The following is a 122,848-nucleotide window of genomic DNA, read 5'->3' as shown; positions in this document are numbered from 1 at the left end:
GAAATGGAACAGATAGAGACGCAGTTTGTGCTTGATTTGAATCAGTTGTTTTTAAGGTGAGGAACGCAGAAGAAGAAGAATCAGTTGTGTAATGTATTGTGGGCCAACGTCTCTCTCAAAAAACACGGACAGGGCCGGACAGGGCCGGACATTACAATGTGAAAACGACGCGTAAATCTGAACTAAAATGTTGACCCTTGCACATAGAGCCAAGGTGGTGCCCTTGTCCAAATTATAGCAGACGTTACAGTTAAAACACAATAGAAACGTTCGTACTCTTCAATGTCACCTCCAAACACAAACGGAAGTAGAAACAGTACCCGCGGTGGCCACGTGACACAGATGGGAGTTAATACCCTTTGATGAAATTCGGCTTGACACACACAAGGAATTTAATGCTCATGGGTTCGGTGAGACGGGTGGAGTGTGGAGAGAGAGTGAAAGAAGGGGTGTGGGGTTTGTGGAAAGGTGGGTGGTTTCAAAGTGACAAAGCGCTTGGCACCCGTCTGAGCAGTCGCAGTTTGTTCATCACAAAGATTCACCTTCATCTACCCTTTACTTTTCTTTCCTTGTTCACGGTATTGTGTCGTTGTCCTATCTTCATCACGGCCTCGCGGTCCTCTCAACTTAACCTACTCCCTCCCCCCTATCGTTCCGGCTTCTCTCTTTCTCGCTCTCTCGCTCTCGCTCTCTCTCTCTCTCTCTCCGTCTCTGTCTGTTTGTCTGTCTCTCTCTGTCTCTCTGTCTCTGTCTCTGTCTCTGTCTCTGTCTCTCTCTGTCTCTCTCTCTGTCTCTCTCTCTCTCTCTCCAGCGTTTTGAACATGTATGAGTTTTTAGGAGTATGGTTGTCTACACGCCTGTCCTTCTCTCACACTCTTAATGATTTTGCTACAAAAGGGAAAAGGGGAGTCATTGGTATTTTAAAATGTTTATGGCAACTGGGTGACAGATCTCCAGCTATTTTTTTCAAGCTTTTTGACGCACAGATTCAACCGATGCTGTCATATGGCGCCAAAGTTTGGGGGGTTGAAGCAGACCATACACCTATAGAGAGAGTTCCTCTATCCGCACTTAAACGTTTTTTGAATACGAGTATGAGAACACCAAATGGTATGGTCTATGGAGAAACGGGAAGGTACCCCTTGTTTATAAACAGCTTTGTTAAATGCATTCGTTTTTGGCTACGTATATTGATGCCACATCATCGCCTTCCGAGCAAGGCGTACAAAATGCTGAAATACAGTCAAACACGCTTAAGCCGAACTCGCCCGGGGAATGAAAAATCGTTTCGCTTATCCGAGTTTGTGCATATCCGAGTTCGGATAAGCCAAACCTTTCCCGGGAAATTTCCCTGCATTTCGGCTTAAGCGAGTTTTTTCAGGATAAGTTGTAAAATCACTTCGAATGTCTCTCTCTCTCTCTCTCTCTCTCTCTCTCTCTCTCTCTCTCTCTCTCTCTCTCCCTCTCTCTCTCTCTCTCTCTCTCTCTCTCTCTCTCTCTCTCTGCGTGGTGTGTATGTGTGTGTATGTGTGTGTGTGTGTGTGTGTGTGTGTGTGTGTGTGTGTGTGTGTGTTTAAATGAATAAGATCAAAACAGTGACAAGTTACAAGTGCTTTCTTCAGTGCGGCTTTATTAATACCTCAAAGCCAACTGTAAAAATAAATGGTGAAAACAGTGACACATCTCAGGAACAAAACTAAAATATACCACAAGCAACTACGCTTTTGTTGAAAGGATTTCAAGTAAATCATGATAAATTTAATGTTTAATGAAACCCTCTCCATTTAAAGAAAGAAAAGAAACACCATTAGACAATTTGTCTCTGTGGTCATAAATCAAGATCAAATCTACGTAAACATAGAGAATACTACATGGCTTGCTGTGTCGTACCAGATTTGCACGAGTTTTTGTTTTTTTAATATTGAACTGCGAGCGAAAGCGAGCTGTTCACTATTTGAAAGAGCAACGAGTGTAAATCTGGTACGACACAGCAAGCCATGTAGTATTCTGTTTATCCTACATACTGTACTTACGTGTATTTTATTCAAAACGTCCCGTAGTCGAGGCAGCCAAATTGAAGACGCTTGTTTTGGAACCTCGATCTTTTCTAAAGCATCGTGCAATTTATTACGTCAAAGCGAAGAAACGTCACTCTGGAAAGTGTGGCGTGGCGTGTTGGTTCTAAAGAATTCATCGAGGGAAATTAGCGAGCGCATTTTTCTTCTTCTATAATGACGTTTGTCTTGGTGACTTTGGCATCGTAAGCTGGGGAAAAAACAGGTCCCTGCCAGACTTACTTGACATAACCTCATTTACATGATATACACACGTGTGATTTGAACGATTAATATCTCATGAGTGTCTCTCTCACGTATGTAGGATAAATAGACTGTTGGCAAATGTTTTGTTTTGCTGCATGTTTATTGTGGTTTGATCTTCACCACTCGCTCAAAATGAGCACATACATTCCTTAGGTAGATTTGCTCTTCACACAGATCTGTTCCTTCTACACGTCATCAGTTTCCCCGCATATGCCTACTCAAAAACAGGTGACGTGTTCGTTTCCGTAGGATAATTATAGCCGTGACGAAATATGTTTATGTTCTTGATGTGTTTTTCAAGCAAAAAAACCCACAAAAAAGCCTCTCCGACAGTGTTTAGAGTTTGGCTTATCTGTCAAAATCACGTTTGAGATATCCGTGTTTGAGTTAGCTAATTTTTGACAGAGTTTGGCTTATCCGAATTAGAAATAGCCTTACAAAGAGGGGGGTCTGGCAGGGAATTGGTTTTGGTTTCTGATATTCGAGTTTTTTGCTTAAGCGTGTTTCGTTTAGGCGAGTGCGGCTGTATATCCATGAACAAAATAAGAAAACATAGGCCTCCTTCATCTGTTACACTCTGTACATGTACGGTTTTGATGAAGTATGGGAAAACCAAGGTGTTGGCGATGAGAGGGCGTTCCTACCAGCATGTAAAGAAACACTTATTTCATCCTATAAGCAAACCTGGCTTGAAAATGTACAAGGAAGTGAACGTTTCTCGATGTACAGAACCTTCAAATCAACCCTAACATTATCCAACTATTTAAGTGATTTGAAACTTATTAAAGCTAGAAATCTTCTGATTAGACTTAGATAGGGAGTATCTCCTCTGAAAGTGCATCGATTTCGCTTTAATTTAAATGCAACCTCCGCTGATTTATCTTGTCCATTTTGTTGTGGCAGTGTTGAAGATGAAGTCCATTTTGTTTTAGTATGCCCTAAATATGCTATTATATTCCACGAAAATACACTAGAATCCCATCATTGTTTAAATTAACCATGCTGTTTTCAAACACTAGTAAGCCGCTTTTGCTACGTTTTTCTACATTTGTCATGAAGGCGCTTTCCATTCGTAATCCGTAATCCGTAAACGAAACAGGGCGATACTCTCTTACAAAGCATACACGCGCTCGTAAACATACACTCATGACAGACACACACCATTCATATGACCACACGCAAACACAAACACCCACGTACGCGCAAGTGTGTGAAAAGCACACCGGGATTATTGGAATAGGATTATATATAATGAGTAGGATGTTCTTGTTTTTGTTTACTATGTGCATTTGTATGCTGGTGCTTGAGATGTGGTCATCTCCATGAAAAGGACCCAAAGCCTACTCATTAAAACATTCAGACTTCAGACTTCAGACTTCTCTCTCTCTCTCCGGTCGCACTTTATTTGGCACATTTTTACTTTTATGCCTTCTAATTTTCTTCATTTCAGGTCATAAACCTGTTTTGATCGAGCATGTTTTCTCAACACGAGCTTTCACTGGTACTAATATCCAAGTGCTAGTCGTGCGGTTCTTCTCTTGGCTAGGTCCTCAGTGGTATCAACTAAGCAACACAATTATTGTATTTTACTCGGAGTACCTCTTGTATGTTGGAAAAAATGTGCTGAAAGTTTCAAAGCAATCCACCCAGTCATTGCTGATAATTATACAGCGCTTTTTGTCATGATTGACGCCAAAACTCCTGTTTTTGATCGGTCACGCGATCGACACCTGCATCAGTAGGAATAGCATAGCACACGAAATACGCAAGCTAGCTAAACAAAACAACATGTTCTGGGTAGATAATTGACTTTCTTCTCGTAAAATTTTCAAAGTTTTGCCAATTGTTTTGCCGATACGCGTGAGAATGCAGACTGCTTTATTGAAAAGTATGTTTGGGATAGTGGGAAGGCGGAAACGTATGTGAATTTGATGTGTGCAGATGATATGTGTGCAAGGTTAGAGTCTGCCCAAAATTTGATTGAATCTGATATGAATGGAGCTTTGGAACTATTTAACACTTGTGTTAAGGAAAGTGCTGACTGCATGAAGAAAAGAATTTATTTGAAGTCAAATAATCAATCGGATGATTGGTTCGATCAAGAGTGCAGAGTAACCCGAAAAAATGTATGGAGATTGTTAAGCAGATGTAATCAGCCTGAAGACATTCACGCTCGCAATGTTTATTGTTTAGCCAGACGGGAATATAAAAACATGTTAGAAAGAAAGAAAAGATTGTATAATGATTTGACATTACAAAAACTTATTGAATCTGTAAATGATCAACAAGACTTTTGGAATATAATGCATAAATTATCCTCAAAACGAAAACAAATAAAGAACAACATACCAGTTGATACCTGGTTTCAGCATTTCAAAGTATTATTGGAAAAAGATGTAATTGAGGCTGAAGAAATTGAATATGAAGACGATGAAGGTATTTTGACTCGTCCTATTTCAAAAGAAGTTTTGATTGCAATGAGAAAGTTAAAACCTCAAAAGTCTGCTGGGCCTGATGGAATAATAGGAGAACTGTTGAAAAATGTTTATTCTCCAGGGATTGACTTTTTGGTACACTTGTTCAATTTTTTCTTTTCCAAAGGTGTATTTCCTGAAAGTTGGACAGAGTCCATTGTTATCCCTTTGTTTAAGAAAGGCGATGTGAGTGATCCAAATAATTATCGTGGAATTTCGCTGTGTAATGTTAGTAGCAAGGTCTATAGTACTGTGATTAATAACAGGTTGCAAGAATGGATTGAATGTAATAACAGTACGGGGGAATATCAAGCTGGTTTTAAGAAGAATTATTCCACTATTGATCATATGTTTACACTTTTGGCCTTTGTACAGAAACAATTTTCTTTGAATCGTAAGCTGTATGTTGCTTTTATTGATTTTGAGAAGGCGTTTGATTCCATCAACAGAGCTTTGCTCTGGCCAATTCTGTTAAAAAATGGTATAAAAGGGAAACTCTTTAGGTGTGTGAAGAGTATGTATGATAATGTAAAAATAAAAGTGAGATGTGGAGCAAAGTTTACAGATTATATTAATTGTACATTTGGTGTTAAACAGGGCGATGTTTGTAGCCCAGTTTTATTTTCTCTCTTTATTAATGAGTTAGCACTTGAGATAATTGAGAATGGAAGACATGGTGCCACATTCACTGATGATCATTTGGAATTGTTTATTCTTTTGCTTGCTGATGATTTATTGTTGTTATCAGAGACTGTTGTGGGTCTACAGACTCAGTTAAATAATTTACGCAGGGCAGTGTCCTCTCTTCATTTAAAGGTAAACATGAGTAAAAGTAACATTATTGTGTTTAGGAAGGGTGGATATTTGAGTGCAAGGGAAAGGTGGACATATGGGGAAGATATTTTACCTGTTGTAAACGTGTATAAGTATTTAGGAATATTATTTTCAACTCGACTCAATTTCACTGCTGCCTGTAGCGATCTCTCAAGCCGGGCCAAAAATGCTCTGATGTGTATTATACAAAGATTATCTGTGCTTAATAATAATAGTTTGAATGGTTTTTTTGAAGTTGTTTGACTCCCAAGTACAACCGATAGTACAGTATGGTGCTGAGATATGGGGACTAGATAAGGCTGCTCTGCAGTGTGAAAAAGTCCATTTATTTGCATTGAAAAAGTTCTTAGGAGTCCGAATGCGAACACCTAATGACGTAGTATATGGCGAGACAAACAGATATCCAATATATTTGAATTCTATTTTAAGATGCGTAAGCTATTGGTTGAAACTGTTATACATGGAGGCGCACAGACTTCCTCGTAAATCATATGAAATGTTGTATAAAATGGATGAGAGTGGTAAAAAGAACTGGGCCTCAAGTGTTCGTTGAAAATTGTATGAGTATGGTTTTGGTTTTGTGTGGTTGAATCAGGGCGTTGTTAATGAAACAGATTATTTGTGTGTTTTTAGGGAAAGGTTGGTCGATTGCAGATGGCAAGAGTGGGATTATCATATACAAAATAGTGATAGATTTGCTGTTTATCGGACATTTTGTCCTGTACATGACATCAAACCCTATCTTTTGTTGAATATGGATAGACATCTAAAGTTTATTATGACTAGGTTTCAATTAGGTATTTCAGAAATTGCTGTGCATTCTAACCGATATAAAAAAAAACATAATGCCGATCAGTTGATGTGTCCCCTTTGTAAAGAAAAGCAAGAAGATAAAGTCCATTTTGTTTTTTGTTGTCCATACTTAAACAGATTAAGAGAAAAATGTATCCCATTTAAATATTATAAAACCCCAAGCACTTTTAGACTTAGCCTGCTCCTGGCCTCACCTCAAGAAACTGTTATCAGAAATGTATCCCTGTATTTGTATAAAGCCTTGAAATTAAGAGATGTTGTAACCTCGTAGTTAAAGACCGTGTAATATATGTTTTATTCTGTAGTGTTGTGCGATTATTATGTTATTATGTTGTACCTTTTCTGCACCTGATGAGGTATATTATTTGCAACGTGAACCGTTTGTTCACACTCATTCATAAGGGGCTATGGCCTATTGAATAAATTATCTGCATCTGCGTCTGCGTCTGCGTCTCTCTCTCTCTCTCTCTCTCTCTCTCTCTCTCTCTCTCTCTCTCTCTCTCTCTCTCTCTCTCTCTCTCTCTTTCTCTCTCTCTCTCTCTTTTGGGAGTAAATATCGATAATAATTTGTCTTGGGCCCATCATGTTCGGTCGGTATGTAAAACAATGTCTAGAAAAATATATCAGTTAAATAGAATTAAACACTTTCTAGATCAGCACTCAAGGTTATTATACTTTAACGCATATATACAAACCATCACAGATTATTGTTCAACCATCTGGGACTCTGCCAGTGCTAATATTTTAAAACCATTGTATAGTTTACATAGGCGAGCGTTGAAACTAATTTTACTGAAACAATCCAGTCTTGTATTTGATGATTAAGAAACTTAAGATTCTCCCATTAAAAGAAAGATTTAAATTAAATGAAGGCGTGCTCCTTCACAAAATACTTTCCGGCCGTGCACCACGAACTTTCGTTGCAAACTTTAAAGTCAAACCAAACCGAAAGTTTAACGTCCCAATTCCAAGGATAGATCTCTTCAAATCAAGCTTAGCCTATTCTGGTAGCGTCCTGTGGAATTCTCTCCCGGAATTTGTGAGAGTCCCAATGAGTCTCAATACTTTCAAAAAACACCTTTCACTGTATTTAATGTTAAATTACGAAAAATCACAGTGATGGAAGACTTCGTTTGGTTATATTTTCATTTGTCCAAAGCATCAGTGTTCATTATATCCACACAAAAACACTCAAAGCTTTAATAACACATTTACTCATGCATGTGTATTCAGCATTGTTTTCACTACGTTACATATACGACGCTTTATATTTGTGTATAATATGTAATGTGTAAACATTCATATGTTGTTGTTTTTCTCTACCTTTTTTTTCTACGTTAATATCCGTGTAAATATGTAATTAGATTAGTCCCCTCTCTGGGCGAGGGCTGGTTGAAAAAAAGCTCGTTGTATTGCTTATGCCACAACCCTCGAAAAATTGATTGGATTTGATTGGATTTGATCTCTCTCTCTCTCTCTCTCTCTCTCTCTCTCTCTCTCTCTCTCTCTCTCTCTCTATCTCTCTATCTCTCTATCTCTCTCTCGCTCTCTCTCTCTCTCTCTCTCTCGTTAACTCGTTAAGTGACAGTCCTTTTACTACGTACAAGTCGATATATCTTTAAAGTAGGTGTTTAAAGAGAACTTGCTTTTAAGAACTGCAATCGTTTGCATTGAAGAACTCGTGTTTTTTTTCATATTAATTCTATTTTGTTTATAGCTACATTTTTTTTTCTTTCTTACTTTTTTTACTTACTTTTGCGTTATTTCATTCTATTTCATCTTATTTCATTTGAACTGAAAATTATACTCCCGTACTGTCAGTGTTCGGCAAACGCGATAAATTTGACAACGTATCACTTTGGTCGGAAATGTTTTCACAGCACTTCAAACACCTTCTTTGGACATTCAATATCACCGCCATCGTTATCACTGTTGACACACTTCACTATGTGCTTTTAAATAATTATTGCAACAGTCATGAACTTTGATGCCTGCATGTGTACATCAACCCTTTGAAGTTCACAAGAACAATGGAAAAATAGCCGATGTCTAACAAAGATATCACACAGTATTACACCAACCCGGCCTAATGTCTTTTCCATTCCATTTCTGCACGTACTTCTCTCCCACAAAGTTGGCATGATTGTTGAAAGTGTTCGCTGGGACTGTTTGTATTTATAGTGTGTATATATGAATATTGTGTGAACAGTACCTGTGGTGATTTTTGTCCGTATGATTAATTGTTTTATGTAGGTTGTACATTTAATTGTTCTATTCTGTATATGTTCTTTTGTAAAGGGCCTAGAGCCATCGGTTAGGCACTTATAAATGTCCAGTTATTATTTAAGTTATTGAGACATCCCAGTGCACTAAGGGATTTATAGAGAAAATCGAGAAAATGCATTAGGCCTATTGAACGAAGCGCATAGCGCTGAGTTCAATAATTATTTTCGAGATTTGCTCTATAAATCCCTTAGTGCACTGGGATTGTTTCAATAACGATATTGTCAGTACCGCCAGAGAAAAAAGAAGATTCAAAACGCACATTTTGCTACGCGCATTTGGATAGGCGTAACTGTGTGGTCAGGTTTGTGTCAGATCTACTTTTGTGTGGGCTGTCTCAAGTGTGTCGTGCTTTCGTCACACGCAAACTCTTGTTTTAATTTCTGTTGGTAAATTCCAGAGTAGCGTAAAGCTAAAAAGAGATGATCTTGCATACAGACCTCATTTGAAACTCGGAGAAAGGACTGTACGTGCTCTTAGTTATTTGCTATTCGAAACCTTCATCGAGCTTCGACAGATTGACTGTGCAGAGTGTTGCCCCTTGAATTGACTCCATGGCCACGGTTAGCACATTTTCAAAGTAAATGTGGTATGTTTCTCGTGTTGTATCTTCACTCATCGGGGAGTCTGGTACTATATATGAACGGTAAGAATGCTCTGAACTCTACACGTATTATATCCCCATCGTTTGTTTGTTCACATTCGCCCAACATGTTAATTTGCTGCGGGGTTTATGTCGTCTGCTAGGCGGCTAGGGCAATCGAACCACTGCACTGCAGTCTCATTTTAAAAACAAAAATTGCTCGTCTGCACGCATGAGGCAGGCTGGTAATAAGTTTTATACATGGTAAGAACGTTCTTAACCCTACACGTTTTCGATTCCGATTGTTGTTGCCTTGAAATAATAATTCGGAAACCATTCATTGCAGTCGTATTTCAGTGTAGTCTACTATAACAGAGTCTAGCTGGTACGTTATCGGAATAACACTTGTGTTTTGTGTTTGCCGCTGGGAATTTTATACTAACTCATCATTTAGTAATGTGGTTAATAAGCTACATGTCACTAACACGGCATATGAGAAGAATCTTTGCAAGTCAAAACGAGAAGAGACCATTGTGGAAGAGACACCGCCGCTTCTATTTTTAGATCAGTGGGATTCACTGTGGCACAGGCGCCTGCGATCTGTCAGAAAAAAAACACACTTCTGCTTTGAGCCGCAGGAAATTTATGGTTATTTTTTGGTAAAGTGGAGAATATAAGCTACATGTCATTAATTAATTCTGAGGATGAGAGTACAGTCTCGCTTTAGCAAAGGGCGTAAGAATACGATCTGTAGAAAATTTAGCGCACTCCAAGAGTGCGCTAACAGATTTAAGCGCATCGCCATTAGCCAATCAACTGGTTCACATCAGTCATGTGACACCAGTACTTACTGACAATTATTATTATTATTATTATTATTATTATTATTATTATTATTATTATTATTATTATTATTATTATCATAAGTACAATAACGGAACATAAGAACATGTTACTTTCAGCAAGAATGTATACACAAGCAGAAGGAGAAAAACTACTCACCTGCACCGATGGTTACAGGCAGAATGTGATGCTGGAAATGATAGAATCGTACAGTGGCTTCCGAGTTTTAAGGTCTAATAGACACACAGATTACTGGCAGGATCTCTTGACAGCCGACGGAAATACTCGATGGACAGTCACTTGATATTTGTGTGCTATTTTGGTCGTTTTGGATTCAAGCTTATCCGCAATAACCTTTTCTAATTCCTTTAAGATGAACATGAAACCTGTACGATTTCTGTTTTTGTTATTGCCACCCTTATGTAAATAAAGTGGCTATATAGGTTTCACTCTGTCTGTTTGTTTGGATGTTTGCCCTTTTTCTAGGTGTCATCAAAATACTTTGAGTACTAATGTTACGGGTGTAGATGTTCATGAAAGTTACACTTCTTCGCGTGAAAAAAAACTTCGGCTCAGCTCACCATCTCAGATTTTGCCAGGCTTTTAGTATGTGAAAAGACCATCCCTCCACTTGGTCACATACCAGAAAGCAACATTCTGCCTGATTGCCGTGGCTTTTACAAAATTAATTCATCAATTATTTCCCTCTGTGTACAAAAAGCACGCAGCCGGTTCATTATATTTAGTCAAGTTTTGACTAAATATTTTAACATCGAGGGGGAATCGAAACGAGGGTCGTGGTGTATGTGTGTCTGTCTGTGCGTGTGTGTGTGTGTGTAGAGCGATTCAGACTAAACTACTGGACCGATCTTTATGAAATTTGACATGAGAGTTCCTGGGTATGAAATCCCCGAACGTTTTTTTCATTTTTTTGATAAATGTCTTTGATGGGGTCATATCCGGCTTTTCGTGAAAGTTGAGGCAGCACTGTCACGCCCTCATTTTTCAACCAAATTGGTTGAAATTTTGGTCAAGTAATCTTCGACGAAGCCCGGACTTCGGTATTGCATTTCAGCTTGGTGGCTTAAAAATTAATTAATGACTTTGGTCATTAAAAATCTGAAAATTGTAAAAAAAAAAATTTTTTATAAAACGATCCAAATTTACGTTTATCTTATTCTCCATCATTTACTGATTCCAAAAACATATAAATATGTTATATTCGGATTAAAAACAAGCTCTGAAAATTAAATATATAAAAATTATTATCAAAATTAAAGTGTCCAAATCAATTTAAAAACACTTTCATCTTATTACGTGTCGGTTCCTGATTCCAAAAACATATAGATATGATATGTTTGGATTAAAAACACGCTCAGAAAGTTAAAACAAAGAGAGGTACAGAAAAGCGTGCTATCCTTCTTAGCGCAACTACTACCCCGCTCTTCTTGTCAATTTCACTGCCTATGCCGTGAGCGGTGGACTACGAGTATACGGTCTTGCTGCGTTGCATTGCGTTCAGTTTCATTCTGTGAGTTCGACAGCTACTTGACTAAATATTGTATTTTCGCCTTACGCGACTTGTTTTTAGTATGTGATCAAATGGAAGGATGTGTTATCCCTTGTAAAAGATCTGAGACGGTGAGCCGAACATTTTTCACGAGAAGGAGTGTTCCTTTGGCTTTGAGCCTGTTTGCCTTGAACTGCTTAACTTCTGTTAATAAAAGGGATTGTTTTCTGTCCGGAATGAATCAAGGAAAGACTATATAGCAAGAGTGAGAATGAATGAAGTAATTGCCTTTAAGTATCCTCAGTCGACATGCGCTTCCCGATCCCGAAAATAATCGTAGATTTATTCTTGATCTATTGTTAGGTTTTATCCGAACGACATCGAAAAAAGCTCACGTTACGCGTCTGGGGAATATCATTAGTCTTTTTAAAGCCCTGCAAAATGGTTACTTTGGCTTAAACATAAGTTTATTTTAACAAAGGTTACAATGGTTACTTTCAATTCGGTGCATTTCTGTAGGGCATGTCCAAAAAATTAGCTCTCTCAACGCTTGAAATTAAAACACAAATTTCTTTATTTCGGTACGCTGGCTTTGTTGTAGAATGTTCATATGTTCATAATCAATATTTTATTTTCCTCACTGAGTTATGTCCCTTGTTTAGCAGTCATATTGTTTAAGAGGATTTCACTGTGCATGAAGTGACGTTTTTGGTCACTTTTTTATATTCGGGTTCAGTACAATCCAATTTTTTTTGTAATTTCAGTAATCATCATATCACATGAGACTGACATTGATGTATACTGTGATATAAGTCGGCAGTTGTTGAAACTCTTTGTAGCCAAAATATTAAAGAATGCAACTCACCCCCCTAAATGGCCTCGTCCGTGACATTTTGGATACAAAAATTCATGTACTGATTGCATTTCGTTTTATACAGAAATTTTACTTGAGATTATCTTCAAGCTTTTCGAAAGGCACTATTTGTCGCTTTTATTTAATTTGCCAGACATACAGTTGCTGACTTAATTGTGTCACGGACGAGGCACTTTTTGATGTGTTATAGCGGTATTTGCCTTCCTTTTGTCTCCCTGTCTTTGCGCGTGCTTCATCAGAAATCAGTCAGCTGATTAATTTAGACCTATTCTTAGACTGAGACATGTCATGTTGCAGTGAAATACACAAGTAAAATGCTTTCGGGGCAGCCAATAACGGTGGTCCAGGCGACAGGTAAAACTGTAACATTCGGGAAAGCAACCAAACCAATGATGTACGTCGGGTACATTCACCAGCTAAAACATTATGTGTCCATTCAACCTGCAAGACGCCGAAACAGTCGTTGCCGTTGAAAGCCCTCGAACCGAGTACCATTGAAGCCTGCAAAACAATACTCACCTGCGATTACTTGACGCATCTACCGACTACAGTGTATAGCTGTCGCTCACAGTGGCAGTGCCAATTACGCTGTTTTTAGGGGGGAGGGGGAAGAAGTGAGCCGTGTCGCTGATTGGTTACCGATTCGGTAAAGGTGGTAAAGACAAGTCTGACACTAGTCAATAATTGGAAGCAATCTTAACGGAAACTGGCTTATTTATTGGGCATTTAGTGTGTTCCGTCGAAGCTTCGTGCTCATTTGTTACCTCATGTTATTATGACTTTGTTGCCGCTTTCTCTGTCCCTCAGTGTCAATATTTTGACATGCCAATGAATGTGCTGTTTTGGAGGGGGGAGAGGGGGGTGACGAAGTTAGCTACGCTGTCGCCCTGTCGCTGATTTGTAACAGATTCGGCAACGGTGGAAAAGACAAGTTAGTTTGACTTTACATTGTAATTGGAAACAATCTTTACTTTGCCTTTTCAGAAACTGACTTTTATTTGGCATTTTAACCATTTACTGTGGAAGCTGCATGCTCAGTTGTTATCTCATGTTGGAAGGAAATTAACAATCCTGAAGTTAAATAAAAGCAACTTGCCGAAATTCTGTTAAATAAACAGCATCGTTTGTCTTTTAACCTTTGACAAGTGTTTTGTTTTATTTATATGAGAGAAAAAACCCGTTGGTGCAACAAGTATTGTCCATATTTAGACAAACAGACACATGCTCAAACGCATGCAATCAAAACATATTTCATTCGAGCTCATAATTTTGATGCATTTCTTTAATATACACTCTGTCACAATACCAATTTTCAACTTGATTGGATTAAAACTGAAAAAAACTGAAAAAAATCAAGGTTCGAACATAGATCTGACCTTGACCTTTCATTTACAACCTTGAAACTTTGCACGACAGATTATATTACCCATATGTACCTATCCACCAAGTTTTGTTTTCAAATATTCATGGGCTCTTGAGGATCCTTCTTTATGCTTACTAAAGCTAACGGACAGACGTAACCCGGGCGGACGAACGAGCGAATGTAAACACTGACCCAAATTAATGATAGTCTCACATTGTGGGTGACTACTGAAAACGATATGTTGCTATAATAAAATTTGTTGATCTCCTGAAGACGTCACTACTATAGTGCATTTCGTACGTGCCTCGTCCGTGACGCGTACTGGCCTCGTCCGTGACAAATGTTCAAGCGTTTCTCCGAAATGTGATTTATTTTTTAACTTTTTGAATTATCTTTACTGAAAGAGCAATGCTTGCCATTAATGTTTCATCGCTATGAACGAAAACAGCGAACACAATTCGCAGAAATATCAACTTACTTCTTTGTGATTGAAAAATAGGACAGAATTTTGGCCTCGTCCGTGACGCACATCAAACATCGAAGAACTCGCCCACAAATTAAATATTTCTCTATTTCATACTTCACAGAGAACAACAGTCACAAGTTGCATAATCCTCGATCATTGTCAACTTAATATAGTTGTTTTGTTGATTTCCACGTGCCTTTATGTTCGTCCGAATGCCTCGTCCGTGACGCTGGATATGCCCTGTAGAACTGCTTGATTATGATTAATGATTTGGACTCACGAGAAACGGATCAATACGGTAAAACTAATCGTCAACAAAGTTTACACGACATGAAACACAAATTATTCAAACGTCAAGCAAGTATTTTGAGAACTGCATGTCATGTCATGTTAAATGGACGCCAACACAATTTCAGCCCATTCCACTTGAACCTACTTTGTGCAAAAGGTGATACAGTAGCTAGGATAAACCAGGTACGCAAACGCTCGTGAGTTTCTTGCACATACTCTGCTACTTATTGGCCTATAGCAATTTAACATGCCTACGGAGCATGGAGTATGAAAAAGAAATATAATCCAAAATGACATGAGCAATTATTTCAGAGAAGTGTTAGGATTCTAGCTTTACATTCCTAAAAAAAAAAAGAATTTCTCTTGTAAATTGTTTTTCCTTTCTCATTCTTTCTTGTTCTGTTTTGTTTTGGGGTTGTTGTTTTTTGCGTGTGTGTTGGTTTTTGTTAAGGATACTTTAGGTTTTGCTACAACTAAGCATTGAAACAATGAAGTGTGAGCTGTCATCTCGAATTTTTCTTAACGTTTTCTCTGTAACGGGTGTGTCAATGGCGTCATTTCCAAGTTACAGTTTTGACCTCAAATTGAGTCCAAATGTCCTTTCCTATAGCTCTGTTCTTTCTTGTAGGTTGCAGTGAATATATCACACGACGTAAAGCGGCTCTTCAAGGTACCCATGCACTTGGAAGCCGTGGAGGTACATACTGCCTGATATTCATTTGGCGAAGATGACTTCGGTAAGTTTACTTTACGAAGCTCGCTGCACGAATCTTTGGCACTGAATTTTCGGTAAAAAGACTTCGCGACGACTTCGCGAAGTCAACTTCGGGCTCAGTTAAGAACATGCATAGCCTATGAGCAATGTGATACTAGTGTCAGGCTTGAAATTATTTCAATATATATTTTTTTTTCAGATCTCATAACGAAAAACTTTAAATGAGGGTACTGGACTGAAAACGACGAGAGAAGAAAGAGGAACAGCGACTGAGGGTTTGGTTGGTGTCTTTTTCCATGAAGGAATTTATGTCTTCCCTTGCTGTTTGTGTGTGTGTTTTTTTCTTTGTTTCTTTGTTTCGTTTCGTTTCTTTCTTTCTCACTTTTTCTCTCTGTTTCTATCACACTCATTTTCGTTCTTTGATGTATTCCTTCCATGTTGTATTACTCTTTTCTACCTTGTGCTTTTTTTGTCCGTTTCCTTGCTACACCTAGGATTGTTTTTCTTCGGTTTTCTCCAAAGAATTGTTGTGCTGTCCTATGTATGTATATCTTCGTTTTATGTTTGCATCTGTGGGTATTACGGAAACAAACATTAACCGCTTTTCTCTAGTTACGGAAACTGAATACACGTACTAGGTGTACCATTTCACTACACTATCAGGTAACGTCTCACCCCCCCCCCCTCCGCACACACACTCTCTCTCTCTCTCTCTCTCTCTCTCTCTCTCTCTCTCTCTCTCTCTCTCTCTCTCTCTCTCTCTTACCCCACAAGTCAGATCTACTCTCTCACAGTTCATGATCACTTTTCATCGTTACACCTTCCTAATGTTAACAATGCATTGGAGACACACACACACACACACACACACACACACACACACACACACACACACACACACACACACTTACACACGTCAACAATTTTTGTTGACGCTGATAACTGTCTAGTACGTACATAGTCACAGCATCCAGAATCTGGCGAGACATGTAGGGAACAGCAAGTAAATTCCGCCGGTCAGCGGTCAAGCAATGATACATTGCCAAGCCTTGTTTAGGTCACTCGTGACGTATATCTCACAAACCGTTTTTCGGCACGAGAGCATTTGTCACCTGAATTCTTTGCCTTAGTCACGGTAAAGGCTGTTGTGATTGTAATGGTTGTTGACCTTTTCTCAATCCGTTTATATGTGCTGGTCAAAAAGTAAAGGGAGTTAGATCTATAAACACGTCGTTGAACGTATATAAAAGAACTAGTCCGGATAATTAGTTATCCTGCGTACTTTTCTGTTGTCGGTGTTTGCTGTTTTTAGTTTGTTTGTTTTTTTGCTGTGTAAATTCTCGCCCACACTCATCCCACAATAACGAAAGCACCTTTACATATCGTGTACAGGGCCGGACCAAATGAGTTGTAAGGGGGGGGGGGGGGGGGGGGTTCCTCCTTTTTTTGGGGGGCAAATCAGCGAAGTGGCGAAGCCGCAGGCCCGCGAACTAGGGGGGTCCGGGGGCATGCTCCCCCGGAAAATTTTGAAAAACGGTTAAAATCTGTGCAATCTGGGCCTTGTTTTGAGGGTTTCACATTGAATACAATTTGTTAGAGTCACACACAAAATTTATTTAAAAAAAAAAAAAAAAAAAAAAAAACACTCAAAGCAAGGTACATGCTTTTTCCAGGGGTGGGGTTCCGGAACCCCTGGAACCCCCCCCCCCCCCCCCCCCTGGGTCCGGCCCTGGTGTATTATCTTTTTTTCTCTCTTATTTTAAAATTAATTGTTTACACCTTTACAGTGGTTGAACACTTGTCTGTCATTATTTCCTGGTTGTTTGGGGGGTTGGGGGTGACTATGGCAAGTACAAATGTAAATTATCCTACATACGTGAGAGAGACACCCGTGAGATAATAATCGTTCAAATCACACGTGTGTATATCATGTAAATGAGGTCATGTCAAGCAAGTCTGGCAGGGACATGTTTTTCCACTGCTTATGATGCCAAAGTCACCGAGACAAACGTCATTATAGAAACAAAAATTGCGCTCGCTAATTACCCTCGCCACACTTTCAGAGTGACGTTTCTTTGCTTTGACGTAATAGATTGCACGAGGCTTTAGAAGAGATCGAGGTTCCAAAACAAGCGTCTTCATTTTAGCTGCCTCAACTGCAAGACATTTTCAGAAATATACACGTAAATACAGTATGTAGGATAAACAGAATACTACATGGCTTGCTGTGTCGTACCAGATTTACACTCGTTGCTTTTTCAAATAGTGAACAGATCGCTTTCGCTCGCAGTTCAATATTTAAAACAAAACCTCGTGTAAATCTGGTACGACACAGCAAGCCATGTAGAATTCTCTATTTACCGTACACGCGCTTGCACAATCATACCAAACAGGACATACGTCACATAGGTAACATACTTTGATTACTCAACACAAACATGTGACTACAGCAGTCTGCTCGATAAACTTCATCCACCTTCACATCAGATAATCAAGTCATCATGCAGAAGTTATATCTACGGCAAAGGATGTTTTGAGTGCATTGGATCCTTCAGTTATTTTTTTAAAATTTAATTTAATTTATTTCATATAAAATTCAATAATCGTGTCCAACTGTCAATCAAAAATTACAACTCCACAGCTACTATCCACTCCACTGTAGCGGCCCTGTACGTTCGGCAAACATATCAATAACCAAACCAAACAGCATTATGGGTTTAACATTTCAATTGATATCTTTTATATGGGAGTACATGAGTTTGCATGAGGTCTTGTTTATTTTGTCCTGTCTTTTTCTTTCCTTTTTTTTTCGAACATACATGAGAAAGCGTGACACTGCGTTTTAATGACTCTCATTTATGTCGGGGTTGGGGTTTGCACATGACTGAGTTACTAAACTAATATTTTGTAAAGATGGTCGAGTTAAGAGATAGGAACAAGAGAGAGAGAGAGAGAGAGAGAGAGAGAGAGAGAGAGAGAGAGAGAGAGAGAGAGAGAGAGAGAGAGAGAGAGAGAGAGGTGCAAACATCGTTGGATAGCCACACACCCCTTGTTTATTTTACGTTGTTGTTATTCCGTCATTGTGGCCTCATAATTATCCTACATACGTGAGAGAGACACCCGTGAGATAATAATTGTTCAAATCACACGTGTGTATATCATGTAAATGAGGTCATGTCAAGCAAGTCTGGCAGAGACCTGTTTTTCCACTGCTTATGATGCCAAAGTCACCGAGACAAACGTCATTATAGAAAAAAAAATTGCGCTCGCTAATTACCCTCGATGAATTTTTAGAACCAACACGTCACGCCACACTTTCAGAATGACGTTTCTTTGCTTTGACGTAATAGATTGCACGAAGCTTTAGAAGAGATCGAGGTTCTAAAACAAGCGTCTTCAATTTAGCTGCCTCGACTGCAGGACATTTTCAGTATAATACACGTAAGTACAGTATGTAGGATAAACAGAATACTACATGGCTTGCTGTGTCGTACCAGATTTACACTCGTTGCTTTTTCAAATAGTGAACAGCTCGCTTTCGCTCGCAGTTCAATATTTTAAAAAAAAATCGTGTAAATCTGGTACGACACAGCAAGCCATGTAGTATTCTCTATTTATTGGTTTCCTACAGAAATATATCCAAACAAACAGAAAATAGGCAATGTTTTTGTAAATGAAGAGAAAAAGCGCGGGTTTCAGCCACACTCTTTTTCTCGGTTCCCCCTCTATGTTAAAACATTTAGTCAAAACTTGACTAAATGTTTTAACATAGAGGGGGAATCGAGACGAGGGTCGTGGTGTGTGTGTGTGTCTGTCTGTCTGTACGTTTTCAATTATGATTTAGTGTTGTTAAAAGTTTGTTTCACAGAAAAGTATTGTGTATCCAAGGTCAAGGTGATAAGAAAGTTTCAGTAGTTTCAGCTGTTTTGTTCACATTGGCTCTATGTACACGTAATAACTCAGCAGTTCGACTGATACCCCTCCGTCAACAACAGTATTTAGAAGCATTTAAATCTGGCCTCAAGACTGTTCTTTTCCCTAAACAATCCTCAGACTACAGTGCCCCGCTACACACCCTCCTCACCCGCAAACCTAAATCAGAGCAGTTGTAAATAGCCATGTACATATTTATTATTTGTAACTTTCTTTTCTTGTTCGTGCTTACTTTTGAGTGCCGTGTCGCTGTTTGTGTTGTTGCCTTGTCATCTTCATGTAATTTATGCGTAAGTGTATATGAGTGTGCTTGAGTTGTTAATGCGAAAGAATGTGTATGAGTGCGCCTTAAGTCGCCTTGTGGTGAGATATGTGCGCGATATAAATTCTCGTATTATTTAAGTTATTGAGACATCCCAGTGCACTAAGGTATTTATAGAGCAAATCCGGCGAGAAAATTCATTATTGAACGAAGGGCATATCGCTGAGTTCAATAATTATTTTCGAGATTTGCTCTATAAATCCCTTAGTGCACTGGGATTGTTTCAATAACGATATTGTCGGTACCGCCAGAGAAAAAAGAAGATACAACACGCACATTTTGCTACGCGCATTTGAATAGGCATAACTGTGTGGTCAGGTCGTGGAAGATCTACTTTTGTGTGGGCTGTCTCAAGTGTGTCGTGCTTTCGTCACACGCAAACTCTTGTTTTAATTTCTGTTGGTAAATTCCAGTGTAGCGTTAAGCTAAACAGTGATGATCTTTCAGAGAGACCTCATTTGAACTCGGAGAAAGGACTGTGTTCTTAGTTATTTGCGATTCGAAACCTCCAGTCAAGCTTCGAAGGATTTACTGTGCAGAGTGACTTCCCTTGAATTGACTACCCCCCGAAGAACTCGACGGTTAGCACATTTTCAAAATAAATGTGGCATGTTTCTCGTGTGGTATCTTCACTCATCGGGGAGTCTGGTACTAAATATGAACGGTAAGAATGCTCTGAATCCTACACGTATTATATCCCCATCGTTTTATCGTTCACATTTGCCCAACATGTTAATTTGCTGAGCGGGGTTTATGTCGTCTGCTAGGCTAGGGCAGTATCGAACCACTGCAGTCTGCACTGAGTCTGCACGCTTGAGGCAGGCTGGTAATAAGTCTTATATATGGTAAGAACGTTCTGAACCCTACACGTTTTCGATTACGATTGTTCTTGCCTTGAAATAATAATTCGGAAACCATTCATTTACTGAACTGATGCAGTCGTATTTCAGTGTAGTCTGCTAGAGTACTACTTGACTCCGAAAACCCCGAAAACCATACGCATGACAGAGTCGATCGAGTCAGTCTTCCAAATGCTGGTCTAACTGGAACGTTATCGGAATAACACTTGTGTTTTCTGTTAGCCGCTGGGAATTGTATATTAACTCATCATTTGGTAATGTGGATGATAAGCTACATGCCACTAACACGGCATATGAGAAGAATCTATGGTAGTCGGCGAAAATGAGATGAAACACAGCGGCTTCTATTTTTAGATCAGTGGCACTGTGGCACAGGCACATGCAATCTGTCAGAAAAAAAACCACTTTTGCTTTAATTGAGAAGCAGGGAATTTATGGTCATTTGGTATTGTGGAGAATATAAGCTACATGTCATTAATTAATTCTGAGGATCGAGAGCACAGTCTCGCTTAGGCAAAGGGCGGAAGAATACCGTTTTAGCGCATCGCCATTAGCCAATCAACTGGTTCACATCAGTCATGTGACACCAGTACTTACTGACAATTATTATTATTATTATACTTGGTGCGATGACGTGGTATTATATAATTGGATGCCTCTGGTCGAACAGCAGGTGATTGTTGCTGTCGGTTGATGTCCGTCCTACGTCCATGTCTTTGGTGTTTGTGCTTGACACAACTTTCTGGCGTTTAAAGAAATATTATACGACTCACTGCGATAAACTGTCAGTTTAGGACGCTTCCAACAAGATGTGAAAATCACGTTCGGGAATAAAAGCAAACCCCTGTCTGCAAAAAGGGGTTGAGGGACAATTTCAACGGGGCTTGTGTTATTTCCTCGAATATTTATCTCACGAAACAGTACAGCTGCTTGCAGTGATGCTCACACCAAGTAATAAACCGTGGGTCACAGTCACAGTGACCAAGTCACTCTGACCTGGGGACCTAGAAATTAGGACTTAGGTCAAAAGAGGTCACCAGAAGTACATGCACTCCATGTCTTTTGTGTCAGTAGTCTGTTTAACGTCCTACCCGGCCCCCCCCCCACCCCCCACCCCCCCTTCACCACCAACCTCCCCAACACATACAAACACACTCACACAAAATCTCCATCTTTCCAACCCCCTTTTCTGATTGATGGGGCATGCCTAACCCGAAAGTCACCAAGGGCTGAAATAAGTACTAAAACAAAATACAAGATTATAAACAAATACTTTTTACAAAATTGAGAGAAAAAACAATAGCAAGAATATCTGCAAGCGCGGGCAATTGCAGTAAAAATGCAAGTTAGATGTTAAAGTTCAGAAATCGTACTGATTGGAACAAAACGAGGATCAAAAGAAAAAAAACCCAGTGTACTGGTCGATCGTGCATGGGATTTGTGACCTGTTTTGGGTTTTGAAAATAACCTCAGTTTTTCACTATGAGCTTAAGATATTCTCTCGTTACAGGGAGCGGGAAAGAGGGGTCAAGAGGATATTGACGACTCGGAAACTGTGCTCTCATATTTAAATATGACAAGGCTTGCTTCGAATATTCGAAGGGACTTCACCCTTCAATGAAATTATTTCGAATCACTCCAATTAGTGATTGTTTCGTCGGTAGGGTTGACATGTTCACAAGGCAGAACAATTTCAACTTTGTGGAACGGACAAAACGGACAAAACGAACACTGACGCGGAAACGGACAGGGATGTAAACTGTGAACCATCCCTATGATCAGTGCATGTTTTCGAACTATGTGTACACCGATTACCCTTTCCCTCCTTCCCCATTGCCAGGTGCCAATGGCCTAGCAATTAAACTTTTGTATTCGTATTCGGAACGCAGTACATGTGCTTGGAACCTAGTCCAGAGCGTAAAGACATAGCCATAAAACAAGCAAAAGGTCTCCCCTAAAAGCACAATTTTACTCTGAAACATGGCAAGCAAACTGTAAATGTGATTTCCAGGTTGATACGACAATTAAGCTTATCGTGTGTCAAAGACATTAAATTTTGTACAATTCGTGATATGACTGGCTGTTTGCATTATTTCTTGGTCTGGTTTGTATTGTATGTGTTATGTAGACAGAGCGGGATGTGCTGGGAGGGAGGACATTGAAAGGTTGCGTGCTCCGCTCGCTCTCTCTCTCTCTCTCTCTCTCTCTCTCTCTCTCTCTCTCTCTCTCTCTCTCTCTCTCCTTCTCTCTCTCTCTCGCGCGCTCTCTCTCTCTGTCTCTCTCTCTCTCTCTCTCTCTCTCTCTCTCTCTCGCTCTCTCTCTCGCTCTCTCTCTCGCTCTCTCTCTCTCTCTCTCTCTCTCTCTCTCTCTCTCTCTCTCTCTCTCTCTCTCTCTCTCTCTCTCTTAATTTTTACTGTAGGTAACTTAACTTCTATTTCTTCTAGTTATTGAGTTACCCCTCAATGGGCGAGGGCCGGATGAAAAAAAAACATGTTTGCATTGCTGATTCTGTCACCTTTTAAAAAATCAGCTAATGTTAACATTATTTGTAGGTCTTCCGCTTTAACTCGTCCAATTCATCTGAATCGTTTAGGTAGTGCTGATGATTAAATTAATACTGTATTGAATTAGTCTGTGACGCACGGTATTGGCCTTTTCATTTTTATCTGTTCTTGTGAAAGCTTCCCTTTTGTTTCTATTGTTGCCTCATCTCTTTCTTTTTTTTTTGTCGAAGAGCATTAGATAAGAAAAACAAAATTGGACGAGAGAAAGAGAGTGACCGAATTAAAGTCATTTGCGCACAACCATAAATTATCCAAAATGAAGAAGTTGAATGAAAAATAGATGGACACACGCACGCACGCACGCACGCACGCACGCACGCACGCACGCACGCACGCACGCAAACACACACACACACACTCACACACACACACACACACACACACACACACACACACACACACTGACATTACTAAATGCATCAAAATTGTGTTCACTAACCGATTTTAGCAGAGCTCTTGAAATTGATGCTCGTCGTTGAAACGGATGACGTGCAGCTGCTGTTGCTGATGCTGTTCGGGAGATCTGTTGCGGATGTTGTAGAGGTCTGCGATGTTGCAGGAATTGTGGTTGCTCTGCCTAGCCGATTTGTCCAAAAGCCCAGGGAGGACCGAAGATGCACTCGCGTCTTTCGGCAAAATGGAAAGGAGACGGCCTGGCACTGGGGTCTTTTATATGGCTATCCTCCCTCCCCACCCTCCGCCATCTCATTTCTCCGTATCTATTTAGATTCACCAACGATTCCCCCCGCCCTCGTCTCCCTCCCTCCCCTCAACCCAATTTCTCGATCTGACCTTCTCCCCCGCCCGCCCCCATCCCCCTTCTCTCATCCGTGTCTTTGTCTGTGTCAGAACTACTTGTAGAGTCACCACCCACCATCATCACCTACCCCTCATTTCTCATCACCTCCTCGCCCCTTCCACCTATTTAACTTATTCACCCATACCACCCCTCCCCAGCTGTATTCTGTATTCTGTATGTAGTGTAGCAATATTTCGTATCTCCTTGACTTTCTGGAAGGACTTACGGTTTGCTCCCCCTCCCTCCCTCCCTCCCCCCCCCCCTCTCACCTTCCTCTTCATCCACCACCACTTCGAAAGCAACCTTCGACTTTCCAAGGGCGCTGGTGACGTGGGCTTGTCCCACAAGTCATTGCGAATGGGTGGAGGAGCTTGGCTGGGGGAAAGGGGGTGGAAGCGTTGCAGTTCGGGGAGGGAGCATAGGGGGAAGGAGGTGGAGGGGGGGGTAGGGCTGGAGAAAGTGCTCCCCACCCACCCGCTACCACCTTGATCCAAATATCGTAGCCTAAGCTTGGCCTGGCTTTGACTGTGGCGGGGTCGCGTCGAAATATTACGAGATTTAAAAGGATGACCCCCTGTGCTACCCGTGCGTTACGGGAACTCCTGTAACAGTAGTGGAAGGCAAGGGGGGGAGGGGGTAACATTGCGAGTACAATAAAAGTATCGTGACGGTCGGACATGTGTGCGCGGGGTTATTGGTGGTGATTAGTCAGTCTGTCCGTTTATGTGTGTGTTAGTGTATGTGCGTGTGTTTGAAATTCGTCATGATTCGTCTATCTGATTGACTTTTTAACTCTGTGTGTGCGCATTGATTGACTTTCTAACTGTGTGTGCGCGCATTGATTGACTTTCTAACTCTGTGTGTGCGCATTGATTGACTTTCTAACTCTGTGTGTGCGCATTGATTGAATTTCTAACTCTGTGTGCGCGCATTGATTGACTTTCTAACTCTGTGTGTGCGCATTGATTGACTTTCTAACTCTCTGTGTGCGCATTGATTGACTTCCTAACTCTCTGTGTGCGCATTGATTGACTTTCTAACTCTGTGTGTGCGCATTGATTGACTTTCTAACTCTGTGTGTTCGCATTGATTGACTTTCTAACTCTGTGTGTTCGCATTGATTGACTTTCTAACTCTGTGTGCGCATTGATTGACTTTCTAACTCTGTGTGCGCGCATTGATTGACTTTCTAACTCTGTGTGCGCGCATTGATTGCCTTTCTAACTCTGTGTGTGCGCATTGATTGACTTCCTAACTCTCTGTGTGCGCATTGATTGACTTTCTAACTCGCTGTGTGCGCATTGATTGACTTTCTAACTCTGTGTGTGCGCATTGATTGACTTCCTAACTCTGTGTGTGCGCATTGATTGACTTCCTAACTCTCTGTGTGCGCATTGATTGACTTTCTAACTCTCTGTGTGCGCATTGATTGACTTTCTAACTCTCTGTGTGCGCATTGATTGACTTTCTAACTCTCTGTGTGCGCATTGATTGACTTTCTAACTCTCTGTGTGCGCATTGATTGACTTTCTAACTCGCTGTGTGCGCATTGATTGACTTCGTAACTCTCTGTGTGCGCATTGATTGACTTCCTAACTCTCTGTGTGCGCATGTCTTCTCCTGTCTACTCTTCTGCTTGTCTCTCTGCGTGCCTACCTGCCTGCCTACCTTCCAGTCTGCCAGTCTGCCTGCCTGTCTGACTGTCTGTCTGTATCCGTGGCTACGTTTGTGTCAGTGATTCTCCGTTTGTGTGTCGCTTCGTAGAAAAAACAAACAACGCAAAGAAGACGTCACACGCGAATCCGGTTTCACGTGTTTTCTACTGGGTCACCTGGATTAAAACACATCTATCCTCCTTTCGAGGTGAATCCTAACGGGTGTAACTGCGAATTAATTGTAAAGACATATAGCTTTGAAGGTCGCTGTATTTACCCTCTCTTGGTAACTTGCACATGTCAAAACATTCTAAATGTGACGCTTAAAACGAACTAGTTTGTCCACTACCAAAGCTGTTATCACACGAAAATTGCGATATATGACAGCTAAGACTATAGTTTTTACATTTTAGCAGACAAAAAAATAATAGCTAAATCTCAAAGTATGTCTTTGTCGCCAGATATGGAACACCTTCACCAAACAGAAGAAATTAAAAGCTAAAGGCTGGTTTCATTAATTCATTAAGAAGCTTGCTGAAAAAAACTAGCCCTCGAGCTTTCAAAAAACATAACAAATAATCTTCCTTTCGTGGAAGTTGATAATTTCATCTATTTTCTCTCTGTTTTTGATAAGTTTCTTTAGTTTCCTGTTGTGCTTCAAATAACGTTCTCGTCAAACCAAAACAGAATTTGTCTGTATTTATTTTTCGCTGAATGTCAATCAAGGCTAATTCGCTCAAATTAAGCATAACGGTGAACTAAAGAGAGAAGAACTACCAAGCACAAAATGAAACTTCTTTGCAAGAAAACAAGCTAGTTATCAACATGAAACTGAAAGTGGTCCATTTTAGGCAACCTTCCCTTACCATGGTGACCAAGGACCCAGGAGGGGAACGCACTCAGTGTTGATACTGAAGATTTATTTATTTTATTTATTTATTATTTATTTATTTATTAGTGAGTATTTCTACGCACATACCCTCCCAGAGGGGAGGCTCATGGCGTTTACAATATGCCGTGTGAGATGGAATTTTTTACACAATATATCACGCATTCACATCGGCCAGTAAATCTCAAGCGTGTTAGGCGAGTATATACTTTTCACGGCCTATTATTCCAAGTCACACGGGTATTTGGTGGACATTTTTTATATATGTCTATACAATTTTGCCAGGAAAGACCCTTTTGTCAATCGTGGGATCTTTAACGTGCACACCCCAATGTAGTGTACACGGGACCTCGGTTTTTCGTCTCATCCGAAAGACTAGCGCTTGAACCCACCACCTAGGTTAGGAATGGGGGGAGAAAATAGCGGCCCGACCCAGGGTCGAACACGCAACCTCTCGATTCCGAGCGCAAGTGCGTTACCACTCGGCCACCCAGACACTGAAGACAGATGAACAATGAATTTTCAAGAATTTGATACCTGCAGGACGTTAGGCTAACACTCTAATAGAATTACTATATGACGATGATAAAAATAGCCCGCAGCTTACGGCACGGTTGGCCTAGTGGTAAGGCGTCCGCCCCGTGATCGGGAGGTCATGGGTTCGAACCCCGGCCGGGTCATACCTAAGACTTTAAAATTGGCAATCTAGTAGCTGCTCCGCCTGGCGTCTGGCATTATGGGGTTAGTGCCAGGACTGGTTGGTCCGGTGTCAGAATAATGTGACTGGGTGAGACATGAAGCCTGTGCTGCGACTTCTGTCTTGTGTGTGGCGCACGTTAAATGTCAAAGCAGCACCGCCCTGATATGGCTCTTCGTGGTCGGCTGGTCGTTAAGCAAACAAACAAACAAATTACTCATTTAAATTAGATTTACACAAATATGTTATGTTCCTCGTCATCATATTGTGGATCTTACATGGCGAAGTTTCATTTCTTGGTTCATTTGTTTATTCATTAATGTGTTGTTTATTTTTTTTATCCATTTATGTGTTAATTTGTTTATTTTGTTATTGTTGTTGATCCCTGTCCAGCATTTCATGTAGCGTGGAGTCTCTCAGCTTGTCAAGTCCACTTGATGTCAGACAGATTTATTCGTACAGTCCAGCCCCAAACACACGGCTTAGCACTAAGCAAAATGTCCTGTTCAGGGGCAACCACTTAAGCGTCATATATAGGGTGACCCAAAATGAGTGCAACCCATAAAAGTACTCACAACTGCTACAAATGTGAATGGATTGAATTTATTTTTAACACACATCAACGTAAGATGATAACAATTAAGTTCTGAAAGTTGGAGTCATTTCGGTTGGGTGGTCCACATGTTAGCGACGTTGAGGGATATGCTCCAAATGTCCACCGCGTTGACGGAGACACTCCTGAATGCGCCGTGCAAAATTGTCCACCTGACCTTAACCCCCCCCCCCCCCCGATTTCTATTTGTGGGGTTATTTGAAAGACCACGTCTATGAGGACAAACCCCAGACAATCATGGACTTGAAAGCTGCAATAACAACAAAGATCAGGAGGATTCCAGGGGCAGAGTGTGTCCGCGTGGTGGACAATTTTGCACGGAGCATTCAACGCGGTGGACATTTCGAGCATATCCTTCAACGTCGCTAACATGTGGACCACCCAACCGAAATGACTCCAACTTTCAGAACTTAATTGTTATCATCTTTCGTTGATGTGTGTTAAAAATAAATTCAATCCATTCACATTTGTAGCAGTTGTGAGTACTTTTATGGGTTGCACTCATTTTGGGTCACCCTGTAGATTCTCTCATGCGTTGCCATCTCCCCCCCCCCTGAAATTCTGTGTGTGTGTGTGTGTGTGTGTGTGTGTGTGTGTGTGTGTGTGTGTGTGTGTGTGTGTGTGTGTGTTTGTGTGTGTGTGTGAGAGAGAGTCTGTCTGCCTGTCTATGTGTCTCTGTCTCTCGAAGGTACATACACACACACACACACACACGCAAACACACACACACACACACACACACACACACACACACACACACACACACACACACACACACACACATACACACACAGGGGAGTTGTAAAGAATATACAAACGCGCAGTAGCCAGTGATTATCGTTGTTGTGTAGTTTGCATTCTAACAACGTCTAGAATCAAGTAGGAATGCAGTTCAGTTTGCTAAACCCTTCAGATAAAAATGTAATTCAAAACATCAGATCGGATCTCGTTGCTACCCGATACTTGGGCTTGCCTTGCATACTGAGCGGATTTTTGTTTGTGCGGTATATATGTGAATGTATATGCGTATTTCCGGCTGTGTGACTGTTCAGCTTTGTGACTGCATTTAATGTGTGTGCATTTGCCTGTAAGTGTCTGTAAGCGTGGCGTACGCGTCCGTGTGACTGTCACTTCGTGTTTTGCGTCTGACCGTTTGCGTGTCTGTACGAGTGTGTGTCTACATGTTCTTTATGTGTGTGTGTGTGTGTGTGTGTGTGTGTGTGTGTGTGTGTGTGTGTGTGTGTGTGTGTGTGTGTGTGTGTGTGTGTGTGTGTCATCAGTCTTTTGCTGATGACACCCAGCTGTATAAACCCAGTCCCCCTGCAGAGACACATTCCGCCATCCAGACCATTCAGACATGCATCACTGATGTTAAATCTTGGATGGTCGATAACAAACTTAAGCTGAATGATGATAAGACTGAAGTCTTACTGTGCAAAAAGAAGAACACTACATTTCCCTCTCCCCAACCTGTTTCTGTTCAAATAGGCAACACCGACATTCTTTTCTCACCATCAGCTAGAAACCTTGGATTCACCCTTTCATCTGACATGACCCTTAACAAACATATATATCTTTAGTCTGTAGAGCAGCTTATTTTGAGCTTCGTAAGATCAGCACCATTCGCCACACACTCTCCTCTCAAACAACTAACACTCTTGTCTGTGCCTTGGTTCTTTCTAAACTTGACTATTGCAACTCACTTCTCTCTGGCTGTCCTCTGTACCTCCTGCATAAACTACAAAAAGTCCAAAACTCGGCAGCACGCCTCATTCTCAAAGCACGAAAACGAGATCACGCAACACCACTCCTTCGCACACTGCACTGGTTACCTATTCAAGCCCGCATTGACTACAAACTGTCCACCCTCTGCTTTAACTTCTTTTCTGGCTCGTCTCCTGCTTACTTCTCTGAACTCCTCACCGTATATTCTCCAGCAAGACAACTCCGTGCCTCTTCTGACTGTCGCATCATTACCATTCCACACACCAAAACCAAAACATACGGACAACGCACTTTTACTTTCGGCGCACCCACACAATGGAATTCTCTCCCCTTTCACATCCGCCACTCTCAGTCACCCCAAGCCTTGAGGGCCCCAAAGGGTTTAAAATCGTGATCGTGATTGGCGTTTTTTGACCTTTCTGTGACCGTGATTGCCCAAATTTCCATTTCTGTGATCGTGATGGGACTTTGCCCGTGATCCGTGATGACAAATAAATCAAGTCTCGTGATCGTGATCGTCATTTGTTTTCGTGATCGTGATGGGCATTATTGCAAAGCATTTTATTTTCAACGTACATTTTTCACAGCTGTATCACTCCATGATCCTCTATTCGTCAAGGTGTTTGTGATCGTGAAAACAAAAATCAAGGTAACTGTGATCGTGAAAGCTAAAATTTCCCTTCCCGTGATCGTGATGATACCCCCCCCCCCCCCCCTCTTGGGGCCCTCAGCATTCAAACGAGCACTTAAAACACACCTCTTCAAGAAATACAACCCCTGATTTTGTTTTTCTCAGTCCATCAGTAGGCTACATGTAGTGTATTTATTGTTTTAGTGATAATGTGATAATGTATATAAACATCAAGGGCTGTTTTCAGAATTGTTGATAACATGTTCTGTTTGATTAAGGGTATTCAGCTGGTATTTCCTTGTTTTCACTACCTATTTTATTCATGTTTTTATTACTTAGTTAGTGGAAGAATTGTTTGTAATGTATGTTTGATGGCGTATGCTTTTAATTAAGAGTTGTTGACTATGAATGTAGATGTAAATGCTTGTATAACTGTGTTTTAATTTCAAATGTGTCAAGCGCAAAGAGCATAATTGTAAAGTTATGATGTGGCGCTATATAAATGCTCATTTATTATTATTATTATTATTATTTAAGTTATTGAGACATCCCAGTGCACTAAGGGATTTATAGAGCAAATCGAGAAAATTCATTATTGAACGAAGCGCATAGCGCTGAGTTCAATAATTATTTTCGAGATTTGCTCAATAAATCCCTTAGTGCACTGGGATTGTTTCAATAACGATATTGTCAGTACCGCCAGAGAAAAAAGAAGATTCAAAACGCACATTTTGCAACGCGCATTTGGATATACGTAACTGTGTGGTCAGGTTTGTGTCACTGGATCTACTTTTGTGTGGGCTGTCTCAAGTGTGTCGTGCTTTCGTCACACGCAAACTCTTGTTTTAATTTCTGTTGGTAAATTCCAGTGAAGCGTTAAGCTAAAAAGTGATGACCTTTCACAGAGACCTCATTTAAACTCGGAGAAAGGACTGTGCTCTCAGTTATTTGCGATTCGAAACCTTCATCGAGCTTCGACAGATTGACTGTGCAGAGTGTTGCCCCTTGAATTGACTCCGGTGTGACGTTTTCATCTTTCGCCGTGTTGATATTTCGCTTCTCGGCCTCGTTGATCTAGTATAAACTCTACACTGAACAAAAAAACACCCTTCGATAGTACTGATGAGCGACCTTGTGTACATTACATTCATGGGGCCAAATTTGTCCAACCAATTTGTTTTATTTAACTTAGAAATTTGATTCATCCTAAAATGTTTTCCTTCTTACTCAAGGGACGTAACCACTCAGTACACGTTTTTGAAGAATTCGATTTGGGGGGTGAAATCTATTACATTTTACCACCAATTTTCTTCACATGCAAGAAACTGACATGCTTTCGTCCATAAATAATTTCACTTCTTAATTTTACCAGGGAAACAATGATTTCAGTCTTGAGTATATGTCGAGGGGGAAATATGTACACAGGCGAAAGATGAAATCGTGACACCGGCCAAGGCCACGGTTAGCAGACTCGGATTTTCAAAGTAAATGTGGTATGTTTCTTCTGTTGTATCTTCACTCATCGGGGAGACTGGTACTATTATATATGAACCGTAAGAATGCTGTGAACCCTTCACGTAGTATGTCCCCATCGTTTGCTTGTTCACATTTGCCCAACATGTTAATTTGCTGCGAGGTTTATGTCGTCTGCTAAGGCACCTGCTTGAGGCGCATCCTAAACATCAGATGGACGGACAGAATCCGAAATGAAGGCAGAGAGCTGCCCAGAAACCAGCGGCGCAGCAAATTCTCCGGAGGAAATGGGGCTGGATAGGGCACACCCTGAGAAAGCCATCATCCAGTATCACGAGGCAAGCCCTGAAGTGGAATCCACAAGGGAAAGGGAAGAGAGGCCGGCCGTGCAACAGCTGGAGACGAGACACTGAAGCAGAGATCAACAGGCAGGGGAAGACCTGGAGCCAGATCGAAAGGGCAGCCCAGGACCGTGTCGGATGGAGAATTGTCGTCGATGGCCTATGCTCCCCCGGGGGTTCATAATGGCCTGAGTAAGTAAGTAAGTAGGGCGGCTAGGGCAAGCGAACCACGGCACTGCACTGCAGTCACATTTCAAAAACAACAATTGCTCGTCTGCACGCATAAGGCAGGCTGGTAATAAGTTTTATACATGGTAAGAACGTTCTTAACCCTACACGTTTTCGATTCCGATTGTTGTTGCCTTGAAATAATAATTCGGAAACCATTCATTTACTGAACTGATGCAGTCGTATTTCAGTGTAATCTAGTCTGCTACGTATATATTCCAAATGCTGATCTAGTTCAGTGGTACGTAATCGGAACTGATAACACTTGTGTTTTCTGTTAGCTGCTGGGAATTGTATACTAACTCATCATTTGGTAATGTGGATAATAAGCTACGGCATAATTATGAGAAGATTCTTCGCAAGTCGAAACTGAAAAATAGACACAGCGGGTTCTATTTTTAGATAGTGGCAACTGTGGCACAGGCACATGCAATCTGTCAGAAAAAAACCACTTCTGCTTTAATTGAGAAGCAGGAATTTATAGTATTTTGGTATTGTGGAGAATATAAGCTACATGTCATTAATTAATTCTGAGGATGAGAGCACAGTCTCGCTTAGGCAAAGGGCGGAAGAATACGCTCTGTGGAAAAGTTAGCGCACTCCAAGAGTGCGCTAACAGTTTTAGCGCATCGCCATTAGCCAATCAACTGGTTCACATCAGTCATGTGACACCAGTACTTACTGACAATTATTATTATTATTGTTATTATTTTGGAAGATTGGGGTCAAATTATCAGTGTTGTAATGCAGAGTACAAAGTATTCGAATACATAATATGAGGGCATGTAATGTGATGGAATGTACTTATCATGTTACACTTTAAAAAAAAACACTTTAGCTAATAATTATTGTAACTTTGATCAAACAAGTCCCCGCACAACCCATGGTGTGTGGGTGTGTGTGTGTGGGGTGTGTGTGTGTGTGTGTGTGTCTGTGTGTGCGTGTGTGTGTGTGTGTTCGTGTGCGAGTGTGTGTGTGTGTGTGTGTGTGTGTGTGTGTCTGTGTGCGAGTGTGTGTGTGTGTGTGTGTGTGTTTAATTACCATGTGGCTTTCGTACGTATATTTTAAATGTTATTTCTATGGCTATTTACAGGTTTATTTTACGGGTTGTGCGTGATTGTTAGTGTGTTAGTCAGTGTATTATTTTGTGTGTGTGTGTGTGTGTGTGTGTGTGTGTGTGTCTGTGTCTGTGTCTTTGTCTGTGTGTCTGTGTCTTTGTCTGTGTGTCTGTGTCTGTGTATGTGTGTCTGTGTGTCTGTGTAAGGGTGTGTATGCGTGGGTGTATATGTGTATGTGTGTATATGGAGGGGGGGTGGGGGGCGGGTGGTTCGCTTCACAAGTTTTGTTTAGAATGCTCTTGTTTTTTTTAAAGTGATTGAATTTTGGCTGGGCATGATGAGTTGTGAAGGCTTAAGATTTAAGTGTGTGTGTGAGGGGGGGGTTAGGCTTGATAAGGGCAACACCGTGCACGGACAGACAGACAGACAGACAAACAGACAGACAGACAGACACAAACTCTCTTTCACAGAGAGAGAAATACAGACAGAGAGAGACAGATAGAGCGCATTGGGGAGAGGGGAGAGTTCTCAATCAGCTATATTTTGGGGTTAACATTTTTGGAGAAATATAAGAAAGAGCCAGGAATTGTGGAGTCTACTATGGGAAAAAGTCATGCACACTGCAAGTATTGTAAATCAGATTTCTCCGTTGCCTATGCCGGGAAATATGACATCGAACGACACTGCAGTTCCAAAACTCACCTGGACAAGGTTGCTAACAAAGAAATCCGCTGAAAGCTGCCAAGGAATTATAAAGTTAATTCCTGCAAAGCTAATCCTGCCAGAAGAAAAGGCTGTAGTCCGTGCTGAAGCAATGTTTTCTGAGATGATTGTAAAAATGAACTTGCCACTGTCAACCGCAGATGTTATTTCACGAAGTTCATCTTTTCATTATTAATCTGTTTGGAAGACACTGGTTATAATGCTACAAACTGACAGGTAAATAAAATTGTTTTATCCCTGTTGTATTGGAAGGAGTTAAATTCTGAAGGTGTTCACAAGACATGCTTTTTTTACACAAACACGTTTGCACCCACGCGTACATTTTCCCTAGCCCATATGGCTTTGCTTGCAAAGTACACCAACCTTTTGAAAAATACACTCAACTGTTTGGGAAAGTACTCTTGCTTCGGGTTTAAAGTAAACAGGTCTGTTTTTCATAGTTATCCGTAAAAGACTAACCCCTCCCGTGTACATTTTGGACAGGTCATTCAGTGCATATATATAGCTGATTGTTGCCTTCAAATATGAAATTTCCCTTTATGTTCGCAAGCTCACATAAAGTCATTTATGCAACAAACTCAGACTCAAACCAAATTTGTGATAGATAAAGGACGCTTTATTTTTTTTAAAGCGACGGAGATCAGACTTGTATATACATTATAAAAAATATAAGGTGGTCCCGCTGTACATGGTTCAAACATTCACGCGGTTATATAAACCGTACTTCTCACATTCACCTGCTAGCGGGACCACCAAACACAAAAATCCCACAAAGCATTTAACTGGCCAAGTAGACATAAAAAGGGGGATAACATCTCATTTTCACACTTTCTCATATATTTACATCAAGCAAATCAGTCATTCATTCTGACTAGAGATTATCATATTATGCATCAATAAAGCCTCAATAAAATATCATTATGTACACAATATCAAAGGTGTGAGCGTTGACAGCCACATCTGTGGAATCGCTAAAAAGGGGGTTCCACAGCAACCACACCCATATCCTGTACACAATTGTGCGACAAAACAGGGTCAACCTCCCAGGTCTTGTTACAAATCGGCCAAGTTATGTATATGACAGATTCACTTTTATTAGGTTCTATCAGCAAGGCTGTCTATGTATGGCCAACCTCCAAGCACGCCAGCCTTGTGCCTTTTGTCACTATGAACTTGTTTACTTTTTACGAAGTTTGATTGTTCAATCTCCAACGTAGGTACCTATCCAGGTCAACCTCCTGGGTGAGCTTCCCTTGTTGACTTAAGTTTGTATGGCACCATCTTCACTCTCCAACTTAAGCCCCTACCCAGGCAAACCTCCTGGACAAGGACTTCAGGACTACTGCACCCTCCGAGTACTCTTGCTTACTAAGCTACTACTTGGCGGGGTTAAGGTAATCGAATGTATCTCTTGAAGGCATCGCACTGCCAACGTCCTAGTTTGCAAATTTGGGCATCTGATGCACCCTTTGCTGCGCTCGATGTAGCTGCCCCTATTCTGAAACTGTGCCAATTGAATCGGCCCGCTGGAATTCCTGCAATGTTCAACATTGCTTTCAGTGTTGTAACAAATTCTCTCCTCAGTAGGGAACGACCCTTTAGCATAAACAAAGGACCTGTCATGCAGCCTCTTTTCACAATGTACTGCTTTAGCGCTTGAACTGGGCATATGAAGGCATTGTCAACTGCTGTGACCACCGCTTCTTGATGCTTACCTGCTGAGTGTTTAGCAAATCGAAATGAAATAGATATGGACTTATCTGCTAAGGTCACATCAGAAAACGCAAGTGTGTGATCTGATTCTGTAATCTCTCCCACACGCAAGAAAGCATGAAAAGCCAATAAAAACATAGCCGGGTAAAGATATGAGAGATACACATTTTGAAAGGCTTGTCTACTGGTTTTGACCAGCTGTTCCAGAATATCCTCAGTGATAGGAAGACGACTATCATTTGCCGGTTTAAGCTTATGCGCCGTTTTCATTGATTTACGAACTATATATATGATGAAGTCGGATCCGGCCCGCTAGCCAACTTATGTACATAGCTCAACGCACAGATCATGGAAGAAATTGTTGCTGGCGCATAACCCTTGTGGTAAAGGTAAGCAATGAAAAGCGGGACTGTTTGCTCACTAACTGGGAATTCCCATGTAAGACTACTTTCAGCTGTAAACACCTTAAAAAGCTGCCAAGTTCTTTTGTACAGATTTATGGACGATGCCCTCAATGCCTTGCCTATCAGCATCTGTGCCGTGTCTATGATTTCAGGTCTGATGGTAGGGTTGGGAATGGCGTTGGATCCCTGTCGGCGTGTGGGTGCAGTGCTCTGAATCTGTCCACCTGTTACCGAGGAAGAGAATCTGCGATCGCGTTCTTCTCCCCTGGCACATGTTCCGCTAGGCAGAGAATATTGAAATTCAGAGTCGCCCGCACAAGACGTCTGACTAGCTTCATCGCTAGTGTTTCTTTCGATGACTTCTTGTTTATCACCGATACTAACGCTTCATTGTCAGTATGTAATATGACAACCGCATTGCGGAACAGATCTCCCCATACTTCTAACGCTTGGACTATTGGGACGAATTCCAACAGGGTGATGTTTTGTTCCGTCCACCAACTACCCCACTTGCCACAAAACCAACGTGACTGAAAAACTGCTGCAAAACCTGCTCGTTTAGCCGCATCCGTAAACAAATGCAGTTTGGAAGGCGACAAAAACATCTCTGTTCTGAACAAATATTTTCCTTTCAATTCCTTCAGGAATTGGAGCCACACATGCAAGTCAGATTTCACCTCCTGGGTGATTCGAATACGATGAAATGGCATTCTGTGAAATAATATGTATATGAAATTTGCATTTAGTCTTTCTTTTTCTTGCTGAGTGTATGTACCGTCTAGAGAGGAGACGGACATGGTGTGAGCTTGTCCAGGGGGGTATATGAACATCTCAGTGGCAGGGGGATGGAAGCACTTGCTAATGAGTGGGAGTGTGTATGCGCGAGGTGTGCACGAGGATGTATGCACGTGAGTGATATTTGTAAATGTGTATTATGATAATATCATCTTTGTATTTATATTATTGAAATTGTTATATCTCGATGTACAGCGCTAAGAGCATAGTTAAATTTGTGAAGCGGCGCTATATAAGCTATCTTTATTATTTATTATTATTATTCTGACCCCGATTGTAAAATCAATCAGACGACGCAGAAAAGCCCTGCCCGGAACAATGACGCCACAGGCAAAATTCAACAAACCAATCAACGACTGCAATCATGTTCACGAAGAGTAGTCTTCTTAGACGCAATAAGACTTGAAATGGCAGTAGCGCAGTTCTCTACCTTATCGTCAGGGAGTCTTACCTCTGAATTGATAGAATCGATTTCATAGCCTACGAAAGACATCACGGTTGAGGGACCAAATGTTTTGTCTGCAGCTAAAGGCACTTGTACCTGTTTACACATTTCTGTAAATGACTGCAAATCTTTTTGACAATTTGTCTTCGACGGATTCACTATAAAAAAAAAGTCATCCAGGATATGTGTCATCCTGTGAATCCCTAGTTTCTTCCCGGCCACCCACTCTAAGGCACAGCTGAAGGTCTCGAAAATCCTACAAGATTCTGAACAACCCATCTGTAGGCACTTGTCTATGTACATAACACCTTTCCAGCAAAAACAAAAGAGAGGGTAGCATGTAGGACTCAAAGGAATGATTCTGAAAGCAGACTTGATATTCGTTTTAGCCATGTAACAATTGTTTCCTGCATCTTTAACTAATCTTAAGGCATCTTCTATAGTTGCGTAAGCTACGGAAATGAAAGAGGGGTCAATGCCGTCGTTTATGGAACGACCTTCTGGAAACGACAGATGATGTATTATCCTGTATTCTCCTGGTTGCTTTTTGGGGACCACACCTACTACCCAACATCCTTTGCAATACTCAACCCCCGAATACATCCGGGTTAACACAGAATAAGGCAAGGTAAAAGGTAACTGTACACATTGTGTCATCATGTGTTGCATAAATTCCCTTTTGTTTCAGATATATCAAATCTAGAGCTATCGCACTGAAGGGAACTCAACCTCGGAATCTTGGCTTCGCAAGTTATCGCATACACTAAGCGATTGTTTTTGAAGTATGCGCCCATAAGTCAGTTGTAAAATATACAGCGGACTCGAATCACGAGGGCACATGAAACTGATGTCTCTCAACACTATCGATATACAAGGCCTCAAAAAAGCTCCAGCCCATGTCATTACAAAGGCCGCGACTTGTGTAAATTAAGTCTTGATGGGGGGTCAGAGACGCCCAACTTCTTTAGACATGACAGAAGTACTGTGGCGAGAATGCTCTCTGTGTCAGTTGCAGTGTTGTCATCAGGCGAACGCTGTCTTTGATAGGAGTGCACGACACTCATGCAACACTTGCAGGTCACATACAGGCTGTCTCATGCCCCCCCCCCCCCCCTCCCACCCCCCCCATCCTCCTCTCCCTCTGTCTCTCTGTCTCTCTCTGTCTCTCTCTCTCTCTCAAACATGTCTTCACCTCACTCGCCCCTTCAAGTTCTTTGAATCTGATCCTATATTGATAATTTCTCATTACCCCCCCCCCCCCCCCCCCCCCCCTCTACCCCAACTACAACCATTTCGAGTTCTTTAAGTCTGGTCCTCCTCTCCCCTCCCCTTTTTCTCCCATCCCCTCCCCTCTCCTCTCCCCAGATCTTTGAGACTGCTCCCCCCCCCCCCCCTTCCACCCCGCCGAGTTCTTTGAGTCTGGTCGTTTCTCTCTGTTCTTCGGGACATCTTTATGTGTCTCTTTGAACCGCGTCTACCCGGCGCGCAAGACATACATCACGTGGCCCTGTCACCAGCGAAAACAATCCGGTGGTTGTTTAGTGCCTGCTATGCCTTTCACCCCGTTCGATCTGTCTACACCGGACCAATCAATCGCTAACATCTTTATGATAGACCCCCCGGCCCCCCCCCCCCCACCCCCCTTTCCCTCTCTTCCTTCCGTGTGAGCACCTGATCTGTGCCTGTTTAACTGTGTGGCCCTGTGCAGTCCCTTGGCTGTGAAGTGCGAAACACTTATACCGTAATGGAAGATTGATACAAGACATTGTGCTGAGTTTCTGACACATCTTTTTTTTTTTTTTTTTTTGGGGGGGGGGGGGGCGTGGGGGTTGTGGGAGGGTGAGGGGGGGTATGGGAAAGGGGTTTAAGGTGTGCAGCTCAGAGTGCGCGACGTAATACGATGGTTGTGTGTTCTTTTCTTTGGTAACTTGATACCCTGAGGTGACCTCCAGGGTTCTGTGTTTGTGTGTGTTTGTGTGTGTGTTTGTGTGTGTGTCTGTGTGTGTGTGTGTGTGTGTGTGTCTGTGACGTGTCAGTGTATGTGTGTGAGTGTGTGTGGGCGTGTGTGTGTGTGTGTGTGTCTGTCTGTCTGTCTGTATGTGTGTGTATGTATGTGTGTGTGTGTGTGTGTCTATGTCTGTCTGTGCGTCTGTCTGTCTGTCAGTGCTACTATGTCTTAGCTGCATTGAGTGTTGATGAAAGCGATGAGTTCCGACTTCCAGCCCCAGACTTTATCTTTTCATTAATTGCCAACTCCTTGTTATTGCCTCTTACTAGACCGTGAGACCAGAATTTGCATCGTTAAACACGTGACAATTGTACACACAAAAACGGTCATGTTGAAGTGAGAAAAAAACCAGAAAAGAATTCAGTATGAAAATAGTTGAAGGCAAGTCAGGTTATTCAATAGGTTTATTATTATGTCGACAAAAGTTGGAGCAGGGGTTATTATGCCTCTTATTATGTCACCAGAAAAGATTAATTAATACTAATGTTTACGCAGTTGTGATTTCCTGATCCTGCGTTATTTATTATTTTAAACTTATCTTCCTCTGTAACAATAAAAGTTGTTCCGTACAACGCATCAGATTTTATAAGCGAATTCGTCTCTTCTATGTTTTGCATATTAAATGCAAAAGAAAGCATTTTGATCATTTGAATGAACACGCGTAAATATATATGTTTTATTAGAAATGGGCTCTCTGTTCTTTGCTTTTTTCTGGGGAATATTCCTGTCTTCAGCGTCCCGCATTATTGAAAGTCTCCACTGATTGAAGTCCCACATTCTACACTGAAGTGTTCCACTTTGGAAAACACATGCTTTAACCAGCTTTAAAATAAGGCAGAGAGAGTATGTTCAAAGGTGCAACCTTCTATTCAGAGTGCACGAAGGGTAATCCGATTACGACTCGTCTCAATCTTTTACCGTTTAGGAGAGTTGACGGCTCGTGTCATAGAACAACAGAGAAAGAGAGAGAGAGAGAGAGAGAGAGAGAGAGAGAGAGAGAGAGAGAGAGAGAGAGAGAGAGAGAGAGAGAGAGAGAGAGAGAGAGAGAGAGAGAGTGAGTGTGTGATAGAGAGAGAAAGACAGAGAGTGATTGTGAGTGTGTGTGTGTGTGTGTGTGTGTGAGAAAGAGAGAGAGTGTGAGAGAGAGAGAGGGCGAGTGTGAGAGAGAGAGAGGGCGAGTGTGTGAGAGAGAGGGAGAGAGAGAAAAAGACAGACACACAGGGAGGACACAGAGAGTGAGTGTGTGAGAGAGAGAGAGAAAGAGAGAGAACCTTCCCTCCACGTTCTTCGGGTGGTTTTTTTTGTTTACAAAATGTGATCATGACGACCTTGCTAGCAGTCACCTCCGTTACAACGACACTTCCTAGATCCTACAAAGACGACCCAACCTGCATTGTTATCAGTTTGTCTCGTTATGCGCATCGAAAGATGAGAAGATATGCACTCACAAAAGGCATGACGACAGTAGGCTGTAAAATACGTAATCCGCTTCACGGGTACCACAGTGTATGACTGTTGATTGCATAGTTTTTTGACGGGCGCTGTGGCGGGGTGGTAAGACGTCGGCCTCTTAATCGGAAGGTCGAGGGTTCGAATCCCGGCCGCGGCCGCCTGGTGGGTTAAGTGTGGCGATTGTTCCGATCTCCCAGGTCAACTTATGTGTAGACCTGCTAGTGGCTTATCCCCCTTCGTGTGTACACGCAAGTACAAGAACAAGTGCGCACGGAAAAGATCCTGTAATCCATGTCAGAGTTCGGTGGGTTATAGAAACACAAAAATACCCAGCATGCTTCCTCCGAAAGCGTCGTATGGCTGCCTAAATGGCGGGGTAAAAACGGTCATACACGCAAAATTCCACTCGTGCAAAAACACGAGTGTACGTGGGAGTTTCAGCCCACGAACGCAGAAGAAGAAGAAGAAGATTGCATTGTTGTATTGTATTGTCACTCTTTGTTGCTTTGTTGTTTTGTCAGTTGTCACATTTATTGGTGTCTTTTTGTAACGTTCTGTCTGACGTTTGTGACCGAATTAAGCTGACCTTTGAAGGGTGTTGAGTACGATGCAATCGTTAAAAACTGGGTATGACTTTGCAAGAGAGGTCACTGTCTGAACACCGGTCAAGAACGTGTGCGACATTGGAAGCGCGCTTGTGTTTGTCTCCAGTACCCTGGGTGTAAAGGTTTGTTTTTACTGTCGGTGTGTTTGGGTGTGTGTGTGCGCGCGCGCGCGTGTGTGTGTGTGTGTGTGTGTGTGTGTGTGTTTGTGTGTGCGTGTGTGTTTGTGTGTGTTTGTGTGTGTGTTTGTGTGCCTGTGTGTGCGTGTGTGTGTGTGTGTGTGTGTGTGTGTGTGTGTGTGACTTGTGAGCATGCACGAGTATGTGTTTCAGTTTTCTTCGTCTGGCGTCACCTTTAACTTGCCATGCAAGTGTAGATGTAATACCCGGTTGTCTCTTTCTTCTTGAACTTGAAAGTACGTCAACACGTTTGGAATTGGAACGCAAAAGAAAGCCAAGACGAGTTGACATTAGTCTCAACTTTTCAGCAAGAACTGAATTTTAGCGTTTCTGTCATCGTCTTGGTCGATAAGGCGTGAGTCAATGAATTGTAATTGCTGTCCTGAAAATATGTCACTTTATTCGCATATATATCTATATATATATACATATACGACTAGTGTCTGTCTGTCTGTCTGTCTGTCTGTCTGTCTGTCTGTTCGCGATGCACGGCCAAAGTTCTCGGTGGATCTTTTTCAAATTTGGACACCGTATTCAGCTACACCCCGGACACAACCTCATCGATGAGATATTTCAACACGTGCTCTCAGCGCGCAGCGCTGTGCGCGCTGAACCGATTTTTTTTGTTGTTGTCGGGATCCACTACCAGTAACTCTTCCTTATCTTCTCCAGTGTTTTCAGCCGCGATTATCTCCCTTCCTCCGTGTGGCGTCAATCCATATTCCCGTTACTACGTTACTATTTTTAGAAGGTCACTGCACGTTACTATTTTTAGAAGGTCTCCAGTGTTTTGCCTGGTATTCGGCTCAACTTCTTCCCGGCGAAGCCGATACCCGGCGAAGCGGGTAATCATCTAGTCTATATATATATACGACTAGTGTCTGTGTGTCTGTGTATCTGTGTGTCTGTGTATCTGTGTGTCTTCGCGATGCACGGCCAAAGTTCTCGATGGATCTGCTTCAAATTTGGTGGGCTTATTCAGAGAGACCCCGGACACAACCTCATCGATGAGATATTTCAACACGTGCTCTCAGCGCGCAGCGCTGAACCGATTTTGGTTCCACCTCAGCTACCCGGGCCCCCATACCGACACACCAAAGCCGCTAGACCACATCACAACGCCAAAGTTCTCGGTGGATCTTTTTCAAATTTGGACACCGTATTCAGCTACACCCCGGACACAACCTCATCGACTGAGATATTTCAACACGTGCTCTCAGCGCGCAGCGCTGAACCGATTTTGGTTTTTCTCTTCATTTCACCATTCCCAGTAACTCTTCCTTATCTTCTCCAGTGTTTTGCGTTTATCTCCCTTCCTTCGTGTGGCTTCAATCCATATTCCCGTTACTACGTTACTATTTTTAGAATGTCACTGCGCTGTCCAGAACGCTTCCCTTGCACCCGTAAGTTGTTCTTACTGTCAAAGTGAAAAGGTCGAATCAATTTATAGCCACGCGAAAAATACACTGTCACCTATCTCTATATATTTATAGATATACATATATATATACGGCTTCTCTGTGTGTGTGTGTGTTTGTGTGTGTGTATGGGCAACACTGTGGATTGTAGAGTTCTGTTTGTGATGTGGTCTGGCGGCATTGGTGTGTTGTGGTGTTTTCCTCCCGTACATGTGTTGTTGTTGTTGTTGTTGTTGTTGTTGCTATTGCTGTTGTTCTTGTTCTTGTTGTTCTTGTTTTTTTGGGGGGTGTGGGGATGGTGGGAGGTCATAGGAGTCTCACTCTGACACATCGTGAATTTTAGTTTAAATTACTGTTTCAATATTCAAACTTGAAAGAATAACAGCGGGAAAAGATCAACTACCTCTTTAACGTGCTTATAACTATACTGATCATGTTTGCTTGATTCAAGTAGCATAAAGCCAGTTCCCACCCACATTGGAGCCTTTGGCACACGACGATAATTTGGGGAGAAAGAAAAACTGAGGCTTAAGTTGTATAGAAGAGGCAGTGAGAATATGGACAAACGCTGAAGAGCGCTCCTTCCACAAACCAGTATACTGTGTGCCTGTGATTTGAACGAGGCATTATGGCCTGGAGAGGCTGGTTTTGTATAGACACCATGAGTGCGGAAATCAACATGCTTCTTTCACTATATAAACTCTCGAAGCGCAATTTGTCCTGCCCAGAATTACACGAGCATCGGTGAGAATGCAGTCAACTTGGACGTCGATTTTCATTTGCTTTTAAGAGTACACTCATAAGCTTAGCTTGTTGTGCTCCATGTTCCTAATTTCATGTATGCGGCAATAGTACCAATGACATTTATTGAAGTAAACTTGTTTAAACCAACTTGGACGTCGATTTTTTTTCTAGTGGATGATATACCGCATTTTGGGATTGAAGGCTTCTGTGAAAAAAAAAGAAACATGACAGACAGCAAAAGATTTGTGAAAAAAGGTGAAGAGATTTGAAGGCGCATGATGCACCGTGGATTTTGTCTGTTGGTTGCCTCGACGAGCTTTGGCGGAGGGAGAAAGAAGTTTCATTTCTTGCAAGAAATGGGATTGTAGAATACAAATTTGTGTCGATCTCTTTCCACTAGATAAAAAAAAGAAGGCTCAAATCTTGAGAGAAAAATAGAATTGAAGGACACAAGTTCATTTTTGCAGCCAGCGAGGACGCCACGTTTTGTCAATATTTGTGTATGGATGTTTTCATAAAATGACACCCATCTTGCTTAGTCACCCTGCAACAATCGGTGTGTCGAGGTTACGGTTACGGTTCGTCAGTGTCAGCAATAGGGCGTTATGCAAGAAGATCCGGTGACCTAAAAAAAGAAGATTTTGTTGTTGTAAGAAATACCGCTGTACACTCTTGACGAACATGCTTAGTTCACGGTTGAAAACTCAATGAGGTGAGGTCTGGAAAATATGTAACGTGTGCATTTTCTATACCTGTTGGAATAAAGAAAGGTTTGCTCTCTCCTCCCACAGCCTATTGACACTGCAGATCAAGACAGTTCCCTTCTCTTGTGTTGTGCGTTTCCCAAGCCGGGAGCAATGATATCCTGGATTTGCGTTCAGACTACTCATGTCTTGTCACCACGGTCAGAGAAAAAGTTGACGAGGAAAAGGTGTATTAACTTTGTGTCAACACTTAATGATTGTGTTAGTTGTAGTTTGACATGTACCAGTATAAAGACATGGGTCTGTAAAATCTTGTGAGAAAAAACAACAACTTGAAAGTGTCACTGCTCACAGCCCGCTAAACTCACTACCAACGATCGCAGGCATCCTAACCGATCTGTCCACATTTGTTCAAGGAACAGTGGCGTGGTGGTAAGACGTCGGCCTCCTATGCCTCCCCCGACATCGGCGTATGCTGCCTGAATGGCGGGGTAAAAACGGTCATATTACCGATCTGATTTTCAACCTACTCATCAGTAAAAAGATGTAACTAGATGAAGTTACAAGCAACAATTCATTTTGTTTAAACAACCTGCCAAAACCGGTAGGGACCGGGAGCCATCCCACAAACAAGTTTTTGTACACAAAAAAGGACATAAACACTTAAGGACATTAACTTGACCGTTACCTTCCCGGGCCACCACAGTCCCCCCCCCCCCCTTCTCTCTCTCTCTCTCTCTCTCTCTCTCTCTCTCTCTCTCTCTCTCTCTCTCTCTCTCTCTCTCTCTCTCTCTTTGTCTTTTTGCTAAAAGGGTTTTTGCGCTTTAAAAGCATCCCTAGTTGTGGCAAGACACTTTCGGTTTGATCTTGCGTCGCCGGACAGATTTTTGTCTGAGAACGAACGCAGACATCCGGCCACAAATTACAACAAAGTCGATACATCAACAACTGAACACCAATCTCAGTTAAACCTTAACGAAGCCGGCGATGCCAACAAAACGTTTATCTTTGATTCACGGCTTATCAATGTCAGCATCACATTTTATCATCGGTTTGTTCACTTTTTTCCTTTTTTTTCCCAGCTTTGTCAAAGGTTGATCAAAGACCTCAAAGGACGTCTTTGGCCTTATCAGTTGTTGGTTTGGCGACTGAAGTGCTGCGGAGATCACTAAAAGTCCTCCGGTCATCTTGACACGATTGTTTCGCTAAAATGAATGGTATGAATTTTATTCTAAATATTTTGTTGGAGAGAATACATATAAATTCGTATATCTGTCGTTGTTGTTGTTGTTGTTGTTGTTGTTGTTGTTGTTGTTGTTGTACTGTTGTTGTTATAACGTAGTAGTTGTTGTTTCATTCTCATTTAGCGATCGAGTGCCTTCGAAACACGTTTCCGCACATTTATGTAAGCAAAAATATATTGTCAATAAATTTCGAAACTCTTCGATACGATCTACACACCTCAACGATCAGGAAATATGTGACTTTATGTATTTACTGTTGGGTGATGCTTAGTCATAATTTGTGGCTGCCATGCGGCAAATAGCCAAGTACTAGTCCTTAGGAGGCGGGTCTGTCGTCTTGCCGACCTTAAGAAAATGCCGAGTATTTCTTGTCACTTGCAACTTGTCTTGCATGCCTTGTGTGTAAGTGTGTGTGTGTGTGTGTGTCTGTCTGTCTGTCTGTCTGTCTGTCTGTCTGTTGTTCTGTGTATGACGGGTGTGTGTGTTACGTTTTGTGCTTTTCGAGTTGTCGAAATGTGAGATCATAACACCACATACAAGCACGCGCGCACGCATGCACACACACACGCGCACCCCCCCTCTCTCACACACACACACACACATACGCACACACACTGTGACACACACATGCATGCACTGGCGCCGCGGTGCGCGAACACACACACACACACGCACACACACTCACTCACTCGTGCACACGCAGAAAAGCGGACCAACTTGAAATGACCGACATAAATTCTTGTTTGTATTCCTGTACTCTACATTCACACACAGTAAAAATCCAAGGACACGCCGTGAGGTCAGTTTCTACACCTCATGTGATCTACATAGACAAACAAAACTCACACAGTTGCGTGATACCTGATCGCAGATAAATGAAAAGCTAACAGATTCTTTGGACAGAAAAATGAGTCTCTTCACAAAACGATATGTACAGTAGGTGTTTACACCGTCCAAATGGAGTCGTCTTGGGGTTAATAATCCTTCTCGTGCAGTGCCTGACATGGCTTGCTTTCTTGTTCATCATTCGGCGTCCTTAGTACAGAGGAACTCGTGTTTGTCTCAAGTTGGAGCAGCGAGTACAGTGTAAATATCCAGCGGTTTTGTGTGGAAACTTGAAACCGGAACTCCTGAGATGATTCTAATCATTTGGCTTCCAGTCTTCAAGGTATCATCATTCTCTGTTTGTCAGAGGGGTCCTGCGGATAATGTTGACATCAAAATAAAGAGCTCAGTGATCGTCACTACTGTAATTGTTTTGTCAACTTGAATTACATAAGATATGCAGATCTCATATCGTGTACGTTGAACTGACTGACGGCGGGCGAAGTGGCGCAGAGGTAAGACGTCGGCGTCCTAATCGGGAGGTCGTGAATTCGAATCCCGGTCGCTGCCGCCTGGTGGGTTAAGAAAGGAGTTTTTCCGATCTCCCAGACCTGCTAGTGACTTAACCCCCTTCGTGTGTACACGCAAGCACAAGAACAAGTGCGCACGGAAAAGATCCTGTAATCCATGTCGGAGTTCGGTGGGTAATGGAAACACGAAAATACCCAGCATGCCTACCCAACGTAAGCGGAGTGAAGCTAACTCTGCTCAGAGTTTAGTGTGGGGAACCCATATGGGCAAACAAGCTCACACGTCACCAGAATTTCTGGAACGCTGAAGAAGAAGAAGAACTGTCTAAAATCAAGTCACTTAAAAGAAGGAGGTTCCACTGAACTCAAACCTGTCTATTACGATCCCAAGGGACCGACCACAAATGGTCCTAATGAACAGGTGGTCGCTATGGAAAGGTGAATTACACAGAGAGAGAAAACTCGTCTGGGATCCTCTTGAGTTGTCGTTGTGGACAGGTGGTTGCTATGGAAAGGTGAATTACAGTTGTCGTTGTGGACAGGTGGTTGCTATGGAAAGGTGAATTACAGTTGTCGTTGTGGACAGGTGGTTGCTATGGAAAGGTGAATTACAGTTGTCGTTGTGGACAGGTGGTTGCTATGGAAAGGTGAATTACAGTTGTCGTTGTGGACAGGTGGTTGCTATGGAAAGGTGAATTACAGTTGTCGTTGTGGACAGGTGGTTGCTTTCTAGGGCAGGTTTGACTGTGACACAGCACAAGATTCGTTTTGATACGAACAACCGTCACTTGCAATCAAAACGGTTTGACTTGCCGACTGACGATTTCTCGTCTTGTCGAGTATTTTAACATAAAAACCGACAAAATGCCGTAAATTTCAAGTTAATGCAAAAACACTGAGAAACAACCTTACATTACAAACCAAAAGAAAACGTCGATTTCAGCAGAGTCAGCTTACAGGACAATTACCTGACACATTTGAATTGTTAAAGGCACAGTAAGCCTCCCGTAAACCATCACAGACACTGTCATGCTTTTACACACAGTACAAACACCCTTTTGTTTGAACACTCACCGCTTGAGAACATCCTAGGTGCCCTACGTAAAGAGCGAGCAATTTTCAAAGAATTTTTTTTTTTTGCGTGTCGAGCGTGTCTGATCAGACAATTGGGCGGCGCGTTTTGGCGCTTGACCTAACTTTTGAAATCTAAATAATAGATTGACAGCTTGTTACACAAACATTCTTAAATCATAAAAGAATTCTTTTTTCATCAAGACAAGGTCAGTACAACTCGAAGTTTTGAAAAATTTTAAAAAAAGATAGCCCGGAAGTGTGTCTCGCAAAACGTGGTTCTCGTAGCAGATGAATGTTCTGCATGTCGCCAGATTTCTTTGAACGGTCAACCGCCACCGGTCAGTTCGTGTGACTCGTAGCCGTTTGTTGCGTTTTAGATTCAGAGGTACACAATAACGTGCTATTGCATACAACGAGTCGCATTGAAATCAAAAACTGACTACTGAATTGTGAAAAAAAGGAAAGTGGATCACACGGGTTCACGATGGCTCAGGGGTTAGATAAACCACGAAAACAGGTGTGTAGTTTACGCGAGCTAAATAGCCATTCAAACGAACTGTGTCATTTAATGCTATTAAATGCTATTGCAAGTGTGTTTGATAAGGTTTCTCTGCTTTTTTCATGAGAAGATTTAAATCGTTTTGTAAACCATTTTAGACATTCTGGGGCTTTAACTGTGGGTTGGTGGTAGCCATTTATATCACGAAAGTATTTACAGCTTTCTTCATTAAAACTTTGTGAACAACCACCAAAGGAATCCATACCTTGTACGTGTATTGTACATTTAAAATACATAACGTTGTTGACTTAATCACAGGGGCGGGTTAGGGGGGGAGGGGTGTTACAGGGGTTCCGGACCCCCCCCTCCCCCCCCGGCTGTCCAACAAAAAGATTTAATACTAACTTTAAAAGAAATAATGAGTGACTGCTGACACCTTTCTTTATTTGGTGTTTAACGTCGTTTTCAACCACGAAGGTTATATCGCGACGGGCTGCTGACACCAGTTGATCATGTTTAAAATCAAGGATAAGCCATAAATTGTTCATAAAATAGCTAAAACTCTTCAGCTTCTGGGGGGGCTAAGCCCCAACGGGGCCTTGCCCATGTACCCCACAAGGGATCTACCCTTGGACTCCAGGTTGTAAACCCCCCCCCCCCCCCCCCCCCCCTCTGGCTTAACTGCTCCGCCCCTGAATCAAGAAACAGCATGTCGGATTTCAACAAAATGATAGTCACATACAACTGAGTGGCACTTTACACGTCAAAAACAAAACCGTAATATTTGTTGCCAGACAAATTGGGGATTTGATACGTCACATAAATCCCAACATCAAACATCCAGAACAGAACTTTCACTTCACTAAATGCTAAAATCAGCAATGTAAACATCAATTCAGTATCTATGATTAACATGAAACTCGTGTAACCACCAAGTCCGTATGGTTTACTGACATGTTTAACAAGAGATATAATTACAATTTGGAGAGAAAGCACAATGCTCTCTCTCTCTCTCTCTCTCTCTCTCTCTCTCTCTCTCTCTCTCTCTCTCTCTCTCTCTCTCTCTCTCTCTCTCTCTCTCTCTCTCTCTCTCTCTCTCTCTCTCTCTTTGTATTTCAGTGGGTTTTTTTCTCACAAAGTTGTGTGCCATGCTTTTTGTTGTAAGAAAGGACCATATGGACCTAATGCTATCATCCATCGGTAATAAAATTTTCGAGTTCGAGTTTGAGTTCTACACCCCACCCACCCCCCCCCCCCCCCTCGATTGTGTGTGTGTGTGCGTGTGTGCGTGTGTGTGTGTGTGTGTGTGTGTGTGTGTGTGTGTGTGTGTGTGTGTGTGTGTGTGTGTGTGTGTGTGTGTGTGTGTGTGTGTGTCGTATATATGTATATATAGGTATGTACAAAAATGGGTGAACACAAGGTTAAGTACTACCTGCAGGTGGTCTGTGTGTTTCATATAACTGTATACCTATTGCTTTGTCTCCGACTGTATTCTCAATATTTTCATATTCTTTGAGATTAGACTGTGGCGGTTGAATGACGTAAGTCACTCTCCGTACGAACAGTTTATGTTACCTTGTGTTTTATACTTTGTCTTTGAACCTTTTGTATTTCAGTGGGGTTCTTTCCTCACAACTTGAAGTTGTGTGCCATGCTTTTTACATTTAGTCAAGTTTTGACTAAATGTTTTAACATCGAGGGGGAATCGAAACGAGGGTCGTGGTGTATGTGCGTGTGTGTGTGCGTGCGTGCGTGTGTGTGTGTGTGTGTGTGTAGAGCGATTCAGACTAAACTACTGGACCGATCTTTATGAAATTTGACATGAGAGTTCCTGGGTATGAAATCCCCATACGTTTTTTTCATTTTTTTGATAAATGTCTTTGATGACGTCATATCCGGATTTTCGTGAAAGTTGAGGCGGCACTGTCACGCCCTCATTTTTCAACCAAATTGGTTGAAATTTTGGTCAAGTAATCTTCGACGAAGCCCGGGGTTCGGTATTGCATTTCAGCTTGGTGGCTTAAAAATTAATTAATGACTTTGGTCATTAAAAATCTGAAAATTGTAAAAAAAATTAAAAATTTATAAAACGATCCAAATTTACGTTTATCGTATTCTCCATCATTTGCTGATTCCAAAAACATATAAATATGTTATATTCGGATTAAAAACAAGCTCTGAAAATTAAATATATAAAAATTATTATCAAAATTAAATTGTCCAAATCAATTCAAAAACACTTTCATCTTATTCCTTGTCGGTTCCTGATTCCAAAAACATATAGATATGATATGTTTGGATTAAAAACACGCTCAGAAAGTTAAAACAAAGAGAGGTACAGAAAAGCGTGCTATCCTTCTTAGCGCAACTACTACCCCGCTCTTCTTGTCAATTTCACTGCCTTTGCCATGAGCGGTGGACTGACGATGCTACGAGTATACAGTCTTGCTGAAAAATGGCAGCTACTTGACTAAATGTTGTATTTTCGCCTTACGCGACTTGTTGTTGTTGTGTGTGTGTATGTTTGTTTGTTTGTTTGTTCTGTTTGTTTGTGCGTGTACCTTTTATGGGCTGTTTGCAATGTTTATGAATAACGCGGCAATTGTTTGGTTTTTACATTTAGTCAAGTTTTGACTAAATGTTTTAACATAGAGGGGGAATCGAGACGACTCGAGGGTCGTGGTGTATGTGTGTGTGTGTGTGTGTGTCTGTCTGTCTGTGCGTGTGTGTGAGTAGAGCGATTCAGAGTAAACTACTGGACCGATCTTTATGAAATTTTACATGAGAGTTCCTGGGTATCATATCCCCAGCTATTTTTTTTATTTTTTCGATAAATGTATTTTATGACGTCATATCCGGCTTTTTGTAAAAGTTGAGGCGGCACTGTCACACCCTCATTTTTCAATCAAATAGATTGAAATTTTGGCCAGGCAATCTTCGACGTAGGCCGGACTTCGGTATTGCATTTCAGCATGGAGGCTTACAATTTAATTTATGACTTTGGTCATTAAAAATCTGAAAATTGTATTTAAAATTATTTTTTTATAAAACGATCCAAAATTACGTTTATTTTATTCTTCATCATGTTCTGATTCCAAAAACATATAAATATGTTATATTCGGATCAAAAACAAGCTCTGAAAATTAAAAATATAAAAATTATGATTAAAATTAAATTTCCGAAATCGTTTTAAAAACTATTTCATCTTATTCCTTGTCGGTTCTTGATTCCAAAAACATATAGATATGATATGTTTGAATTAAAAACACGCTCAGAAAGTTAAAACGAAGAGAGGAAGAGTAAAGCGTGCTATGAAGCACAGCGCAACCGCTACCGCGCCAAACAGGCCCGTCACTTTCACTGCCATTTGCACTAGCGGCGGACTACGTTCAGTTTCATTCTGTGAGTTCCACAGCTTGACTAAATGTAGTAATTTCGCCTTACGCGACTTGTTTTTCTTGTCTATAAGGCTTTAAAGGCACAGTGCAGCTCACAGCCTTCGTTTTGCGTTTTTGTTGCAGCTGAGTGCATTTACAGTTCAAAAATCCTCCTATGGTAGTAAAACAAACCCAAAACTACCCAACGACATCTGTGAAGCTCGACAGTTTCTTGTTCACGCGAGTGCATAAATTAACCTAGTTATTACGTGGTGTTTGGTCGCAGTTAGATTCAACTGAGTGATTCCGGCCTCCATTTTGTTTTACACAAACTCATGATGACGTCTGACATAGTTTGCTAGTGACGTGTCTTTTTGTGCATAATGTGGTGATCGATCTACCTGATCTAAATTTAGACAGTCCAAAAATAGGTCAAGACCAGCCGGGTCCGAGTACGAAATTAATTCGTAACTTGATCGCAGTTCTTGACTCTTTGGGTGCAAGTCAATGAAACTTGGTAGTTCTTCTAACGGATAGCTGCCTGAGGTATGACTAAAAGCCCCATGGGCTCCGTGCACCTGGATTTGACAAGTTCAGTACCTTTAATGAGCTAATGACAATAAACCATCAAAGCAAAGCATCTCCCCCGATTATCAACTCATTCGGCGTTAATCTGATATTCATGACTAAACGTGAATAGGCACATATCCTGATCAGTTCTAAAATCCATCAGTGTTATTCGCCGCGTGTAAAGATGGGATCCCATTTCAAACGAGGTGTAACGTACTATATGTCACCTTGTAAAGCAACGTTTGCATAAAACATGCAGAGAACAACATGCAGCCCTTGTGACATTTCCATGATGACTAGATGTCCTTCGCTTTTTTACCCGCTGCCGGTGTAACACGAGAAAATTACTCCCACGAGATTTTTACTCCGGAGTAAACATTTCGTACGAAAAACTTACTCCCTTTACGAAAAAAGCACTCCCCCATTGCACGAGAAAATTACTCCCCAAGACAGGTGAGTTCCGAGTAAACATTTCGTACAAAAATGTTACTCCCCTGACGAATAAATAACGAATAAATTACTTCACCCCAACACGAGCAATTTAACTTCCCATGCCAGGTGTACGACATTTTTACTCCCTTGTCCCCCTGTTAGTCTTGGTGGTGGAAGGCGTGGAAGGATGGTAGCGCGACATTCGTGTGCGCGAGATCACTTATTGGCATTATCCCTTAGCCCGCATCCCATTTTTGCGTACGAGATTTTTACTGGAAGTAAAAAAAATGGGGAGTAAAAATTTCGTGGAGGGAGTAATTTTTTCGTGCCTTGGGGAGTTCTTTTCTCGTACGAAAAGTGTACTCGGAGTAAGAATTTCGTACGAAATATTTACTCCGGAGTAAATGTTTCGTGGAGTAAAAATTTCGTGTTACACCGGAGTACGTCAAACTGACAAACACACACACACACACACACACACACACACACACACACACACACACACATACACACACACACACACTGACACACCGGCACACTGACTACACACACACTCAGTCGCACACCGGCACACCGCACACACACACACACTGCACACACACACGCACACCGTGAACACACGCACACACACACACACAAACTTGCACACACACACACACACACACCGTGCACACACACACACACACACACCACACACACACACGCGGGTGACACGCCGCACATACACTGCACACGCTGTGTGTCTGTGGGGAGGGCCGTCACATTTTACGGTGTGCCAGTCACGTGTGTATGTGTGTGCGTGTGTATTCCTTGTGTGTCAGTGTGTTCCAGCGGTGTGGGTGTGTGTCAGCCTGCAGTGTAAGACGGTGTGTGTATTTCACGCGGTGAAAGCGAGAGAGAGAGGTACTGAGAGAGAGAGACGATGGCGGAGAGAGACAGACAGAGACAGACAGGCAGACAGACAGACAGACAGACAGACAGTCAGACAGACAGACAGACAGGCAGAGACAGAGAGAGACAGACAGAGTGAGAGAGAGAGTCTTGTTATACTCCTTTCGTTTTTCCAGCCTTCAATCATTTGTCCACAAAGCTGGTTATACATCATCTTGAACACACGGCTAGTATAACTGGCCTTGATACCGAACGATTCAAGGGGGGCAATCTCAGTCATCTGAAAGAGGGAAATCCAAACGCAATCCGCCTTGTTCGATTTTATGGGCTTGGACGATAGAGAAAAATAAGAAAAGCAAAAGCTGGAGTCCAGTCTGGACGAAACTGCTATCAAGAACGCAGAATTGATTTTTTTCTGAGTTTTTTTTTTAGCCGTAAGCGCCATTTCTCATTTCGAATTTCTCATAACTGCTGTTCACAATGCGGCCGCAGTGAAACCAACAAAGGGGCCTCACTCTGGAAGCGTTTCCTGCTCCGATAAACATGGCGCTTACGGCTAAAAAAAAACCTCAGAAAAAATCAATTCTGCGTTCTTGATAGCAGCTAGTTTTGTCCAGACTGGACTCCAGCTTTTGCTTTTCTTATTTTTCTCTATCGTCCAAGCCCATAAAATCGAACAAGGCGGATTGCGTTTGGATTTCCCTCTTTCAGATGACTGAGATTGCCCCCCTTGAATCGTTCGGTATCAAGGCCAGTTATACTGGCCGTGTGTTCAAGATGGTTATACATCCCTTCGGCCTACTGGAGGTAACTCCAATGTACCAGACCGTTGTTTGCAGTTATCGTTCCTGCCAAACTTCAATGCAAAAGAGTGTTAACCTTGAGATGTGTGCGTCTGCTACATAACAACGAAGAATGTTTCATGATGCGATTTTGATTGCCTTTTCTGCACCTTTTAATTGATAAGTTACTTCGTTGGGATGGGAAGGCGTCACCTGCTTTTTAGATACTTTAACAAGTGGTAGGTTTTCTTGTCTTCTTCAACAGATCCTCGATTGTCAGAAATCGTTACCAGCGATAATGAAAGTTGAAGAGGGCGAGACAGATTGAACAGTCTTGCGCTTGGGATCGTATCGTTAAACACATTCTTGCTTACATTTATATAAACAGATGTCTAATCGCGCCCGTGTGAATCTGTCTCGTTTCCCATGTGCAAGTGCACATAATGCACTGAAGATGCTACTACATCAGTACATGCAGGCTGATGCAGGTCATTCTGCAGGTACACTTTTCATACCATATTAAGCAGGTTTGTGAAACTGATCTCATTTCTGGTTATCATATCACCAGAGAGAGAGAGAGAGAGAGAGAGAGAGAGAGAGAGAGAGAGAGAGAGAGAGAGAGAGAGAGAGAGAGAGAGAGAGCGTCTCTATGTGTTATCATATGTCTGTGTTTGTTTTCAATTCCGTGCATTGTGTTTTAATGTGAGAAAGCTATGCAGTTTTTGTTTTAGGTCCACTATCATGGACACCAAGATGATCTCAACTTCCACCACTAAGTCTTCAGACCACATGACGGTCACTCAGGCCAGTTCAAGAAAAGAGGTACATGTATACTGTCAGTATGGTCTAAGGGAAATAACCAATGTCTTGTTAATGAGATTGCTACTGGGATTGCTTCCCTTGCTCCCTCTCTCTCTATCAAGGCCATCTTTGTGAAGTTTAGTTGCTCTTCTGAATCTTAAATATTCTTCAATCCACCCCTCCCAGTCTTTAGCCGGATAGGAAAATCTCTGAGGGGGGTCATACCTTGCCATTTTCTTTGGTTGGTCAGTCCTGCTTACCCTTAGAACCCTACTTCTGACACCATATATCGAACTCACAACTCACGAGAGAGCAAGGGAAGCAATCCCATTAGCAATCTGCATTTTTCATCCATAAAAGTACAGGGCATTTTTTTTTATTGATTTTCTGCAGCAGACTATCAAAACAATTTCTCAAGAAAATGTGTAAGAATTGGGTTGTTTCATCCCTTTCAAAATTTTAGGGTTGTCTAAAAGTAAGTTACTTTTACTATTTCTCACTTTGCAAACCACAAAGTGCAGAGGGCAATCTCAAGATTAGCTAACTCTTCTGCAGCAACAATGCATTTCAGAAGACTGTTAAAGAAAATGAAACAAAATCAAAAAGAAGTTTAAATAATTAGGGATGAACACATCAAGAAAACACACACCAAAATGAGACTGAAAGTGATGACGGGCGCTGTGGCGGGGTGGTAAGACGTCGGCCTCTTAATCGGAAGGTCGAGGGTTCGAATCCCGGCCGCGGACGCCTGGTGGGTTAAGTGTGGACATTTTTCCGATCTCCCAGGTATGTGCAGACCTGCTAGTGGCTTATCCCCCTTCGTGTGTACACGCAAGCACAAGACCAAGTGCGCACGGAAAAGATCCTGTAATCCATGTCAGAGTTCGGTGGGTTATAGAAACACGAAAATACCCAGCATGCTTCCTCCGAAAACGGCGTATGGCTGCCTTAATGGCGGGGTAAAAACGGTCATACACGTAAAATTCCACTCGTGCAAAAACACGAGTGTACGTGGGAGTTTCAGCCCACGAACGCAGAAGAAGAAGAAGAAGAAGACTGAAAGTGACTAGAATTTAGACATGAAAGCACAGACAATCTGTTGAGACCTAAAACTCTGGTTTAGAAATCATAAAGCAATGTCTGCTCTCAGGCACATTTCATCTGAGGGGAAGAACTATATGCTAACCATCTGCAACATTGATTTATGATTACAGATCATCTCACCGGCAACAGTGGTAGAGGTGAAGGATATATCAAACTCTGTGAAGATGATGTCTTTGCGTATAGAGAACGAGGACTTCTCCTTTAAAGCAGGGCAGTGGTAAGCATTATACAATTTATTGTACATGTATATATATATACATCCCCTCAGGAATCTTAGTGCATGGTCTATTTGTAGAGTATTGGTAAGTTACTGTAATTCAGTGGAAGCATCTCAAAGAAAAGAATGTGTAGAATAGCAATGTTGAGGCAAAATCAAAAAACAAGAAAGGTAGGTTGTTGGAACGTTTGTTATTGACAAAACAATACATTCACAAATATATCGACCCAACGGTCTTTTAAGTGCACAGACAAACAATTAATTACGAAAACTTTTCTAAAACTTATTACCAGATAAGTTTTTGTTATTAATTGTTTGTCTGTGCACTTAAATGACCGTTGGGTCGATATAGTTGTGAATGTGATGTGTTGTCAATAACAAACGTTCCAACAACCTACCTTTCTTGTTTTTTGATTCTGAATTTTGGAACGTTGGCAGTCTCTTTGTTTTTGGATTTATTTAATGTTGAGCCAAATTTTTTTTAGATAAACTTTAACTTATTACTGCTTTTATTTGTTTTGTTTTGTTTTGTGTTCAAATAGGGTTTATTAGTTTCCTTGTTCAAATAGGGCTTATTGGTTTCTTAATTTGTTCAAGTGAGAAATGAAAAGAGACCCGGGAGTTAATATAAAGGGGGGTAGAAGAAGGTGTTATATCTTATGGTGAGTTGTGTCTTTGACAGTCAGGAGAAACCAGTGAAGTTGACTGTTGTTACAGCTCTCGTACTTTAACTTCCCATGCTTCATTCTCCTTTGAAGCGACAATATATAACGAAGCAACAAAGTTAGAAATATTGATGCGGATACATGTCATTGGAAACTGTATGGGTATATACCTGTCTGTTTTTAGGGTGGACACCTTTATCCCGGGTCTTGACACAGTGGGTGGCTTCTCTATGTGTTCATCACCTGGACTCTTACAAACTCAGCGCATTCTCATGTTGGCAATAAAGTTTGCTAAACACCCCCCTGCCTTTTGGGTACATACTAAGGTAAGAATAGACATGTATGGGTTGGGTTTTTTTTTATAAAAGAGGGAGTCTTAAACAGGGGTACATTTACAGAGTTTATGAAGAGAACACCTTCGGAAACATGGTCTTAAAACATATGAGGTCTTCTCCTTCTTATTCCTCGTTCGCTAATACAAGAGGTCTTGAAAAAAAATCCATTGTATTTGTATTTATCACATGAGTGACTTGTTAGTCGTACTTGTACAGTCGCACCTGCGTATAACAACCACCCAGGGGACCAGGGAAAGTGGTCGTTTTAGACAGGTGGTTGCTTTGGAAAGGTGAAGTATTGTAGAAGAAAAAACTTGTCTGGGATCCTTTGGAGTGGTCATTGTGGGCAGCTGGACGCTTTTGAAAGGTGGCCTCAAGTGCAGATTCGACTCTTACTTTGGTTTCTGCTGAATTTCAGTGTAAAAGTGGAGACACTCTTCTTCTGAGGGCAGGAGGTGATTTCTACTTGGACCCACAAGCTGGTGAGGAGAATCCCAGCGATGTGTTGCTCATAGCGGGAGGCGTGGGCATCAACCCTTTGTACAGCATGATACAGCATCTGGCTGATTTGAATCAGTCACCCGATGGGCCGTACAGAGCAAATGTTCTGATGTTGTACTCTGCCAGAACATACCCAGAGCTCATTTTCAAGGTTTGTGGGCATAGCTTAGTGTGTGAAAAATATTCTCACAGTTCAGTAATGCCTGGTTGTTGTTGTTTACTTCTAGTCTTGTGTTAGTATGCAACAACCGCACTAGTAATTTTTTTCGACACAAAAGAGTTTGCCAGGGTATAGTCGGAACGAGCTTTGCTTGCACCATTAAAATCTAAACATTGTTCGGCAGGTTGTGTTTTTACAGAGATAAGATAATCCCTGTCGTTGATTTTGTTTGACTGCTTGCAATGTCAAATTTAACAGTTTCTGTTATACATGTAGATGTAGCCAAGATTTGCGCATGTTGAGAAATGCGAGTTTCAGAAATTAGATTGAAGGGAGAGTAGAAAACAACATGTATCTTTTTCTTCTTCAATATGTGACCCTCCACCACGAAATGAGTCGCATGTCACCTTTGCATGATTTTCATAATTTTACATTTTCCTAACGATTTTTTTATGCTCTATCCAGTGGTGAAAACCGTTTTAGAAAAGAGCGAAAACTGTTTGAGTTATAAGCCTGTGACTAAGGTGACCTTCACACTGTTACCAGACACTCCCCGGACTTATATTAAGCCTAGCGCAGAACCGCGCGAGGTGACATGCGACTCATTTTGTGGTGGAGGGTCACATATTGGTATACGCTGTTTCAGGACCATTTAGAGCAACTCAGCGACTCTCATGCAAACATCACTACACAGTTCTACGTCTCCAGAGAAACTTTAGTTCATGGGGCAGTCAAAGGTATGTAAAGAATTGCATCATCTTATTTAAAAGCTAGCGTTGCGATAAAAGATCAGTCCTATTGGTGGACACCTCAATGGCTATGACACTATCCTCGTTTGTTTGCAATACTGCTTGGGGTAAAAACAAAAATGTGTTGGTAAAGTGTATTTCAACTTTGCAGTACTGCTTTGGTTATGAAAAAGGTAATGTGCAACCCTCCTATTTGTATTATACAGCATCAGTATTGTGTGTGTAACTGAGAGGGAAGGGAAGTGTGTGTGTGTTGCATGTATCTTTTTTGTGGGTAAATGTGTGCATGTACATGTATCTTTGTGAATGGCAGGGCAGAGGGCAGAACAACTAAATGCAGATGCTTTGCACAATACTTATTGCTTAATGATTTTGTGTTTCAGTGGGAAGGATAAGTCATGCAGACGTGGAGAAAGCAGTGCAGGGGCTGAGAGCAGAAAGACTCAAAGTGTACTTGTGTGGTCCTTCGCCTATGGTTCACGATATGGAAGATTACTGCCTAAACTGTGGTGTATCTAAAAATCAAATATTCTATGAGCGCTGGTGGTAATTTGTTTACACGAGTGACTGTGGGAGCAAGTTAGAAGAAAACTAAGAACTTTTGGCATGTTCCACACAAGTCCAGTCTTGGTGCCTAGTTCGTGTGCAGTGTTTGAAAAAGGAACTCAGGAAGTGCATGCAAGAAAAACAACCCTGCAAATGAATTTGCAAAAGAGTGTGAGTGAACTATGCACACTGGATTCATCAAGAAAACAAGTCTGCTATATATTATTAGGAAGAGTAAACTTTTAAATGAAAAAAATGTGGTTGACAGGATGAGTGTGTTGATGTTTGTGTAATGCTGCGATTTATGAAACCTGTGTGCAATTTTGTGTCTGTGGTGTTTTTTTTTTTTACTTCAGTTGTGAATAAATAGTTACTTTTGTATCACACTGCCTTATCTCATTTGTGTGGAATAGACTACAATAACTGCAGCATGTGCTGACACACACGGTGACACTGACACTATTTATTGCACACATACACATGTGCAATCAACTTCAGATTGGTTTGGTGAATTCAGTCTCAACAACTGCAGTACATGCACACTCTCTGTCATGAGAGTTTCACATACACACACACACACACACAAAACTGCAACACATGCTTGCTCTGTCTCTTTCCAACACACAAACAAACACACTGACCCACACAACCTTGAATTCGCTTTCACACGTTTTTATTCAATATTCAATAAAGTGAACTGATCAATTTTCCACCTTATCAACCATTCTCCCCTTCTTCATCCCCTTCTTCATCCCCTTCCATCCCATGTCGTTCTCACTCACAGAGTCACTGTAAATCCCTTACCCCAATCAATCAATACTTTGTCTGCCACAAAGCAAAGAACAAGTAATGTCGCACCAGTTATAATTACTAAACACACACGCAGAACATTGCAAAAGAGGAAACACCTCCAGTGAGAGTGGCCGGAGAAGTTGAATAATCTTGCCGTATCAGCCATAGTGCGATATCGTAGTGGTACCTGCGATGAGAGGACACCCTTGGGACAAGCAGTGTCCCTACACTGCAGGTGGTCTACCATGATAGGTACATTTTGATAGACAAAGGAACAGGTGTCCTTTTATGGGGGGTGTCCTCTCAAAGGAGGGGGCTTAAATCGCAGGTAGCACTGTATTATTAAATGTTCACTTTCCTTTGATAGGTAAGCCTCGTTTCAGAGAGTGACAGAACAAAATGGTCTCACACAGCACGGAGAGATCAAGTATCAGACGCATCTTATGCTGTGTAAACATCACACCTATCATCACAAGGAGAGTGTTTACAACAGCACTTAGCTGGACTCCTAGGGTTGGTTTTTTGACCATTGGAGAGATGACCAAGGTGACCAAGAGACATACAAGGAGGGAAGCTACGAAGCTACAAAGCCATGTCATTATCAGAAGCTTAACCCAGATGTACTTCAGCTTGGGCTTATGCTACTTGAGTTCATCACCGTATCATGTCCATAGAAAAACGAACTGTGTTTTATTCTTACAGACTCAACCGATCCTCCATATGTCCCTTCCAGCCATTTGAATTTCAGGAAATCATCAACAATTACACGTACGTACAAGAACAAAAAGTACTTGAAATCCTAATGAAGCAGTGCCTAAAACGTCGTAAGATGAATGAGACATGAAAAAATGTCAATAACCAAGAACATGGGAAGTTACTGATGCAATGTATTAAAATCATAGAAGTTACCAATATGTTTTTTTCTCAATATAAAGACAAAAAATAACACAGAATATCTCCTGCCTTTCAGAACTGGATGCTACACACTGAATAATAATAACGAGGCCCACGGATGACGATTGGTACCTGATGACCAAAAGAGTTCACAGCCCAGTTCAGCTGCAGAATCTTGCATACCACATTCTCTCGCTGTGCAGTGAATCAGTTCATGTCTATGGCAAAAGAAAGATGGTTCCCCAACAACTACAAGGCGTAGTCCAATTCGTATCTGACGTACTGGTTCTTTGCATCATTGGGGACTCTGGGGTAGGAAGGAATCATGCCGTCCTGGGCGCCAATGTACACTGTGTTGTAGACCTTCCAGTACACATCTCGAACTTTGCGAGCTGGGTGAAACAGACCCTGCAACAAACGACCAGACATGGTTTTAGATATTTCATTATGCAGCAATTGGCAAAACATGGTTTTAGATAATTCACTCTGGAGCTATTGGCAAAACATGGTTTTAGATAATTCACTCCGCAACAATTTGCAGAACATGGTTTTAGATACAGTACTCTGCAATAACTGGAGGAAAAAAAACCTGGTTTCTGATACTTTACTCTACAACAATTGACAAAACATGGAGAAAACTTGAGTACCCAAGCAACTGCTTACCTGTAATGTGTACTGAAGGATTTTGGAGGGTCCAATGGCCACCCTCAGCCCCTCAATGGCCCCCATGAAGGCCTGCACGACGTGAGGAGAACTCTCAAACACGTTGGGCCACACATAGTTGAGGAGATGGATCAGAGCGTCCTCACAGCCGAAGCCCGCCACTCCCAACGCCATGTGCTGGATGGCAGCCATTGCTGTTTGTCGGTGAACCAAATCTCTGCAATCATAAATATTTGTACACATTACTACAACAGTAAAGACTACCATCAAAGCAAAGTACTGGCCAAATACGACATGCCTGCTACAGTCACAGCTAGTATGATAATCCTATAAAGGATTTTGAAATTGACAGGTCTTCGATCGTTTTCAGTCATTGGTAATTTGAAAATCTTGCTAAAGAGCTCAAGAGCAAGCAAATATTTGGAAAGGCAGGTGGCAGTGGAAAGTATTTACACAAAAATACCTACTGCTTGTCACGCAAGGCTTGGCATGTCCCATATACATAGATTCTTGATTGACTGCTTCTAGTGAACTACCTGTAAACTCTCTCTTTCATGCAGACAACAAACACACACACAGACAGCAATCTCACCTGTCCATAAGCGCATCCTCCAAGAGAGGTGTGACAGGGTAGATGTAGTCTTTGCCCATTTCACCAATGTACTCAAACATGAAGGACAGCGATTTCAGCACACCGTTTTGTACGTTCAGCTCTGGCACTCTGTACTCGTTCATCAAAGCTGGCAGAACTGTGAAAGGCGAACATGTCTCGGCAACAATGGCAATGGCTACTGTTGTGCACACACGATTCTGACGCTCCTGTACCTTCAGGTTGTTCAACAAAGTGGCCAGCACATCATGGGGCCTGAAAACACACCAACAGTTATTTGTACACAAATCAGTAGATACGAAACGCTAACATCACAGAAAAAAGTTAACGGTATGACACATTTTGGATCAGTTAAACATATTGTGTAAAGCCTATTCTCTAGTGACTAGTTAAATCAGCTTTCTTTCTCACAAAGTTTACAGATTACAGACATCAACAAAGCTAAGCATCTGAATAGAACTCGAAACACAAATATAAAGAACATGATTATAAAATCACAATGTACAAGAAAATGCCTACAAAACTACTCTACAACCATGAAAAGACCAGGCAGACACCTACCCGATAGCTTTGGCGATGTAGCCGAATGTGTTGACTGTGGCTCGTCGGATGGCCTTCTTGTGGGCCTTGAGCAGCTCCAGTAACTCAAAGCAGATCCTCATCCACTCCCTGGCCGACACAAACTCTGCTCCTCGGTCAGCAATTCGCCCCACCAGGTCAATGCAGTTCTCTTGTACCTTCTCATGTCTGAAACACAGGAACAGCAGAGACTTCAGACAAAACTACTACAGTACTGACATGTCCTGTACACAAAAGAATTGAGAAAAAGTGTGTGGCTTGACAGTTTACCGTTTGCTTTTTCAACCGTACAATTTTAATGAAATTGTTCCAGGCCAACACAATGCTTGTGAATGACAAAGCATGTTAATGTATGAATGGCAGTACCATAATCCCATTCCTTCCTGAGGTTACAACTGTATGTCCAACACCACCCACCCCCCTACCCCCCCCCCCCCCCCCACCCCCACACACACACACACCCTTTATCTCAGGGTAAAAGGTGATATCTGTAATCAACAAGTTTCACAAAGATCCTTTGCTTCAAGTCACAGTAACACACTTTTCAAAAGTCACGACATTCTCAATGGTGTATACGAAGAAATGGTAGCCACCTGTTCTTCAAGATGGGTGTGAGACGAGGCAGGAGATCTTTGATGGGAGGGTTCATCTTGGTCATGCCGATGACGTTGACGATGGACTTGAGGGCCCCCAGGATGGAGCCCAGCACCTCGGGGTACTCCTCTCCCAGGTACTCGTACAACACCACTCCCAGGTGACCCATCAGCTTCTCCTGCACACAGGTACGTCAAGAGTGAGCGAAAGCACAAGAGAGCAAACACTTATGAATACAAGTTCAAACCTGTGCTTTCCTTAAATGGGTGTGCCAGCTAACAGAAGAGTAGGGAGAGGTTCTCCCAACCCCATCCAATATATATAGGTCTCATGAAACAATGTATCATCATTGTCTGTAACCCAATTTATTGTTTAGCATTTGGAATGTTTAATACAATGAACAAAACAGAGCTGTAATTTATTGTTCCTCTTGTTTAAAGGCACAGTAAGCCTCCAGTAAACCATCACAGATACGGTCAGGCTTTTACACACAGTACAAACTCCCTTTCATTTAAACACTCACCGATTGAGAACATCCTAGGTGCCCCCCGTAAAGAGCGAACAATTTTCAAAGAATTTATTTTTGCGTGGTTTATCTTACCCCTGAGCCATCGTGAACCCGTGTGATCCAGTTTCCCTTTTTCACAATGTAGTCGTCAGTTAGTCATTTGAATGCGACTCGATGTGAGCTTATTTATAATAGCACGTTTTTATGCATGAAACAAACGGCTGTGGTTCACAAGAACTCTAGCGATGGCTTTTGACTGTTGAGAGGAACGGCGATATGCATAAACCGTCGTCTGCTACGACCCTTGCGTGACCCTGCTTCCGGGCTTTTCTTTTTTCAAACTTTCACAACTTCGAAATGTACTGATCTTGTCTTGATGAAAAAAGAATTCTGTTATGATTAAAGAATGTTTGTGTAACAAGCTGTCAATTTATTATTTAGATTTTAAAAGTTAGGTCCAGCGCAAAAACGCACCACGGTCCAAACACATTTTGATAATCATCGATTCACAGCTATCGCCAGTTTACATCAATAGAATGAGACCCGAAGGGAAGTAACTCATGTTCGACCCGAGTTCAGGATGGGTCCAAAAAGTGTTCGAGACAATCTGCAAAATTAATTCTTTAACAAGAAGATCAAACGCTCGATCGAGTCACTTTCGCAGTTCTGAATATTATATGAGGCATCAGATGGACAGGAAGAAATTGCTATTCACAACACAATACAGATGTAAATAATTTGATGTAAAGAATAATCCTATAAAGTTTGAATCAAATCCGATGAATAGTTTCAGAGATATGATATTTCAATTTTTTTCCTTCAAGACATACCTGTGACCTTGAAAAAGGTCAAAGGTCACCAAAGCAGACGTCAAAGTGTAGAGGTCACTGGGAGTCACGTTCACATAAAATTTGAGCCCGGTCACTTTTATAGTTTCCGAGAAAAGCCCAACGTTAAGTTGTGTGTTGCCGAACAGAAAAGGCTAGTTATCTCCCTTGTTTTTCTGATAACGTTCGTAAAAGGCTACAGATGTAAATACTTTGATGTAAAGAATAATCCTACAAAGTTTCAATCACATCCGATGAACTTTGTCAAAGATATAAAATGTCTAATTTTTCCTTTGACGCTGACCTGTGACCTTGAAAAAGGTCAAAGGTCAACGAAACCATCGTTAAAGTGTAGAGGTCATTGGAGGTCACGACTAAACAAAATATGAGCCGGATCGCTTTGATAGTTTCCGAGAAAAGTCCAACGTTAAGGTGGTGTCTACGGCCGGACGGCCGGCCGGACAGACTAACACTGACCGATTACATAGTCACTTTTTCTCAAGTGACTCAAAAATTGCTCGCTCTTTACGTAGGGCACCTAGGATGTTCCCGTTTAGTGAGCGTTCAAATGGAAAGGTGTTTGTACTGTGTGTAAAAGCTTGACAGGATCTGTGATGGTTTACGGAAGGCTTACTGTCCGGGCGTGATCATTCCGGTATTGAATATTCATAACAGCTGTCCAGCACCAAAACGAGGCGCCATTGTTGTAGAGGAGCAAGTCCACAAAAATAAATTCTTTGAAAATTTCTCACGCTCGACAGAAAGCAGCCAGGATGTTCCCGTTCGGTGAGCGTTCAAATGGAAGTATGCTTGTACTGTATGTAGACGCTCGGGGAGCTCTGTGATGGTTTACGGGAGGCTTACTGTGCCTTTAATGAACTAAATGTGCCACCAAAAACCGCTCTAACAATTTTGGTTGTCATAAATGCTTCAGCAGATATTAACTTGGAAAATATTCAACTCAAGAAAAATTCTTGCAAAACAAATGTGACTAACCTCTTGACAAGTTTTCATGACGATGGCGATTCTAGAGATGAGGTCGGCAGCCTGTTGTCGCACTTTGGCGGACTTGTTGTTGAGTCGCCACAGGATAGTACCACAGATCTGAGGCAGGTAGGGCTTCACTCTCTTGCCTAGTGCATTCACCACTGTGCCAAATCCATTCAGCATCACCACATCCTTGATACAAAACAAAAAATGAGCAAAAAAGGCAAATAAAATCATTTAAACAACACCCATAATCCAACCTGTCACACCAACAAAGCAATGAGTAACATAAAATTCAGTGAAACACAAGTGTTATGAAAAGGAATCCAATACCCAAACTGTAAAGTACTGACCCTGATGTTCAACTGTTTTGTTAGGATGAAAGTCCACAGAATTATTCACACATGCAGGCATACGCAGCATGCGCGTACACTATCTCACTCTCCCCCCTACACCTACTACCTCCCTCAAAAATTCTGACCCAAACCGAACAGCAAGAAATGCTGACCTCAGTGGTCTGTTCCTGGAAGGCGTAGAGGATTCCGTCAATGAGCTGTTCCTCCAGACGAGAGTCGATGTCGGCGGCGCCCAGGTTGGACATGATCTTCTCGATGGTCTCCATCACCATCTTACGGTACTGCTCAGCCTCGTCCTTGAGGTCATCCACCACGCGTGACACGATCTCCGCCGCCCCAACCTTGTTGGCAATCTCCACTGTGGTGTCTACCAGCTGGAAAACGACATGACTTTATTGTTTTAGCATACCATGACAAGACATTTAAACAATTATTTTAGTCAACCTGCTTACTAACTGGTCACGAGCATCCGATTCCAAGCACCCCAAGTACTATCGTTCCTATCAGCTACATGTGACATATCAATGTAAATGAAGTTGATCAAAGAAGTCTGCCCAGGCTATTCAATTTCAACAGATCTTCTCAAAGAAAATAAATTATCCCTTGCAATTACACAGAGTTCACCAGAATAGTTGTTTTGCTTTTTGTGGTGAATGTCTTGTACAAAAACATTTTACAAACGCAGCTGCACAGAAAAGGTTTCTTACATACAGCTCTCTCACTGCTGAATATGCAAACATAACTACGTGGGACTAGATGGTGACTGACCTGTCTGTAGTTTCTGCGGTCGAGGGCCATGCGCTGGTTCCAGAAGTGCTTGAAGAAGGGGGGCAGGATCTCGTCCTTGATGTACTGAGGCTCCACACCATCAGTGGCACAACACTGCTTCACCACCTGGTAGACAGAAACACTTTCACATCAAACACAACGCTACAGACTAATGTTAAAACTTTTGAGGTATGAAAAACTTATCTAAAACTGCTTTTCAGGGCAAATAAACAGAAATTTAAAAAAAAAAGTTATTCATTATTCAGAAAAGTAAACGTCAGAGCTGACCTATCCCAGGTGGTGTTTTTGGGCCTCAGTCTTCAATCATGTACGCATACTATTTTGTTCTGACACCTGGCCGGTCAACCATTCAATAGTTTTGACATGTAGGACATCTTCTAATGAACCTTTTGTTTTAGTTTTTGTAGTCACATTTCAACCTATACATATTTTCAATCCAGATCCAACTGACCTTTTGTCCTCTGAGTCTTGGAAAAAAAAATGCCAAGCTATACAAAATGTTCCAAGCATTTTACTTCAAAATACGGCCTTACCACTTAGCATCTTAGTGTAATAAACAAGCAAAACCAAAGTCTGCCAACTTCAAAAGACAGCTTAATAAGGCACACACACACAAAAAAAGTCTGTTTACGGTATCCAGACCGACCCTATTTTTTCGCGCGACCCTAGACTTTTTTTTTGGCATTTGGGGGAAAGAAAAAAAAGAGAAAAATTTCTTTTGGCAAAATAACTTAAAAATATATGGTATTTATGGGGGGAAAAAATAAATAAAAAAATCCCGACATACCGACCCTATTTTTTTTGCCTATGTTGGCGTAAACAGACTTCTTTTTTCTTTTTTTTCCTAAACAAGCAAAACCAAAGGCTGGCCAACTTCAAAATACAGCTTAATTAACAAGCAAAACCAAAGGCTGGCCAACTTCAAAATACAGCTTAATTAACAAGCAAAATCAAAGGCTGGCCAACTTCAAAATACAGCTTATTTAACAAGCAAAACCAAAGGCTGCCCAAAACTGACCTTCAGCACAATTTTCTTCATTTCCTCATCAGGAGACTGGAACTCTCGAATGAGGATCAACATGACTTCACGGGTGTAGTAGTTGGCGTACTCAGCGTCCATGAGGGGGATGAGGTAACCAATGGCTTTCAGGAAAGCAGCCAGACCCTGCAATCATTGAGTCCAGTGTAAGACAAACAGTCATTTCAAACAGTCGGAGGATGTCAGATGATGCAACCACAACCAGGCATGGGAATTGATATAAAGAAAAATCTTTGAAAACTAAGGGGATCCCGGAATTTGTTTGATATCTAGATTAAAATCTGTGCAATCTGGTGCATTCTAGGAGTATGTTTTATGAATTTTACACAGCAAAAAAAACTAACCAAATTTATTACTTAAAAAATAAAATTAAAAAATAAATAAAATACTGTCACTTGTAGGCTCTGTTGAACTGTTTGCAAAAGTGACTCTTGCAGAATGAAGGGATGGTTTTATGGAGGGCATTGGTCATTCTACGCAGATTGTCTTTTTTGATTTTTGTTCCACAATTTCTTTTTTTTATCACAAGAGGATTTTTTTCTTTTCTCGGAAATCCTCGGATAATTCCCATGCCTGCACAACTGTTCCAACCGTGAAACTGGCCTCCAAGTTTTCTTTTATTTCAAGTGCTAAGAAGCGAGCAGCCCCCCAAAATGTGATAAATTTCAACCAAGGTGAAGGACGTTTTAGTATCTTTACACTTTCTTTATTTCTAGTGAATACAGAAATGTGGTAATTTAAACCTCAGAACCAGAAAGTCAAGGGTGTTCGTTGTCTTTCAGTCAAGGGTGTTCATTGTCTTTCAGTCAAGGGTGTTCATTGTCTTTCACTCAAGGGTGTTCATTGTCTTTCAGTCAAGGGTGTTCATTGTCTTTCAGTCAAGGGTGTTCATTGTCTTTCACTCAAGGGTGTTCATTGTCTTTCAGTCAAGGGTGTTCATTGTCTTTCACTCAAGGGTGTTCATTGTCTTTCAGTCAAGGGTGTTCATTGTCTTTCAGTCTGTTCATTGTCTTTCAGTCAAGGGTGTTCATTGTCTTTCACTCAAGGGTGTTCATTGTCTTTCAGTCAAGGGTGTTCATTGTCTTTCACTCAAGGGTGTTCATTGTCTTTCAGTCAAGGGTGTTCAGTCTTTCAGTCAAGGGTGTTCATTGTCTTTCAGTCAAGGGTGTTCATTGTCTTTCACTCAAGGGTGTTCATTGTCTTTCAGTCAAGGGTGTTCATTGTCTTTCAGTCAAGGGTGTTCATTGTCTTTCAGTCAAGGGTGTTCATTGTCTTTCACTCAAGGGTGTTCATTGTCTTTCAGTCAAGGGTGTTCATTGTCTTTCAGTCAAGGGTGTTCATTGTCTTTCAGTCAAGGGTGTTCATTGTCTTTCAGTCTGTTCATTGTCTTTCAGTCAAGGGTGTTCATTGTCTTTCAGTCAAGGGTGTTCAGTCAAGGGTGTTCATTGTCTTTCACTCAAGGGTGTTCATTGTCTTTTAGTCAAGGCTGTTCATTGTTTTTCAGTCAAGGGTGTTCATTGTCTTTCAGTCAAGGGTGTTCAGTCTTTCAGTCAAGGGTGTTCATTGTCTTTCAGTCAAGGGTGTTCATTGTCTTTCAGTCAAGGGTGTTCATTGTCTTTCAGTCAAGGGTGTTCAGTCAAGGGTGTTCATTGTCTTTCAGTCAAGGGTGTTCATTGTCTTTCACTCAATGGTGTTCATTGTCTTTTAGTCAAGGCTGTTCATTGTTTTTCAGTCAAGGGTGTTCATTGTCTTTCACTCAAGGGTGTTCAGTCTTTCAGTCAAGGGTGTTCATTGTCTTTCAGTCAAGGGTGTTCAGTCTTTCAGTCAAGGGTGTTCATTGTCTTTCAGTCAAGGGTGTTCAGTCAAGGGTGTTCATTGTCTTTCAGTCAAGGGTGTTCATTGTCTTTCACTCAATGGTGTTCATTGTCTTTCAGTCAAGGGTGTTCATTGTCTTTCACTCAATGGTGTTCATTGTCTTTTAGTCAAGGCTGTTCATTGTTTTTCAGTCAAGGGTGTTCATTGTCTTTCAGTCAAGGGTGTTCATTGTCTTTCAGTCAAGGGTGTTCATTGTCTTTCACTCAAGGGTGTTCATTGTCTTTCACTCAGGGGTGTTCTTTGTCTTTCAAGGACACCTTCAGATTAAACTTTACGCTCTGAGGCTTTACTTCAAATAACACCCTCACTACATACATCCTCACTATAGTCTATTCACTGACCTTTCCTCTGTGCTGGCGAATACCCTTCCAGAGTGGTTTGAGGACACTGTCAAAGGACTCAATACCGTATGGGGTTGCTGCTTCAGCCAGGGCGGCCAGGGCCAAGGCTGTGATGGTTCGAACCTTCTGCTGCTCATCCACCAAACCTGTTCAAACACATAAGAAGCTTGCATTATTCACTTCATAAATTGGTACGCTGTTTTGATCAGGAACCATGGGACAGTCTTCTTTTGACAGTCTGAGACAAGTCTAATGGTACCAAGGGCATAATATGGATGCCTTTTCACAAGCTGACTTCCTGCATTTATCAGCTACTCAACAGCTACACAAACATCTGCTTCAACTACTTCAGTCAAGAAATCAGACTTTATCTTCAACTCTTCTCCAGCCTAATCACTAACTATAGTCTTCCCCAAACTTTTATCAGCCTTATCAGTAACAGTAGTCTTCTTCAGACTTTTCTTGAAGCTTAATCGTCGTCTTTCAAGACGCTTTAAAATGTAAGCTGGAGCAACGAGCAAACACTCAACTCACCATGCTCAATAATCTCCACCAGGTTCTTGAGATGCGGCAGAATGGCACAGCCCATGAGGATGGCGATCTGCTGCACGATTTTGATGCCTGTGTGGCGAGCCTGCCAGGACTTCTTGCTCTTGCAGACAGCCTTGAGGAAAGGCAGCAGGGAGGGGATGCCCAGGGCTGATGCTACCACAGCAAAGGCACGAGCTGTCGTGTTACGCACGTACTCATCCATGTTGTCAATGTCGGGACGCATAGTGGAAATCATGGTGGCCAACCCAGCAGCCTGCACACACAAATAGAAGCTTGTATAGCCTAGGCATGTAGTAGACTGTAGTAAACACACACGGGTAAACAATCATTCTCTTGCAAGGTTGAACTTTGGTATATAACTCATTTTTACGCCTCTACTCACCTTTATCACTTAGTTACAATGCAATCCTTTAAATTAGAAATATCCTTTGTTTTCAGTCTCACAAAAATATTTAAAGCAGCTGTTCAACATATGACAACTTCCACTTTAAAGATTTCATTTTACAATAGACCATCTTAACAAAATTCTTACCTTTGCCAAGTTAGAGATGATCTCTCTGCCTTCCACACGAGCATAGTAGTCCTCGTCAATGAGCAAGGGCTCGATAACGACAAGGATTTTGTGGACGTAAGGTCGCACGAGGTCGTCCAGTTTGTACAGGATACGGTCAATGACCTTGACCAGCAGATGGCGCTCCTGATCCTCCAGTGTGGGCGACATGAGCAAAGGCAGGATCTGGTTGAACAGTGGTCCGGCACCAAACTCCCTGGCCTTGTCTGTGATTTGTCTTAGTGCAGCCTGAAACACAGCATCACAATTGCATGAAGACAAGTAATACAATACATGTGAAGACAAGAAATGGAGAAATACGTATAATTTTGGCTTCCTGAAGAGTATGTTACCAGGTGATGCTCCTGAAAGAGACTTAGAACACCATCAGTAGGTAGGTATTTTTTCATTTTAAGAAAAGGGAAGCTTTGATTCTTTAAACTAAACACTGTTTATGGAAAAGAACTTCAATTTGATTTGAAAGCCATGGTGACATTTAATTTCCTTGACTGTCTGGGTCTGTAAGTTATCACTAAGGTCTACAAAACTAACCTTCCTCATTGGTGGAGTTCCATTTTTGATTTTCAGCAGAAGTTTCATGATCTTTCTCTCCTTCTGCTCCTCTGGTGACAGCGTTTCTTCATCCACTTCAACCTGCACAAAAACAACAAAATCATTAGCAAATATATTCCTCTAACAATTCAAAGGTTGTTATTGTCGCAAAGCTTGTTCTAAAACTACTTCATCAGCGAACGACGAAGAAGAAGAAGAAGAAAACTACTTCATCTACATGTATTACCAACACAAGGTTGAGTGACTTGCTTTGAATCTCTCATTAGTTCTGGGTCAAAAGTTTTCCCTCAAATAACTGCTCAGTGTTCATGTAAATCCTCACTGCTCACAACAAACTTCACCTGCATTAGCGCTTGGCACGGCTGCACATGGGGCATACAAACTTCGTCTCATTTTTTTTTTAAACCATTAGTACCGCTGGATGACAGTGACCTTTCAGAGGTCAGGTCTGATTTTCTTCTGGCATTACAAGCGTAAACGTGTATCGAAGGGCAGAAACTGGTTCAGGTTTGGACAAATGCATCCATGAGTTTGGTTTATGCCTCACCAACTCAACCAAGATTGAACAAGAAACTAATAGATGAAACATATTCTCTCAAACACTCGAACCAAAGGGTGCGTGCTTACCAACAACTTGTCGAAGTACTGCATGTCATCAGGCTTCATCATGGGCAGGTTTCCCTTGGGCTGCATGTCCACCATGGCTGTCTTGCTGTCGGGCGTCTGCATGCGGAAACCTGTGGGTGTGCCTGCTTGACCCACCATGGGTGTAGGTGTGGCGATCAGCTTACGAGCAGGCGTGCGAATGGGGACATAGCCTACTGGGGGTTGCAGTACCTGAAAAAATAAAGACAAGAATTAGAATACAGAAGGAAAGGCATTTTAAGACAAACACCCAGCCAAACACGGGTCACGACAAAAGCAAAAACTCTTCTGTCATAAATGGTAACAATAACCTGATTTAGCCCAGAGTGGGGTTCACGGTCCCACTATATAAATCTGAAACAGTTGCTCTTCTTTCAGTATGTGATGTCACTTCCACAGGATCTAATTCGGGGCTGTGCCAAATGCAACCTAAGCAAACTCAAGTTTTTTTCTTCTAATAATCTAAAGGCAACTTATTAATCTTCGCCTATATTTCAGCTTCATTTTCTTTGATATGTTACAAAACAACCTGTCTATAACTTAGATCTGACACATTTCCCTTTGTCGCTCTAGATAATACACAAGCAGTTGATAAAATCAAGGCACTATTTTTTACAAAAGAAAATCTACACACACATGCAAGAAACCAGTAAAACTAAGCAAAACTATTCCAAACCTTGTATCCAGGTGGGAACATGGTGTCGAGGTCGTCATCACTGAGTGGACGATTCCTCTCGTCAATCTCTCGCTGCCAGGTGTAGGCCTGCAGCTGTTCCGGCGTCATGGACATCAGGTGACCAGGGGTGGGTGTGGCCATCCCCATGGCTTTCGCACCAGTGGGGGTCACCCCACTCGGGGTCATACCAGAAGGTGTCATTCCAGATGGGGTCATGCCACCGCTAGGGGTCATACCACTGGGGGTCATGGCTGAAGGGGTCATACCAGAGGGGGTCGTACCACCAGGAGTGAAGTTGGGGGTCATACCCCCAGGTGTGACACCACCTGGAGTTTCGTCCCATCGGGATCGTCTCTTGCTGGCTCCCGGTGTGGGTGTGTCTTGGATGAGGTCACCACCACCACGATCTGTGCGAGGTGTTTCTGCCCACCCTGGCTCATGGCCTGGCGTCTCTGAGGCTGTTCAAGCACACATAATGATTAGTCAACTAAAACTCATGACAATGCTCATACACTTAAAGACAAAAAGAGTACTGATCTGTGATTTTGCATGTCCCCCGAACAGCTTCTGCTCATATACTCTGAGACTGTACACTTGTGAGGAAAGCAGCAAAAGTTTAGTTAGACAAAGACATTTATGCCTTGACCATACAAATGTCGTTATGAGCAGCGGTGAAAGTTGTTTAAGTTTAACTAAGGATAGACAGACAAAGATCATGTAACACTGATCTCAAAATCTACCTGTATACAGAAAGCCCAATTTGTCCATACAAAAGTCTAGCCTCAAATCAATAATAATGATAATAATAATATGGGAGATTTATAGAGCGCTTTACGTTCTCTAAGCGCTTTACAATGAAAACAAGAAGGGCAAAGCCCATACGACTCACATGCTTGACCTTGACCTTTACATGACCTTGACCTTCAGCTAAACCTAGCAATGACATCATACACTAAGAACTGCTTTACACATTGTTCCTACCAAAATACATGTGACCTTGACCCAAGGTCAAGGTCATTCAAGGTCATGCAACACAAAGCTGTTAATTCAAGACATAGGAAGTACAATGGTGCTTATTGGCTCTTTCTACCATGAGATATGGTCACTTTTAGTTGTTCACTACCTTATTTTGGTCACATTTCATAAGGGTCAAAGTGACCTTGACCTTGATCATATGTGACCAAATGTGTCTCATGATGAAAGCATAACATGTGCCCCACATAATTTTTAAGTTTGAAACAGTTATCTTCCATAGTTCAGGGTCAAGGTCACTTCAAAGTATGTGTACAATCCAACTTTGAAGAGCTCCCGTGACCTTGACCTTGAAGCAAGGTAAACCAAACTGGTATCAAAAGATGGGGCTTACTTTGCCCTATATATCATATATAGGTGAGGTATTCAATCTCAAAAACTTCAGAGAAAATGTGAAAAATGTGAAAAATAGCTGTTTTTTAGACAACATTTATGGCCCCTGCGACCTTGACCTTGAAGCAAGGTCAAGATGCTATGTATGTTTTTGGGGCCTTGTCATCATACACCATCTTGCCAAATTTGGTACTGATAGACTGAATAGTGTCCAAGAAATATCCAACGTTAAAGTTTTCCGGACGGCCGGCCGGCCGGACGGACGACTCGGGTGAGTACATAGACTCACTTTTGCTTCGCATGTGAGTCAAAAAGCATGTGCAGCAGCATTCAGCACACAAGTGAACAACGAAACACTACATCAATACAAGCTGCAAGCATACTAACACAGGCAAAACATTCAAACATTCAAACACCTGATCAAAAATGCACCATATTGAAATAAAAATTAATCAAAATACTGTGTGAAGAAGTGTGTTTTAAGGTTTGATTTGAAGGAACAAAATGTTTGGCAGTGTCGGATAGAGTAAGGGAGAGAGTTCCACGCAACGGCAGCAGAGTGGGAGAAGGCTCTCTGACCGTGCTGTTTGCGACTAAAAGAAGATAGACGGAATATTCTAGTGTCTACAGAAGAGCGGAGGGATCGTGAGGGTGTATAGAGTGTGAACAGGTCAGACAGGTAGGATGGGGCTGAGCCAGATATTATTTTGTAGCAGATACAGCAGCACTTATATTGGATTCTCAGCTCTACAGGGAGCCAATGAAGTTTCTTAAGCAAGGGGGAACAGGACTGGAACCGAGGGGCTTTGCAGACAAGCCGGGCTGCAGAATTTTGAACGCGCTGCAAAGGATGGATGACATGAGGACAGCCAATGAGAACAGAATTTCCGTAGTCTAATCGAGAAAGAATGTAGGAGGAAACAAGGGTCTTGGTGGCATCTTCGGTAAGATATAGGCGGATAGAACCTATTCTCTTAAGCTCGATGTAAGCGGACTGACAGACTTTCATAACAATCTCTCACCTCTCTCAGTTTTGGGTGTCTCGTCCCATCTGTTTTTCCTGGCACTAGCCCCGTGACCCGGGGTGTTGTCTCTGCCAGGTGTAGCCGCTCCAGGCGTGGCATGACCAGGTGTGGCGTCCCACTGTCGGGTAGAAGGGGTTCCACCAGGGGTCTCACCCCCTTTGGGACGCCCAGGAGTCTCGTCCCAACGCGATGGTGTGGGTGCTGCGGACTCTGCAGCATCCCAGGACGATTTCTTCTTGGGAGCTGAGGCTCCGTTGTCTGTGGACTGGTCCCAGCGACGACGTTTCCCGGCTTGCTTTTGTGCCTCTGCCGCCGAGGATCCGTTGACGGCATGGAGTTCTCCTGCCTTGGCTTTCTCGTGCATCTGCTGACGTAGCCCTGCCTGTAAAACAGAATTTCCCAAAATGAAACATGAAAATATCAGTGGGAAGTACCACACACAACACATATTCTTTCTCCTCCTGTTTCAGTTTTCCTTTCGTACTTCACATTTCCAGTTTCTTCAGTTGATCTTACTGAACACAAGGCTAAGCTACAAGCATTATTCTAGGAGAAATAATTTGTGAAACCAACATTATTTGTTTATCTGCTTTAACCTAACATGATACTGAATGATTCAGTCAGAGAGAAAATGAAACCACTTCATGAAACTGTTCTCTAATCAAGATCTATTCTCTTCTCATTCCCCCATAGCAAATTCAGACCTACCTGCTCTTGGTCCAAAGAACGTTCGTGCATGATGTCGGCGAAGGTTCGAGCAGCAAGCCTTGGGTCTGGAGTTTTGTCGCCTGGAAGACACAAGCAGAGTAGAGTCACGACAAAGTCGTGACAGAAACAAATTAGTTAGATCAATGAATGAAATGCTTGCAACATTTTGGTTACAAAAGAAATTTACATCCACAGAATGACCGACATCTGAAGTGGTTGTAGCAGAGAGTGGAAAATTCACAGACAGACAGACAGACAGGTCAGAGATTGTGACTGACAGAAAAAAGAGTGTAACGTCGTCATTCTTGTGGATAGAAAGAAAGAACTAGTCTTCAGTAAATTTGATCTCGGCCTGGATCTGAAGCAACTCAGACCCTGAAACTAGATTTTTTTAAATTTGATATTTACCTCACTTCGGTTAATAACAATCAAAACACCATAAAAGTCTCCAATAAGAGTCATAAAAGAACCAGCTGCCTTTCACTTTCAGCCTTTGTGAAAATACTCCAGAAGCATCAGGACAATCTGACAGTGACACACTGGTTTGTGGATTACTGCCTTATACGATGCCCCTTCTGTTGTTTTTATGTAACAAAAACTGATCATCCTCCTAGTTGATGAAGACTAGTTCAAACTTTCAAAACTCAGGCCCTGAATGCTGAATCTCCAGCATGTTTTTGTGTTGTATACGTACGCATTCATTTTTCCTCCAGTCGCAGAAGGAATCCTCAGCCACGCGTCAAGCCTAAAATAAGTCTGAGATCAGTCAACATTAAAAACGACCCAGCACTTGTTTCCCCTCCCCAATACTAGATCCTCATCCTACCTACCTAACTTCTTCAAAACCGGAAGTAAAAACAAAAAATAAAACAAACAAATGTCCTGTTGGAACATTTAGTAACAGCAACACTTACATTGCCTTTAAGTTTAACCTACCAAATTACACTGCCAAACAGCAGAAATCCTCAAGTTATTCAAATACAATTACGACTTGTCTGCCTATTTGTATCACCAAACTTACCATCTCCATCCCATTTCCAGGGGAGTTGAAGCTCAACTGACTCACATTTATATGTGAATATGGAATTCTTCGCACTTGTTCCAAAGCTACATTTATATTTTTTTCAGTTGAAAATTTTTTCCAAAAAAATCGATTTCCAGTGCTCATTTTCTTTAATTTGTTAAATGGTGCCTCACATATAGCAAATTTAAGTTTGTTTGCATGCCAAAATGCCTTGCAAAATGCCAGATAATTTATCATTAACAGATTACCTTTGTAAAAATAAATTTAAAACAAATTGCACTAACATTACTCAAGAGGAGAAACAGACCTAATCCTTAAGCTGGGACTCAAGTCAAAGTCTTCCATATGCAGATGAGCTTCAATGCGAAAGGCTAAAGCAAACTAATAGGTGAATAAACACCCATTATTACATTTCTTCACTTTTTCCACTGCATTATCACACCAAAAAATTATAAAGGCAGTTTGATAGCAACTTCTGTTACAAGAATCTAGTGAACAACTGCCCTTACTAAGTCATAATTCTAAGTTCCCAAAGCCCAAAATGTGGACGTCGCCTCAGTCAAGCGTTACAGTTGTGATCATGCATAAAAGTGATCTTTATGCAGATTTATATGGTGACTGGTGGTGGCCAAGGCTTGGGGTGGCGATGCTAGAAAGGAAAGATATTTCCTCATTAGTCTCGGCTTGGTAGTGGACAGTCTTGCAACAAGTTCATAATACTACTATGCTTGTACAGTACCACTAACAGTCATAAACCATTCCCAACCGAAACACAAAATAATCAGACCTCCGACAGCTCTTCAAAGCTGTTCAAAGTTGATTATGCTTGAACTTTTTGTGAAGATATCATGCTGTAATTTAGATGTTACTGTGATGTAGTTTTATTGTGTGTGTTGTTTTCTGGGGTTTTGTTTGTTTGCTGTAACTTGGATGTTACTGTGTTGAGTTCTCATATTGTAATCCTTAGGTGTCATTGCAAAGCACGGAGAGCACAGAATAATTGTGTGCTTAGCCACATAGGAGCTTTTGATTATTATTATCAACTATTTTTTACTTGAAGAGCAACTATTAATCATAAATTATAATTGATGAGTTCACTTTGTTTCACCCTGGAACACAGTAGATTATGCTGAACGGCAGTTGTAGCTGCCACTTCCTTAGTTAACACACAGCAATGAGCAGGGATTGTAAAACTTTCTTGAATTATATGCAGACCTGGGAACCCCCGTTTTGCACTTTAAGTATTCTCAAACAAACTTGGTATATTTTCAGAAAAATGAGTGAACTCCACACAGCATTTGAACATCCATGATTCAAACATGCTACGCACGAGTCTGTTAATTAAGTTTACAAATACATTTGAAACAAATGCTTCTTTCAAAATGACAAAACTGTAATCATTGATCAAATGCAGAGTTATAAAAGTTACCTCTAATCATTAAAATAAACAGTGCACCAGTAAATACACAGGAATGACAATCCATATGTGTAATGGTTTATCAAGAATATGCGTCACGTTACATACTACGAGAGCTGCAAGACGGGTGTGTCAAAATACTTCATCAGCTTCAGGATGCACTTGTGAAGAAAAGTAATCTAGGAATCTTGTTGTATTTTTTCCCCACCGTACTGATCGTATTTTAGACAATCAAGCTTACAAAATACGACAAAATCGTATGGGTTCCCTCCCAGGTCTGTATACGGCATAATTCTGACCTACATAGCAACAAAACTTCAAAGTATTTTCAGGATTGTGTTTGGTTCTGAATTGAAGTTACAAAAAAGTGCACTATCACAAATTAGTTGTGGGCTTCCTCTTATGGTCAATTATACTCTGTACCGGTCATATCACACCTCTCCCCTTTCTACATTCTCTTACAGTCTGCTTGTCTGCAGAAGTTCAGTCACAATCTGGCTTTTGTCAGGAATTGTATACAATACTGCTTCAGTGTTTGGGACTGCTGGAGTCATCACTAGCTGCAATCTCATCATCATAATGAGGAGAGGGTGCTGCAAGATTTATCTCCAAAGGGCTGGGAATTCTAACGTTTTACCACAATTATACATGGCATGTATACTTGGGTTATGAACAAAGAAATTGATCTTTTTTTTGGAGGGGAGCTTTCCTGAACAGATACAGACTATTACTCATGGTGGGTAAATGTGGATCCCTTCTCCTCGTCACATAATCTGTATCATCTCTTTGCAATTTCCACGCTCGTGAATTACATCACAGTCGGGTGGATCTAAAGCTTTGCTACAAAACCCAGATGGATCTAAAGCTTTGCTACAAAATACCATGCTGCTCTGTTTGACTCAATGACTGATTAAAAATAAATCTGTGACCGCATTCATAAACAGGGAGGATATTACTTTGAAAATAAAATGATAATTTGTTCACTGGATTTACATCCAGCACTAGTGTTAGTTACAGGTCCAACTTAAATGATTTCTTGACCATTGCAGATGTTTTATGACCAAAAGCCTTTGGGTATAATGTACTATAAATTCTAGTAACACTTAAACATTCATGCAAGTGAACCTTTAGCAGCACAGAGTTGATAACGATAAGCAGCTATATGAAGTTTGACCCTCTAATCAGTCTATTGACAAATCACCATATCAACATCACTGTAAAGAGTTTACTGCCGCCATTCAGGAATACAAGAGTGACATTAATTCAGGTTCACTTGCATGTGTATATGATACACTGTATTTGTCAGCCCTGTGTGCATGAGAATGATCCGGGAACATCCCTTTGGATAACATTTATCAATAGGAAAAAGCAACTTGTTTCAATGACCGTTAGTGTTCGCTCCCTTAGCTAACTGCTTTTTACTATTTACATTTCCAGTAATTATCAGAATAGAAGTTTTTAATGATTTTAAAGCTTTGAAACAAAGCCAAGTCCATAAATCGAAAATGCATACACATCAAAAGAAGCGTTTCATTTCTTCTGCTTCATTCTTCCTCTGAGACCAACAGAGGGCTGACAGACATAATCTGACATCCATATGTTAAACACAGACAGATTTCACAAGATATTCTCACACATGTCTAAAACACAGAGTTACATGTACTACAAAAATGCTGCAAAAATACTGACTTGCAAAGGGATCAAATCGTTCAGGTGAGATTATCATGTTCCTCCTGCGTGCACGATACTCGTCCTCTCTGTCAGATATTTTAGGGATCCTGTGCTCTGCCAGTGGGTCATAATCCTGCAATGAAACAAATGCATTGGATATTCAAATGTGTTTTAGACTTTAACCTCTTAAATGACACACATAAACAGTGATACTCACACATGTATACCTTACAATATACATGCAATTACTAACACTACATTTTTCTAAATAACTTTTCAACAAAAATAACTGCAACTGCAAGGAAAGATCCAAGTAAAACATAAACTGATAATGTAAAAAAATAAATAAATAAAAAATCACCAACACGTCAAACAATATTAAATACAGATAACTCGAGAATTAGCCCAAAGGGGTGACATCACATACTAATAAAAGACTTAATAATCTGAGATTCTCTCAGTGACACGCAAAACTGCCACAGGCTGAATTCTGACGACTACTGCAATATAAACACAGGGCCTAGCATTGGAAAAAGTGAGTTCAGCTTACAAAGGCGGGGGTCTGGGGGCCGCAGGAGGCCCCCAGTGGGGCCCAGGGGCAAAGAATTTGAAGATTTTTTTGAGATTTTTTACCTAAAATGACCCCCCAAGAAGATTGAGCAACTAAATTATGCCTTCACCAACAAGCAAAACACAGACAGAAAACAAGAAAACTGACAATCTTGTGTTATTTGGCCTAAAAGTGCCATTCCCACTTCCAGGAATACCTGGATTCTTTGTCACTGAATGGCTGACCACGTTCAACAATGTCGCTTCGAGACATTATTTCAAGTCTAGAGCCACAAAACACCGGCACAAAGCATGCTCGCGCGATACCAGAGGAAGTGCGTGCTCAAGCAAACTGTCAAACCGATTGAGAATTGAACCGAACGGCGCACAAAACGAATGCTGGGACTGTTTGGGGAATAACAGATTTTTGCATTTCGGCGTACACCAAATCGAGTTCCGCGTACTGGAGATGTTATTTCGGCGTAAAGTACGCCGAACGGCTTACAATGATAGGCCCTGTAAACATAAGCACAAACCTAAACTAAATTACCTTGTCGTTTGCTGTCTCGTGCAAGAGATTCAAGGGGGCAGTGTATGTTGACTTCTTCCCCAGCACTGTGGTTGTGTCTTCTTCCTCCTGAAAACAGTTCAGAAATAAATGTCAGCATTTTTCCACCAGGAGGTGTTCTTTTAATCAAAAACTTAAATCAGATACCATTGCATACCTTCTAAAAAATTGTAATGTAAAATCGAACAGCTGGCAACTCTTAATGTTGTAACTAATCGATCTACCCATTACTTAATGTTAACTAAATTAGAAAAACAATCTGAAACTGCCAAAGTATAACTCAGCAAAATCAATTCAAACTTGTTTCTTAGTCTTACCAATACCATTACCACACACAACATGACTAATGAAGGACAGCAGCATCCATATTGTGATCAGTGTGGGCCCTTCCAAGTGACAGACACTGGTTGCTTACTAGTATAAAACATGACTAGAGTATATATTTATACATCAAAAAAGACATCACACGAAAGCGGCACTTTTGGCTGTTCCCATCGTATCCTCTCAACCACAGGTTGATCTTACAAGTTCCTGTTATCATTCATCCGCTCTGTTGACAGGTGTTTTTTTTAACAGCTTGCTCCCCTTTATATGGTAAATCAACCAGCCATAGGACGTCAACGTCCCGAGCGAAATCTTCAAAATCTCCAAAACTTCTTTATCATGTCCTTTCGACGATCGGTCAATGCACTTCAGAGCTGGAGTGACAACATAATGTTGGTCACACTTGAATATAATTTCTACTTCAGTTTGCTTTCCAAACCGATATGAAGTGAACGGGAGCATAGGGTCAGTTATCAACTTAACTCGCCTCGAACAGTGAGATCGACAGAAAGTACATTACACTAATACGAACGGAGAGACCCGGGTACCGAAGAGTTGATACTGATCCCCATGCTTAAGTACTAATATGTAAAATAAAAACTCAATTTACACCAGAAGGAAGTGAGCCATGTTATTTCAGTCGTAAGAACGCCAGATCTCCAATTCGTGAGGTTGCAATGGTGGTCACAGGTTTGAAAACCTTAGCACTATAGCAGGCAAGAGCATATTCAACTTTTTTTTAATCAATTTTCTGTACTCTTAGTCTTACTTCTCTAGTATTTTAATCCTTCTTTTTCAATCTAAAGGTTGGTTTTGTGTGATTTATTGAAGATCAAATGAATCAAAGAATTATTGAGTAATTCCAATGAACGAATTCCCAGAATTACCCATTTTATTTTTAGTAACATGAGCTTCGACGGCATGTAATGATGGTTAACCACTTCTAAGTTCTAATCATTAAGTACAGTTTCTGTCTCAACTTATCAGAACTCAAGACCGGAATCAACACAGATGTGTATGATTTTTAAATGTCACTTACATCAAGGTCATCCGTTGTGGCAATTGAAGTGTCATAGCCGACAAATCGGCTGTCAATATCGACAGTGGTGTTGCCGTAGATATCCTGGTCATAGTGACCAGTGGTGCCCAGCCCAACTCTATCCTCTTCATCTTCTGCTGCGGCATTGGAACTCAGGCCCTGTCGTTTGGCCTGGATGTTCCGCACCTGCTCTTCAATTTCTAAAACAGAAAGAAAATTACATTGATTGATTGAAATGAAAAAAGTAGTGGTGGCACAACTACACAAGCAGAATGAACGGTTCTGTCACAACTTGACACACGTGTCAAAGTACTAAAAGTAAAAGTAAAACAATTTAATTTTAAATAAATTAACCACACAAATTACAATGCGAAAAATATTTGGTCTTTACCTGCAGTAAAATATACAGGCTCAGATTGAATACTGTGAGAGTTAAAATATAATTATGGTGTTATTAGCCTATTATTCGGTTCCTCTTGAGGTCTAACGAATGACGTCTCACAACGTGCGCGGTCGTCCTTGGCGGTCAAGAAAGCCGCGGGCGCAGCCGCGATCATTGCGCAGACGACACTTCTAGACCGCCAATATTTTTTATGCGCATCACGTGCTCCACATAAATTGGCCGGAAACGAAGCAATTGGGAAACCTGGATAAAAGGATTGTAAATTAATAATTATGTAATTTGCCCATGAGCTTTTTGGAATTACATCATTATCAATCAGCTTCATAATCATATTCCTAGTAGCTTACTCCACAAGAAACAATAGTATTATCATTTCAGGAATGACACAACTGACCACCCAAAGCAGAAAAGCTTGTTCTACTTATCAAAACAGCATTGATTCTTCTGAAATGTGATTGTGAATGTGAAAAGGCAACGAAAACAATGTAAATTGTTAATGTTATCCTTGTTGATTCGCACTGGATATGTAATGAGCACTTCTGATGTGCTATTGAACATAACCCACGATAAACAAACAATATATTCCCTTGCTACAGTTCGTTAATATAACGGTAGCGTGCACTGTATACCGAAAATTACACACCTTCGTGGGAAGCAGCAGCCATTTTGCAACAAATGGCCGACGATGTGTGGTATCCCATAATACGCAAGTGAACTGCGCATGCGCCACAACAAAATGCGCCATCTGTGTTCCTGGTGGCTCAGTGGTATACGTGTCTGAGCCGTGCCCGAAGAGTCCGAAACCCTTCTAGTTCTGTTCATGTTTTATGCAAACTGTTTGATGTCTTCCGTTTTATTACCCTTTAGAAATAGGGGCGGGTTTGAGAAGACAGTCTTTCCTCAGTGTCATTGTTGCTTGATTTTTACCTTGAAAAGAGGTTGAATTTGAATCCCCTTCAACCAGAAAAGCAAAATGTACACATTCGGAAGTTCCTGCTGGTAACACCATAGTGCCAGGGGCGGATCCAGGGGGGGGGGGGGGGGGGGGGGGGGGGGTTCATAGCCTACAAAAAATAATAATAAAAATATAATAAAAATTGAAAGTAAAGAAAAACTTATGGCTCAGATTGCACCAGATTGCTCCATTTTCCTTGATTTTTATCGGCACCCATTTAATGCGTCAAAAGAAATGATGCTTTTATCACAAAAAATAATGCAATTTTCACAAAAAATAATGGTTTTATCACGAAATATTTACATTATCACAAGAAATTTGAACTGTCAAAAAAAAAGGTGTTAAAATCAAAAGAAACAAGTCGCGTAAGGCGAAAATACAACATTTAGTCAAGCTGTCAAACTCACAGAATAAAACTGAACGCAATGCAATTTTTCAGCAAGACCGTATACTCGTAGCATCGTCAGTCCACCGCTCGTGGCAAAGTCAGTGAAATTGACAAGAAGAGCGGGGTAGTAGTTGCGCTGAGAAGGATAGCACCCTTTTCTGTACCTCTCTTCGTTTTAACTTTCTGAGCGTGTTTTTAATCCAAACATATCATATCTATATGTTTTTGGAATCAGGAACCGACAAGGAATAAGATGAAAGTGTTTTTAAATTGATTTCGAAAATTTAATTTTGATCATAATATTTATATTTTTAATTTACAGAGCTTGTTTTTAATCCAAATATAACATATTTATATGTTTTTGGAATCAGAAAATGATGAAGAATAAGATGAACGTAAATATGGATCGTTTTATAAAAAATTTTTTTTTTTTACAATTTTCAGATTTTTAATGACCAAAGTCATTAATTAATTTTTAAGCCACCAAGCTGAAATGCAATACCGAAGTCCGGCCTTCGTCGAAGATTGCTTGGCCAAAATGTCAATCAATTTGATTACAAAAAGCCGGATATGACGTCATCAAAGGTATTTATCGAAAAAAAGAAACAAACGTCCGGGGATATCATTCCCAGGAACTCTCATGTAAAATTTCATAAAGATCGGTCCAGTAGTTTGGTCTGAATCGCTCTACACACACTCACATAAACCACGACCCTCGTCTCGATTCCCCCTCTATGTTAAAACATTTAGTCAAAACTTGACTAAATGTAAAAATCAATTATCAATAAAATAACTGTATCTTCTAAAATAAATTTAGTTCGTCAAAAGAAATACTCTTTAATCAACAGAAAAAATACTCAAATCAACAAATAAAATAAAACATTCACAAAAATGTATGATTGAGTGCTTGTCGTTCCAACTGATCTGAGTGATATTCTTCGGCCGCCTGAGCTTGTTTTCTTTCTTTGTATGAGACTGAACTGGACTCACTATTCACTCACTGGACTGAACTGGACTCACTACTTCGTGATACTGATCAGGTTTCTATCGCTTCTTGTATATTGATTTTGCTTTTGCCTGTTACCCAACGTACAAAATCGAAAATTGACGCGTTGTTTAAAGACGGTATCCAGAAACCTAGAGGAATTTTGGTTGCCCTTCGCAACAGAGGGTGTCAAGCGATGCCCACTAAAAAGCCAGCTCACCAACTACCTCTCTAGAATGAAAATCCGCGAATATGGAAAACATACTGATTCCGCTCTTGGAGAGCTTTCCGCCTGGGCCGAAAGCCGAAACTTGAAGTTGTCCCTGAAGATGATGATGCGCCCTTTGTTTGTGGTTTTAATTGTGAGTACGGCGAAAGAGAGTCCAAGTTCTTCTGGATTTGTATGTCCACGAAAAGACTTTTGAAGCTGGGGTCTAAAACAAGACATGTCCGGTCCAAGCTGATGCCACCTACAAACTCATTTGGCAGGCCGGATTCCCGGTATTAATTTTGGGCTTTTCTGACGTAAATCGTAAATTCCACCCCCACGACTCAAAACGGAAACTCACGAGGATTTTTCGTTTGTGTTTTCGTCGGTCGCGCATGGCGTAAGCCGCCTCGTCTCATCTGGTGAAGAATCGTTTGCTCCGACGCACTTCGGATTTCCGATGCTGCACCTGCGATCAGAAATGGATTCACCGCTGCATTTGGCCATGCGCCGGAGTAAAAAGCGCATGTGCTGGGCAGTCACGTAGTCATGAACGTTGACAAACAGTTAGTCAAAATCAAAGATAAGAAGGTTCGAGCATCCGTCAGAGAAGACATCGTTAACCTTCAGCTCTGCCCAGATGAGGATTCTTTCATGCACGCTACCTCCCTCTTCATGAACAAGCGGAGGAACGCTGAGGAACCGCGCTGAGGGCGTGTTGTCAGTCTTTCATTGAGTATTTTGAAGGATCGTGGTTGAACAGCAACAACACATGCGCTAACCACTGCGCTACGGGGGCCGGTTTGCAAGTGTGTTTTGTCCTTCCTGCACTTTCTACCTGAGCACCCAAGTCGAGTCAAAAAAGCAAACCAGCTTACAGTATAATAGCAATTCTCTTCTTCAACAGAGCTTGCAACCTGTTATTATTATTAAGCACGTACACACACTACCACACAAATCATTCATCATAATTTTATCTGCTCAATTCTTAACACAGGTTAAAAGAAAGTGGTTAAAAGATTTTTGTAACGATGTATGTGTGTTACTTTCCCTACAGTGCCCCCTTGCATGTGTGAGTGCAAACATCATCATGACACACACACACACACACACACACACACACACGAACACACACACACAAAATGTGCAGGAATACATGCAAGGCTGAAAAGGAAATAATTTCACCCCTTTATTTCATTTTATTGTAAATTACAGGGCACAAGTAGTTTCTTTCAACAGTCACATTTAATTCAATGATAATTTACATGGTCTGGGATATTATTAATAACTATCCATAAATCAATAACAAAGTAATAAATGGAACTGATCTTTTAAAACTAATGGTTTGCAAATTCAGAAAAAGCTTCACAAAGTTCAATCTTTCAGATATTAAAGGCACAGTGCGCCTCCCATGAACCATCACAGATACTCTCAGGCTTTTACACACAATACAAACACCCTTCCATTTGAACGCTCACCAAACGGGAGCATCCTAGGTGCCCTACGTAAAGAGCGAGAAATGTTCAAAGAATTAATTTTGCGGATTGTGTCAGACAATCAGACCGTGGTGCGTTTTGGCGCTAGACCTAACTTTTAAAATCTAAATAATAAATTGACAGCTTGTTACACAAAAATTCTGAAATCATAAAAGATTTCTTTCTTCATCAAGACAAGATCAGTACAATTCGAAATTTTAAAATTTTGAAAAAAGAAACGCCCAGAAGCAGGTTCACGCAAGGTCGTGGTTCTTGTAGCAGACGACGGTTTATGTCTATCGCCAGTTCCTCTGAACAGTCAATAGCCATCGCGAGAGTTCTTGTGAACCACAGCCGTTTGTTTCGTGCATAGTCAGAGGTACATAATAACGTGCTATTGCAGATAAGCTCACAGCGAATTACAAACTGATGACAACCTTGTGAAAAAGGGAAACTGGATCACACGGGTTCACAATGGCTCAGGGGTAAGATAAACCACGCAAAAATAAATTCTTTGAAAATTGCTCGCTCTTTACGGAGGGCACCTAGGATGTTCTCAAGCGGTGAGTGTTTAAATGAAAGGGTGTTTGTACTGTGTGTAAAAGCCTAACAGTATCTTGAAACCAACAGATACTGTCAGCAAGACAAGATCAAAACAATACGAAGTTTTGAAAGTTTAAAAAAAGATAGCCCGGAAGCAGGGTCACGCAAGGCCGTGGTTCTCGTAGCAGACGACGCTGCCTGGCGCCAGTTCCTCTGAACCGTAAACCGCCACTGCTCTAGTTCGCAGCCGTTTCAATCTTGCATTTCAGATTCAAAGGTACACAAGAACGTGCTATTGCAAATAAGCTTACAGAGATTTGCATTGAAATGACAAACTGGCGGCTAAATTGTGAAAAAAGGGAAACTGGATTATACGGGTTCACAATGGCTCAGAGGTAAAATAAACCACACAAAAATAAATTCTTTGAAAATTGCTCGCTCTTTATGGAGGGCACCTAGAATGTTCTCAAGCGGCGAGTGTTTAAATGAAATGGTGTTTGTACTGTGTGTAAAAGCCTGACAGTATCTGTGATGGTTTACGGGAGGCTTACTGTGCCTTTAATTAACAAAGACAAAGGTATTTTTCCTGAGTTTGTGTCAGTAGAAATGTTGCTCGATCTGCATGTTACATGAAACGAAAAAGCTTTTACCAAGTCAAACATATTTTACAATATTTGAATGTTTACATGTTGGACAAAACCTGAGCTTTGCCTTCTTTTTACTTTGCAATTGATAACTCATATTCAGTCATGTTGTTTAGGAAACAATAGAGCGAACGGCCTGGTTAACATTTCTTTTAGCTTGAAAATGAACATGTACATAGGCATAGTCATCATTACCATAATGGAACGCTTAAGCTGGACAGTAAAAAAAAGAAAACAAAAAACTGGTGCAGAAGAAATCAAGAAATCATAATTTTAATTAATTAAAAATATTCTGTCACAAGTCTTTTCATCCAAACGCGTAGTAATTACGTTGCACGGAAGTTGTTTTTTTCATATTTTACAATATTTGAATGTTTACATGTTGGACAAAACCTGAGCTTTGCCTTCTTTTTACTTTGCAATTGATAACTCATATTCAGTCATGTTGTTTAGGAAACAATAAAGCGAACGGCCTGGTTAACATTTCTTTTAGCTTGAAAATGAACATGTACATAGGCATAGTCATCATTACCATAATGGAACGGTTAAGCTCAACAGTAAAAAAAGAAAACAAAAAACTGGTGCAGAAGAAATCAAGAAATCATAATTTTAATTAATTAAAAATATTCTGTCACAAGTCTCTTCATCCAAACGCGTAGTAATTACGTTGCACGGAAGTTGTTTTTTTCTGTGCGCAGGAGGTCCATGACTTGTACAGGGTCTTCCTTGCCAACATGGCTCTGAACTGAAGACTCTCTGTGATGAACACAAAATGAACACATGAATTAGCAACCACATGCACCATGATAATGCAGGCACAAAAACACATATCCAGAATGTTTGCAAGGCAAAAGCACAGAAGATACAAAAAGAAACTCGAAACAGATAGACTGCCTGCTTAATTTTCAAAATCAAGTAAGGTTAATTTATGGACCGTTTCATTATTGACAAAACAAAACATTCACCAGTACTTTGATGTAGTCATCTCTGAAGTGGACGGACAGTCAATAATAACAAGAACATTAAAAGAAAATGACTATTTCAGTGACGTTTTGCTTAGTTCCTCCATTTCAAGAAGATGAGAATAAATCACCCTCTCCAGAATGAAGAGGCAATGTCTAACTTGAGCTAAGTTTTGTCAATGACTTAACATTCCATAAATTAACCATTCTTGGGTAGAGTTTTTTTTGTATTGCAGAAGATTACTGTTATCAACTCCTTAAATCAGTGTGTCATGTAAACAAGCACTCAAGAAACAAGAAAGGCCTTTTTGAAGAGTAGGGTCACTTGTCAGAACAAAGATTTCAAATTTTGTTTTAGGACTCACCTGACTCTCATGAAAGGATTGTACTGCATCTCTTCAGCGATCGTTGAAGGCACAGTAGGCTCATTCTTGCTGCGCTGGCTCTGAAATCGGATACACATTGGGATTCTTAAGGTCACTTTAACATTACCATAGAACTGAAATGTGTGTACTTGTTCCTTAAAAATGCCCCTGATGTGAGAAACTCACCAAACATTTGTTTCTTAAATCCTGGATCAATTGCAACAAACTGTAAAGGCTGTACTTAATTGAGCCCAAAGTCAACTTAATGCAGACTTTTTTTTGCCAAAAATTCAGCGTCAAAGATTTGTGCAGTGAGCTTCGTGAAGTAGACTGCAAAATCGACTTGCAAAATTGATATCAGGCCTAACAGCCCTGCAACTGACAGTTTGTCAATCCTACTTTAAATATTAACTCATTGTTTCCCAGGTACGGATATATCCGTACCCACTCATATGGCTCTATCTGACCAGGTACGGATATATCCGCTCAGACTGTTAGCTTCAGTCGCTTCATGTCACGTCCATCTAACGCCTGCATTCCAGCGTGTTAATACACAGTTACTACAATTCTGAGTGACCTGCTGCAGCTCAGCTGGTCTCGGTTTAAAAAAAACTTGGTCAACATAGGTGGGGTACAAAGTGTTAAATACATTTGGCTGTTTTATAAATGTATTTAGTCTTGCTTTTCTTTCTTTGATTTGTCTTTTATTGAATTATTGAATAACACAAAAGTATGAAATCAAAATCTCAAGAACTTGAAACTTACTGTGGCCCAAGCTATCTTGGACTTGACAGCGTTACTGCTTGGCTCCACATGAGCAGCAAACTTCAAATTGCTAACAGTGTATTCATGGCCACAGTACACTTTCTGAAACAAAAATGTATTACGTTACAATCTGCATCAGATGCAAGGCTTGAAAACAACCACAGACTTTTTATAAACAAACTCAAACTGTTCACTTCTTTTAGCATTTTGAAAGTACACTGTAAAAACACAGAAAAGGTAAATTGACAAATATGACACACACAAACCTTTTAACAGGAAAATTGTTCTTATAAAGTTGAACTTAATCATGAGTAACTCCAAAAAACATCTGATTTAATGAGAAGAAATTGAATTTGCTTGCTGTCTTTGTGACGTCCTAGTTGTTTAGGAGTCTTTTTCAGCTTTGCTTTCTTGCTTGATTCTGTTGGAGATCCTTAGTATTTTTGACTTTACACCTGAGTTGTTCTTCAGTACTGGTGACAGAAAGGGGGAAAAGTGGTCAAAATTCAAATCTCTAGTTTTGTTTCTGAAATATAGCTTTTCATAAAGCAGAAATACTGTAGTATCTGATGTACATAAGAAAAAAATCACTGGTTCAAATGGTTCTTACATAATCTAACTTTTAAAGCTGGTTCTTGTGTGTCTGTGTGTAGGCCTATGCTTGTATGATGACGATAGGACCCGAAACGGCTGCACGGACTGAGACAGGAATTGCAGAGAATGTTCTTTGCCACTCGAGTCGTGTCATAGGGTACTTTTGGAATAGCAAATTTGAAACATGGTCTTGTTAAAAGACGTTTTCAAATGGTTAACGGGGAGATACACTCGAAGCACATTTAGCGAAGTTATGTTGCCAAATCATCAAAGATCAACATTTCACTACACGGATCGATGCACACAGTCGAAATAGATGTGACTTTCACACGACCGAAGACTACTTACTAGCAGACTAGCAGAAGACAATATCTAAATATTTAGATCAGTGAGAGCAATCCGTTGAAGAACAGTTACTCCGCTTATTCGTCTTCAGTTAAGCTTATTTCCCCTGCCATAAGTTTCCTTGCAGATCTCCAGTCGCGTAGTGAAATGAACTAGTGTCATCGGAAGATTCTTCTCAGTCAATGATCGAAGCACAGTAAGTTCTATGCTGACAAAAGTCACTTTTGAAAAACACGACCATTGACTTCCTTTATGAACCCAAAGGTAACAATATCGACAAGAATGTACGCATTTGACATTAAATGAAAGTTCATAGACAGTTTCCAACTCGCCTGATCTGCCAAGAGCCTTCATTCGTGAAAAACGATGATTTTAATCAGACAGGTATCGGAAACAACCTCTTGGTAACCTGCGTTTCTCCTTCCGAGGCGACGTGACGGCGCCACATTTGTTTGTTTATGGCTGTTTATCGTGAAACAACACAGTTGAAATTTGTGTGTAAAATATCATAAATGTGTGGCATGTATCTCCGAATCAGTTCGGTATCTGCGTTTCGATGGTAATTCAGTCAGAGTGGAGTTACTTTGAATCGAAGGCGAGGGTAACCTGCGTTGCATGTGGGACGGCGTGAACAAATTTGATTGCAATATTTTATACAGGAAGTAAATTTCAATGATTCTGGCTCAGTCTTGTAGATCTGTTATGCAGTGTTTTGGTAGTGTATCTGCTTTTCTACTATGAAGCTCATTTGGAATGATACGCTGATCGAAGTGGGGTACCCTATGTGGGACATCAGCCGTATGCAGATTACGCCTCAGAACACTCCCGCATTTCACAAAGACAACAATAATTTGCAACATTTCAAGAACTGCATCAGTTTTATTAGATACTATTTCAACAAAAACAGCACAAACACGACTATTTTCAACAACACAGAACGGGAGGTAAGTCTTCAAAGACGCACCAAGTGTGCGTTCCCGTTTTTGGACGCCATTTTTGCTGGCATTTTCACAGTAAATCTTAATATTTCCATATCTATTGAATGATTTTGGTATTTTCTTTGATTGTGCTGATTCTCCTATCTCTCTGGCATGTACTGGGTGCTTTGTGACCAGTTTCTTCCCTAGGCTGTATTGAAAAATGCGTCCGTGTGAACTGACTCCCACTTGTGACCAGTAGCAAAGAACAACTCATCTACAATTTAACTTTTTTCTTTCTCACAAACTTACTGTTTCAGGAGGCAGAGATGCTAGTTTTTCTACCAGTGCTGTGTACATCTCCTTTGCTGTCCCCTCAAAGAACTTGCCACACCCACCCACAAACAATGTGTCACCTAAAAACACATAATTATATATATTTGATTTCACCATATCAACAGTCAAAAAGATCAGCTTACAAAACAACAGTGAAAGAAATCAATGCAACAAATCAAGAGCCGCTGAAGATCCATCAACTCCCATGGTTTCATTTACTAGTGCGCCCTGCGCCATTGGTGCATTAAATCTGAAAATGTCCCATCACAATTTGCGTCAGTGCGTCAAAGGGCGCATTGAGATTATGTTCCACTGCGCCAGCAAATGTACACTTTACATCGGATTATATACACACACACACACATACAGAGATAACACGATATAGCGGCTTATTCTCAGATGGCACCATATTGCACTATTTTGCATCTTTGGTCAAAACGCGTACAGGCCTCTTTGGCGCTTCTTGCCTTCGACTATGTCCCCTCGGAATTTGGTTGAGGGGGACAAATGTCCCATTGCCTTTTTCTCCCAGGTTAAACCCTGAACTCCACAGTGTGCACATGGAGACACCAAACACAAAACCTGATCATTTTGGAACGTGACTTCTTTCACAGGGCTAACACACACAAAAAGTGAAAAACCTGAAAGCCCAGGGTCCACGGCGGCAGGCCTCTCCTGGTACCAAAATGTATGTTAATAACATAAAACAAGAAGAGCAAACGCTCGATCGAGTCACTTTTGCAGTTCTGAATATTATATGAGGCATCAGATGGACAGGAAGAAATTGCTATTCACAACACAATGAGTCACGTTCACATAAAATTTGAGCCCGGTCACTTTTATAGTTTCCGAGAAAAGCCCAACGTTAAGTTGTGTGTTGCCGAACAGAAAAGGCTAGTTATCTCCCTTGTTTTTCTGATAACGTTCGTAAAAGGCTACAGATGTAAATACTTTGATGTAAAGAATAATCCTACAAAGTTTCAATCACATCCGATGAACTTTGTCAAAGATATAAAATGTCTAATTTTTCCTTTGACGCTGACCTGTGACCTTGAAAAAGGTCAAAGGTCAACGAAACCATCGTTAAAGTGTAGAGGTCATTGGAGGTCACAACTAAACAAAATATGAGCCCGATCGCTTTGATAGTTTCCGAGAAAAGTTTGTCAAAGATATAAAATGTCTAATTTTTCCTTTGACGCTGACCTGTGACCTTGAAAAAGGTCAAAGGTCAACGAAACCATCGTTAAAGTGTAGAGGTCATTGGAGGTCACGACTAAACAAAATATGAGCCCGATCGCTTTGATAGTTTCCGAGAAAAGTCCAACGTTAAGGTGGTGTCTACGGACGGCCGGCCGGACGGACGGCCGGACAGACTAACACTGACCGATTACATAGTCACTTTTTCTCAAGTGACTCAATAATACACATTTTGCCTCCATTAACTATCCAAACTGTACAATGAAAATAAAAATAAGTTTGACTCTAAGAAACCGGATTTTCCTGTTTTAAAAGTTTTTAAAAGCCGTTTTTCCGGCGAGAACCAGAAAAGTATTAGCCCTGCTTTCAACATAAAGCCCATACAGTAAATGAGATACGTGTACTTAATGAACTGATTAGTCAACTGATCAGCAGAGTGCTCTTCTGCCAACCTGCACAGATGCAGGGATGTTGCAACAAATTCATACCTATAGGACAAATTGTCCTAGCTCTTCAGCATCAATAGGACATTTAACCGCTTTCAGAAATTTCAACAAGACGTCAGAATTTGTTCATTTTCAAGAATGACGCTCGCCGTGTTCCCCCCTGGTTTTGACCCTAATGTAGCACAGGATGCCGTTGAATAGCCAAATGTGTTCAGCTTTTGTTGAACTTTGGCAGGCTTTATTTTTATTTTTTGGTGGCATAACTCGGTGCGCTTTGTCAAAATGTCTCGAACTGAAAGCAAAAGCAGACGCAAGACTTAGTCAGTTGGAGTTGTCTCCCATACTCCTAACTTTAACCCTTTCGCTGCCAATCAAAAATTGCGTATGTGCATTCCTGACTGCCAGGGAATATTGGAGTTCGGGGTGTAATAATTCACAAAAAATTCTAGCTCCAAACTGGCAGTAGGTAGGTAAGTAAAACCTATGTTATTTTTAAAGGAAATTGAACCAAGAATCTGTTTTTAGTGTCTAATCATGGAAATAATAATTAGTTTGGCTTATAATGATGTTTAAATATGAACTTTTGAAAAATCAGTCCGGCGCATCTTCAGGTGCCTGTGGATCAAACACAGGTGGCTGTTTTGCTTGCTCCAAGAAAGGATTATAATCACTGTCATCTACCTGTTCCAACGAATCGTCCGAAAGAAGATCTCCCCCTTCCCCTGTCAGTATCCATAATCATTTGCACCGCCTGTAGCGTCAGTCCGGCTTTGTTTTTCCCTACTAGGGCCCGGTCGACTGTCACCGTTAGCCATTTTGACGAGTCGTGATTTTTCTCCCCTACCCTGTCGCCAAGGCCGAAAATAGCCTTCAGACGCAAAACCACGTCACCATTTATGTTTATTCATGAGAATGAGGTATCCTTCCAAGCCATTGGCTGCTATTTGTGTGTCAGCAGTGACGTAGCATTTCTGGACAATTCCTGAACGGAGAAGATGGGTATGACGGGTATACCCGTCATAAGGCAGTCAAGGGGGTTAATGTGCTGCAGACGGGTGTCACCCAAACGCAAGATCCCCACTGCACAACTTCAGTGCACCTGTACGCGAGAGTGCTTGGTCGCTTTTTGAAAATGTGTATCTTGAAATGAACATTAACGAATATCGCGCTGTCCGAAGGAATTGAGTTCTCATCGGACAATGCCAGCGCTCCGTTCAAAACTATAGGACATCTGACCGCCATGCGGCTATGTGAATCGGACATTTGAGCCTCTTAATCGGTCTATGTCCGATGCCTAACGCCATCCCTGCAGATGCTTCCAAACGTCAGCTCAAATACAAAGTACCTCATCTACATGAAAGACAAATCAATCAATCAATCAATCAAACTTCTTCAGTCAGTCAGTCAGTCAGTCAGTCAGCCAGCCATGCAGTCCGCCCGCCAGCTCGCCCATCCATCTGTCAATCAATCAGTAAAGCAATCATTGCTATATATATGAAAGCCAAACCAATAAATCAATCAATCATCAGTCAATCAATGCATCCTACCTGAAAAATACAGCTGGCTCGATCTTCACCAGAGGGTTCAGTAATGATCGAAGTAACAGATGTGACCACCGTCAGTCAGTCAGTCAGTCAATCAACCAGTCAGTCAATCAGTGCATCCTACCTGTAAAAACAGCTGGCTCTTCATCAGAGGGTCCAGTAATGAAGTAACAGATGTGACCACCGTCAATCAGTCAGTCAGTCAATAGCAAGATCTAGATGCGGCACTTTTCAGCACGTGTACGGGTAACGTCATCAAATCTAGTTTTTACGTCACGCGTTTGCCAAGATCTGCAGTCTTGGTGGGAGCAAAACAACGTATGATTTGGAACATTGGAGAAAAAAAGTGAGTCATGGGTGACGCACTATCTACACATACGCGTACATGTCTTTGCTACACGTCCATTCATCTAGAACACTGTATTCAATCAGTGCAACCTACCTGTTAAAACAGCTGGCTCTTCACCAGAGGGTCCAGTAATGAAGTAACAGATGTGACCACTGGTGTGGCAGGGGGTGAACAGACAGCGCACTTTCAGGGAACCAATCTGTTGACAAGAAACAGCATGGTGCTCGGAGTATAAATGCTAAAAACTAGTCAGCTCATCATACTGAAGTTCTGTTCTTTCCTCAACTATGGGTTTTCCCATGGAATCATAGTTCATTCAATGTACAGTATTCCCCTCATTTCCTCAAATATTGGAACCTCTTATGGTAAATAAAAAAGAACTTATAAATATAAAGTCGCACAAACACAAAGGCTGTGGTCTTGATTTCAGTGTTCCTAAAAAAGTAATAACAAGTATTTTATATCAACTTTTTCCATGCTGTCATTACGTCAGAAGCTGTTGAAGCTACAGGACAAAAAAACCACCTTGTACTAACATTAAACTGGTCACCCTCAGTGACTTTGTTGGTGAGCGCTCCAATCCTTTCGTCACCTCCATACACTTTCAGTTTGCCAGCCGTTTCCAGAAGCTTCTCGTTGCCTCCAGCATGATCCCTGCATCAAATTGCATAACAAGAAATTGTCAGGGCAGATACTGTAACACAGTTGGGTCATCTGTAAGGATAGTAAACTGCATCATCAAAATCTCATGAATGTTACCAAGCAAGTTCAGAGTAAGAAATTAAGTACAAACAAACAAATACACAATTGAATGGGTGAAAAGAAGAAGAATGGATTTTGTTTTAATCTGGGCTCATCTGACATGAACTATTTAAGACCTTCACTCAGCAAATGAGGGACATTTACACCTTCCAACAAACTCAAAACAAATACCCCCCCCCCCCCCCCCCCTCCTTTCCAACTCCAACCCCCACCCCTACACATTCACACACAGAAAGCTGCCATGCTCATGAGATTATTAAGTCATTACTTAATCACATCAGATTGTGTTGGGTTTACAGTTTCTTGCGGTTAAGTATGACTGTACGGGTATATAACAGCCATATCAGCTGTTTACCAGTGATGATGTGTAGTGATGACAGTGTTCAGTTTCACCCCTTCCTCTTCAACAGCACTAAGAACCTGCAACAGACAGCAAAAAAGAAGATGTAGTCCCTTCCAACCTTTGTATGTATGCATGCATGTGTGTGTGTGTGTGTGTGTGTGTGTGGGTGTGGGTGTGAGCGTCGTGTATGGTGCGTTCGTGTATGACTGCATCTGGGTGTATAAGTGAAAAATGTCTTGTTTTGTGTAGGCAATGTCGTACCTCATTAAAGGCTTACTAACTCGCTCCCGTGTTTACGATGTGTAGTTTGCCCACAATCGATGTCAAATGCATCATAAGGCCATATAATGACGATATGTCGCAATGCGCGGACCATATACATGCATTACAGCTTGTTCTAGCCTCTGAAAAAGTGAGGATGTCAACAAAGACGCGGAGTTATTTCCCTTGCGTCAACGCTACCTCTGTTGGCAAATCTATAAATAGGACGATCTAGATCAAAATAAAAATTCAAATATCTCAACATTGAAGGGGTCCTAGACCACAATATTTTGCAGGGAACTTAATTTAGCATGTCTCCAGCTGTTGGTAAAGCAATTAGCGTGTATAGTCATCGAGTACATATGGCTTTAAGATGAGTATCTAACCAAATCAAGAAAGGCTCAACATATGCTAAGAAAATTATAAACCTTATCAGGTTCCACAGGGTCAACTGCTGCGCATTCCTTGGTTTGCTCATCAATGATGAGGTACATGTAGTTGTCCTCCAAAGCTGGGATCAAGCGCACACGCATGTCGATGTGCTTTGTCAGTACCTCCGATGAATGAGAATGATTCACAAGCTGTAGTCTTGGCAATGTTCCTGTCAAAAAATCACTCATTTCTTGAACAAGTAATGATGGTACTGCAGATAAAGTGCATTACATCTGTGTATCGCTTCTTTTTATGTCATTAACTGTACATTTATACTATGATCTATCATATGTACAATGATTTTACTATGCATACGAACTTACACTAGGTTAAATAATGTATCTGTAGTTCAGGAAATCCAATGTCTGAACAGGGATGGTCAAATCTCAAAATTTTAATTCGCTAGCCGGGCTAGTAACTTCAAGAAAGTCACTAGCCGGAAGCCCGGCAGAAATTTCGCTGGCCCGGCACATACCACAGTTGATCTGCAGTGTTTATATGGCTTTACAACTCGATATTACAACCAAAATGGTCGCATTTGACCAGAATTTTCATTGGCCAGGGGGGCGAGTTGCCAGGCGATTTCTACTAGCCCGGCGGATTTTTTACTCGCCCCTGGCGACCGGGCGGACGATTTGGCCATCCCTGCTGAAGATGGTCAGTTTCACATCATGTACAAAATATTTACCACAATTTTTTAAAATCCGTTTTTAGTTTTGAAACAAAATCAGTATTGCAAACAAGAGGTTTTCATTTACAGCTATGTACGTTCTCAATTAAAATATGGAACTTTAATTTTGTTACTTGTACTACTTACTCTTAATGCTAATGCTTTTACAAGTTTCCTTGAATCTCTGAATTTTTTCTCAACAACAGTCTGGTCAGGTAACCAAAGGCGTTGTCTACTGTGTACACCACCTTAGCACAACTATACTTCACCTGGTCAACCTATGATCTCTTTTGTGAAAGTGATGTGTCACTGTGACTGGAGCGTCGCCTGCACTGCCCTTTCACTTTGAATACAGTGCACAATCTGTTGTGCCATTGGTGCAGAGATCAAAATAAACTATTTACTGCTTTTCAACAACTGTTGGGAAGATTATAGATCGCTCGCTCGCTCTCTCTCTCTAGTCTCTCTCTTGTCTCTCTTCTCTCGTATTTTCCTGTCTCCGCGCACACACAATGAATTAACAACAAAAACGATATGACAGACATGAACACGTTGCATTCGGTAATGTTGGTTTACCCCTTTTTAAACTTGCACCAATAATTGCCAAACGGGAAGCAGCTCGTTGTAGATACCACATAGATTTGGTTAGCGATCTCCACTGCCTCAAAATGTTCGACAGATTTGCGTCGTCTGTTACTTCCGGTATGCGGTTTAAAGAGAGTACCGTCCCGTGTCCTATTACTTGGAATTTTCTTGTGTGGAACCAGACGCTCGATCGGTAACTGCATCCTACACACATGTATCTGGTTTGAGACGTCGTCTGCTGACAGTGCACATAATCGGGTTAGGCAAGTTTCTTTACTTGTGAATATAATGGATTTATTTCCACCTTTTGTGTCCATTAGATGGCAAATAACTACTCAACAAATAACTACGCAATAGAAGAGCCCTCCCGGCAAACATTGAACAAACCAAAAGTAGGCGTTGTCATAGCTGTATTACTATTACCTGTCAAAAGGAAGTTGGTCTTTGTCACTCGATCACCGAATGTCTCACCAGTAAGGTTTGCGTTAGCACAATACATTCACACACACACACACACACACTCACACACAGAATGTGTTGTTGGAATGAGCATGCAGTGTGCATGTCAGTTCGGTCACTGAAAAAAAAGAAAAAAACAGGAATTGGGAGGGGGGGGGGGGGGGGGTGGCTGTTCTCAGAAGCGTTTTACATCTTGAACTAGAAATGAGCTTAGACTGTGCATGCTTGCTCACTAACTAGCTGGGACTTCATGCAACTCCCTTCTAAAAAAGTATTATGTTTATTTCCAGAATCCGTGTTAACTCTTGGACAAAATTATAGATTTTTCATCATGATTTTCTTTGCAGACGGCCTTTCAACTTTAGCAGAGCAACACTGTAAATGGAAGATGGGAGAAGCACCTCCACGGCCAGTCCAGGTGCGCTTCGTTCAAAAGGTGCAGAAGGAGCTGGCTTCTCCTTCAGACATCAGAGAGTATGCTGTGTCCAAACTGTGGGTAGCTGCACTGCAACAGTTCATTGAAGATGACACAGAGCAGACACAGAAGGTTCCACCTCTGTCTGCCTCAGACTGGGACAGCGACAACATGTACGTAGGGGAGAAGAGCTGGAGGGTCCTTGCTTCCTGGTATGGCGTGGACAGCAGCTACTCCTTCAGAAGACGCACGACTAGCTGCAGCTACATCGGCATCCCAGTCGGACCTTCACCCGCTGGTGGGGAGCCCCAGAGCAGCGGCGGTTACGTTCTGGCTGACAACAAGCTAGACTTTCTCACCACCTACTGCTGCTTGCTGAAGGATCTGTCCAGTGAGTGTCTCAAGCAGCCTTACGTCAATATCTATTTCTGGGAGTCCCTTGACTACGTAGAGTTCCAGCTTCGTTGTGCCCTGACAGCGCACCCTGAGAAAGATGTGCGTATGTGGTTGTCGTTTTGTGATGATGGAGTGGATGTGCTGCTGGATGACCTCAGTCTGTACGATCGACACAGCAGCTCTGTGGGTGCCGTCATCTGTGAGAAATACCCAGAGGTGCTGAGTGAGCTTCAGAAAAGACAAGCATTACCTGCACCTCACCTGTCACATGTGATTGCAGGGGTTACACCTGTCAAGGAAGAACTGTCAACTGTCTTTGTTGCCAACCAGTGGCAGCTGACTCTCTGCCTTGAAGTGCTTCCTCCCAATGTTGCGGTTCTGCCATCGACACGCAGCCTTCACGCCACAACTGGTTCAGTTCCTGCCGTATTCCATAACTTACCACTGGATCATCTTTTCAAAAGTGAGCCAAAGAGCAGTGACTGCGATGAAGAGCTGAAGCAGCTTCTGGATGAATCTGTATCTAACTTCAGCCAGGTCATCAGTGAGCAGAGAGACAAAGTGCAGGCCCGGACCGTACAACTGCTAAAGTCAGCCAAGGCAAGCTATCAGTCACTGGAACAGCAGTGCAAAATGAAAATGGAAGAGGTCGCACGGCAGGAGACAAGACTCAACGCCAGAGAAAAGGAGCTGAACGAGAGAGACCATGAGATTAACTCCAAGCTGGCCAAGTTCAAGTCAATGCTGACTGAATTTCTCACAAAGAAGGATCGCTTTGAGAAAGAAGCAGCACTACTGGCAGAGCAGAACAGCATCACCGCTAGCAAAGTGGAGCTGAACGTGGGCGGTGTGCGTTACACCACCTCCCTGGCCACCATGCTCAAGGAGGAGGGATCCAGGCTGCAGACCATGTTTAGCGGCCAGCACACACTCCAGCCCGACTCTGACGGCAGCTACTTCATCGACCGTGATGGCACCCACTTCCGTCACATTCTGAACTTCCTGCGCGATGGCCCTGCAAGTCTGCAGCACCTTCCGCCAAATGATTTGCGACTGGTGAGTGAGTTGCGCACAGAGGCGGAGTACTACCAGCTCAACAGAATGGCAAATGCCCTCAGGATCAGAATGACAGAGAGCTCCGGCGCTAAGGGTGATTGCCTTAGTCTGCCTTCATAAGCGTTACTGAGGACCAAGATTTGTTTCAAATCTGCCAAGAGAACATAACAAATAGTCTTGACGTGAGAATTGACATTCAAACGTACACATGTGAACTTAACTCTAAAGATATGCACGTTTGCGTCTGTTTTGTTCCAATAGTTTCATTCCATATTTAATTATTATCTGTGATGTCACTTTGTTTGAGAAGGTTTAGAAAGAATTGACATGGTCATGGATACAAAAACTGATCTAGTCAAATAAGTACCAAAAAATAAGTGCACTGTTGCCAGGAATTTATCATTCCTCAGAAGGGGGTTGATGATGGATCTTTTATACAATGTCAATATACACAATCATTTGCATTTTTCTTTATTACAATATAAACTGTCTACAAAGTGTGAGGTGTCCAAAGGTTTTTCGTAACTGGCAGTGAGTGAGTTTATAAAATTTTTTTTTTAAAAAGGTACATTGTTGTCAATGGTAGACTCAAGTGACTCAACCTGTTCAACTTAAAAAATGAAAAGGATTATACAGTCGAATCTGCCCTGGCAACGGCATCTTGATGACAACCACCTGTTCATTACGCTTACTCTAAAGAAACCCTGATGAGGTTCTATTGTATATATAATTAACCTTTCCGTAAGAACCACTTGTCTTTAGGAACCACGTTTAGCTGGTCCTCTGTTGTTGTAGACAGGTTTGACTGTACAGGGGTACCTGCGATGAGAGGCCCCTCCGATGAGTGGACACCTCCCCATGAAATGACACCTTCTGGAGTCCCTTTGACAATTAGCTTGACCAAAACATACCTGTCATGACAGGCCACCTGCAATGTAGGGACACTTTAAACTGACCCCAAGAGTGTCCTTTCATCGCAGGGACGTGTACCACTGGACATGTACTATGTATTGCAAGAACAGACTTAGCAATGTGTTGCTTTTGTGGAGAAAAGTGCAGTACACATACGTTTGGTTTGATATCCGTTATTTTCCCTATAAGAGTCCTGTAATAGTACAAAAGGGGATCCAGTACAAATCGCCAGTGCATAAATAGGTCACTTTAAACCGACAACTTGTGTGCACCCGAATTGGTTTTTTCCTCTTTCTCTCAGCAAAACTTTGGTGCCAAGCGGTTAATCGCTTGCACCTGTGGTACTACCCCCAGCTTGACCGGACCTGAAGGGCAGGCTGACCACGGAGAGGCAGTTGCTCGGGGTCCCAAACCCACCCCTCCCCTTCCCCCCCCCCCCTTTTTCCGCCCCTCCCCAAGATAAAGGACCGAAATGGCTGAACTTGCAACTCTCCTAGTTGTACGGTGCAGAGTGACAAACATTTGAGTTTTGGAATATTCTTACCCTGTGTCTAATAACGTTTTAATTACCTCGTTTTCGGAGGCAACGCACTTTTCTCCCTTTCCTTTAGGTTGCTAAGAAATGTTTTTTGCTTCTACACACATACGTATACCCTCTCTTTCCACCCCCTTTTGTGTGTTTATTGCTAGGCTTGACATTTCCTGCTGCTGTACTCACAAACGCATACTCTCCCTCCCTCCCTCTCTATTTTATCTTGCCATTCTTTTCCTCGGTATCCCTTTCATTCGTATATTCAATACATGTATTCATTTATTCAGTAGAATGTAGGCGCTATGTTAATCATACATGTGGCTAATGCGAATGTATAAAGACAGATGAAACCGGTGTGTGCCGACGTTTTTGTTATGGCAATGGCCGTTGTTGCTTTGAGCACGCAGCGTTTTTATGGGGTTTTACGGGCATGGATTTGCCGTTTGATATGAACGTCTAGCGGACATTTTGTGTGTTAGAGAAGAAGCATTTTTGTGTGTGAACATAATTGCTCAGTCTTTGAGAGACAGAGTGTAATTAGAAGTTTTGCAGTTCGTCTGCGTTTTTGTCTACCTACAAGTGTTTGGTATCTACAGATACGTTGTAAGGTTTGTTGTTTAATGACATATGTGTGTACATCATTTTTTATGTACTTACTGTCTTTCACGCCTGGTGGCGTGTAGGGCAGCGACAAAGGACCTCCACTTTTGTCTGTCTCTTGCAAGCCTTTCCAGGGTCGCCCAGGAGTGGTTGAGGTCCTTTGATTCCCCCTCCACTGTACGTCTCCAAGTCTGCTTGGGTCTTCCCCGCTTCCTCTTTCCTTCTGGGGTCCATCGAAGTGCCACCTTCGGAATGGAGTCGTTTTCCATTCGTAGTACATGGCCAATCCATCTCCATCTTCTCTGGGTTATGAGTGTCTCCATTTCTTCCATGTTGCATCGTTGGAGAAGGTCGTTGTTGGAGATCTTTCTGGGCCAGAATATTCTCAAGATCTTTCTGAGGCAGGTGGTGTGGAATGACGACAGTTTTGCTGCATCCGACTTCGTCATGCGCCAGCATTCCGACCCATACATGAGGGTAGACATCACACAGCTTCTGTATAGCTTGAGTTTTGTGTGAGTGCTGTACTGGGCTGATTTCCATATGTTGTTCATGGCCCGCATGACATTTCTTGCCTTGTTCAGTCTGCTTTTTCCCGCAGTGGGGCACTGCGGTTATGAAATTAAAGGCCCCTCCTGTTTTTGGAACCGCAGGAGCTTTCTAGTTTGCTGTTAGGTAGATTTTTGGTTCCTCTTTCCTGTCATGCTCTCTTTTTCTTCATGAATTCTTTTCTTTTTTCTGCCTTCTTGCTCATTCACCTGTATTTTTTCCAAAAATCTCTTTTCTTGCCGCTTGTCTCGCGATTCATGTATAGTTTAATCTGTTAGTGTTCTGATGTAAGTCCAGCAGTAGATAGGTTAAGCCTATTTTAACATACTGGAAACTGGTAATCTTCCAGTAGGTATTAATTTAGTTTTACTAAAGCCTGCTGGGACACAAGTAATGGGTTAGTGCATTTGTAAACAGGAATCGCTTGACAAGTGGCCCCCTTCATCCCCCCCTTCCTCGTCCTGATATGGCTCTGCGTAGTCGGCTGGACGTTAAGCAACAAATAAACAAACAAAAAATCAGTCTGCTTTTGATGTCCTTCTCGGCGCCTCCGTCCTTTCGGATGATGCTGCCCAGGTAAGTAAACTGTTCTGTTTGCGGTAAGTCGGCGCCATAGGCTTTCACTGGGGTAGGTCTTTCGGCGTTGAGTAGCATGGTCTCGGTCTTCTTTTGGCTGACACTAAGTCCAATTTGGCCTCCAAACATACACAATCGGTCGGTCTTCTCTTGGATGTGTTTATGTGTATGTGATAGCAGTGCCAAGTCATCTGCAAAGTCCAGGTCGTCTAAGAAGGAGAAGAGAGTCCATCGTATTCCTCTCTGAGCGTCTTTCGTGGTGTTCCTCATCACCCAGTCGATGGCAAGGTTGAATAAAACCGATGACATCACACAACCTTGCCTGACCCCTGTTTTCACTTGGAAACTGATGTTGTTGTCTCCGACTGTGCAAGAATAGTTCTGGTAAAAACTCCTGACCAGTTGCACCATTTTCTGGGGTATTCCATAGTGCCTGAGAATCTTCCATAGGATTTTTTATGTGGGTTTTCTTAAATGAGGAGCTTTTGTGTACATTTGAGGAGTTTAACGGCCCTGACTTCAGTTTGTGAGGAGGCTGGCAGCAGGCTCGGAGCCCTCCACCTCCCCTCCCTTTTGCTCCCGCGCTGCCAGAGCGGGATTCTCATTGGTCCTGCTAGGGTGACGTGGGAGGAAGCCCCGTGAGTTATAAAAGCCGCTGTCCTCATGAGGTCGGGAGACGTGTGAGAGAGTAGGGTGCCTAATAAGTGCCTGAAACACGCGTCTCCCCTGTTTTAGAGTCAGGGTCATCAAAACTACCACTCAGTGGGGAGAGATACACTGAGTTGGGCAAAAGGTGCAGGAACCTATGCCATCTGCTCGACAGTGTCTTTTTGTTAGGAGTTGCGTGTGGTTTTGTGCCTTGGTGCTTGACCACGTCCTCAAATCGCAGCTCCAGTCCCAACCAGCAATAGTGAACAGTGCGCGCTGTTTGCTCGGTTACCACAAGGCTTATTAGAGTAGTGCGTGCTACTCTACCGTTACCAACAAGCAGTGATCGAGTGGCATCACTCGATTTTGTCCAGGCCCCGAACCCCTCCCCGATTTTTCATCCAGATTAGGACTTAGGTTTTGTTTTCAAAGAGTTAGTTGAGTCGCCAGGGTACCTACGGGTCATGCCCGATTTTTCAAGGATTTAGATTATATTTGTTAGTATAGAAGAAGAGACTGTATTAAAGCCAACCTAGATTCTTTATAGATATATTTTCTATGGAAGAACTCACGTAGCCCATGTATGTCTTATGATTGTTGTTTTGGTCTGAATACAATTTGGAATCTCATCATACTCTTGTTGATTTTGCATTTTATTCGTCTGTTCGTCTGGTGCGTGTGGTTTGAATGCCATCCTGACAAATGTCTTTTGAAAACACATGCACGGTAACATCTTAGGCGCAGACACAGACAGTTGATATTCCCGTGAAGCTACCACCGCTCGGCTTTACACTTTAAAATAAAGCAAATATAAATCCTGCCATACTCCTGAGCCTAATCACAGAGTTTACACATCACATTTTACACTACAGTATGTATGTTAATGAACAGTGGTTTTCTTTTCATATATATCTATATATATATATATATATACGACTTGTGTCTGTGTGTGTGTGTGTGTGTGTGTGTCCGCGATGCACGCCCAAGGTTCTCGATGGATCTGTTTCAAATTTGGTGGGCATATTCAGGTAGACCCCGGACACAACCTGCTCGATGAGATATTTCAACACGTGCTCTCAGCGCGCAGCGCTGAACCGATTTTGGTTTTTCTCTGGATCCATTCCCAGTAACTCTTCCTTATCTTCTCCAGTGTTTTGCGCGTTTATCTCCCTTCCTTCGTGCGGTGCGCCGGCTGTCCCCGGCACAGCCGGGTATTTGGCTCGACTTCTTCCCGGCGAAGCCGTACCCGGCGAAGCGGGTATTCATCTAATATATATATGGTTGTTTTGACTTTTAGATCCTCTAATGTTATTTAGGTGAATGAATTCTGATGGTTGTTGTTGTTGTTGATGTAGGTGATTTTTTGTTTCATAACAGTTGTGATAAAACCCCTTTTCTTGATCCTATTAAAGCCAGTAGTACTGGAGAATCCGGGCTGCGTGTCAGTATAATGCAAGACTTTGAGTCAGTGGTTTAGTACATGGGGCCAGTTGATTCATATCATTGAGTGCTCGTTTGTTGAGATGCCAAACTTGACCTGGTAAATTATAAATGATTTCTTTTCAAAAGATGTATGTGTTTGCACTGTTTTGTTGCTCAAGTGAGCAGTGGTCTTTTAGAAAGAAATTGATGTACATTGTTTTTTCTAAACAAATTAATAAAGTGATATGGAGCCATATATTCAGACTAACCGTGCCATATGTGTACTGTAATAAAATAATTATGTGCTTGAACATGGGCGGGGACGTAGCTTAGTTGGTAGCGCGCTGGCTTCATCACCAGTTCTTCCCTATCCGCGTGGGTTATAGAATCCCAGGATTCGACAAGAGATTTATTTAAAAGATTTATTTTTGGGAGTCACCTTTGTGCAGACTCACTTCATTGTCAGAGCTCCCCCATGTGTACACATGCACACGATAAAGATACCAAGCTCTTAGCAAAAGTCTCAAAGCTCGGAATAACATGAAAAAACACATGCATGATCATTCGTCTTTCATCATGATGTAGTTACTTGATACCCCCCGCGGGTTAGGGAGAGTCCCATATTGGTTGGGACGAGAAAGAATTTACCCGATGCTCCCCAGCATGTCGTAAGAGGCGACTAACGGATTCTGTTTCTCCTTTTACCCTTGTTAAGTGTTTCTTGTATAGAATATAGTCAATGTTTGTAAAGATTTTAGTCAAGCAGTATGTAAGAAATGTTAAGTCCTTTGTACTGGAAACTTGCATTCTCCCAGTAAGGTCATATAATATTGTACTACGTTGCAAGCCCCTGGAGCAATTTTTTGATTAGTGCTTTTGTGAACAAGAAACAATTAACAAGTGGCTCTGTCCCATCTCCCACCTTTCCCCGTCGCGTTATAACCTTGAACGGTTGAAAACGACGTTAAACACCAAATAAAGAAAGAAAGTTTACTGAAGTGGATGCTATATAAATGGAACTCCGTTGAAAAAGGAAAATGAGATTACTTCTGCAGCTCAAATATGCCTAAGATGTTACTAACTTACTATGACAGAAGACACCTGAACAATCATGACAGTAGTAGGGAAGGCAATGTCACAATTCTAAAGAAGGTATTATAAGTATCATATGTATGGGGGTGAGGGTCCGGTTATGTGGCAAGGGAAGAAGCAAGTTGGTGCCGCTAGGCTCTATGAAGAGAAGTGTCCATATTTTGAAATTGAGATGTATTTTACACGTAGCTTGCTTTGTTTTTCTATCAAAAATAACCAGATGTTTATGTGGTAAATATAACTTGTCATTGTGTTTGTGTGAGATAGAGAAAGAGATAGAGATAAAGTGTATGTGTGTGTGTGCGTGTGTGTGTGTGTGTGTGTGAGAGAGAGAGAGAGAGAGAGAGAGAGAGAGAGAGAGAGAGAGAGACAAAGAGTGAGAGAGAGAGAGAGAGAGATAGAGAGAGAGAGAGATCGTCATACAGTCCTGAGGACTGGGAATCGACAGATTCACAGCCTCGGAAAACTACTGAACACTTCAACAGCCAATGCTTATAAAACTTTACATTTGAATTCTTGCAGATACTATCCCAAAGTGTGTGTGGGAGGTTTTGTTTCTTGATAAATGCCTTTGACGACTTCATATGTGTCCATTAAAAAAAGGAGCCACACTGTGGTGACCGTATTTTTCAATCAAGTTCATTGTACAGGGCATAGACCTATTTTAGATATAGGATATAGGTCCCTGTACAGGGTGACCCCCCAAAAAACCACGCCACCCACACAAATGCTAATAACTTGTACATCTCTTCAGCGAATTACTACATGTGTATATATATATATATAATTACTAGAGGAATACCCGCTTCGCCGGGTAGCCGGCTTCGCCGGGATGAAATACTTAGAGCCGTACGCCGGCTTTGCCGGGTCCGAACAATGGACCCGCCAAGCTTAGGTCCCTCCCAGATTCGTGGAATGGGAACAGCACGAAAATGATTCAGTGGCCATAATGCCATTCCTGACCATATCGAGTCCCATCCTTGTCGACGAATGTAACCGTGTTAATCACCTTTGGAGGCGAACTCCACTCAAACAGGATTGAGCAATTTAGAGCTTATCTCTAAGCCCTTTTGAACTGTTATGGCTTCTCAAAGGAAGGCCAGTACATACAAATACACAAAAGCCGCCAGACCACATCACAAACAGAACTGAACAATCCACAGGTGTTGCCCACATAGAGAGAGAGACACACACACACACACAAACACAGAGAAGCCGTATATATAGAGAGATAGATGACAGTGTATTTTTCGCGTGGCTATAAATTGATTCGACCTTTGCACTTTTACAGTGAGGATAATTTACGGGTCCAATTTACGTTCTGGACACTGCGGTGACCTTCTAAAAATAGTAACAGAACGCCGGGAATATCCGAAGATGCCCCCTCATACTATAGTGCACCATACGAAGGAAGGGAGGTAAACGCTGAAAACATGGAGAAGATAAGGAAGAGTTACTGGGAATGGTGAAATGAACAGAAAACCCAAAATCGGTTCAGCGCTGCGCGCTGAGAGCACGTGTTGAAATATCTCATCGATGATATTGTGTCCGGGGTCAGTGTAGCTGAATACGGCGTCCAAATTTGAAAAAGATCCACCGAGAACTTTGGCGTTGTGATGTGGTGTAGCGGCTTTGGTGTGTCGGTATGGGGGCCCGGGTAGCTGAGGTGGAACCAAATTCGGTTCAGCGCTGCGCGCTGAGAGCACGTGTTGAAATATCTCATCGATCAGGTTGTGTCCGGGGTCTCTGTGAATAAGCCCACCAAATTTGAAGCAGATCCATCGAGAACTTTGGCCGTGCATCGCGAAGACACAGACACACAGACACACAGACACAAGTCGTATATATATATATATATTTATATATACATATCAACTCAGTTCAGCAGATGGATGAACAGTTCATAAAGTTTGAAGTCTGCATGTAGGTCAAATGTTTGATTTTGATTTGTTTCAAAAATATTCGGGAATCGACTCACCACAACAAGGTCTGACATTGTGCGGTATCCACACCCACCAGAAATTTTTGTAACTACTTTTGAACACACTTTGACATGTAAAGATGTGTTCACCATGTGAACATAAAAATGTGTTTACCTTGCTGTAACCAGTTTTTAAAACTTTTAAGTGTTCAGACCATAGTCACAGCACACATTTAGAACACTTGCTATCAATCTATCTATACATATAAATAAAAGAGAGTGTCTGTCTGTCTGTGTGTGTGGTGTTTGTGTGTGTGTGTGTGCATATCAAATCAGTGGAGCCGAGTTTCCTTCTTTGGCCCATGCATTAGGATTCAGCAAGCTGTATATATACAAGATGTCAACAACCACCACTGATATAGCAGTATCCCTTCCTTATTAGCCCTCAAGCAATCCATTTAGAGAAAGCTGATGACAGGCCCTCTGCTGCCTTTCCGAGCTCTAAAACATCGCAGAACACAACCCTTGGCAGGGGTGTTTATCTTATCGCTCGGCCAGGAAAGAACAAATTTGCAAGCAAGACAAGGAAGAGAAATGAATTTCTGGCTGAAAATGTGCACAGTTAAGAAGTCACACACTGAGTCAGTTTAGTAGAAAGAGACATAGTCAGTACTATCAGGGCTGCTTAATAATAATACACACATTTTAAATCATCAGAATACACTCTCTGCAATCTTCTATACTGATTGCACAAAGAAAGACTGATTCAATGCGGAAGAAATCAGTTAAATACTGCTGTTTCCTACATGTCGAACCGGTACATAAGAATCACATTACACCGCCAACCGAAAGACCAAACTTGTCAAAGTTTTGTAAGTGAACACTACATCTTACAAGCAACAAAATATGCATGTTAGTGCATTTACACCTCCAGCATACATACAGATTAAACTTATTACGCTTAAAACAATATTTATGCTGTTTTCAAGAAAAAAAAGTGAGTGTGGTTTAAGCTTTTTGAATATTCCGCGCAAATTTCGATGCTCCGCCCTGCAAGGTCACGGCGGCCGCTAGCTGCTGAGCCGCAGGAATTCGGAAATCTGTGGCACCATAGGCGCCTTCCTGTAACATTTACGTGGTTTTAAGTGTGTTTAACATTTCTCAGTTCCTGGAGCCCTTGCAATGATTATAATGATGACAAGAAGCAGAAGTTTCAAAGTAGTGTTACACTGAAAATGTGGTTGTCTTGAAACAATTAACACAGGTTTTTTTCCATGTTGAGTGCAGCTGAGAATAGTTCTGTGTGAACTCAGTTATGCTGGTCCGCAGTAACCGAGCCGCTACTGTCGGAACTCGCGATAAAAGATAGGCCTAACCACAAAAAACACAATCGGCACTTTCTTAAAAATCTTCCTTAATCTATTGGTATATATATGATATTACACTGACTAACCTTTTCATCTAAACCCTAGTTCTTCTTTACGAATGAATGTATTTTCTACTTTTGACGAGAAAAAAATAAAATGTATTCAGCTAGAGCCTATGCTTTCTTACTGCTGGGTCGGTGTCTGTAGCAGACGATACTTTGCTCTGACAGAGAAACTGAATACAAGTCTAGAGTAAAGATAATGCAATGAACTTCGATATTTATCAACAGAGACAAAAGGTTCCTTTGGATATGCTTTCAAATAGAGATATTATATTCAGCAAGTATTTGTGTTGTTGAGTCAGTAGTGCATGATAACAGAGATATAATATAGCCTACATTGATCATCTATCTACATAATTATGTCTGATCACTGATGATAAGTTGGAACTCCATTTTGACAATTTTAACACAGATGCATATATTTTCGGGAAAGTGGGTGAAACACTGTACACTTTTCTTGGCAGTGCGGCGGATCTCCAATTATAATTAAATTCCAATCTTTAATCTCCCCCCCCCCCCCCCCCCGGGCCTCTCTCCGGCTGCTGTTTCTAAAATCATCTTCTTTTATTTTGTTAATCTGTTTGGGGGGCTGGGGAGGGGGGGGGGGGATTGTGTGCTTAAACAGATTGCTATTTAACCTGTGTTACGGCCACTTCAGTGAATGCAACTCGGTTCATCCATACATAATCCCGTTTATTTAAGTCGGAAGCACGTGACCATCCTGGCAATACTCTCTAGATAGATAAAAGAAAGTGTTAGCAGATTATATTTCACAGTTTTGGTTTGAATCAATAAGTGCTTGAAGCGATTTTAAATTAGCATAATGATTGACCTTGCTAAAATGTGCAACTGAGATACTTTATCGAAGTTTTTAATACAACATTTTGATGCAGTCATGGCAACGCGTATGCTTCAAAATGTCGTCTGCAAAACCCCCACATACATAGCAAAAAAGCTCTGGTCTTCGCTTTGCAGACTTCTCCAAGAGTTTTTACTGAGACTCGGTTCCGAGATTCTGAATTATAAACAGTGGCCACCAGAGATAAACAACGCCAACTCGCCTGCAGGCTAGCGGCGAAAGACAAACCGTTTAACACTTGACGACCAGGGGCTTGTTTTGTCAGCACACGCTAAACAAAACAAGGCAGCTATAACACAGGACTGTGAGCTCTAATACTGAATTCGCCTCCACTGTTTTGATATGGATCGCCATACCTCAGAGATGGCAAAAGATAAGCACAAGATATTTTGCATGCACACTGCCCTGGACCCACAAATGTGCACCTGGGTTTTAGTTTCTCCAGACATTGTTTCCTTCCTCGGATAATTACCCTCCCCATCTATCAATACAGTCTATATAGTGCAAGGGAGGTAAGTCATGCTTTGTCACCAACGGAAGGGAGGTAACTCATCAAACCAGTATACCGTGTCATTCTCAAGGGTTACCCCCCGCCCGCTATCATCCCGCCGCCCCCCCCCACACACACACACACACACACACTAACCCTGCCCCCTGCTCCCCCTCCCTGCCTTCCAGATCATCGCGAATAATATTTTACGAAACGATCGCCTCAGTGGAAGATCACGAGAATTTACAGATTTCTCTCCCCTGTTCAAAAAGGTATGACGCGCTCACTCATGAGGTATGCGTGCTTTGATCAGACGGTAACTACAGTGGGTGTGAGAAGGGGTAAACAAATCACGAAGAACACGTTGAACCAAATAGAAACTTGCCTTGCCAATACATCCAAATGTATGAGCTCACACTGTCATTTTTCTTATCCACATTGGAATAAGATTCGAGAGGTTTCTGAGAGAGGAGAGAGCAGAAACACCCGGGCGAAGCCGGGCCTGACTGCTTGTGACATATAATTGAGAAGGTCTCTACATCACGTGATTTTGAGCAAGGAACTTTTCGGTTGACACAAGTACAATGTATTCCACAATGTCTTGTTGTTCAAATTTGAGTTTTTTTTTAAATAGGTTTATAAAAAGAATTGTACTTTATAGTAAGGGTCACAAAGTACTTAAATTTATGTGAAAAAGTCCGTTTTTATTCTGGGATTTTAGAAAGTTTTGCCATTAAAATGGTTTGGTTGTTTTTACGTTCATACTTTTTTCAACCTTTATAATGAGTTTTCAAGCTGGGCGTGCTAGGAAGCGCTCAAGAACAAAATAATGTGCAACAGAATACATGCTCATGGTAGTAGCCAGGATCATCATCGGTTTCTCGACGAGAGATGAGTGGGAAAGGAGAAAGTCAGCAGTGCCAAGTGCTTTCTCCGTTCTGAATTGGACAAGGTCAGCCATCTCCTGTTTGAGGGCACTGCAGCCCTCAAACACGTGTGTGAGATGGCCAACTGCACCACACTGACAGGTCACATGGTCCCAGTAGATGCGGCTGCTGACTGTGCGAAAGCGACGCAGCAGTCTCATGGGCCCGAGAAGAAGATTAGTGGTAGGTGGTGACCTTTCCTGTTGAAGGGAGGATAAACCCAGCCTTTCTCCTCACACTCGCTTTACAGTGCTTTTTCTTTTTTTCCTCTCTTTTCGGTTTGGTAAGCAGCTGTGAGGCTCCCGTGCAGGAGAGCCGGATGTCAGTCACAAGCAAGTTTGACATAGCTGCTTCTTTTGCCGCCTTGTCGGCTAGTTCGTTTCCCCTGATACCCGTGTGGGAAGGTAGCCACCTGAGGGACAGAGCAGTCCCTTTTCTCATAATTTGGTGTGCTAGAAAGAGGATTTTGTTTTGCATCTCTCCTCTGGTTTTGGTTTCTCATGCAAGAGCTTGCAAGGAGGACTTTAGTCAGTAAGGATGACGACCCCTAGAGGGGGGCTGGGCAAGTAATTGATCAGGGAGCAAGCCATGTAGATGGCAAAGAGCTCTGCGCTGAATATATGCTTATTCCTTGGTTCAGCTTGAACTTTTAAGTGTTGTTGAGTTCAGGGATTGTCAGAGCGCATCCACTTTCACCCGTTGGGAGGCTTACTGTACCTTTAAGTTATGCGAAGTGATGACGTCGAATACGTGACGTAAATTAATGCAAGAATTCTTCCGGACTACGTCGGTCAATACACCGATTAACACCGCGGCCCTCTTATATTCGTACATGCGCACATCTTTTTCTACGAGCACATTTGCTTCTTCTTCCTTTTCCGGTTTCCAGTTTTTGAGAAAATGCGCATCCGCAGATCGTTTTTTCGAAAGTTTTTTCTTCTTCTTCCTGTTCCGGTTGATTTGAGAAAGCGTAGATTCAGTCGGCAAAAAGTGCAATTTTGTAGTCTTCCAGCCCTGAAGTTGCTTTTGAGTGTTCAAAGAAAGAGTGTAAAGGTTCTAAGGATTACATCGGGCACACAAACACGCGATTTTCCTTTTTCCCCCCTTTGATTTGAACGCGTGCGCAGATCGTTTTTTGCGAGTATGTTTGTACTGCTTCCTCTTCCGCTTTCCTTCTTCGTTCCATGTAAACGCCGAAACTGTTAACTTGTGTATTCCAAAGATCGCTTTGTGATGAAAAGAATTTGTTTTAGAGTTTGCTGTGCAGACCCGTCAAAAAAGAATGGAAAATGTATGTGAAAGAAAAAAACAAACAGGAGCAGAGTGATACGATAGGAATACAGAGACATATTTCTTGGGACTTGACCTTGGCTTGCAGGTAGGGGAAGGGCTCCGAATATGGACCACTTTTTGTTTCATGCTGATAACAAGCCTAACTTGTTTTCTTGCGAAGAAGTTTCATTTTGTGTTTGGTAGTCCTTCTCTCTTAGGTTAACCGTTAGGCCTAATTAGAGTGAAATAGCTTTGATAGACATTCAGCAAAAATTAAATACAGAAAAAATCACAAATGGTCCATATTAGGAGCCTGGGCGCCTAATATGGACCAGTGAAGCGGCCTTCACGAATCACTGTAAAAAGCCCCCTTTACTTCAAAATAACATGATACAACTTAGTGTACAAGTCAGACTAATTAAAATATGCTTTAGATTTATCTGTTTTGGGTTGATGAGAGCATTATTTGAAGCACACCAGGAAACTAAAGAAGCTTATCAAAAACAGAGTGAAAATAAGTGAAATTATCAACTTCCACGAAAAGAAGACTTTTTGTTATATTTTTTTTAAATCTCGAGGGCTAGTTATAGGTTATTTCCAGCAAGCTTCTTAATGAATTAATGAAAATAGCCTTTAGCTTTTATTTTCTTCGATTTGTTGAAGGTGGTCCATATTAGGGGACTCGCACATACTTTGAGATTTTGCTATTATTTTTTATTTGCAGGAGAAACTCGGGGTCAACACTGCTAAAATGTAACAAATACCGTCTTAGCTGTCATATATAGCAATTTTTGTGTGATAAAAGCTTTGGCTGTGGACAGAAACGAGTCCGTTTTAGGCGGCAAATTTAGAGTGAACGCTGCCAAAAGTGAAAAAAAGAGAAAAAGCCTAACGGTTTTGAGGTTTGTGTTTCTGCAACTGTTTTGACATGTGCAAGTTATCCAGAGAGGGTGAATACAGCGAATGAAATTGTTTTGAGCGCTCTAGCGCCGTTAGTTTGTCAGAACAGGAGGTGGTCCATATTAGGAGCCGGTCCATTTTAGGAGCCTTTCCCCTACGTGGACTGAAAGTAGTGTGTGAAAAGAACAGAACCAATTCTGTCTGTTTACAACCGCATGAAAGCAGGAAAGAGATCATCGTTAGATTGAATTACAATAACATTAACATGCTTCCATTTGAAACTTCTTGATTGACGCCCCCCCCCCCCCCCAAAAAAAAGGAGCCTAATTGAAGCCCTCCGTCGCTTCGCTCCGTCGGGCTTCAATATTATTATATGAAGTCTTATATCGCGCGCGTATCTCCAGACTCAGACTCAAGGCGCAGGGATCTATTTTTGCCGTGTGAGATGGATTTTTTTACACAATACATCTTGCATTCACATCGACCAGCAGATCGCAGCCATTTCGGCGCATAACCTACTTTTCACGGCCTATTATTCCAAGTCACACGGGTATTTTGGTGGACATTTTTTTTTTTTATCTATGCCTATACAATTTTGCCAGGAAAGACCCTTTTGTCAATCGTGGGATCTTTAACGTGCACACCCCAATGTAGTGTACACGAAGGGACCTCGGTTTTTCGTCTCATCCGAAAGACTAGCACTTGAACCCACCACCTAGGTTAGGAAAGGGGGGAGAAAATTGCTAACGCCCTGACCCAGGGTCGAACTCGCAACCTCTCGCTTCCGAGCGCAAGTGCGTTACCACTCGGCCACCCAGTCCAATAAAGGCGTTGGTCGGGCGTCAATCCATGATGACGACCTCGAAGTTTCAAATGGAAGCATGTTAATGTGTAAGCGTCATCGCAATCACGTCATATCAAGTTCGTGTCCACCTTTTACGTCAGTGTTACAGACCGCAATGGATTCCATTGCACTGTGGTGAACATGCTGTCGGGTTCTTTTACCGTCCGCACAGCTTTTTGCTTGTTGATGCCACCGTTTTTGGCATCGAGGCGAAGGCATCACACGTGACAGAAACCAAGTCGGTACGCTTACTTGTATCAAGGCCAGGAAGATCGAGAAGTAAGAAATTACCCGTGAACAGCAGCGGAGATGGACTCCATTGGTTGGAAGCCACTGGATATGCTAGTCGGTGGAATGGTGACAGCGGGAGTCGCCTTCGGGGTTTATAAACTCGGTGCCAACAAGAGGGGAGGAGGTACCGTGGAGCTAGACGCCAGCAATCTACAGGATTGCATCGCTCTCGCAGGTCGACCCAGCGAGATGGAGGTGTCGGTGTGGCCACAGGTGCGTAGGAACACAGGTTTTCTAAGGAACGCCATGATCAGAAGTTATTGCTGATATTGATAATAAGCTTTACATAGTGAAGTCACGCATAACATCGTTTATACTATTGTGAAAAATGTGTTGTTGTTGTTGTTGTTGTTTACAATACCCACCTTTTGGTTATGGTGGAACCTCCCTATATTAATTATTTTTAGTCAGTCTGCTCTGCAGCACATGCAGCTATGACAACGAGCTCGGCATACTTGCACGACGCAGTGCACTACCGGAAAGAATGAACGAGTTAGGCTACGTACACTCTCCTTGAAGCACATCAAGTATAGTCCAGGGACCAATATAGGACAATTTCCAATTATAAAGACTTATTATAATTTTAATGAGTTCATACCATCCATGGCGTGGTCTTGGCTGTCACCGTGGATACTTATTGTCACTTATTCACCAAACTGAGTTGAGGGGAAAGTATAATTCTTGAAGATTGACATTATCTCGGCCTTACACACTAAGTTGACTAACTTTACACAGGGTTTTGGATTTCGTTCGGTTTGAACTGAGTGGTGTTTTACTGACGCGGGGTGGTTGTGAGACTGAGAGCAGCTTGGCACCTAGCCCTAGGTGTGGGGGAGCTCGTCTTGTTGGGGAGCGCGTCCAGAGTATGTGACGGTTCACTAACAATACACAACACCCACGTCGAAAAGTGTGTCAGCCGTGCCTACAGAGTATTCATCATAATTAACACGTAGACGACACTTTCAGTCGGACCCACAGACCAGACGACTGGCGGCGAGCCTCGCTGAGTCCATCCGGACCAGCAACACAACTGACGGAGCCGTCATCAGGTACGGGCCGGAGGACGTCGCCCGGTTCAGCCAGGGAGACGTGTTGGCGTTCAGACAGTCACAAGTCGTGTGCAGACAGCAGCACGGCAAGGACCACTGTAAACTAAATGGTAAAGGCCGTCCTTTATTGAGCCCGAAGTTAACTTCGCGAAGTCTTCTTACCGAAAAATCAGCTTCGTTCAGCGGGCTTCGTGGAGTATACTCCCCGAAGTCGACTTCGTGCAATGAATGACAGGCTGTAGAAACTTAGGCCACAGGGTTCAAGGGTAGGACGCACATGGGATCGTTATTGCGTGTTAAACTTAACCTGACGAGCCCGAGTCCGTTTGCAGATATACATGTATGTAAATGTGTTTAATCAGACTGACGTCATGCTGAAGGAAACTATAATGAACAACTGCTGCATGTACGAGGTATGATCCAAACAAAATGATCAAATGTGATTTTCGCAGAGACCGTTTGGCGTATCTGGCCCAAATTACAGCAGTCATTAGAACTACTCTCCTCCGACATCGATGCGGAGTCACAAGTGTCTAAGCCAATCAGAAGAGGCCTTAAGGTGGCCTTATTTGGGGTTGCTTTTCAGCTCTGATTTGACGGGTTTCTTGTAGGTCCTGGGTGCAGTGAAACTTGTTGGCAAAAAGTCTGATGTTCTAAGAGGGTATATTTAGCAATCTCAAGGGGTGTAATCAGGTCTGAAGAATGTGTGAGGCAAAAATGGGATCATTTGGTCTTTTAGGAATGGAGTTACGGCCCTTCTTTTGTGGAGATTGACCTTTTTCATGAAGGAGAAGGGTAGTCTGGGTTTTGCAGTTTGGTCGCTGACTGCCAAACTCGTGAATAAGTTTGGGTAAAACGGTTTCTGCATAGTATGTGACACTGACAGTGCTGTCAGTAGACAGAATATCGACAGCAACGGGACCTTCGTGGTAAAAAAATACAACGAATAGCCCTGTTTCTGCTCAGTTTAAAAACCTCGCTTACAAATTTGATGCATCTCGTCATTTTGATCTAGACACGCTTTGTTTCTGTGTTTTCTGGCACTAAAGTAGAAGGAAACCAAAGTCTCATAATCAGTGATTACAGTAATAACAAATGTGGGTCTACTGGGTTCACAACGGTTGAGCAGATCGCGTGCGAGAGGACCCTGATGGTCCTTCCGTTCCCCTGTCAACTAATGAGGCACCCATTTTGCGGCCAGCTTTTGAAGCGGAAGATCATTGAGTAGAACTCTCAGGATTGTTCCATGTGAAAGATGAAGTTTTGATCTTTATACCCGCATGTACACTTTTTGAGTCACTTGAGAAAAAGTGACTCTATGTAATCGGTCAGTGTTAGTCTGTCCGGCCGGCCGTCCGTAGACACCACCTTAACGTTGGACTTTTCTCGGAAACTATCAAAGCGATCGGGCTCATATTTTGTTTAGTCGTGACCTCCAATGACCTCTACACTTTAACGATGGTTTCGTTGACCTTTGACCTTTTTCAAGGTCACAGGTCAGCGTCAAAGGAAAAATTAGACATTTTATATCTTTGACAAAGTTCATCGGATGTGATTGAAACTTTGTAGGATTATTCTTTACATCAAAGTATTTACATCTGTAGCCTTTTACGAACGTTATCAGAAAAACAAGGGAGATAACTAGCCTTTTCTGTTCGGCAACACACAACTTAACGTTGGGCTTTTCTCGGAAACTATAAAAGTGACCGGGCTCAAATTTTATGTGAACGTGACTCATTGTGTTGTGAATAGCAATTTCTTCCTGTCCATCTGATGCCTCATATAATATTCAGAACTGCGAAAGTGACTCGATCGAGCGTTTGCTCTTCTTGTTAATCTTAGTTCTTAATTTTTGACACAGCAGCTACATTATTCTCGTTTAAACTTAAAGCGCTCTTCGGAAATCTTTTTGGCTTGTCAGAGTTATTCCCCTTTTCCCCGGTTTCAATTTCCCTTTTCTTTTGTCAGATTGTCGAATTTGGAACAGCTTTGATTCATGTACGTTCTTCAGCTTTGTAGACATTTTCGTTGTACCATTACCCAGCTACACTCTTCAAAGAAGTGAATTTTCATGGTGCTTGACAAAAGACCCCGTTTTGAAGCACAACCCAAAACGTATTTTAAAACCTCGTCATTTATGACGTAGTAACCAAAATGACGTTATCTTTTGGAGGTATACCAGTTAATTATTTGGCCTTTCAAATTATATGTAACTTTTTATAATCAGTGGCCTGAGGCGTGTATAATCGGGGTTTGATCATTTTGTTTGGATCATACCTCGTAATGAATGCCTGTATCGCCCTCTCTGAGACTGTCTTCTCTGTGTGTTCTTTTGGTCATTAATTGACCGAGTTCCAAAATGACTGTTTATGAGCACACAAGGCTGACCCGAAGAACTCCGTGTGGAGTTCGTTCAGTTGAGAAGTTACTGATAACGTCTTTATAACGAAGGTATCACGTCTGTTGGCGAAGCATACTCAGACCATTGTGTTGTTTGACATGCAGACAATGACGTCATCGCGCACACATCGGAGAGGTCACCACCCAAGCGGAGACGTAGCTTCCAGACGGACTCGCACACCAGTCCCCTTATTTTCCAGACATCGCCAGAGCTGACCCGCCAGTTGCAATCGTACAGAGAGACACTGGACAAATGGTCAGCCGACAGTGAAGCAAAGGTTTGAATATGCTAGCATGCATTAATGAATTGACACTTGGATAGAAATAAGAACGGCACCAAAACTGACCAACATACCTCCATCACACACACACACACGCACGCACGCACGCACGCACACATTCACTCACTCACACGCACGCACGCGCACGCACGCATGCACGCACGCACGCACGCACGCACACACACACACACAACACACACACAAACACTCACATACTCACACACACGTACACGTACAAACATAGGGGGTGGGGGGAACTGATACGTGCACGTGGGAGCATCAATATTCCAACGATTCGAAACTCCTCTGAGTTAATGGTTGTCGCACGTATGGTCGCACACCAAACCAAATTACAAGGTCTTTTAGCCACAAAAAACACCATTGAATGTCAGTGTCAGATCAATCTAATAAGGTAACGGTGCTTTTTACCTCACTTGTGCAATATATTTTGAACTTACCCCTAAACTTCAAAAATGACCTCGGCTTACCATCGAACTTGTCTTTGAACGGACTGATGTCGCCCACAACTGTTGGCATCATAACATATTTGTGAGCGACTTTGTCTTCTGCATAGCTGGAGAAGATCGATGAAAGGACTGATATCACCCACTGCTGTTAGCATCATAACATCTTTGCGTCGGAGCGACTGTGTCATCTCCCTAGCTACTATTGCCCGGTTAGCTCAGTTGAAAATGTGGACATGTGATCCTAAGGTCGCAGGTTCGACTCCGGGCCGGGACGGACACGGGTCAACTTTATGTGTAGAGACGGTAGCCATGTCCCACCCCCGTGCCACCACAGGAACACGTAAAAGTCCTCGGTCGTTCGGCTGATACCATCTAAACACGCATACGCTGCGCTTGTGTATCTCACCAAAAGCCGTGAGGGCGTAAGACTCGAATTATCATGTAACCCATATCTAGTCCCTTAAAGGCTGACATAGTCCTGTTTAATTAGTTTAATTAATTCCAGGGCTTTTCCCATCGTTGCGGGGATGTATAAATTAAGCTTCCTGCAAAGTTTTAGGTTTGAAGTCCTTACCAATTACGAGAAATAATTAATTCTTAATTGTATTGTTTAGCAACAGTGCTTCAGGACTTGGGCTATTTTTAGACCGTTGACGTCACTTCGTGACGTTTCGTAAACCAAAGATGTCGTTTGAGACTGTTCTGTTTACATTCGACACTATCAACACCACTTTGCAATACTGAAATAATTTTTGTCTGTGTTCGAAAGCTACAGCCAATCGTTATTATATCCCCTCAGGTAAAGTGTTATAACATTATTGGCACATGTAAACAATATGAACAAGAAATTTCTTCGAGGTAGGAAAAACACCCCCGTTGGTCAAAGGGAAATAACCATTCTCACTGCACCCATTCTCACTGCCACCAACTGAGAAGGTTCTTTCCCTTTGACCATGAATATGTTTCTCTATAAGTCCTTGTAGAATCTTAATCCACCAATAACTCCCTAACCGTGTGTTTGACTGGTCCCAATTTTTGTAAGGACCGTCTCAGGAATGTATAGAACCTGTTCACCAAGTTTGGTGACGATCGGTCCGTTCATTCTTGAGATCTATATGCGAACACAAACACACAAACACACAAACACACAAACACACAAACAAACAAACAAACACATCGACCGAAACCTATACACACCCCTATACCGGGGGTGTAATTAATTAATGAACGCTACAAATATGGCAGCCTTTAATTAAGAGGCGAAATATTTAGCCTGTAGGACATGAAGCATTCTCTATTTTTGTCTGTGTCTTCTGCACAGCTGGAGAAGATCGAGCAGCAGCGCATGGCACTGGCCACAGAACTGCACGTGACACGCGAGGCCTTGCAGGCAGAACGCA

General features: G+C 41.8%; 5 protein-coding genes across 12 annotated transcripts in view; 3 read left to right on the top strand and 2 right to left on the bottom strand.

The window, feature by feature from the left end:
* The first annotated feature begins 15,311 nt into the window (after positions 1-15,311).
* On the top strand, positions 15,312-60,032 carry LOC138981863 (oxidoreductase NAD-binding domain-containing protein 1-like). Of its 6 annotated transcripts, none has more exons than XM_070354994.1 (9): positions 15,312-15,392; positions 15,570-15,650; positions 45,428-45,562; positions 55,302-55,392; positions 56,586-56,692; positions 57,542-57,683; positions 58,111-58,344; positions 59,000-59,090; positions 59,486-60,032. In XM_070354994.1, the coding sequence occupies exons 4-9, from the start codon at positions 55,312-55,314 to the stop codon at positions 59,650-59,652; spliced, it is 822 nt and encodes a 273-aa protein (XP_070211095.1). In that variant the 5' UTR covers positions 15,312-15,392; positions 15,570-15,650; positions 45,428-45,562; positions 55,302-55,311; the 3' UTR covers positions 59,653-60,032. The 6 variants fall into 6 exon arrangements, with proteins under 6 accessions (XP_070211095.1, XP_070211093.1, XP_070211094.1 ...); XM_070354992.1 differs by having other exon boundaries at positions 15,315-15,392; positions 55,290-55,392; XM_070354993.1 differs by lacking the exons at positions 15,312-15,392; positions 15,570-15,650 and adding an exon at positions 43,649-43,688 and having other exon boundaries at positions 55,290-55,392.
* Positions 60,033-60,304: 272 nt separating this feature from the next.
* LOC138981840 (splicing factor 3B subunit 1-like) lies at positions 60,305-84,311 on the bottom strand. Of its 2 annotated transcripts, XM_070354939.1 has the most exons (21): positions 84,235-84,311; positions 83,189-83,388; positions 81,808-81,894; positions 80,727-80,841; positions 76,597-76,676; positions 75,886-76,270; positions 73,499-73,956; positions 72,805-73,014; positions 72,157-72,258; positions 71,587-71,853; positions 71,037-71,307; positions 70,503-70,648; positions 68,266-68,412; positions 67,227-67,352; positions 66,611-66,832; positions 66,112-66,294; positions 63,780-63,958; positions 63,169-63,354; positions 62,590-62,862; positions 61,998-62,214; positions 60,305-61,742 (listed from the first exon to the last, which is right to left on the bottom strand). In XM_070354939.1, exons 1-21 carry the CDS (start codon positions 84,290-84,292, stop codon positions 61,584-61,586), a joined length of 4,071 nt encoding a protein of 1,356 aa, XP_070211040.1. In that variant the 5' UTR covers positions 84,293-84,311; the 3' UTR covers positions 60,305-61,583. The 2 variants fall into 2 exon arrangements, with proteins under 2 accessions (XP_070211040.1, XP_070211041.1); XM_070354940.1 differs by lacking the exons at positions 80,727-80,841; positions 81,808-81,894; positions 83,189-83,388; positions 84,235-84,311 and adding an exon at positions 77,291-80,675.
* Positions 84,312-87,303: 2,992 nt separating this feature from the next.
* On the bottom strand, positions 87,304-99,925 carry LOC138981862 (hydroxyacylglutathione hydrolase, mitochondrial-like). 2 transcript variants are annotated; one of them, XM_070354986.1, is made up of 9 exons: positions 99,654-99,925; positions 98,404-98,576; positions 97,727-97,791; positions 97,146-97,263; positions 96,703-96,808; positions 93,050-93,153; positions 90,882-90,983; positions 90,117-90,196; positions 87,304-89,545 (listed from the first exon to the last, which is right to left on the bottom strand). In XM_070354986.1, the coding sequence occupies exons 1-9, from the start codon at positions 99,874-99,876 to the stop codon at positions 89,452-89,454; spliced, it is 1,065 nt and encodes a 354-aa protein (XP_070211087.1). In that variant the 5' UTR covers positions 99,877-99,925; the 3' UTR covers positions 87,304-89,451. The 2 variants fall into 2 exon arrangements, with proteins under 2 accessions (XP_070211087.1, XP_070211088.1); XM_070354987.1 differs by lacking the exon at positions 99,654-99,925 and adding an exon at positions 99,347-99,551.
* LOC138981858 (uncharacterized) lies at positions 99,787-103,030 on the top strand. The gene is made up of 2 exons (XM_070354972.1): positions 99,787-99,920; positions 100,469-103,030. Exon 2 carries the CDS (start codon positions 100,510-100,512, stop codon positions 102,106-102,108), a length of 1,599 nt encoding a protein of 532 aa, XP_070211073.1. The 5' UTR covers positions 99,787-99,920; positions 100,469-100,509; the 3' UTR covers positions 102,109-103,030.
* Positions 103,031-117,041: 14,011 nt separating this feature from the next.
* LOC138981861 (differentially expressed in FDCP 6 homolog) overlaps positions 117,042-122,848 on the top strand; it is an 8,606-nt gene continuing 2,799 nt past the window's right edge. The window contains exons 1-4 of the mRNA XM_070354985.1: positions 117,042-117,464; positions 118,218-118,410; positions 120,806-120,978; positions 122,770-122,848. The exon at positions 122,770-122,848 is cut by the window's right edge and continues 53 nt beyond it. Coding sequence (XP_070211086.1) covers positions 117,270-117,464; positions 118,218-118,410; positions 120,806-120,978; positions 122,770-122,848 — 640 coding nt within the window. The 5' untranslated portion in view covers positions 117,042-117,269. The remainder of the gene's footprint in view (positions 117,465-118,217; positions 118,411-120,805; positions 120,979-122,769) is intronic.

The sequence above is a fragment of the Littorina saxatilis genome, linkage group LG12 (genome assembly GCF_037325665.1).
Source record: "Littorina saxatilis isolate snail1 linkage group LG12, US_GU_Lsax_2.0, whole genome shotgun sequence".
Classification (NCBI taxonomy): domain Eukaryota; kingdom Metazoa; phylum Mollusca; class Gastropoda; order Littorinimorpha; family Littorinidae; genus Littorina; species Littorina saxatilis.
Note: the sequence above shows the minus strand (reverse complement) of the source record. Positions and strands in the feature narration are given on the sequence as shown.

Bases quoted from the DNA above. Each gene is read 5' to 3' on its own strand.
- LOC138981863 (XM_070354990.1), top strand. From the start codon at position 54,769: ATGGGAAGGCGTCACCTGCTTTTTAGATACTTTAACAAGTG. The intron at 54,810-55,289 runs GTAGGTTTTCTT...AAAGCTATGCAG, and splicing joins TTTAGATACTTTAACAAGTG to TTTTTGTTTTAGGTCCACTA. The intron at 55,393-56,585 runs GTACATGTATAC...TTATGATTACAG, and splicing joins AGGCCAGTTCAAGAAAAGAG to ATCATCTCACCGGCAACAGT.
- LOC138981840 (XM_070354939.1), bottom strand. From the start codon at position 84,292: ATGGGATACCACACATCGTCGGCCATTTGTTGCAAAATGGCTGCTGCT. The intron at 62,215-62,589 runs GTGAGATTGCTG...TTATGATTGCAG, and splicing joins GAGGATGCGCTTATGGACAG to AGATTTGGTTCACCGACAAA. The intron at 61,743-61,997 runs GTAAGCAGTTGC...CGTTTGTTGCAG, and splicing joins TCCTTCAGTACACATTACAG to GGTCTGTTTCACCCAGCTCG.
- LOC138981862 (XM_070354986.1), bottom strand. From the start codon at position 99,876: ATGTGTGTAGGATGCAGTTACCGATCGAGCGTCTGGTTCCACACAAGA. The intron at 97,264-97,726 runs GTAAACAGCTGA...AATTTGATGCAG, and splicing joins ATCACTACACATCATCACTG to GGATCATGCTGGAGGCAACG. The intron at 89,546-90,116 runs GTGAGTCCTAAA...TGTTCATCACAG, and splicing joins AATCCTTTCATGAGAGTCAG to AGAGTCTTCAGTTCAGAGCC.
- LOC138981858 (XM_070354972.1), top strand. From the start codon at position 100,510: ATGGGAGAAGCACCTCCACGGCCAGTCCAGGTGCGCTTCGTTCAAAAG.